The 144,179-nt window shown below is 40.7% G+C and overlaps 2 protein-coding genes across 2 annotated transcripts in view; one reads left to right on the forward strand and one right to left on the reverse strand.

Annotated features, from left to right (window-relative positions):
- Positions 1-4,518: 4,518 nt before the first annotated feature.
- LOC139165460 (desmocollin-1-like) lies at positions 4,519-94,050 on the reverse strand. Its single transcript, XM_070748636.1, is given in 17 exon segments — positions 4,519-4,725; positions 5,840-6,085; positions 7,096-7,295; positions 12,330-12,587; positions 12,684-12,893; positions 14,432-14,571; positions 14,698-14,954; positions 15,214-15,399; positions 16,724-16,858; positions 17,325-17,488; positions 18,148-18,244; positions 18,246-18,293; positions 22,999-23,154; positions 25,758-25,883; positions 26,380-26,582; positions 26,916-27,000; positions 93,934-94,050. Coding segments are annotated over 17 exon segments (2,835 nt in total).
- Positions 94,051-95,782: 1,732 nt separating this feature from the next.
- The window catches only part of DSG4 (desmoglein 4), a 61,808-nt gene continuing 13,411 nt past the window's right edge, over positions 95,783-144,179 (forward strand). The window contains exons 1-8 of the mRNA XM_070748637.1: positions 95,783-95,819; positions 135,325-135,407; positions 135,943-136,071; positions 137,736-137,891; positions 138,764-138,911; positions 139,604-139,767; positions 141,250-141,384; positions 143,443-143,628. Of these exons, the coding sequence (XP_070604738.1) occupies positions 95,783-95,819; positions 135,325-135,407; positions 135,943-136,071; positions 137,736-137,891; positions 138,764-138,911; positions 139,604-139,767; positions 141,250-141,384; positions 143,443-143,628 (1,038 nt within the window). The remainder of the gene's footprint in view (positions 95,820-135,324; positions 135,408-135,942; positions 136,072-137,735; positions 137,892-138,763; positions 138,912-139,603; positions 139,768-141,249; positions 141,385-143,442; positions 143,629-144,179) is intronic.

Consider the following 144,179-nt stretch of genomic DNA (forward strand, 5'->3'; position numbering starts at 1 on the left):
TGCATGGAACTCACTACCTGACTCTGTAGTATCATCACCTAACCCTCAAAACTTTACTCTTAGACTATCCACTGTTGACCTCACCCAATTCCTAAGAGGTCAATAAGGGGTATGTATACGTGCAACAGCATGCCTACCTTCCCCTGACCTAATGTTTCTCTCTTACTAGTATCATGTATACAGACATAGTTATATCTTTGTATACTACCAATATGTTCTTGACTAAATAAATAAAGTTCCTAAATCCCATTTACTCAGGGCTTTGTTAACCCTGTTCCATTTTTCAAGTAGCAAGTTCAATTATTTTAATTTCTCTTTAGTGGTGTAATCTGGCAACTCTAGAATTGTTTTTCACCAGTGGTCGTCATTTATGTTTCCTGTGCAACTATCAGTTAAATATATGCTCTTCCTTCTTACAGAACTTGTTTATCGATAGAATTTGGAATTTTGCAGAATAAACCATCTCCTCCTAGAACAAGGGCTTCTTCAAAAGAAATTCCTTATTATACACAATGGGGTCAGTGTGTTGGTGCCTGAGAAACTATTAAGAACATTTTTGCATTTGAAATTGTGGCAGGGATAAACATTTACCTATTTGAAATGCAAAGTTTAACACATATTGTCAGCCCTTCAAATTACTTCAGACAGGAAACCAAAACATGGTCACTTATACTACCTTTAACTTTTAAGAATCTTTAAGTCTGAAAGCATTTCTCCCCTTTGTTTACTTTCCAGGAAACTAGGGAGGGTCAATTTTTTCAGTTCATTTTTCATTTCATTATGTTCAGAAATGTTCAAACTAGTAATCCAATGCAAAAAGGTTTCAAAAAAGTTGGAACTGGCAGCCTAATCTAGATAAAAATGAACAAAATTGCACAAAAACGGGGGGGTGGTACTTTTATGAGCAAAATAAAAATATAAGCATTGAGTTTTTCATTTCAATTTTGATTTCATTGTATTCAGAAAAGTTCAAATTAATATCCCAGCAAAAAATGTTTTCAAAAAGACAAAAATTAAGTACCTAAAATAAACCATTTTTAGTCCGGGACGTATACAACCCGAACCGTACAAGTGTGACTATTTCACGAACAGAACAGCAGGGTTAAGAACACCTCTACTTAAGAACTTTTCTAGATAAGAATCGGGTGTTCAATATTTTTTTGCCTCTTAAGAACCATTTTGTACTTAAGAACCCAAGTTCGGAAAAATTTCCCAGGAAATTTGAGAGCGGCATGAAGGCCCGGCCAGTTTCCTGCCATTTCCCTTTTAATCCTGGCTATCTTGGACTTTTCTGGGCTGCCAGAGGAGCCTTTCGGTGGCACTTAAAGAGGATTTGGCAGCCCAGAGTGAATGAAGCATTTTCCTTTCTCTGGGTGCTTGGAGAGAGAATAAATCTCTGCCAGCACCCAGAAAAAAGAAACGCTCCCTTCGCTCTAGGCAGTGACTGTCCTCCTCCTCTTCTTCCTCCTCCTCCTCCCACCCAAATTCCAAGCTTTTATTTCTTTCCTAATAGGTTTTCATGCATTATTTGCTTTAACATTGATTCCCAAGGGAAAAATTGCTTCTACTGTACTTACAAATTTTTCTACTTAAGAACCTGGCCACGGAACGAATTAAGTTCGCAAGTAGAGGTACCACTGTATTAGTGACTGAATGAATCACAACCTTGTCACGCCCCAAAGATTAATTACTATAAAGACTCCTTCCATCCCATTTTCTAATCAACTTTAAATGACACTAATATTTTAAGCAACATACTAAATGTAACTAAAAAAATTAAAAAATGGAACTCCAACATCACAACTGGATTTGTATTTGCACGAGTATATGTTGATATTAATTGCAAAATAAATTTTAATAGTATGTTTTACAGATAGCAGTAGCATGTAGACCAGTGGTTGTCAATCTGGGGTTGGGACCCCTTTGGGGGTCGAATGGCCATTTCATAGGGGTCACCTAAGACCATGGATTTTGTGCATGCTGATTTCTGCCATTGTTGCTGAAAGGAGCTTCAAGCCTTTTAACTTTTTAAAGCCAAATTTAATGAGTACAAATTGAAAAATATATAATTTTGTATATAAGTCCACTATTTCATTGAAGTAGCCATCAGCTTATCAGAGTTGATATATTAATACATCTAATAATAGTTCATCTGTGGCAGTCATTTGATTGCAGGAAAATCTATAAAAACTGGATGAAAATGCTACCTGAGAAAAAGGTGTTCGGATAAGCTAAGTTCCATATTCATGTGTGAGAAACAGACAAATAGCCTATTGGGCTACCAGAGTCCTTAGAAGGATAGCAGGCTCTAAGAAGCTATAAGAACCAATTTTTTAGATAGAAATATGTCAAAGAATATCAGATTTGCAATCCTGCTGTTGTGAAATGTGATTTTGCAAAGTAGGTAGTTTTGAAATATATTTGGAATCAGAATTGAAACTGAGAAATAGGAAACTGAAAGTAGCTGATGCATAGAGGTTTGAGATGTACACAGGTATATGTGGAGACTGTCTATCAGTGAGAAAGGACAGGGAGGTAAGTTGAAATGCGGGCAGAAAAGTAATAAAAATAATGTCTTGGAATGAGCTGAGGGCCACTGGCCATAACTAATCTTTGCTGGATTTAGCTATGTCAGTGGGCCTCATTGAAATGGGTTGTTGATGCAAGTACTACTATGATGGTGGTTCATGTTCCAAATTGCTCATGAAATAAACCTCTGAATCTTAAAGTAAGATTTATTGACTATGTTGCTATTTCCTGTTTTTTATTGGGACATATGACACATGCAGACACTTTATGCAGAAAATCCCCTCAAAATCTATGAAGAAACAACTTGAGCAATACTTTATACTATATTAACTAAATTTGAATTTCTACAAAATTTATTAAAAGGGCCAAGGATTTATAGGATTTATTAAATGGCTCAAATATGAGATCAAGAAGCCTTCCATCTAAATTGAAGATTATTGGAGGGGTTTCATCTTCTTTTCACCATAAAGGTACTGGGCAAAGATGCTCAGTTTCTCCTTTGATTAATTGTACTTTTATAGCCAGTGTTTGCTATCAGAAAAAATAATAAAGCACATGTTTATCTCACAATTAATTAAAAATATAGTTAATATACAGATAATCCTCAATTTATGACCACAGTTGGGACGATCTTAAGATGACGATCCAGGTAACAGTATTGATTTTGTGACATTTTTTGTGGCAGTCAAGTGAATCACTATAGTTGTTAAGCAAATCAAAAAGTTTTGAATTGGCTTTTTTTTTTTGGCTGAAAACCAGCTAAAACTGCCAGAAAAAGTATTGTAAATCTCAGTGTCCCTTTTATGGGACTGTTGTAAAAGCAAGTCATGCCCATTGTCATTTCAAAGGTTGTTAAGCAACTGGTGATGAGTCAAGGACTGCTTGTATGTTGATGACATTGCATTGCTTAATTTCAAATAAATAATATCAAACTTCAGTTCTGGACTTGCTTTATTTCATATAGATGAGATGCTGAATTGAGACCAATAGCCAAAAATTTGTTTCTCAATGTAATATCACATAATAAAACATTTTCTTATATTTCTTTTATTTTTTTTATTTTTTTTTAATGCCGCCCTTCTCTTTAGACTCAGGGCAGCTTACAACATGTTAGCAATAGCACTTTTAAACAGAGCCAGCATATTGCCCCCACAATCCGGGTCCTCATTTTACCCACCTTGGAAGGATGGAAGGCTAAGTCAACCTTGAGCCGGTGATCAGATTTGAACCGCTGACCTGCAGATCTTAAGTCAGCTTTAGTGGCCTGCAGTACTGCACTCTACCTGCTGCACCACCGGCTCTATGTTTTTATATCTATTGAATATATTTTTCTTATGGCACGGTGATATTTATCAAAGCACTTTAAATATGAGTAGGATCTTAAAGAGGTTTATGAAAATAACATAATATATTATATTTAACACAGTATTAAGAAAGAGAGGGAGAGAGAGAATGAAGACATTTTTGAAAACTCAGTACATTGATCCACAAAATTCTATGGGGTTCTCCAATTCTGAAAATATCTTTGAAAATGCTGAAAGATGAGGGTTTGAGTTTTCTAAATCCTGAAGTACATTCTTTTTCTACAGTTTGCATAGCACTGTTTAACTCAAAATAGTGGAATAGTGAATTCGGTATGGAAATACTTGTATTTTAAATTATAATGCACATTTTTAACAAAATAGTTATTTTAGGATGTAAAAATAAGCATCTAAATTTGTAATTGAATTATTCACAATAACCAATTTCTGTCAGAGATTTTAAATTCTTAATAATTTAAATCATTTTTTCCATTGTAATCTGTTTAAAATAATTCTAAAAAAATTGCAAAATATACCATAAAGAATGAATGGATAGACGCAACTGTGGAGAAGAAATCCTTTTCAATTTCATTACAGTTAACTAGAGCTTCTCAAGACTATTCATTCATTTCATTGGAATCTGCAAAGGGGAATTTCCTAGTGTAGTGAGCTGATTTTCAAGAATAATTTAAACAGAGTCCTTTTGTACAAAAACTTCAACTAATGTCCGGAATGGAGGCTCTGGCTGGTCTAAAAAACTCAGTTTTTCATCTTCTGACTCCCCCGTACAGGAACTTAAAGTGCCAGTTGGTGAGTCTTTGCCTTCGTATTTATATATATGTAAATACTCTTTAACCAGCTTATTTTCTTCATCTTCTCCACAAAGAAATACCATCTGGACAAGGAACAATAAAAGTAAAATCACAATTTTTAAAAATATGTGTATGATGCAAACGTAAGTTGTCTTCTAATAGACTGTTAACCCTTTGTCATGTATATTATACATACTAAAATTAACATATGATAAAAATTTTAGAAGAATGTGGTGTTTTATCTGAGAATACAACTATCATTGTCTTTCTGTCCTAAAGTGCTTGTCTTAATTTTCAGCATTAAGTTTTTCAAGTCAAATATTGGAAGCATATTAACAGTTATTTTCCCACATATGGTACATTCTAGATCAGTGGTGACTAACCTTTTGTCATGTGCCAAAAGTGCATGCCAGCCTGATAACACATGCCAGCATCCATAATGTAAACACCATCCCTGCACATGCGTGAGCAACTCCCTGTACATGCACATGTGACCTCATCACATTCCTTGTTTGGGCCTAGCAGGCCTCCCTGCAGCCTCCTGGGATCAAAAAAAAGGCCATGGGAAGGGCGCGACTCCCCATGCTCCTCATGTGCTCCTCATGTCCCTTGCATGTGCACACGACCTGGCCACCCCATGCATGCTTGCGCATCTGCATCTGCTATGCCCTCCACGCATGTGTTGCAGGTATCCAATAATCAGTTGGCCAGAGGGAGGCGCGGGAGCGTGCACTATGGAGCTGAATTGGGCGATGGCTCGCTTGCCCGCAGAGAGGGCTCTGAGTAACACCTGTGACACGTGTGCCATAGGTTCACTATCACAGTTCTAGATGTAGGTCTCAGATTCCCTATAGCTGTGTGAATTTATGTAGATGTTTGTGTGTCTTATCAGAATGGGAAAATATGAATTAAGATTGCTACAAAGTCTGAAAAATTGTGCTGATTTTCATCATGCTTCCTGTTTCTTGCTTTATTAGCTGCTCATCTTTTAGATAATCGATATACTGTTTTTATATTAATAGGATAATATCGTTTTTGGTAAAATACATGGTCACCCATTTTGGATTATTTTTAGGAACTGTGATGCAAAGCAGTACCTTAAAATTAATGGCATAAGACTAACATGTTCTTTCCAACTCTGCAATAATCAAAATTAGAAAATTATATGCTGTAAGAAACCTGTGTTAGAATACTTACTTCAGATAAGTGAGGGTTAGTGAATTTCTGCCATTCTAAACAGAAATCTCTGAATGAATTCCTTAAAGAAGGTGCACAGTTTTGTAAAGATAGTGCCAGATGATTCACTTTTCCTCCCTTGATTAATTCTGGTGTGGAATGCCATCCTCTTTTTCCTGCTTCCAAACCTTTCTTTTCAGTTTTTATTATATCTGTATTCATGTTTATGAATTCACTTGTTGTTGGCACGGGAAATATATTTACATTCTGGAAAATGAAGAATAACAATAGAATTTCTGGGGAGAAACATTTTAGAAAAAAGAAATACAGTCTGTACCTAGATGTAATTGTACAGTATATTCCAGTGTGCTTACTGACTGAATAATAATCCACATGTCCCCTAAACTCTCATCCATTTCTTCACCATGTTTATTCATTGCCTACATTCAGGATTCTTGTAAGTTTATAGCCCAGTACAGGGGTAGGCAAAGTTGGCTCTTCTATGACATGTGGACTTCAACTCCCAGAATTCCTAAGCTAGCATGATTGGCTCAGGAATTCTGAGAGTTGAAGTCCACAAGTCATAGAAGAGCCAACTTTGCCTACCCCTGGTCCAGTACATCCCAGATAATTGGGTCAACCGTATAATGTTCCAGTTAACTAATTACTCTGATCATATGAAACTTCAAGATGTTTTTGTTGCTCTCTGAGCTTAGTTGTTTTCTTGAAGATATTTCATGTCTGCAAAAAACCATGAAGGTCAGAGAGCACCAAACCCCCCATATCTTGGCATTTCATATGATCAGACAAATAAGTTAACTGGGACACTTATATGGTTGGCCCCACTGGCTGGAATATACAGACTAGATAACCTCATCATTGTATTGATATGTTATTTAGTTTGATAGTGAAATTCCTGCAAGAAATCAAATTCACAGAGCACCAAAGACCTCATAGTTCATTCCTGACTCATAAATATTCTTTCCTGACAGAATATTAAAGTTTTCAGAATATCTACCTTTTCTGGATTCAGCCAGAGCAGTGTTTAATGGAACATTTTATATAGAAAAGAACGATGGTAGATAATATGTTCCCATGCACAAAAAATATTATTTAGTTTTAAGCATATGAGCACATCACAATCCCCCAATGTACTGATACAAATGCAGTGTGTTTTGCTTTCTAAAACAGTGAGACAGTATCTTTTGCTCTATCTATCTTATCCAAATAAATTTGTTACATTTGCTACTACAGATACAAGGCAAACTGTCACTTACTGTATTTCCTGTATTCCCCGGTGCCTCAGTGTTTGGTCTTGTGTTTCCTTCAGCTGGTGCCTCAGTGTTTGGTCTTGTGTTTCCTTCACCTGGTGCCTCAGTGTTTGATCTTGTTAAATTCTCAAAAGTTACATCAGATTCTTCCTGAGATGTGTGACGTTTTCTGTAGAGCCAAACACCATAAGGTGCACCAAAGCCTACTGCAAGAAAAGAATACAGAGAACAAGACAGCTTATTTATATATTTTAAATAAATATATGAATTACATTTTATTAAATAATGAAATTTTAATTTCATAAAAGCAGAGGAAGCATGGCTAAGACAAATCTCTAAAGAAAGAATTTTTCTTAAATTCCATCAACAGGGCCAATGTATAGATCATCAAGTTTCCTGACCAGCCAGTCTGACGGAAGGTGCCTGGTGGATAACCAAACGCAATCCCCCACAACCAACAGCAGCACTGCCCACTGAGAGCTGTCCACAACTCGTTTGTAGTCCTCCTTAGCTTTCTCAAGATACTGTTGCACCTATTGATGAATGGCCTGAAACTCAGCCAGAAAATCATCCGCTGCCAGAATTGATGAGTCAAGGTGCGTGAAAGGAAAGAACTGAGGATGATATCCCATATTGACTATGAAAGGGGTCGTTTGGTTGGAGGTATGCTGAGAGTTATTAAACACTAATTCTGTGACTGTCAAATACTCTGACCGATTGTCTTGTTACTGGTTCATGAAGCAGCGCATGTATTGCTCCAAGATCCCAATGACTTTCTCAGTCCCACTGTCAGTTTCCAGATGATGCACTGATGACAGGCAGATTTTCATATCTAAGGCTGTGATCAGCCCTTTCCAAAACTGGACTGCAAATTGGGCCCCTAAGTCTGAAATGAGCTTATCCAGAAGACCATGTAGCCGAAAGACATGTTGGATAAACATGGGTGGTGGTATGAGCTGTCAGTAATCCATGATGGAATAAAATATGCCATCTTCATCAGCATGTCTACCACCATGAACACAGTCATGAATCCAGAAGATGGAGGGGAATCCATCAAGACGTCCGTGGAAATGGTGCCCCAGGGTCTCTCCAGTGTCCCACAGCTGACTTTGCCTATTGGCATTGTACATAGGATGTAACATATGCCTGGACATCGTGGCAGAGTCAGGGTCACCAGAAAGTCCGAGAAACTAAGTTAAAAGTCTTAAAGAGGCCAAAGTACCCCCGCTGTAGGGTTATCGTGGCACTGCACAGAATAAGACCCTGGAGCAGCCCCACTAGTACATAAAGTCTATTTTGGTACTTCAAGAGGTCCTTGGTAAACTTCCAGGGAGAAGCAGGCCCTATCTCACAGTTCCATTGCTTCATGTAAGCATCATAAGTCCACTAAGCCCATAAGTCCACTGATTCCTGAATTGCATAGAACAACTCGAAGGGTAGAATTGTCTAGGGTGGAAGTGGGTCTTCAATCAAGTTTCTGCGAGAACGCATCCACTCTTTGGTTGTGCCCCCTGGGGATGTGGGTGATTTGAAAATTGAACCTGGCAAAAAAGAAGGACCACCGAATCTGGTATTGGTTTAGTTTTTGAGAAGTCTGCATAAACTCCAGGTTTTTGTAGTCCGTCCGAATGTCAGTCTGATGTAGGGGCCCCTCCAGGTGATATCTCCAGGCATCACATGTGATCTTAGTGGCCAGTAGCCCCTTCTCCCAAATGGTATAGCTGCGCTTGGAAGAGTTAAGCTTCTTGGAATAATATGTGCAAGGAAAGAGGGTATTGTCAGACACATGAGACTGGAGTAACACCAGCAACATCCGATGGATCTGCTTCCACCACAAGCAGGCAATGAGGATCAGGATGTTTCAAGATAGGCTCTTTCATGAAGGCCTACTTCAAGGCCTTTAATGCCTACTACTAGCCTTTTTTCTGTAGGGGCCGAGTGACGGGCACAGTCAAGAATGCAAAGCCAGAGATAAAGATCCAATAGTAATTTATTTGTTTGTTTGTTTGTTTGTTTGTTCGATTTTTATGCCGCCCTTCCCCTTATACTCAGGGCAGCTTACAACATGTTAGCAGTAGCACTTTTTAACAGAGCCAGCATATTGCCCCCACAATCCGGGTCCTCATTTTACCCACCTCAGAAGGATGGAAGGCTGAGTCAACCTTGAGCCAGTGATGAAATTTGAACCGCTGACCTACAGATCTACAGTCAGCTTCAGTGACCTGCAGTACAGCACTACCTGCTGTGCCACCCCGGCACTTATTGACAATTGACATTAATTGACAAACCCAAAGAGTCACTGGACATCCTTCACTCACAGGAAAAGTTGCCAACTATGCAAAGACTCAACCTTGCTCCGCTCCATCACTATGCCCTCGGGAGAGATGCAATGTTCCAGGAACTCGGTGGTGGCCTGATAAAATTGACACTTTTCCAACTTCACATACAGATGGTACTCTCAAAGCCGTTGTAGGATCGGGTGGGGGTGAATTGATGACTCTTCCAGAAGGGATAGTGAGGAAATCAAAATGTCAACCAAATAGACAATGACAAACTGGTCGAAGAGATTCCAGAAAATGTCATTCATGAAGAGTTGGAAGACAGTGGGAACACTGGTCAAGCCAAACTATGACCGTGTACTCAAAATTTCCATACCTTGTGCCAAATGCCAGTATGAGTAGTCCTGAGTAGTCCTTCTCCTGTGTAAACATTCCTTCCAACCGTCTTGCTGTCCAACTCTGCCGTCAGCTTCACAGGCCACTGGCGGACCACAACACTTAGATACAATGGCTATATGGATAACTGGCAGCCATTTTCCTTGTTGCCAGTTCGTTTCCTGATGTTGATGCGCAGTGCTAAAAAACCTGCATTCTGCACATGCATTGAAGCAAAAACCAGCTTCTGGTAAAAGAGCCAGTTCTGGGGCGTGGCAGGTTTGAGTCACTGCCGGTTCCAGTGATCCAGGCCACCGAGTTACTACCAGTTCCATAGAACTGGTCCGAACCAGGAGGAATTCACCTCTGAGCCATAGGTAGGTAATAAGCAGCAATCCCCAGGGGCAAGCAAAATTGGCTCTTCTATGACATGTGGATTTCAACTCCCAGAATTCCTGGGCCAATCATGCTAGCTCAGGAATTCTGGGAGTTTAAGTCCATTTGTCATAGAAGAGCCAACTTTGCCCATCCCTGCCCTACATTAGGACTTAGGATTTAGGATTTCCTTTTAGCATTTTTAAAATATATATACCCCCTCTTCATTTAGCAAACAAATTATGCTCCAACAATCAAGTTGTTAGCAAATTGGTTGATGTGAACATGACTGAAAGCAACACTGCAAAGATCATCACTTCCATCTCATTTAACTAAAGTCCTTATACAGGTACATTTCACTCTCTTTCTCTCTCTCTCTGGCTTGCATTATTAAGCACACAAAATTTATTTATTTATTTATTTATTTATTTATTAATCAGATTTGTATGCTGCCCCTCTCCGCAGACTCGGGGCGGCTCACAGCAACAACAATACAATGTAAACAATCTAATATTTAAGTTAATTTTAAAAACCCCAGTTTAGAAACCCATCATACATACTAGCATACCATGTATAAATTTTATAAGCCTAGGGGGAGGGAAAATGTCAATTCCTCCATGCCTGACGACAGAGGTGGGTTTTAAGGAGCTTACGAAAGGCTAGGAGGGTGGGGGCAACTCTGATATCTGGGGGGAGTTGGTTCCAAAGGGTCAGGGCCGCTACAGAGAAGGCTCTTCTCCTGTGTCCCGCCAAATGACATTGTTTAGTTGACGGGACCCGGAGAAGGCCAACTCTGTGGGACCTAACTGGTCACTGGGATTCGTGCGGCAGAAGGCGGTCCCGGGGATATTCTGGTCTGGTGCCATGAAGGGCTTTATAGGTCATAACCAACACTTTGAATTGTGACCGGAAACTGATCGGCAACCAATGCAGACTGCGGAGTGTTGGTGTGACATGGGCATATTTAGGAAAGCCCATGATAACTCTCGCAGCTGCATTCTGCACGATCTGAAGTTTCCGAACACTTTTCAAAGGTAGCCCCATGTAGAGAGCATTACAGTAGTCGAGCCTCGAGGTGATGAGGGCATGAGTGACTGTGAGCAGTGACTCCCGGTCCAAATAGGGCCGCAACTGGTGCACCAGGTGAACCTGGGCAAACGCCCCCCTTGCCACAGCTGAATGTGAGCTGTGGATCGAGGAGGACACCCAAGTTGCGAACCCTCTCTGAGGGGGTTAGTGATTCCCCCCCAGGGTGATGGACGGACAGATGGAATTGTCCTTGAGAGGCAAAACCCACAGCCACTCCGTCTTATCCAGGTTGAGTTTGAGTCTGTTGACACCCATCCAGACCCCAACAGCCTCCAGGCACCGGCACATCACTTCCACTGCTTCGCTGACTGGACAAGGGGTGGAGATGTAAAGCTGGGTATCATCTGCATATTGATGATACCTCACCCCATGCCCTTGGATGATCTCACCCAGCGGTTTCATGTAGATATTAAATAGTAGGGGGGAGAGGACCGACCCGTGAGGCACCCCACAAGGGAGTAACCTAGAGGTCGACCTCTGACCCCCCCATTAACACCGACTGCGACCAACCAGAAAGGTAGGAGGAGAACCACTGAAGAACAGTGCCTCCCACTCTCAACCCCTCCAGCCGGCGCAGAAGGATACCATGGTCGATGGTATCGAAAGCCGCTGAGAGGTCAAGAAGCACCAGGACAGAGGATAAACCCCTGTCCCGGGCCCGCCAGAGATCATCCATCAGCGCGACCAAAGCAGTTTCCGTGCTGTACCCGGGCCTGAATCCTGACTGTTGAGGACCTAGATAATCGGCTTCTTCCAAGGACCGCTGGAGCTGGAGCACTACCACCTTCTCAACAACCTTCCCCATAAAGGGAAGGTTGGAGACTGGTCGATAGTTGTTGAGAATGGCTGGGTCCAGGGAAGGCTTCTTGAGGAGGGGGCACACAAGTGCCTCCTTGTAGGGATCCGGGAAGGACCCCCTCCCCAAAGAAGCGTTGACAATCTCCTGGACCCAGCTCCGTGTCACCTCCCTGCTGGCCGAAAATGTGGTCAGAAATATGTTCATTAATTGGAAAACGAATTTTTTATAACCTAAAGATAGTTGAGATATTTGCTAAGCAAGGACTGAATGTAGTTTGACCCTTCACAGTTCATGTTGCTTCTTTAGGACATACACATACTTACATAACATTGTTAATGAACCCATGACCATTGCAGGAATGCTCCAGGCTCCTAAAACAGGTGCTGCAGCTGGTGCGCGCTCTACTTGAATGTCCCGTGACCTGTTTGTGGTGGATTCGGAGCAGCTACTTGGAATTGTGCAGTCACAATAATGAACTATTATTTCACTTTTTCTGATGCTTTCCCCATTACATATTCGGAGAAGAATATTATAGTAGCCGTAGTCTATATGTTCAATTGGAGAAAGCAATGCTGATGCATCTATGAAAGAAATAATTCAAATCCACATATTGCACTTCATATGATACTTACATTAGTCTCAATATATTTTGTAGATATTAAAAAATGAAAACATACCATCATTTGGAGTTAACTTCCATTTTAAGTCCATTGGGTGCTCTACTTCAAAATTAAAAGGTATAGTGGACATTGGCAAATCAAGGTCAGTGGCGTTTATACAGATTGGTGTTTTATCTTTACACATGATGTAGTGCTTACTGGCACTCATTGGGTAATTGTTCTCAATCATAACTGTTATCAAAATTATTCCATTTCCTGTTTTACCACCTAGATAAATTAGAATGCTTAGTTTTAATACAGTAATGAAAGTAACTTGATCGGATCATATAACATTCCAAAAGTATTATTTTTCTGTGAAAACTAAATAAAACATCTTATTGGTTTCACAAACTGCTAATCCGTAATCCAAAGGAAGAAAGCCATTGTAACAGAATAATAGAATGTTATTCTATTATTCTGTTACAATGGCTTTCTTCCTTTGGAGTGGGAGGGGATCCTGGATGTTTTCTAATCTAACCCTTTGCTCAGTACCTTATTGCATTCCAGAAAAATGGCTTCCCAAACATCCAGTGATGGAGTACCCTAACTTCTGGAGGCAAGCCATCCCATAATTGCTATCCTTAGTCCTTCTGTTTGTTAGAATATATATATATATCCAGTTCCTGTGCCCTAAATTATCCTTGTTACTCTTCTCTGCTCTCTTTATTGAGTATCAACTTCTTTTCTGTATCACAGTGGCCAAAACTGGATGCAGTATTCCAAGTGTCATCTTACCAAACCAGTATATAGCAGTAGTAATACTTCATGTGATCTTGATACTATTCCTCTGTTGATTCAGTCTAGGACTGCATTGGCTTTTTTGGCAGCTGCAGCACATTCACAGAGTTGTAATGTAGTTGTTAAACTGCAGAATTATGCATTGCTAACAGAATGAATTACTGCCAAGTATATTTGTTGCCCATATTTATTATTTTATTAATTGATTAATTAGATTTCTATGCCGCTCTTTTCCTCAGACTCAGGGCGGCTCACAACAAAGTGATTCATAACATTTAGAAATCTAAATTTAAAAATATACTAAAACCCCAATTTCTTTTTAAAAAACCAGTCATTCGTCGGCCGGGGCTAGACCCAAGGTGGCAGCAAGGATAGGTCTTCAGACTCTTGCAGAAGACTGGAAGGGTGGGAGCAGTGCAAATTTCTGGAGGGAGTTGGTTACAAAAGGGCCGGGGCCACTACAGAGAAGGTTGTTCCCCTAGGTCCCGCCAAGCGACACTGTCTAGTTGATGGGACCTGGAGAAGGCTAACTCTGTGGGACCTGACCAGCCACTGTGAGACATGAGTCAGAAGACAGTCCCATAAGTAGTCTGGTCCGATTCTCAGAAGAAAACTACAGTAAGTATCTAATAATGTGCAACGGTAAATTAAATAACAGCTCATGGTTTTCTACTTGGTAGAAGAGATCCCGCAGACACTACAAGGTAGGATGGATAAGGATGTGTTCTTATTCTATTCAACAAAATAATTCAGGCTCTACACCTGAAAAAGATGGATTTTGAAGAAAAATGTCAAAATAATCACCCCAAGTGAATATTGTGAAACAATCCAAAGAGATTGATTTCAACAGACATAGATTTCAAATATTAGACCTGTCTACTTAGGGCTACAGATCAGGGTTGCAAAAATTTGAGTAATCATTAGATTACGATAAAATAATTTTTTTTAATACATATTTTTGTAGGCTACATCATGTACCTTTATGCCTGTAGCAAAAATACCAACATTTCACAATATTTGATACTTACTTTGATCACTTGCAGATACTGTTACATTGCATTGACTGTATTCTATATTTTTTGAATCTCTTTCTAAAATGTCAGTTGTTCTGAGGTTTCCTATTTCATCAATGGTGATCCAACCACATGGGTCCTTTATTATTTTGTAACTGTTAAGAATGAATATTTTAACAATGTTATGTACTTCAAATTGATTACAGCAATGTAAGTTAATTATAATTGCTTTATATTACATACCATCTATAATTACACCAAACAATATAATAATTTTGTACCTCAAATGTTTGTTTCCAGTTTCTGGATCCGTTGCTTGGTAATTACCAACTACTGTGCCAACCATCAAGCGTTTATTTATGTATAGAATATATTCACAAGATTCAAATACGGGTCCTTCATCCTGATCCTTAATTTTTATCACAATGTTCGCCATACATGTTTGAAGAACTCTTGAATTTGGAGGTGGAAAATAAGGTGCTTCATTATTTATGACAATTTCTAATCTTCTCTCATGGCTTTTCTCATAATCCAGTTCCTGGAGGAAATAAATGCTATTCAAATAAATATACTTTTACTATGATTTTAGGTTATTGATGAAAATACAGTGTCTATTATTATTTTATAATTTCATTTGCTTTCTTCTTTATCCCAATGTATTTTAATGGGAAATAGTATTACATTTTAAAAATGTAAAATAAAAAATGTATTTCAACAAGTAATTCACACCTTAAAATTAAGTAAAATTAAATTCATATTACTGTATTGCAGTAACACTTTTTACTATCCATAGTTACCTTTAAAGTGCTTAAACACCCAATATTCTGATGTTGATCAACTCTAATAGCAAAACTATTGTCTTCATTTCCTTTAGTAATAGCAAATATACCCATCCATGATGATGTTCTGGGTTCATCTTTATCTTCAACAGGAATACATAATAATTCTGCAGGTTCTATGTTTTCATATACTTCCACTACATACTGAAAGAAACAAATTTCAAATATCAGTTTATGAATAGTTCTAATCATAGTTCCCTCTAAGCTGAGCAGTGAGCAATCGCTCACTTAAAAATCATCATCAACTCAGAGTTTTCCAAACCTGCCCAGAAGCCGAGAGGGAAAGAGTGAGAGGGAAGGAGAGAGAGAGGAAGAGAGGAAGAGAGAGAAACAGATAGAAAAAAGAGAGGAAGGAAAAGAGAAAGAAAAAGAATGGGAGTAAGGAAGAGAGAAAGAAAATCAAAATCTAGTTTGAAACTAGCTCAACTATTTAAGTGGCATTTTGATATTGATAGAGTTGCCCTATTATGAGCTCACTGTTATAGACACACAGTACAGTATTTTATTTTGAAATTCTCTGAGGCAAAACAGGGTGGGTTTTTTATTTGTTTGTTTGTTTGTTTATTTATTTATTTATTTATTTATTTATTATTTCTCTGTGCCGCCCAGTCCCCAAAGGGACTCCCGCTCAGACACTATACTTTTCCGCCCACCCCTCCAAAAAAATAGAGGGAACACTGGTTCTAATGCCATATAAGATTGATCTAATAATCTTGATCCTGTCAAGTTTTACCTGGCTTGTTAGCCAATTGCTCAGATCCTTTGCCTTTTTCTCTGAAAAAGCAAAGATAGCATTTCCTCTCCAATCCTTTAGCAGTTTATCCAGCCTCATGTATTAATACAGATAATACAGCTAATTATTAGGCATCAACTAGTTCCTTCAGTAGTAAAGACAAAATTCATCTGACTCTGAAAATTCTTTCCAAGCTAATAAATATTTTCTGAGTATCTCAAACTCTAATTCTTCTACTTTAACCCTTCCCCCTTTTCACCCGTTACTTTCTTGTTAAAGAAGACTGCGCCAAAATACAACTAATATATTTGTTTGTCACACCTAGGGTGTTGTCATATTACTGAGCAGCTTTTTAATATGTTGGGCTTTCTTTAACATCTAATTGTTAAGCATGCTTAGTGCTTTTTTGTTCCCTAACGGCTGCTCATTCTGTCTTTTAACCTTCCTGATACTATCTCTTATTTTTCTGTGAATGGATTCTGGTCCAATAGTAAGACAAATTTTAACCCTTCCAATCTCATGCGACACTCAACATTTGCTTTGAAAGGGTGGGAACAAATTTGGGATATGCATGATGAAATAAGCAGAATCAGTGTAACAGAAACTCCACCATGTAAATGGAATTGCCCAATTTTTATTTTTTTAAAAAAATTAACATTCACTGTATCTGGGTTAACACCCTAAAATATCATAAAGAAGTAACATCCTCAATAGATTTTATTATGACAGACTTACCATACTTTGTGCTATTTGAGGGAGATTATCATTTACATCTTCAATCTCAATATGTACTGCTGCTGTAGTGTACAAACCAAACTCCTCACCTCCCATGTCTCTTGCTTCTATGTGTAGTGTGTATTCTGACACAGACTGAGGAACATTAGAAAAAAAATATAGGCATAATTTTTCTGAGCTGATTAAAAATACTGTATTTTTAAAAAACAAAAGCAAGGGCGATGGCATTATTCACACTTAGTTAAGAATTTTTTCAATATTGCCAATTCATCCAAAGGTTAAACTGCAAAAATATAACTTGGCATTGTTTAATGCTAAGATACTTGTAATATATTTGTTTCTTTCCCTTCACTATCCCACATCATATCTTCATATTTTATGAAATAGGTCGGACAGGCTGAGACATTTTTCCAAAATATTACCCACTAAATTATGTGAACTTGGCTTCACAATTTCTATATACTGTAATTCCTAACTACTGAAAGGATTTTTGACTTACTGCAGCTACTCTAAGTTCAATCTGTTTTATCTTTTGTTAGTTTTATGTTATTACATTTATATATATTCACAGTTTTTGGTACAGCACTAAATTGAAAATTACCTCTCTGTCCAGGTGTAGTGCTACCGTAATACAGCCTGAATCTGGATCTATAACAAATTCCTGAAATTTCTGATGACTCTGGGCTATAATTCTGTATTTCACTTTGCTATGCAGTGTATTGGGCTCATCTTTATCTGTTGCGGTCACTTGTCCAACTAATGTTCCTGTATATAAAAGGCATTACATTTAGGTTTTCATAATAGTCACTTTTTCCTTCTTTAGACGAAAAGCTATGCCCATATTATTCAAATATTAAAGTGAATTACATCAATTTTCCCCTCTAAAATCACTCTAAGCACTCTAATGGTTAAGTCAGCAGGCTAGAAGTCAGGAGACACTGAGTTTTAGTTCCACCTTAGTCATAAAGTGCCTGTGGGCAGTCATACTCTCTTGGCCCTAGAAAGTAGGCAAGACACTTCCATACAAAAATTATTTGACATTTTATTAAACATACCCTTCTACTGTTAGCATTATATTTTATTATTAATAAATTTTGCATTTTCAATTGAAAAGTCTATATTTGCATTTAAATAACTGATGTGTTAATTTCACACAAAACATATCAAAACAGATATAGGTAGTCCTCACTTAATGGGTGGCCTTGTGCAGTACAAAAAATAAATAATTTTGCAACCGATCCTCCCATTTTCAACCTGTGTAGGTCCCTAAAGCAAAGCTGAAGTAAGATCAAAAGCATAGTCACAAATTCACTTAGTGATTGCTTCATTTAATAACCAAATTGCCAGCCTCAATTATAGTTGCTAAATGAGGACTACCTGTATTCCAAAACTGTCATCTGAGATTTATTTAAAAGTTCAATTACCAATTATACTGTTTTCAGGTACATGAAAAGTATAAATTTTATACTCAAATTCTGGAGTATTATCATTATCATCCTCTATTTTGATGATATGAATCAGGTGGGATTTCTGGGGTATATCCATCTGGTGTCATTGCATAGCAAATGAGCTGCAGAAAATGCAATAAAAGAAACATTTATTCCTCTGTAGCAAATGAAAAATTTCTGATAAATCATGACACAATTATTTAATCCATGCGCTATACAGAGTTTACTTTGATGAATAGCTATTGACCATAATTGTATGCGCACAGGGTTAATGCTCCTGCATTAGTAAACTCCTTTCTTATAGCACAGTATAGTGCTAAATTCTAGAGATGTTCAAAAAATATGTAAAGAGCATACAAGCATAACATATAAAGATGAGCTACAGATCAAGCAGATGAAGGACATAAGGCAAAGCAAGCTATTTTAATCTGAAATGGCATAAGAAATCATAGACATAAAAGGAGATATAAGAATGTTGGCAGAAGAAAGAATCAGAAGAAAATATTAGGTATTTTTCCTAGAGTTAAGAGGCGAGGAATGTTGCAGGTCCAGTCTCTATTGAGATATATTTGGCATGAGCCTTCATCATGGTGGCTCCCTCCCTCTAGAACAGTGATGGCGCACTTTTTTCTCCCCTCGGGTGCCGAAAGAGCGTGGGTGTGCACTATCATGCATGCGCGAGTGCCCACACCTATAATTCCAATGCCTAGGGAGGGTGAAAGCAGCTTCTCTGCCCCCCCCCCCGGAGGTCCTTTGGAGGCCGGAAATGGCCTGTTTCCCAACTTCTGGTGGGCCCAATTGTCTCATGTTTGCCCTCCCCAAGCTCCAAATGCTTCCCTAGAGCCAGGAGAGGGTAAAAACATCCTCCCCCATCCCCCTGGAGGCACTCTGAAAGCCAAAAAACGCCCTCCCAGAGCCTCCATGTGAGTCAAAAATCAGACGGCTGGCACAAACAGGCACATTGGAACTGAGCTAGGGCAACAACCCCCCCCCCCCCCCCATGAACTAAGGACGCTTGTGAGCTGCTTGGTGGGGAGCGCCCAAAGCGTCGGAGGCTCTACGGGGTGAAAAGACCGGCATGGAAAGATTAGACTGGATATTGCTGTCGAGGAAGAGGAGATGGTGGCCCGTGAGAGGAGCGTGGAGACTGGGGGAGATGTCGAAGCGATATCGAGGTGGGAAAGAGAGTTCTTGGAGGCATTGCAGTGGGGTCTGGCAGACAGAGAACTGGAAATGTCACTCGGAAATCAGCGACGCCATCGGAGGCCACCGAGGAGTGACCAGCGAGGGGCGAGGGTCCTATGAGAGCCAAGAGACTGGTGATGGAACTGAGAGACTGAGAAGAGACCTGGGAGACATCATAGCGCCAGAAAAAGGGGTGACTAATATTAAGAAGAGATCCTTCCTTTTAACCAGGCTGAGATATTCCCCTGGGACCCTGAACACTGTTATAATCCAGAACTTCCAATTAAGAACTAATTAAGAATTTAAGAACTGCTGACTGACTCCTTTTCTATATTTTTATATATTTTTAATACATCTTAATACATCCATTCTTAGCTATTTTTATATTTTTATATTTTTTATCTGTTTTAATATTTAACTAATGAATTAATTAACTGGGAATTGCATTTCTTACATATTTATTAGTGTTTTAAAGTGTTATCAATTTAATCTAATCACAGCTGTTTAGGGTGACCCGCTCCCTTCTTAATCAGGGGGGAGTTGGGGAGCCCTTGCAGAGTAGTGCCGAGGACTTTAACACGTTTTTCGCTGATAAAGTCGCTCGGATTCGGGCCAACCTCGACTCCAATTGTAAAACAGAGTCGACTGACAACGAGTGACTGGGACACGTACTTGTCCACCTGTCTGGGAAGAGTTTGATCTGGTGACACCTGATGAAGTGGACAAGGCCATTGGAGCTGTGAGTTCCGCCACCTGTTCACTGGATCCGTGTCTGTCCTGGTTGGTTTCGGCCAGCAGGGAGGTGACACGGAGCTGGGCCCAGGAGATTACCAACGCTTCCTTGGGGAGGGGAGTTTTTCCATCACTCTATAAAGAAGCGCTTGTGCGCCCCCTCCTCAAGAAGCCCTCCCTGGACCCAGCTGTGCTTAATAACTACCGTCCAGTCTCCAACCTTCCCTTTATGGGGAAGGTTGTTGAGAAGGTGGTGGCACTCCAGCTCCAGCGGTCCTTGGAAGAAGCCGATTATCTAGGTCCCCGGCAGTCGGGTTTCAGGCCCGGTTACAGCACGGAAACTGCTTTGGTCGCGTTGATGGATGATCTCTGGCGGGCCCGGGACAGGGGTTTGTCCTCTGTCCTGGTGCTCCTTGACCTCTCAGCGGCTTTCGATACCATTGACCATGGTATCCTTCTGCACCGGCTGGAGGGGTTGGGAGTGGGAGGCACTGTTCTTCAGTGGTTCTCCTCCTACCTCTCTGGCCGGTCGCAGTCGGTGTTAGTGGGGGGGACAGAGGTCGGCTCCTAGGTCTCTCCCTTGTGGGGTGCCTCAGGGGTCGGTCCTCTCCCCCCTGCTATTTAACATCTACATGAAACCGCTGGGCGAGATCATCCAAGGACATGGGGTGAGGTATCATCAATATGCGGATGATACCCAGCTTTACATCTCCACCCCATGCCCAGTCAGCGAAGCGGTGGAAGTGATGTGCCGGTGCCTGGAGGCTGTTGGGGCCTGGATGGGTGTCAACAGACTCAAGCTCAACCCGGATAAGACGGAGTGGCTGTGGGTTCTGCCTCCCAAGGACAACTCCATCTGTCCATCCATTACCCTGGGGGGGGAATTATTGACCCCCTCAGAGAGGGTCCGCAACTTGGGCGTCTTCCTCGATCCACAGCTCACATTAGAACAACATCTCTCAGCTGTGGCGAGGGGGGCGTTTGCCCAGGTTCGCCTGGTGCACCAGTTGCGGCCCTACCTGGACCAGGACTCATTGCTCACAGTCACTCATGCCCTCATCACCTCGAGGTTCGACTACTGTAATGCTCTCTACATGGGGCTACCTTTGAAAAGTGTTCGGAAACTTCAGATCGTGCAGAATGCAGCTGCGAGAGCAGTCATGGGCTTACCCAGGTATGCCCATGTTTCACCATCACTCCGCAGCCTGCATTGGCTGCCGATCAGTTTCCGGTCACAATTCAAAGTGTTGGTTATGACCTTTAAAGCCCTTCATGGCACTGGACCAGAATATCTCCGAGACCGCCTTCTGCCGCACGAATCCCAGCGACCGATTAGGTCCCACAGAGTGGGCCTCCTCCGGGTCACGTCAACTAAACAATGCCGGTTGGCGGGCCCCAGGGGGAGAGCCTTCTCTGTGGCGGCACCGGCTCTCTGGAACCAACTCCCCCCGGAGATCAGGACTGCCCCTACTCTTCCTGCCTTCCGTAAACTCCTCAAAACCCACCTTTGCCGTCAGGCATGGGGAAACTAAACATCTTCCCCTGGGCACGTTGAATTTATATATGGTATGCTTGTGTGTGTGTGTATGTTAGTATAGGGGTTTTTCTTAAATTTATAATATTTTAATTAATTGGATTAATGTATTGGATTGTCTTTTCACTTGTTGTGAGCCGCCCCGAGTTTTCGGAGAGGGGCGGCATACAAATCCAAATAATAAATAAATAATAAATAAAACAGCTGCGTGTCAGCAGATATGGCTCCGCATGGTACCTGTGGCACCCGTGCCATACGTTCGCCATCACTGCTCTAGAACGTCATCCTTCTGGAAATTAGACTGATCTCATCTCTAACAATCTCTTGGAGGGCCCTGAAGATGTATTCTGTCAGCAGCTTGGGGAACCCAGGGTTGGATGGAGCCCATTAAATGGCTTGGTATGAGTGTTGTCACTGGGATGGTTAGTGGAGGTTATTTTACTATTTTTATTTTATATTATTTTTATTTTATATTGTGTTTCAATTTCCTGTAAGCCACCTTGAGTCACCTATGAGCAAGTAGGTGGCAATCTAAATTTTTCAAATAAATAAATGTTCCCTGCTTTGAATTGACTAAACATAGAAAAGACAGAAAAAGAAGAATAGGAAAAGGAACCCATTAAATAACCAAGGAAAGGAGAAAGATTCAAAGGTCATAGAAAGGATGTCTTTCTGTAAGCACAGAGACTTGATGGAAGAATACTGATAAGACACTGGCTTAATATAATAATATATTATATAATATATTAAGTAATATAAACCCAGGGGAAATGATAAAGGGTGAGATAAGAAAAATGAAAGTTCAAGTGGAAGGTGAGAAACAACTATAAGGTTTGCATTCTTCTACAACCCATCATATCCATAAGATTATTGGTAGATCTTGGACATGTTCTTTATTCTTGGTATTTGTAAACTCTATTTCCGTGGCATGATTGGATTATGGGGGGGGGGGGGTGTTTGGAGTTTTTTTGGAAGGAACCTGGGAAGAAGGATGAGTGCTCAGGAAACTTTGTAATTGATTAACAAGTTAATTCTGTTTGCCCCATACCTCAGATATAAAAAGTCCCTACAATCAAATCATTCTCATTCTATAAATACACCTTTTAAGTATAACCACAAGAATCCTCCAGAAATTGCCCCAAGCAATAATTTTTAATGCAACAGGAAGTAAATATTATTAAATAAATAGGGAGTAATTATATTAACACAATTTAATTTTAAAATAGCTGTCTATTGTGGATCTGATTCTTAAATACAAATTCAAAGAATATTGACATGAAAGTCATTAAGTCTGTCCTTCTGAAATCTACGCAGTGCATACAGAGTCATCATTATTTGTGTAATGTGGAAATATGTCTACGAATAGAATCGCATACCTGAAATTCTGGGTATTCTTCTCGATCTATTGGGCAAGTAACAAAGAGATTTCCAGTTTCTTGCTCAATGTAAAAGTAATTCAGTGGTGGTTTGTCAATGCCAGGGCCAGTGATGAAATATCTAATATTGTACTTTAGTGCCATGTCGGAAGACAGCTGAAAATAAAGACATGAAATTAAATCAACAAATATAATCTTTACTTCTTGCCTATATAAAATAATTCATTTCAATTGAACTGAATACATTGAAAAATTCATTAAGAATCATTTGTGCATTGAAACAGACAAGGTCTTATTTACAGATCATTAATATCACAGTACACTTCAGTACACAATAGACACTCTATAAGGTGTGTAATGGTTGTAACCTGGTGACCAAATGGGTTAGCATATAATATAGCATAATAATTGTTCTAGATCAAACTGATATTCCATGAAAGGTCTATAATGCAAGTAGGCTATCTCAACTAAACTGTCTCAGAATGCATCTAGACTATCATAATTTAAAAGAAAATTAGCAATAGAGAGGCTATTATGGCCTGTCAATCAACTCTAAAGACAAAGTCATTTAAAAATATAATGGACAGTTATACTTGGTAGACTCATATGGAGTTCCATCAGATGTTACTTTATGCATGTTATTTCTAAATAGAATTTCTGAAATTAAGAATACATTTCATATGTATACTTTATTGTAAGTACAGTGGTACCTCGGTACTCGACCACAATTTGTTCCAGAAGTGTGGTCGAGAACCGATTTGGTCGAGTACCGAATTTATTTATCCCATAGGAAATAATGGAAATGGATTTAATTGGTTCCCAGCCCCTGTTAACTCGCTGGGAACCAATTAAATCTATTTTCTTTATTTCCAGTGGGATAAATAAATTCACTACTCCAAGCTGCAGGAAAGGTGGGGGGCTGCTGGAAGCAATGAGGAAAGGAGCCTCCAGAAGCTGCCATCCCGGCAGCTTCAGGAGGCTGAGGAGCTCTCTAAGAGCTCCAAGCTGCAGGAAGGATGGGGGCTGCTGCAATCTTGGCAGCTTCTGGGGGCTCCTTTCCTCATTGCTTCCTTTTATTACCTGTAAGCAGCTTCAAAAACTTTCTCCTTCCCTGTGGCTGCAACAGCGGCGATTTCCCTTCCAGTAGCAACAGCGCCAGAAACGTCACGTGATGAAGGGAAGCCGCCGGAGCCATCTCAGCAATTGCCACTGCTCCAGCAGCTTCCCTTCATTACATGACTTCCTGGCGCTCTTGCTACTGGAAGGGAAATCACCGCTGTTGCAGCCACAGGGAAGGAGAAAGTTTTTGAAGCTGCTTACAGGTAATAAAAGGAAGCAATGAGGAAAGTAGCCCCCAGAAGCTGCCAAGATTGCAGCAGCCCCCACCTTTCCTGCAGCTTGGAGCTCTTAGAGAGCTCCTCAGCCCCCTGAAGCTGCCGGGATTACATTTCGTATAATGAACAAAATTTTCTCTGGCTGTTCGGTATCTGAATTTTTGTTCAGATACCGAAGCAAATTTTTGCTGAAAATTTTGTTCGTTATCCGAAATGTACGAGAAAGGAAGCGTTCGAGTACCGAGGTACCACTGTACTGCATAGACTTCCTCAGATTATAATGAAGAAAATGTTATCCTTACAAGTATCGTATTTTTCAGAGTATAAGACACACTTTTTTCACTCCTAAAAGAGGGTGGAAATATCAGTGCATCTTATATATCGAATACAGCCATTTTTGGCCTCCCGAACCCCGGCCCCCGTGTCCCATTTTTGCAAAAATGGAGTGGACAGAGGTCTGTGAGCCTGCAGAGAAGTCCTGGGGACTGGGGAAGGCAAAAATGCCCCCATTTTAATGAAAAAATGGACATAAAAGGTCCATTTTTTGCAGAAACTGGGACATTTTTGCCATCCCCCAGCAGCCAGGAGCATTCTGCTGGCTTCCGAGACCCTTTTCTCATCCCATTTTTGCAACAAAAAAAACCCCCATGCAAAAACGGTCCAATTTTTGCAAAAATGGTGGTGTTTTGCTTTCTAATTACCCCCATCTAGCATGACTTGAGAAATTCTGGGAGTTGAAGTCCACTTGTGTTAAAGCTGTCAAGTTTGAAGACTCCTGGGTTAAAGATTAGGGATGCAAGGGTCTTCAAACTTGGCAATTTTAAGACTTGTGGACTTCAACTCCCAGAATTTCTCAAGTCATGCTAGATGGGGTAATTAGAAAGCAAAACACCACTGTTTTTGCAAAAATTGGACCATTTTTGCACGGTTTTTTTGTTGTTGCAAAAATGGGATGAGCAAATTGAAATTTGTAAAACGTATACATGGTTGTTAAAAGTATACATGGTTGTGAAAAAATATTCTGCTACTGGCATTTTATTAAATAATATATTACTACACCATTTGGTTCAGAATACTTTTTTCCTTGTTTTCCTCCTCTAAAATCTAGGTCTATTATGTATCCGCAGTTTTAAAAGTGGTAAGCCTTAGCGAAGCACTTTGTCTCATGGAGGTACTTTGCCTTGCTTCAGTACTGCAAAGGATTTTGCAGAAACACTTCATTCTTCCTCAAACAAGAGTGTCCAGGTGCATTAGTAAACTATTTAAAGGTTTGTAACAAGCCACAGCAGAAAAACAAGGAGGAAGAAAAAATTACATTTTTTAATAGAAGTCTATTTCTATGACTACATGCCATTCATTGGGAGGTATAATTTATATGCGGAGATCAAATTGAAATGTCAAATGAAGACAACATTAAAAACATGCCTGTTGAATTTGCATAGGAAAAGGCCCTAGTGAGTTTTCCATTATAATAGTTGGGACTGGAGCCCATCTTCGTTTTGTTCGTCCCACAACTGTTGCACGGACTTGCCTTCTCTTAGTTTTAGAGTCCTAGAAGAGAGAAAAGAGAGAAACCTAAACACATTTTTATCACAATAATGCTTTTGTTTTGAGTTACATCTTTTGATGTCTGTTATTCCAAACATTGTAACAGGTAATCTCCTAACACAATTGTAATGTGGAAAAAATATAATTATTTTGCTTTTTAAAATGATTTTAATACTTTATATCTTGGATTATACAATTAAATTGTTGTTCCATTTCGCGATTATGTTGATTATTAAAACATTAATGCTGCTGATCAAGTTTATTTGATAATCCATTTTTAATTTCATTGGAATATTTATTCATAAATTTTCACAGAGGAGGCTTACTAAACCATTTTTCTTTTATCAACATACTTAAATCTCCCATTCTCGTTTACCGTAATATTACTTTCAAATAAAATAAAATGAATGCAGGGAAGATGATGTGTGTGACAATGAATGATAGATTCAAAAATAAAAGGAATTGTACATATACAACATATTATTATAATTATATATACCTTCTGGGGGTATGTTAGCAAACTAACATATATCCGCTTTTGCTCATGTGTATAAATATTTTTTAAAAGTACAGTAATGATGCTTTCATGCGTGGTCAAAGAAATAGCATTTTTGGTATACAATGAACCATCCTCCAGAATTATAAAATTGGGATTGTTTATGCCAATAATTCCAGTATCATTAAAACAATTTTTCAATTTTACTGTAAGAAAAAAAAGAAGAAATTCAAAAACCAGTTGAACACCCAATATTTGGGGAAGACTTAAACTCTGACCTCCTGTTCTAACCACTACATTCCATGACCCAATTAAACAATTCTTTTTTGGGGGGGGATGTAACTCTTAAGCCCTAAATAATTTGAAATAAATACATGCTTATATTAAGTCATAGAAGTCAGAACGTTTTTAGCTACCACTTGCGGTGATGACATTGTTAGTCTCTGGCAAATTGTTATTGCTGTAAAAGACTTTTACAAAACCCAGATTCAAATTCCAGTGTTTACAAATAAAGCATGGGAAGGAGGTTGTTATCTCACCTCTGCCAATGAACATTCCCATCTTCATTTTATGAGGTACATTAAATGATACTTCATTGCAAGCCTCACAGAATAAGTTCAAAGCCTAAAGGACAGAAAGAAAACATAAGCCATTGCATTAAAATATCTTTTCTAACACAAAATGTGTGCTCATTCATTAACAATATATTTGAAAAGACAATAGCTTTTTCCAAATAATTTGGTTTAAAAGTCACCTGCGATTCACTGAGAAGGTGGCAGCACACTTTTTTCAGTTTCATATTCCATTTCAAGAATGTTACATTGAGCAAGCCTTCCTTTCAAATAATGTAATTTAAACATATGTTCAGCAATTCAGGTATAATTATCTTAGTAGGTAGACAAAAATCTTTACAAAAGGTATAGATAGCTGGTTCAGCTAATGTGTTTGTTTATCCAATTTAGAAAGATTTGTCAATGAGAAGGATGCAAAAGCAGAATATTTATTCACTGGTTTTGTTATTTCTCAGACATTTTACAAATATACCATTTTATTACCCTTCCGTCTTCATACAAGAATTCATTAAAATGTATGTGTAATACATTTTATTTATTTATTTTTATTTATTCGTTTGTCCAATACACAAATACATAGGAAGAAAATAGACATGTGGTAATATATATAAGGGTAAAAGTGAACTTAGAGGAGAGGATATATGAAAGGAAGAGAATATATATGATAGGTGAAAGAGAGGAAAGACAATTGGACAGGGGACAAAAGGCACACCAGTGCACTTATGTACGCCCCTTACTGGCCTCTTAGGAACCTGGAGAGGTCAATCGTGGAGAGTCTAAGGGAGAAATGTTGGGGTTAGGGGTTGACACAATTGAGTCCGGTAATGAGTTCCATGCTTCGATAACTCGATTGTTGAAATCATATTTTTTTACAGTCAAGTTTGGAGCGGTTCGTATTAAGTTTGAATCTCTTGTGTTATTGCGGTTGAAGCTGAAATAGTCATTGACCGGTAGGACATTGCAGCATATGATCTTGTGGGCAATACTCAAATCATGTTTTAGGCGCCATAGTTCTAGGCTTTCTAGGCCCAGGATTGTTAGTCTATTTTCATAGGATATTCTGTTTCAAGTGGAGGAGTGAAGGGCTCTTCTTCATGTAAAATACCAAAAGTGTGTCTCTGCCTATGTCTGTGGAGCATGTGTATGTGTGTGTGTGTTTTGTATGTCTTTAATCAATCTATGCTTGAATACTAGACTTAACATGTTTGCTTATTCAGTGTATCTTTATTTCTATACTGGTGTTTCACATACAGCAATTAAAAAAATAAATGCCAGACTTTACTGCATTCTACAGGATTCAGTGCCGTTTCTAAGTACTCTTTAAAGGCACACACAAACTGACATTTAAATTTAAAATTTGTAATTTTAATGCACCACCTTCTAGGTTTTCAGTTTATTTATTTTATTTATTTATTTAATTGGATTTGTATGCCGCCCTTCTCCAATTTCTCTGGTACACCTTCCATCTTGCACCTTCCTTAAGACTGCTGCTAATAGGCATCTGCACAAAATGAATTGTGCAAAATTATTACTTATACTGTATTACCTAGTAACATCATGATGTAAATTCCATCCTTAATTTGCATCATTAATGGTTGATGTAAATATTTAAGTCACTGTTTTTTTAACAGGACATTCCTTCATTATTTACTGCCATAGATGTCTCTAGATACTGCTCTACCAATGAGGCTATAAAAGAGATTTTTCTAAAGCTATAGAAAGGCTTTCAGTTGGAAAAAAATGGGACAAAGAGATAACTTTCTCTTCTTTATTATACCATCACCTAGGTCTGAAGGAAATGAGTAATATGTTGGAGAGAAAGGAAGGAAAGCTATAAAGTCTTCTTTCATTTTGTTTTTAATTGTGCTTGCTGTGTACACTTGTGTGTGTATCTCATCTTTGAAACAAGCACATACAGATTTGATTTCTAAGCCAAGGAACAAGAATTTCAGTGAGTTCACTAAAGTAGTGATTGTGAAACTAGTAGTCTACACAGGTATCTTTCAGTGAATCAAAAGTCCACCTTTTTATTTTCACAGCTAGTCAGCTGGCCACACTCGCCACTCATCAACTCAATCCTTGTATCAGTGCCAAATAGCTGCTCAGAGTCCACATCCACATAAGATTTTGCCTTGCTATGTTAATTTCCAAGCCTTGTTACTGATAATATTGTGGAAGTGATTCAGTGGTTCATTAAAGCACCAAAGATTTAATCCAGTATGACTTCTACAAAATCAGAGAGCTGATAATAATACAATACGGTCACAATTCAAAGTATTGGTTATGACCTATAAAGCCCTTCATGGCACCGGACCAGATTATCTCAGGGACCGCCTTCTGCTGCACGAATCCCAGTGACCAGTTAGGTCCCACCGAGTGGGTCTTCTCCGGGTTCCATCAACTAAACAATGTCACTTGGCGGGACCCAGAGGAAGAGCCTTCTCTGTGGCAGCCCCGGCCCTCTGGAACCAACTCCCCCCAGATATTAGAATTGCCCCCACTCTCCTTGCCTTTCGTAAGCTGCTTAAAACCCACCTCTGCCGCCAGGCATGGGGAAATTGAGATACTCTTTCCCCTAGGCCTCTACAATTTTATGCATGGTATATCTGTATGTATGTTTGTTTTTTATAATAATGGGTTTTTAACTGTTTTTAGTATTGGATTATTATTATATGCTGTTTTATTACTGTTGTTAGCCGCCCCGAGTCTGCGGAGAGGGGCGGCATATAAGTAAGTAAGTAAGTAAGTAAGTAAGTAAGTAAGTAAGTAAGTAAGTAAGTAAGTAAGTAAATAATAGCATTTATATACTGCTTTATGATACTCTGTGAATGGTTTACAATATATTGCCTCCAAAACTCTAGGTCCTCATTTTACCAACCTCAGAAGGATTAAAGGCTGAATCTACTTGAGTCCTATCAGGATCGAACTTCTGGCTGTGGGCAGAGTTTGACTAAAATACTGTACTTTAAGGGCTGTGCCATCAGAGCTCTTTTAAAATAACAATAGTGAATTGGTCCTAAGAATAATTGCTGATTCTGAATCAATGTCCTGTGATAAGTTAACTTGTGCTCTTGCCTAAGGAACCCCAAAAGATCAGAAATAGTACAATGGGATTTCACTGGACTAGAAATTGACTTAGCCCTAGTTCTTTGATACTCAGAATTTTCTATTGAAGAACATTTTTCAACAGCTTAATGCTAAGAGCTGTTATATAGCAGTGATGATGAACCTTTTTGTCCTCATGCCAAAAGCATATGGGCATGGAAGACAGTGCACTAAGGAGACAAACTTAGGATTTATTACTTGTAATAAAAAGAGGAAACAAAAGATTTTTATAATGAAGAGGATTAGGTGGTGTAGCTCAACATAAGATGCAATTCCATTCAACAATCAAGCAGGGAGTGTGAACTAACTACTCTTTCTCAGCTTACTTTCTTGCAAGTACAAAATATGATTACACCACTCATTCATTCATTCATTCATTTATTTATTCATTCATTTAGACAAACGTGTACAAGAAAACAAGTATAAGTATAAACATGGATATGTACAGAGGAAATGAATACGAATAAAAGGGGACAGTAGGAATCAATTATAAACAAATCAATTACTCTCCATCTAGAAAATAATAATTTGCTCTCTAACAAACAATTTGGTTTCAGAAAAAAACTATCCTGCAACCTGCAGCTCCTCCACTGCAAAAATATATGGACAACTCATCTAGATCAAGGGAAATCTATAGATGCAATTTATATCGACTTCTGCAAAGCCTTTGATTCAGTGGTCCATGACAAACTACTCCTAAAACTCAAATCCTATGGCATCTCAGGATCCCTCCATAGCTGGATTACAGCATTCCTGTCAAACAGACAACAAGTGGTCAAAATAGGAAGCACCATATCTACGCCCGTCCCAGTTAAAAGCGGTGTTCCCCGAGGTAGTGTACTGGGACCAACGCTCTTCATTCTCTACATCAATGTTCTTTGCGATTACATCACAAGCAACCGTGTCCTCTTCGCCAATGATGTAAAACTCTTCAACACCACCGATAACACAACTACTCTCCAAAAAGACCTTGACGCTGTTTCTGAGTGGTCTAACACATGGCAACTCCAAATCTCAACTAGCAAACGCTCTGTCCTACACATTGGGAAGAAGAATCTGAACTCCAAATACAAACTGAATAATCAAATTATCACAGATAATCCCCACTCGGTTAAAGACTTCGGTATACTAATAACAAAAGATTTAAGTGCCAAAGCCCACTGCAACAACTTAGCCAAGAAGGCTTCAAGAGTTGTAAACCTAATCCTACGTAGCTTCTGCTCTGGCAATCTCACACTACTTACCAGAGCTTACAAAACTTTTGCCAGACCCATCCTCGAATACAGCTCATCTGTTTGGAACCCGTATCGCATCTCAGACATTAACATCCTTGAAAATGTCCAAAAATACTTCACCAGAAGAGCCCTTCACTCCTCCTCTCAAAATAGAATACCCTACGAGACTAGACTTTCAATCCTGGGCCTAGAAAGCTTAGAATTAAGACGCCTTAAGCAAGATCTAAGTATTGCCCACAAGATCATATGCTGCAACGTCCTGCTTGTCGGCGACTACTTCAGCTTCAACCCCAACAACACAAGAGCACACAACATATTGAAACTTAATATTAACCGCTCCAAACTTGACTGTAAAAAATATGACTTCAGTAACCAAGTTGTCGAAGCGTGGAATTCATTACTGGACTCCATAGTGTCACCCCCAAACCCCCAACACTTTATCCTTAGATTATCTATGGTTGACCTATCCAGATTCCTAAGAGGTCAGTAAGGGGCGAGTACAAGTGCATTAGACTGCCTTCCGTCCCCTGTCCTATTGCTCTCCTATATCTCCTATACCTTTCTTCTTCTCCCTATATCTCTTCTATTCTTTCATTATATGTTCTATTACTATATCTTCTTTTCTATTCTTTCTTAGATATATTTTACTATGAGTATCTCCTCTATAACCTTCATCATGTATTTTACTATGTTTGTGTATATACAGTGGTACCTCAAGATACGAACCCCTCGTCTTACGAACAACCCGTGATACGAACCCGGGGTTCAGAAAATTTTGGCCTCTTCTTACGAACGTTTTTCGTCTTACGAACGCCAAACCCGAACTTCCGGGTTCGGCATTCCGGAGGCTGCTGGGAAGCCCCGCAGCCCGGCTGTCACCTTTTAAAACAGCCGGGGGGCTTCCCAGCAGCCTCCCGAAGCTGAACCCGGAAGTTCGGGTTTGGCGTTCGGGAGGCTGCTGGGAAGCCACCCGGCTGTTTTAAAAGGTGACAGCCGGGCTGCGGGGCTTCTCGGCGGCGGCGGCAGCAGGTTGGTAAGACGGAAAACGTTCAGGAGGCCGCTTTGGGTTTTTGGCTGGGAGGGAAGGCAGGAGGTCCGGCGCTGGGGAAGGGAGTCAGGAAGGTCCTCCTGCTCCCCCCTCAGTGAAAAACACAAAGACGGTCTGCTGCCGCATGACAGGCAGGGCGGAGCAGCATGGAGCAGACCGCCTTTGTATTTTTGGCTTGGGGGGGGGAAGCAGGAGGCGCAGGATCGGGCGGGCGGCGGGCGAGGCGTGACCGAACGGGCCCGGCTCAGGCTAGGACGGGGCGGGCAGCGGCTGGGCGCGGCGGCGAGGGTGCGTCCGACTGCTTGGCTTCCCTCGCCGCCGCAGGCAACGTGCGTTGCGAACTTTCGGGCCGGCCAGGCTCAGTGGATCAAGCCGTGCCTCCTGGGCTTTCCGTCACTGAGCCGGCGAGGCTCAGTGATGGGAGGCGCGGCTTGATCCACTCAGCGGCCCGGAAAATTGCAGCTCGTGTTGCCTGCGGCGGCGAGTGAGGCCAAACCGAGAGCAGCATCACCGCGGCTCCTGGCTCGGTTTTCCCCGCAGCCGCAGGCAACACGGGCTGTGATTTTCCGGGCCGGCGAGGCTGTGACAGGAGGCGCGGCTTGATCAGGGAGGCGCGGCTTGATCCGCTGAGCGGCCCGGAAAATCGCAGCCCGTGTTGCCTGCGGCGGGGAGGGAGGCCAAGCCGAGAGCAGCATCACCGCGGCTCCTGGCTTGGTTTCCCTCGCAGCCGCAGGCAACACGGGCTGTGATTTTCCGGGCCAGTGAGGCTGTGACAGGAGGCGCGGCTTGATCCGCTGAGTGGCCCGGAAAATTGCAGCCCGTGTTGCCTGCGGCGGGGAGGGAGGCCAAGCCGAGAGCAGCATCACCGCGGCTCCTGGCTCGGTTTCCCTCGCAGCCGCAGGCAACACGGGCTCCGATTTTCCGGGCCGGCGAGGCTGTGACGGGAGGCGCGGCTTGATCCGCTGAGCGGCCCGGAAAATCGCAGCCCGTGTTGCCTGCGGCGGGGAGGCCAAGCCGAGAGCAGCATCACTGCGGCTCCTGGCTCGGTTTCCCTCGCAGCCGCAGGCAACACGGGCTGCGATTTTCCGGGCCGGCGAGGCTGTGACAGGAGGCGCGGCTTGATCCGGAAGGCGCGGCTTGATCTGCTGAGCAGCCCGGAAAATCGCAGCCCATGTTGCCTGCGGCGGGGAGGGAGGCCAAGCCGAGAGCAGCATCACCGCAGCTCCTGGCTCGGTTTCCCTCGATGCCGCAGGCAACACGGGCTGCGATTTTCCGGGGCGGCGAGGCTCAGTGATGGGAGGCGCGGCTTGATCCACTCAGTGGATCAAGCCGCGCCTCCCGGGCCTTCCGTCACTGAGCCTGGCCGGCCTGGAAAATCGCAGCCCGTTTTGCCTGCGGCGGCGAGGGAGGCCAAGCCGAGAGCAGCATCACCGCGGCTCCTGGCTCGGTTTCCCTCGACGCCGCAGGCAACACGGGTTGCGATTTTCCGGGCCGGCGAGGCTCAGTGACGGAAGGCCCGGGAGGTGCGGCTTGATCCAGGAGGCGCGGCTTGATCTGCTAAGCCTAGCCACCTTCCCCAAGGAGCCTCCCAACCGCAGAGGAGGCAGGGAGAACTTTGCACCACTTCGGAGCCCAGCGCAGCGCATCGTTGGGAAAACCTTCAAGGAGATAGTGGCAGCAGGAAAGAAACGGGCTCCGAAGCGGCGCAAAGTTATCCTGCCTCTCCACCTCCTACCCCTGCGGCCGCCTTCCCAAAGGAGCCTTCTGGCTGCCCAGGGGGCGGGGTTAGCTTTGTGCCGGGGGAGCGGGGGCTGCCACCCGAGCGCTCTTGCCCAGCGGGAGGCGAAGCACTGGGGTGGGGTGGGGGCTGTCGGGACACCTCCTACCCCAGCACTTTGAATCCCGCCAGCCAAGAGGACTCGGGCAGAAGCTTCTGCCAGACACAGGCGATGAGGGGGAAGCTTCTGCCCGAGTGCTCTTGGCCGGCGGGATTCAAAGTGCTGGGATGGGGGTGTCACGACAGTCCCCATCCCAGCACTTTGAATCCTGCCGCTTCTGATGAAGACGGGCGGTGGGCGGGGCGAGCTGCCACAGCCCCTGGCTTCCGTGCCGCCCGTCTTCATCAGAAGCTGCTGGATTCAAAGTGCTGGGATGGGGACTGTCGGGACACCCCCATCCCAGCACTTTGAATCCTGCCGCTTCTGATGAAGACGGGCGGTGGGCGGGGCGAGCTGCCACAGCCCCTGGCTTCCGTGCCGCCCGTCTTCATCAGAAGCTGCTGGATTCAAAGTGCTGGGATGGGGACTGTCGGGACACCCCCATCCCAGCACTTTGAATCCTGCCGCTTCTGATGAAGACGGGCGGTGGGCGGGGCGAGCTGCCACAGCCCCTGGCTTCCGTGCCGCCCGTCTTCATCAGAAGCTGCTGGATTCAAAGTGCTGGGATGGGGACTGTCGGGACACCCCCATCCCAGCACTTTGAATCCTGCCGCTTCTGATGAAGACGGGCGGTGGGCGGGGCGAGCTGCCACAGCCCCTGGCTTCCGTGCCGCCCGTCTTCATCAGAAGCTGCTGGATTCAAAGTGCTGGGATGGGGACTGTCGGGACACCCCCATCCCAGCACTTTGAATCCTGCCGCTTCTGATGAAGACGGGCGGTGGGCGGGGCGAGCTGCCACAGCCCCTGGCTTCCGTGCCGCCCGTCTTCATCAGAAGCTGCTGGATTCAAAGTGCTGGGATGGGGACTGTCGGGACACCCCCATCCCAGCACTTTGAATCCTGCCGCTTCTGATGAAGACGGGCGGTGGGCGGGGCGAGCTGCCACAGCCCCTGGCTTCCGTGCCGCCCGTCTTCATCAGAAGCTGCTGGATTCAAAGTGCTGGGATGGGGACTGTCGGGACACCCCCATCCCAGCACTTTGAATCCTGCCGCTTCTGATGAAGACGGGCGGTGGGCGGGGCGAGCTGCCACAGCCCCTGGCTTCCGTGCCGCCCGTCTTCATCAGAAGCTGCTGGATTCAAAGTGCTGGGATGGGGACTGTCGGGAAACCCCCATCCCAGCACTTTGAATCCAGCAGCTTCTGATGAAGACGGGCGGTGGGCGGGGCGAGCTGCCACAGCCCCTGGCTTCCGTGCCGCCCGTCTTCATCAGAAGCTGCTGGATTCAAAGTGCTGGGATGGGGACTGTCGGGACACCCCCATCCCAGCACTTTGAATCCTGCCGCTTCTGCTGGATACGGGCGGTGGGCGGGGCGAGCTGCCACAGCCCCTGGCTTCCGCGCCGCCCGTCTTCATCAGAAGCGGCGGGATTCAAAGTGCTGGGATGGGGACTGTCGGGACAAGCCGCGCACAAAGGCCGAGGCAAGGCTGAGCAGGCTGCGAGCGCTCTGCCAGGCGGCCAAGAAGCATTCAGGGCGAAGTGACTTCGCCCTGAATGCTTCTTGGCCGCCTGGCAGAGCGCTCGCAGCCAGCGGGCGGCGGCGGGGGGGGGAAACCTCGCGGGGAAGCCGGGCAAGAGCGATCTTCTGCCGGCCATGGGCGAGCGGCGGGGAGTCGCCAATGGCCGGCAGAAGATCGCTCTTGCTGACCTGATGCCTCGCGGTGAAGCCGGGCAAGAGCGATCTTCTGCCGGCCATGGGCGACTCCCCGCCGCTCGCCCATGGCGGGCAGAAGATCGCTCTTGCCCGGCTTCCCCGCGAGGCAGCAGGTCAGCATCCTGGGCGGGCGAGCGGCGGGGAAGCCGGCGGCTGTGGCAGCTGCTGCCCCCACCACCTCCCCGGCTGTTTTAAAAGGTGACAGCCGGGCGGCAGCGGTTTTTTTGGCGTTTTTTTTTTTGTTGTTGCACGGATTAATAGACTTTACATTGTTTCCTATGGGAAACAATGTTTCGTCTTACGAACCTTTCGTCTTACGAACCTCCTCCTTGCACCAATTAAGTTCGTATCATGAGGTATTACTGTATATACCCACTAAAACCCTCATTGTGTATTGGACTAACTAGATAGATAGATAGATAGATGATAGATAGATAGATAGATAGATAGATAGATAGATAGATAGATAGATAGATAGATAGATAGATAGGACAGGGATAGTAGGCACATTGGTGCGCTACTCACATCCCCTGACAGATCACTTAGGAATAGTTGAGGTAATATATATTAGCTCATAAAATATGTTATATATTATATAATAAAATATAACTACATCATAATATATAATACATACTTAAAAGTAGCAATATACTACTTTTATTAAGTCTATGAGAAGAACAGATTACCAATGTTTCTCAGAAGCAGAAACTTTCTCACAGAAAAGAGGAATGACAGTCTGCCCCCCCCCCAAAAAAAAAGGATGGGTTGGCTAGACTTGAGGAAAGAATTTAGGGGAAGAAGAGTTGATAGCCAGCAGTGGATTGCTCCTGGTTAGGCCCGGATCTAAGAACCGATAACATCGGCAGTGCGTGCACACTATACTTGCACAGAAGCTGTGAGCACAAGTGCATGAACCGGTAGTAAAGGGTTTTAGAACCCCCTATGGTGATAGCTAATCCTAGAAGGACTCCAGAAGGAAATAAGGGCATGTCTGCTTTGCATAGATATCTCAATAAAGCCTCAAGGAAAGCTTAAGAAAGAATATCAGCACCATAATTAACATCATTTCTCATCTCTAAATAGAAACAGAATTTCAGGTAAAGCTATGAATAAGTACAAGCTTAAGATACTACATTACCCATAGTTAAGAATCTCAGCACAACAAGCATTTTACAGGAGAGAAAAAGTAAGTAAATAAAATTGGTTAGCTAAAGAATAATTAGAGCAGGGACATGTAGGTTGTAAGATGAAATCAGAAGAACAATTAGCTGCAGATAAATTTAGTTTTCAGTGGTTTTAATTTTCAGTGGACAGTTGAGAGAAGATCTGAATAGATAATAGAACATTTGGAATTTAGCAGTAGAAGACAGGATTTGAAGTTGAATTACGTACAAATGATAAAAACATAATTGCTAAAATGTTCACATTTATACTGAAATTTGAAATGGAAGAAATAGTGAAAGAATATATGGTAAAATAGGCTAAAATGTTGAACATAATATACGAATAAAAACAATGGGAAAATATGTGGTGAAAAGGATCAAAATGTATATTATATCATAAAAGAAAATTTTTATAAAATGATGTATGACTCTAGAAAAAATTGTCTGGAATTTATAAGGTACTTTAATTTTAAGAAAATCAATAAAGTTTATTTTTTAAAAAATCATGTTGAAAATGTGGATGACACGGAGGTTCATTTTATGCTTCCTGGACTTTTTTAAAAGCGACAAATTTCTGGGATGAAATACATATAATGATAAAATAATTTTGAAGCCAGAACTTTTCTTGCTGGTATTAATGGACAATCAATTAGAAAAAAATCAATGATGTGGAGGAAAACCAAGTCTGCTTATCGAGGGTTACAATATATTGCATAAATTGATTTAATGCCTCTAAGAAATTGATTTATTTACGTTAATAAACAAAAGAAGAAAAGGTGTTTGTGTGCTTTGTTTTGGATCATTTCCTACAAAACCAAGGCCCTAAGAAGATAAACAATATTTTGTCTTCTCAAGCTTGGTATGAGCCTACAGCTTCACTTACTAAATTTCCTATACCATACTAAATTGTGTCCTTCTATTTTGTCAAGCACCATTGGAACCTGGTCTATGGAAATGAATTCTGTCTGTCTACTGCTCCTAAAGTCAATACAGATTATTTTGGATGTTATTGATCATGTAATCAAGTATTACGAAGTATTGATAGCTCAATAAAATGATTTGTAATTCAAAATTTTCTACTGTGAAAATAGTATTCAAATATTATACTTATATTTTAACAATAAGACAATAAAATTCAATTTCTGTTTTACTCTAAGTTCATATAGGAAACACTATTTAGCCATATTTTGTGACAGAAACCATATTGATCTTGAATTAAAGTGTAAAGTAAATCTCAAATAAGTAATAATATTTTATTGTAAAAGCAAATAACAATGTTGCAGATGTTTTTGTTTTTATTCTAGCTGAGGTGTAAGGATTTGCCCTACCTTGAAGGCTTCAACTGAAACTAGTAATCTGCTATTTTAACTGACCTAATTAACTGCAAAGGTTTCCTGAAAATATGAATTACACGTATAATGAATTTATCATATATTTTATAATATTTCATTGTTAATAAGTTGTAACTTTATCATATGACATCTTAATTTTTTTCAGTTAGTGAGTTTGAGGCAAAGAGATTGTTATTTTAAAAATGCCAGACTTCTCTCCCTTCATGATTTATTCACAATCCCATTTTTCCCTAATTGTCAAAGGATTAAATGTCACTTCTATTCATTATTCTTTTTGTTTCTCTAGCATTATCCAGCTTCCATAAATACTGACAGCTATACTGTAAAAGAATCTTAAAATCAACATGCTATAAAACTACAAAAGAAAATGTCCCTATGGTGCTAACATGTTTTTAAAAGATATACAAATCCTAACAACTAGTCAATAGGTTATATATACCAGCAACCAGTTACTGATAACAAATTCATATAGTGAATCAAACAGCAACAATGAATAAACTGTTTTTATTTAATACCCACTCTCCCAAAAAGCACATATTAGTTAATTTTCTGTTATATTCCACTGATTCACTTGTACTGTTACATGGAATAGAAAAAAATACACAATATTCACTGTGCAGTTCAAAAATAGATAGAATTACTTTTTCCAAAGTCCATTGAACTGTTTAAAATTAGGATTTTTTTCAAAGAAAAAGTATACCTGATTCTTTAAACCATGCCTTGTTATAGAACTAGCCCAAAGAGTTCGGACTATATACAGTTTCTGTGTTTTAAAAAATTGATCTACATAATCATTATACGAAGGCAGAAATATGCAATTTCTGTTTCTCAAGAATTACATAAGCTTTGTATGGTAGATCAAGGCTACCCTACTGAACTCCAGAAGCAGGCACATCTGAGGAAATTGCAGGAGTTTTAAGCAATTAACTGAGAGAGATGTAAGCATCCACAAGGCTTAAGGCTCTCGTTTGTTTGTTTTTTCTTTTAAAATCCACCAAGTTTCCATAAACACAAAATATTCCTATATTCTGGCCCACAAACATTACAATCTTTGGAAGTCACAAAATGATTATGGGACGCTTCATATAGCATTGAACCTCACAATTTACATCTTTGTCTTAATATAACAAATGAAGCATCATCTATTTTATCTCTAACACAAACACAGAGAGAGAGAGAGAGAGAGAGGGAGAGAGAGACTTCTGATACAAAGACAGTATCCCCACCCCCCACTCGCCCCTCTCTCTCTCTTTCAATCTATTTAAATAAACTTCATTCTCCATGGAATACAAAAGTTAATATTCATTTTAGTATATCTTGTTTCAGTTGCATTAAAACTGGAGAGTAATTAGTAATGCTATTGCTACTGCATCTGTTCCAAATTCTTTTCTACTCACCAATACGTTTAAAAAAAGATGCAGCCAGATACGTCTTTGAAAGATGTTGCCTTTATCCATCACTTCAGCTGGAGGTACCATTTTCAGCACTCAACAATGTAACTTTCAAGTCTATTGAACTAGAGATCTGTCAAGCCCAGTGATGTTTCACTGAGAAGTAAGAGTGAAATGAAAAAGTAAACCAGACTGATAAATGAACAGCAGGAGTTTATTATGCGGAAAGTGAATGGGACTGCTTTTTTCCCTAATTCAAGCTTTGAGTATCTAAGGTAAAGTACTAGTCATTAACTCAGTTTGCCTCCTAAATTTGAAGAGGGCTTGTCCCAAAAGAAACTTGTGGAACGTGCTCAGTTTCATTTCAGAGTTCTCATCCTGTTCTAAAATCCTGGAGGGTAGAAAAAGTAGGGTGAATTGGGACCAGAATTTTCCCTTCCCTCCTCAGCTGCTAGAAGGCAATTGTTCTTCATTTCATAGAATTCCAACAATCCAGTTATGAGAAAGAATGCTGGAATGACCCTCCAGCTGAAACAGTTTTGCTTACCAGTGAAGCCCTCAATCCCCTCCATGATTAATGTCATTTGCTTCTTCTCTACCTATTAGTTGAATAGAACATAACTCTACCCTGTAAATGGATTCAACATTCTCTCCCTTTTGCCTAAGGTTTTTGAGTCTTCCTTATTAAGTAACAAGTTATTAAGTAACTTGTCACTTACTTTAAACATCTGCCTTCTAATATTTCTTTGTAAACATAAGCATAAACATAAAAATATTGTTTCAATTTCTTTTCCAGAATTTTCTTATGGCTCACTACTAATTTCAGTTAACTAAGATGCTGCTAACAATATGAAGTCACATTAAGGGAGAGAGCGCTTTGTGCTCTAATGCAGATTTCTTAACTGAATATTCTCAATTTATACTTGATATCTATATCCAAACCATTTTAGTTTGCAGGTAATTAATCATTCCATTACTTACATATACATATACATACACACACAGATGCATGCATGCATGCATGCATATACATACATACATATGTATTACAGCATATGCACCAAGACAAATTCCTTATGTATCCAATCACACTTGGCCAATAAAATTCTATTCTATTCTATTCTATTCTACATACATACATACATACATACATACATACATACATACATACATATACATATATATACTATTCAAAAATATAAAGGGAACCCTTAAACAACACAATATAACTCCAAGTAAATCCACTGTTAGACCCCCTGCAATTTGCATACCGAGCAAATAGATCAAAAGATGATGCTGTTAATATGGCTCTACACTGTAAAATCAAATTGTCCACTTAGGAAGCAACACTGATTGACAATCAATTTCAATATTTTATCACATTCTATACTATGCCAACTTTTCATGCCAGTAACATATAGATATACCTTTCAAAGCAGGAATCAATGTTTTTATTGTGGCTCTCTTTCCATTGTTTCTGTTTCTTTTGAATGATCTCAAAACAATGTTCCAATTGTTCTATTTCAGTCAGATTTGTACAAGAGCTCAAAGGCTATGAATTTTATGAGTCAGTGTTTCTGATTTTTCCTGGAATGGTTTAAGAAGCCCTCCATCAAGGAACTGAATAACTACAGACCAGTTGCTCTAACATCTGTAGTTATGAAAATCTTTGAAAGGCTAGTGATGTTCCACAGTTGAAAACCCTCACGGATCCACTGTTAGACCCCCTGCAATTTGCATACCGAGCAAATAGATCAAAAGATGATGCTGTTAATATGGCTCTACACTACATCCTTCAACATCTTGAATCTCCAATGACCTACGCTAGGGTCTTCTTTGTAGACTTCAGTTCATCATTCAATGCCATCTTACCGAACGTTCTCTTAACCAACTAAATCAGCTAGCGGTACCTGAACACACTTGTAAGTGGATCACAAGCTTCCTAACAGACAGGAAGCAGCAGGTGAAGCTAGGAAAAATCACATCAGACACATGTACAATTAGCACAGGTGCCCCTGTGTACTCTCACCACTTCTCTCTATGCACTAATGACTGCATCTCAAACGATCCATCTGTTAAACTACTGAATTTTGCAGATGATACAACAGTGATCGGACTCATTCGCGACAATGATGAATCTGCATACAAACGGGAAGTTGATCAACTATCCTTGTGGCATGACCAGACCAATCTAGAACTGAACACACTCAAAACCGTAGAAATGGTGGTAGACTTTAGGAGAAACCCTTCCACCTCTCACAATACTAGACAACACAATATCAGCATAGAGACTTTCAAATTTCTAGGTTCTCAAGACCTAAAATGGTCACCTAACATCAAAAACATCATAAAAAAGCACAACAAAGTATGTTCTTTTTGCGCCGGTTCAGGAAGCTCAAACTGTCCAAAGAGCTGCTGATACAGTTCTAACTTCTGCTGACTGCCAGTAGTTTGGCAGTTCGAGTCTCACTGGTTCATGGTTGATTCACCTTTTCATCCTTCCAAGGTTGGTAAAATGAGGACCCAGAATGTTGGGGGCAATATGCTGAGTTAGAGAGGACTGTGAAGCACTGTGAAGCAGTATACGTATACTTCTTTATCATATACATTCTTATTCTTTTTTATCCCTTATCTTTTAGTCTGTTCCATATTTTTAATCCTGTTTTCTTTTCCTTTTTTGGTTGTTTCCCACATATTTCTTTTAGCCCTCTTATTTCTACCCTGAGATCCATTTTTACTATACTCTTTATCTTTCTCTCCTCTTCCCCCCCCCTTTGTTGTTTATTGTGCTTTCATCTTCTCTAGCTTTTTATTTTCTATTTCTGCTTTCTTTTTCTCCCACATCTTTTCCATACCATCTCAGATTTCCCCCTTCTGCTCTAATCTCTTTTTCACCCTCAGTATTTTAATCATCCCTTTATTGCATTTTTCTTTCTTGTTATTCATTGTCAGGTTTCTGTATTTCTTCCACTCTTCCAGAATCCTCCATTTTTCCTCATTTATCTTGTCTGCACTTGTTATTCTTTGTATTATATTCTCTAGTTTTAGTTCTATTCAATCCATATATTAATCTATATTATATTGCAATCTTCAAATATTTCCTTCATTCCCATATGCTGCTAATTTGTAATGTCCTTAAAATCCTGATGAACCCATTCTGTATCTTTATTTACACTTGTTATCATTTTTACAATCCAACCAAATTTCAAAGGAAAAATCCGGAGGGATTTACCACCTCTTTTCTTTTACTCAATATTACTCAACTTTATTTATCCAGCAAAAACAAGAGTTCCAAGGGTTACATCCTTCTTTCTTTCTTTCTTTCTTTCTTTCTTTCTTTCTTTCTTTCTTTCTTTCTTTCTTTAAAATGGCATTCCTGCTTCAAGTCAAAAATAATTCCTCTTTGTTATTCTGAGTTCGCAATTTCATTATGTTGTATTTATAGATCCAGGGTATAGGTAAGTATGTAATAATCAGTTTAGTTATGATAAAGTAGTATCAACTTTCAATTCAAATATCAATATTTTTCTTTAAAACAAAGTATCTTTCTAGAACCACATCTTTTAAAACTTTCAAACAAAACTTTTTTTCTCCTAGTTCCTGAACATTTTCTTTAAAATTTTAATATGCTTGTCCCACCAACTAACATTTGATTTCCATATTTCTTCCCCCTCATATTTTGGGTTTATTCTTAAAAACCAATTGTAGCTGCCATAGAATGTTAGGATAGGATTTGATATCTGGACTTCTAACATAAATGTCTTATACACTTTTATTCCATTAGCCAGAACAGGACTGTACGTAAAAACCACATAAGATAAGTCTGCATTTCTGGTGAAATCTGCTTGAGGAAGTGACTGGCCATAAAACGGTTCAAAGCAGCTCTCATCGAATAACAAGAATGTGTCAGCAGAATGAGAACTGTGTGATCAAAGGATGCAATTTCCATTTCCTGGGGTAAACAGGACGAAGACTGTGATAAAAGACCTTGCTTTGTGGTAAACAGGAGATAGCTGTATTAACAACAAAAGGTCCCAGGAAATTGGCCATGAGAGACATTTGTTCAATAGAAACTGGTTACGTGCCATATGTAGATAGGAAGGACTCGGAAGTTGTGTCATATTTTAGAGTTACGTTATTGGATGTTTGTATATCACTTGACATGTACGTATAATCATTCCCAATTAGCATATTCCCCCAATAAAAGGAGGTGCACAGCTCAATACTGTGTCATTTCACCTGGAGAGAAATGTATCCAAGTTTTCTTTCTAGGATTCGCGTTCGTGAGTGACCCCTCATGGCTGTGGTTGCTCTAAGTCCCTTTGAAGACATCGTTCCCCTCAGGGACTTTGCAGCACCCTCAAGCAATGATATTTTTTAGTCCAGATCGCAAATCATTCATTTTCTCCTTCTGCTCATATTTTTTTACAGTCAAGTTAGGTTTTCTGGTCCTCTTTTAGCTTTGTGGCAGCCATGTTTGCTGCTGCTGCTCCACACTATCGGCTAGGGATTGCCATCTCAGGGAGGGAACATGCAGCTACCATCTACCTTCCTGATGGTCCCCCTTCACTTTTCCCTCTCTATGAGGGGCTTAGGTCCCAATTCAGACCTCGGAAGTAGAGTGTTCTGAGTTGGCAGCAGAACTCGTGCTCCCGGATTTTATTTATTTTATTTATTTATTCATTTGTCCAATACACAATACATATGGAAGAGAATAGCCATGAAGTAATATATATAAAGATAATATGTAAAAATAGAGGAGAAGATATATGAATGGAAGAAAATATATATGATATATGAGATAAAGGAAAGACAATTGGACAGGGGACGAAAGGAACACTCGTGCACTTATGTACGCCCCTTCCAATGTCACCAAAAGCAAAACCGGAAGTCTATCTCTCTTTGGACATTCTTTATCCTCTACAGATAAAAGACTTTTGCACCTATTTAATAAACTAGACAATGAAACTGGCCCTACAGTAAGATGTAACCAGGGAGGGACCTGTTCAACTTTATTCAAAAAGATGAAATAAGAATGCATCCAAGCACCATTGCTTTTTAGCATATCTCAGCTATCTGATTAAAACTCTTCAGAGAATTGGCATCAATGCTCCTAATTTAATTGACAGATATCTCTCAATCTTACTCCATTTAGAGGATGCTGTTCTTCTCTTCTTGTCTTCTGTAGGCATGAAGCAGGCATTGAGAAACCTAGCAATCTATTTTAATGAGAAAACAATTAATAAACTATTATGATTAATCTAAAGTAGTTTTTTCTAACAGAAGACAAAAGCACAAGTGAATGATTGATTCAAACGAACTGGAAAAGATTAAGCTTTTTTGTAATGGTGATAATATTTCAGGCCTTCAAGAAATTAACTGTCCAGATAAATTATGCCACTTCTAAGGCCCAAAAGAGCACACAAGCAATAATTAAATTCATAGGCAACAGGGGACAAATTACAGCATCAGTTAAATCATTAATGGCTAAAACAGTTGCCCAACTATTATATAGGATACAAATTGGGCCATACACAAATTTGTAGTTTATGAAACAATTTAATCAAATTTTCATACAACTTTGATAACTCAAATTGCACCTCCAATGTAGTCTTGAAATTTGAAGCTACTGTGTTGGGTATAAGGTCTCAGGCCTGGATTAGAATTCTAATTTGAGGATTTAAAATCATGTTTGACCCTGGAGGCCTGATGCCTTTTCTACTGTCAAACAATTATCAGTCTCATTAACCCTGCATCTATACAGCAGAAATTGCAGTCTTGGCCTCTCCCCTGAATAATTAGGCAAATTAACTCTAGAGGTGGCAAAATTAACCCTGGGGAAAGTAAAAGTAAGAATCCAGGGTATTGATTGCCAAAATGATATTTTTATTTATTTATTTATTTATTTATTTTGTCCAATACATAATATACATTGAAGAGAATAGATATGTAGTAATATAAATAAAGAAAAGGATAGAAGAAAATATATAAAAATGTAGGAGAACATATATGAAAGGAAGAAAAGATAAATGAGATAAGGAGAGACAATTGGACAGGGGACGGAAGGCACACTGGTGCACTTATGCACGCCCCTTACTGACCTCTTAGGAACCTGGAGAGGTCAATCATGGATAGTCTAAGGGAAAAATGTTGGGGGTTGATACTACTGAGTCAGGTAATGAGTTCCACGCTTCGACAACTCGGTTGCTGAAGTCATATTTTTTACAGTCAAGTTTGGAGCTGTTAATATTAAGTTTGAATCTGTTGCATGCTCTTGTGTTGTTGCGATTAAAGCTCTCCAATGCCCTTTAATTCTACTGCAAAATGCTAGAAGGTTGCAAGCCCTCTACTGTGGGTTATCTATACAATTTGACCCTAAACAAATATAGATGGGCGTCTTACAGAGCCCACTTTGATGTGCTTCCATCAACTCTGCTGGCAGGAAGATTTCATGGGATTCTTCATTGGCAGAGATTTTGCCCTTGTGGATCCAGGGAGGTAGAGATTGTCAGTTACCTTCTCATATACTGCTCTTTCTAGCGAACGTTAGCATTCTGAAAGGCTCAAAACACAGGCATTGGTGAACATTGGCATTTGCTTAACATTAGAAAGTGCTAATGTTTCTACCCCTCTGTAGGAGAAAAAACTAGCAAATACGAGCATACTGAAGCTTTTCTGTGATAGCATTCAACTTATGTTGTGCCAAATTTGACATCCATTCCTCCAGCGCTCCACGGGATTTCTCAGAAATCACATGGTGCATTGAACAGACCTCAATTTTGGCAGAAAAATACTAGAAAATGCCATCATTCTCATTTGCTCTCAGGAAAATGAGAGCAAAGAGAAAACACAGGCCTCCCACTAAGCTTGGAAGACTTTGACAGTACTTCATTTAACAATATGCATGGTTGAGTAAAAACCATAACTGGAAGAGTTAGCCATTGACTGAAGCAGTCACCTGGCGTTTTGCTTAATAACCGCTTTGCTGAAAGATCTGAATTCCTGGCCCAATTGTAGTGGCAAATGGAGGGCTAAATACAAAATAATATAGGCATGTAGTGGTTGTCCATTCTAATGATATGTCCCACTCATCACATCTGAGCTCTGATAATCAGGGACCTCATGCTGGGGGATTTCACATGCTTCAAGATTAAAGACATGATCTTACCAACAGATGTAACAAATGTCAAAGGTGAAGTGGAAGGTGCTTATGTAAAATTTCTTCAGTCACTAATATAGAGTCCAGGACTCACAGCCATATAGGATAGAAGAGCTCTATAAACTTTCTGTTTTGTGAAGATGCAAATATTGGGTTGATTAAGCACTCTAACATGCAACCACTCCACAGCCTGGGTAGGTTTGCTGACCCCTGAGTTAATTCCTTTTACCAAACATCCATGTCTTGAAATTATGCTTCCCATGTATTTGAAGCTATTTACATTTGTCAACACAGTGTTATCAAAAATGAGTTTTGGTTCTATTGGCTTGGTATTTGGTATAGTTTGGTAAAGTCCTTCACTGTAGTTTAGGCTGAAACATTGAAGAACATAGCAGCATCTGGGTCTCTGTTCAGAATCAATTGATGCCAGCAGTGAAAAAGCATCAGCAAAGAATGTTTCTTGATTACTTCATCCAGTTATTCAAGCAACAAAAGTCAAAGAGACAGCCATCCAATCAATACCTGGTGAGTGTACTTCCTCCTTTAATCTTCACCACTGTAAAGGACCTGTCCTATCATTTCATCATGGAACAGCTAAATCAATTTCACAAATTTCCTCAGGTATCCATAACATCTTAGAATTCATGCATATATACAGAATATTTGGATAATATATAATTTACAGTGAAGGAAATTATTATGCACAGTGAGTTGATATTAAGTACAATGTACCTCCTGAGTCTCCTAGCTCTGATAGTTATTTTGATATACACTCAACTTTTCCTTATTGCAAATAACAATTATTATTATTATTATTATTGTTGTTGTTGTTGTTGTTGTTGTTGTTGTTGTTTTGTTGTTGTTTTTTGTTTTGTTGTGGGTTGTTGTTATTATTATTATTATTAATAATAATAATAATAATAATAATAATAATAATAATAATAATAATAATAATAATAATTAGATTTGTATGCCACCCTTCTCCGAAGACTCAGGGCGGCTCACAAGAAACAATATAAAACATGCAAATATTGTCTGTCTTCACATATATTTTGCTTTATAGATCTGACATTGTTGATTTTTACAATTGCCAGTTTAAATAGCAAAATTATTTATGAATATGACTAAATCATAATGTAATTGGGGGCTTTTTTCTTTCTTATTTTTTATAATTATTTCTTAGTATAAATTGGCATGCCATCCTCCATATGTGATTCTGAGCAGCTTACAAGACCCACCTCTTATGGCTAATTCAGACTCAACTTTTATAGTTTAAAGTTTTATGCAAACCAAGCCACATAGTCTTCTTAAATAAAATGTACACTAATTTTATACAGAGTTTTGAAGAAATTCTTAGAATTGTAGTATTGGAAGGAGGCAGTTCATTGGATCCAACCTTCTGCTTAGGCTAGAAGATTGCAAATCCAAATTAAAACATTTCATAGATGTTCCTTCTAGTCCACACTTCCTTACGTACATGAAAAGGAATCCCATAACTATTATGAGTACTTGGTTCCATTATTGAACTGCTCTTATTATTGAAAGGTTGTTCCAACATTTGAATAAGCTCTTGTCTTCCTGTAACTTGAATTCATTATTCCAGGTCTTAGACTATCGAATGAGGGACTGTATGTGGAAAGTGAAGTCCTCAAAACCACAACAATAGTCTTTAAACATACTGTAGTTATTATTTTAGTCCAACAGTATGTATTAGCAATAATATTTTGTTTGGATCTTGATTTAGTATTATTTAAACTATACAATTCATCCTGTATTGTTTTGGAGGCTACTCTTTTTGATTCAGTGGAGAAAATCAAAAACACAGTATTTAAATCTGGACTTTCATACTAATCATCATCATTAGTGACTATCAAATGGCTAAGGCTCCTGTTTTCACTCCACTAATTTGATTAAAATTGCTTAAAATGCTTATTATAAAGTACAATTCCAAATTAACAGATGGTGACTAAATGATTTTGAATTTCAATATGTATTTGTTTCTTCTATTTCACTTGAATTTTACAAACCTTTCTGAATCAACATTACTAGTGTTTTCTCCCACTTCTTTCTTCCTAATGTCTCTGCAAAGCTACTCTTGAGAAGTGAATAGATATCAAGAACTGCATATAATGCAACCTAGGCACATGGTGATGATGATATGATGTGACGCAGCCTGGCAGAAACCAAGAAAACAGATATACCTCTTTGGTTTCCATTTATTCAAGGACAGCAGTTTGGTCTAGCAGTTAAGGCTTCAGGCTGCAAAGTGAGAAACCATGAATTCAAGTTCTGCCTTGGCCATGAAAGCCAGCTGGGTGACTTTCAACTAATCATTCCTGTTTATTTATTATTCTTATCCAAACCATCTCATATTGTTGTTGTTGGGGGGGGGGTATGTTGGATATGTTATATCATATTATCTTGAGTTATTTGTATTATTTGTACCTTGAGTTATTTGCAGGCTAATAATAAACAGCTCCAGATTAAAATTAGGAGTTATTAAACAATAGGATAATATGCTATATAAGCATAGTATTTCTATTCTCTTTCTCTTACAAGTAGCGGTTAGATCATAGGCTTCATAAAAATGGATAACTATTATAAAACAATACAGAGGTTTTTGGAAGTGTAATTCAGTGAGAGCAAAGTCTTTCTTCTAGAAAGATGTGCAGGTTTTGAAGCCGTGCTTGGGCTTGTTCTAGTTCATGAATATGGTGTCATGTCATTCCTAAGGAGAGGAATGTCAGATTAGCAAGAAACCCAACCAAAAAAGGAATACATTGCACCTTTAAGCAAGGACTAGAAGAGCAGGTTAGGCCTGCTCAACATTATTGCTTTTTCTCCTAAATCATGAGTTGTCTCTTACGCTGGGCATGTTTGGTATCTGACTGCTCAGCTCTTGAATGTGCCTCATTTCATCCTGTAGAAACATCTCTAAGCTGAGCATCATCATTAGTAAGAACCAAAAAGGGTGCTGTTCATTTCAACTTCTTGCGACAGTGCTTAGAGGAAGCAAGCTTCATGAGTCAGGGTCTAAAAGAGGAGTCCTCCAACTTGGCAAACTTTAATATTTGTGGACTAAACCTCCCATAATTTTCCAGCTAGCTATGGCAAATTTAAAGATCTCTGGTCTAAGAAAAGGACATTCATAATATTTTGGCTGTGTAACAAGGAAAAAATAAATATTTCTTTGAGACTTGTATAGATTTTAACACACCATGTACTATCTGGAGTAAGTGGCAGAAGCTTCAGATCAATATTTATGGCTTTAATTGGATAGAAAATCACTGATCAAGTAATTTGTGAAATAATATAAGGTGTTTATGCATTTGGAATACATGTTGCCATGCAGACTGCAGAAACCCTACATTAGATATCTATTGAGATTCTCAGTCATCCAGGTCATTGTTGTCCCAAAGGTGCTTTTTCAAGAGGCAACCGGACTCTCTGTTTTTACTTTAAAGACATTTAGTTTCTCATCCAAGAACTTCATCTCTGACTGGATAGTGGAGCACAACGCAACCATTGCAACAAATTCACAACAATAGGCAAAGACAAGTTAACTTGGTTTCATTTTAATTTTTATCTTCATATTTAATCATTTTAATGTATGTTCAAGTTAGATCATCCCTCCTTTACATGAGGTCACATGGGTGAACTCCTTAACTTGGATCATTGAGGCATTCAGACTTTCCAAAACCAGGGAAACAATCTATATATTTCATATCGCAAGATTCATCTCTACAAATCTAAATTCCATAAGTATTTCCCTTCCCAATCAGTAGAATAAGCAAGGTGAGGTGGGACATAAATAGATTATGAAGATAAAACATACCTGTTGGATTTGAAATGCTTACTGTTGTGAGGAATGGAATAAACTGAAGAAGGACAAAGACTTTAACACAGAATTGGAAGCCTCAATTCTTTTTTACTACCGGGGTTCTGGGAGTGTGGCTGGGTGGGCGTGGCTTGGAAGATATAGCAGGGGTAAGATACTGTAAAAGCTCCATTCCATCCCCACTCTAGGGGAAGGTTACTGCAAAATCCCCATTTCCTCTTGATCAGCTGGGACACAGGAGGCAGAGAATAGATGGAATAGGGCCAGTCTGAATTACTCAAAATTTCCGCTACAGTTCTCCAGAATTGGTCAGAACCTGCTGAATTCCACCTCTGATTTTGTTACAAGTACCCCTTGTTTAATATGAATGAATGCACGATGAAGTATATCATTATTGATGAAAAGGGATCCCTTCCTAGGGGGAAAATGTAGTGATTTGTTCAGAAACATTCCGACCTATGACCCAAATCAGCATTTTTCAATGCTCATGACAAAGAAAAAACTTTCCTACCACTAGCCTAAAAAAAACATTGTTCTCTAATGAGCAATTGTAGAACATTCACTTTAATTGCTAGGGAATCCAAATGAACTAACATACTAATAGATGTGTCTGTCTGAAAGTGAGCTTTGTGGGAGTCATGTGAAAAGGCATTTCTTTCGATGGGTTCCATAAAGTTGAGTTGTAACAACTGAATGTGAAAACTAAATCTCATCAATTCAGTATTTTAATGTAAATTTTAAAATTTGTAGAACAAAATATCTATACAAGCATGCTCTAGCCAAGATTGCAACTTGGGCGTCCTCCTCGATCCACAGCTCACATTAGAGAACCATCTTTCAGCTGTGGCGAGGGGGGCGTTTGCCCAGGTTCGCCTGGTGCACCAGTTGCGGCCCTATCTGGACCGGGACTCACTGCTCACAGTCACTCATGCCCTCATCACCTCGAGGTTCGACTACTGTAATGCTCTCTACATGGGGCTACCTTTGAAAAGTGTTCGGAAACTCCAGATCGTGCAGAATGCAGCTGCGAGAGCAGTCATGGGCTTACCTAGGTATGCCCATGTTTCACCAACACTCCGCAGTCTGCATTGGTTGCCGATCAATTTCCGGTCACAATTCAAAGTGTTGGTTATGACCTTTAAAGCCCTTCATGGCACTGGACCAGAATATCTCTGAGACCGCCTGCTGCCGCACAAATCCCAGCGACCTATTAGGTCCCACAGAGTGGGCCTTCTCCGGGTCCCGTCAACTAAACAATGTCAGTTGGCGGGCCCCAGGGAAAGAGCCTACTCTGTGGCGGCCCCGACCCTCTGGAACCAACTCACCCCGGAGATCAGAACTGCCCCTACTCTCCTTGCCTTTCGTAAGCTCCTTAAGACCCACCTTTGTCGTCAGGCATGGGGGAACTGAGACATCCCCCCCGGGCATATACAATTCATGAATGGTATGTCTGAATGTATGTTTGTTTAAAAAAATGGGTTTTTAAAAAATATTTCTAAACTGCAATTTAGGTTTGTTGTAAATTGTTTCACTTTGTTGTGAGCCGCCCCGAGTCTGCGGAGAGGGGCGGCATACAAATCTAAATAATAAATAATAAATAAATAAGATATTAGTAACAAATACAATTTGTTTTTAGCACCCTCCGCAAGAACCAGCCTAATTACATCTAACAGTATTTCTAGTTCAGGTGTGTCCCAGAACTTTATTTTATGCTGTCATAATCCTCCATGAGTAAGATTTAAAGGGATTCTACAGACACCATGGCAAGATATATTATCATAGATTGTATAGTACATAAAAATATCAAGCAATGTTCTGACCTAATGCTAATTTTTCAATCCCCCCCCCCCTCTAAAAGTTCTGAATCTAATCTTCTGAAGATGATCTGGGAGACCATAGGAACTGGAGAAAGAGAGAGACATTCTGAATTTGAGAGCAGTACAGAGGAAGACAGAGGTGGTCAAAGACACACCTATGGATACCCAGCTTTGCACTAAAGATAAAATGCTTCCCTTTCTTTCCTAGTCTCAGAGGCTCCTTAAATTTCGTTGTGTCCAAAGTAATAAAAATACAAAAGTACAATTTTAGATGTGTTTTGTATTTTAAATATTTCTCTGATTAATATTGTGAACGTTTGCCAAACAAAAACTAAACAGAAGAACTTGTTTATTAATTGCTGCAATTTTGTGAGTGTGTGTATGTTTCTGAATATAATCTATTCTTTGTCACTGGTGCATTTGGCTGTAGAACTGAAGAGTCTACGAATCAAACACCACTGGAAATCTGTTATTTTTGTAATGAAATAATGTGGATATTTTTTTGCACATTTCTCCCTAGGTTGTCAAAGTGGTGACTAAATCTTGATTAAACAAATACCAAGCTCAAAGCTAAAACCTATAAACAGAAGATGGGGAAAAGTCAATTTACAATCAAGCATATATACAATTTTAATATTGTTTATGTTTTTATTGACTGATCTCCAACAAGACTGTTTCAGATGATAGCATATTATATTTTTGGTTATTTCCATTTATCTGATTGCAGAGTACTGAAAATAAGAGACAAAACAATACCTACTGTGCATTTTTCTTAATTCATTTTTCTAGAGCAAAATAGGACTCATCTAGAGAGAGACATGGTGAATATAGGTTACTTCTTATCATCCATCAACAGGATTGTTAGCCAGATTTCTATTAGCACTTCTATTTCATCTGAGTTCTAAGTACTTTGTTCTTCCTTCAAAATAGGTTTACCATTATAGTTTTCTGTAGAAAAAGAAGCTGATGTTCACAGAAAATATGAAATTGCAATGCCCTGAGCCAAAATATTTATGTGTATTTCCAAGGTGATGTATCATTCAAGCAGTCAGTATCAGATAATAGTCCTTTGTTTTATGTAAAAGTGTGTGCTTTTAGGAGAAGGAACAGTATCAGCAGCCAAGACACTTGTGGCTGAAGTGCCTTTTCCTAATCTGCCTCTGTCTTTTCCCTTCTGCTATCACACTGCTTTTCACTTCTGCTATCACACAGCTGTGTCTAACAGTAGCAACTATATTTTTGGCTAGCAGCATACTGGGAGACCATCTGCCCTTCTTGGTTTTTCTGGCCTGGAACACAGCAAGACTCAAAATACATGCACAGACCAATAATCAATGAAAGGATGTTCAAGAAATTATTCCAGTGAAACAGATTGTAAAGCATTTTAACATGACTGAAAATACTATCTAATTTACCATAAATGTGGATATAAACATGTACTTTACTTTAAAAAAAAAGATGAAAGTCCCGTTCACAGCAAGACCCCTAGAATGACAATGGAAGCAAGATTCCCCACCACTCTTTTAAAATTGGTCTTTTACCATTTAAATACATGCCTTCGGCACAATAGCTGACCATTATCACAATAGCCTAACAATCTGTTCATGGACAAAATTGATTCACAAAATAATTGTCATGGATGAAATTACCCTTCCCCCCATACAAGTACCTAAGTATGTTCTCTATTATCGCATTTCTCCTTTTTGTGGCAGATGGCACATCCAAACCACGCAAAACCTATGCATTCTTAGATCATTCTTGATCATGAAAAAAGTTAGAAGCTAGTACTTTGCTTTGCAACATGCCATACTCCCATTTATTTATTTTTAATTAATGTAATATTTTTAATAAAGTCATGGGTGCCAAGGGAGATATCTCTAGGCACATTGATGCCTACAGGCATCCTGTTGCCCATGCCTGTCTTACAAAACATGTAAAGCACACCTAAAGCTCTGGCACCACTCCATTTCACTTTGAACATAGCTTGTTAAAGTGCTAAATGCCAACAAACCCAAAGCTTTTGTTCACTGTCAACATTTTGTTCACTGTCAACATTTTCGCTTTCCTGGTTTGGGTTTTAGTGTAATTTTAATATTTAATTTAGATGTATTTTCTAGTGCTTCTAATGAAAGGCTTATGAAATATAGGTTATACTTTAATTGCTTATCAAGAACCAATATTTAAGTGTATGATTCAAAATCTGCAACTTGTAAGGCAAGTATTCAGCATGGGAATAAGTGAGTACACGGGCTCCTTAACTTACAACTGGTCACCTAGCGGCTGTTCAAAGTTACAATGGATGTTCATGGCAACCAGCCTGCATTTATTACCCTTTACAATGTCCAATGGTCATGTGATTATGGTTTATGGATTTTTTGCTGGAAACTGACTCTTATTTCTGGTTTCCTGCTAAAAACACTCATTGTGGAAAATAGATTTATTTATTTATTTATTAGATTTGTATGCCACCCCTCTCCAAAGACTCGGGGCGGCTAACAACAGTAAAGAAAACAATGTAACAAATCTAATATTAAAAAATAATCTAAAAAACCCCAATTTAAGAGACCAATCATACAAACAAGCATACCATGTATAAATTCTATAAGCCTAGGGGGAAGGGAAATTTCAATTCCCCCATGCCTGACGACAGAGGTGGGTTTTAAGGAGCTTGCGAAAGGCAAGGAGGGTGGGGGCAACTCTGATATCTGGGGGGAGCTGGTTCCAGAGAGTTGGGGCCGCCACAGAGAAGGCTCTTCTCCTGGGTCCCGCCAAATGACATTGTTTAGTCGACGGGACACGGAGAAGGCCAACTCTGTGGGACCTAACTGGTCGCTGGGATTCGTGCGGCAAAAGGTGGTCCTGGAGATATTTGCTGAATTACCACTACGTTCACTTTATGACTACCCTGTTTGCTTAATGACCAGTGCAAAAAAGAACATAAAATCTGGCATGGTTATTTGGTACTCCGCTTAATGACCGACATGACCTATGACCATATTTCTTGGCTCAATTACAGTTGAAAGACAAGAACTACCTGTAAAAGAGAGAAAGTTGAAGCCACCTTAAATCTGAAGAGAAGTTTCCTGTCTCAGATCTATTGTTGCTGGGATATTCCCCATCTCTCCTTAAAAATACTCGGTTTCAAGTCTCCCTGCACATTCCCACATTTTGTTGTTTAGCAACATGGATACTTCTGAGAAATCTGTCATACAGTGAGATTTGTAAGAAGCAGCCCTGAAGTGCTGAGTCATTTGACTCTTCCTTGCTGAGAGAAAACTTTCATTCAGTTACTTTCAATGAACATTTTCCAAGATTTATTATTCACTTTCTGAAAAGCTTAGATCAAACAGCTATTTGAATACAATAAGCATCAAAGATTAATTTTTCACCCAATCCTAAACATGTAGAGAAATTATATTACTGGGAGATTTTTTTTCCCCCTTTCTCCATATGCCACACCCACAAATACTTCTTTGTGACAGCCAGTATTTATGCAAGAAGCTCAGTCAGCATTTTCACACAGTCGCCCTGCCAATTAAAAAAGGGCTTGGTACTGAGTCTGCAAGTTAATATAAATACTCCTCCTTCAGGTAAAGAAATGCTTCCAGGAAAGGTGGGGCAGGTACTTATTTTGTACCAGATGTCACACCTGTTTGGCTAAGACGCTGTGATTCATCCATTAGTTGGCCCTGGGACTGGAGTTTGGTTTCCGTCTGTTCTATCCCAGGCTCATGATTAATAAACAATAAAGATAAAAGATTTGTGTTGCTTGAAAGAATGTCCTTGTCTTAGTTTCTTCAATGCCATTCATTCATCTATCCATCCATCCTACATTTATTTACTTTTTAAAAGCCTCATGTTTTTGAGATCTTTTAAACCCTATTCCTGCATAAGAAATGCAATGAATGAGCAAGGCAAAGGATTGTGAGAATGCAGCCAAGGGAGTTGGTACCTTGGTTTTGAACAATCATGTATGAGCTACCTCTATTCTGATATGAGAAAGCATTGGGGTAGACAAGCAATCTGAGAAAGAGCTTATCTAGTTTTCTTACGTGAATTGTTGCTACTGTTCTGATTACAGTGCACTAACAATAAGATTTAGTTTCAACAATTTAACAGTTGGGCTAATTCAACAAGTGAGTCAACGACTGAATTAATTAGAAGCTGCTCAGTTCAACTTAGGGTGGAGTCAGAAGCAACTCACAAGATTCAGAAATCCAGAATGAAAGTTCTGAAGATTTTTTTTTTAAAAAAAACAAGAATAATGCACAACCACTTGCACAGGACTCTAGTATTTGGGAACCCTTAGAAATAAGATCTAAATTAATAAAGAAAATAGAAGAGTTTGGTATGGTGGCAGGACTTAAAATAAACAAGGAAAAGATCAAGATATTAAAAAATCTTACAAATAAACAGAAAATTGAACTGGTGGAAAAGATGGACATGCAGATAACCAAAACAGTTTAAGTACCAGGGGATCTGGCTAACAATAAGATATAAAGTACAACCATTAAAGAATACAATTATACTAAATTAATACAGATAATAAAGACAGATCTAGACCAGTGGTTCTCACTCTTTGTAATGCCGTGACCCCTTAATACAGTTCCTCATGTTGTGGTGACCCCCAGGGCCGCCGATAGGGCAGTATTACCGGGACTGGCGTCAGGGGCCCAGGCAAATTTAAAAATGAGGGGGGGGGGGCGGCGATTGAAGAGGACCGGTAACTTCTGCGTTGGAGTGCTAAGGAAGCTAATTGAATTCAGTTACAAAATTGTTACAATCGAGACCAGGCAAAGGGAACAGATCAGCAAAAATGCCTAATTTTTCTCTATTCTGCCTAAAGAGCTTCATAGCTGCTAAACATGAAGTTTGGATCAGAGCCAATTTGGTATACATTTTGGTTATGGTGTTAGATTTTTTTCAAAATTGTGCCCTTCTAAGTGTGAGGAAAAGATGTGTTGCTTTGGAGTTGACATGTGTTTTGGAGCCGTCTCGCCATTTAGATTTGGGAAGCAAACACCATCCTGGATTCCAGAAGCAAGCATTGTGGGAAGTGGGAAGATTTGAATATGCAAAGGAGAAGCTGGGTACAGCTACTAAAGACTTCAAAAAAACAAACTACATTATATTTTGACACTTGTACAGAGAAGATCTGAAGCAGGAGTTTGTTATTTTAAATTTCACATTCTAAATTATATTAAATGCATACAAAGTAATATCTCACCGTATGTTTAATAGATATGATAACATCCTAGGAAAAGAAGAAGAAAGAAGAAAGAGAAAAAAAAGGTGTTGCTCTTAGAGCCACGAACATGCTATTTGTTAAGAGACATTATACATTACACATTTAAAAGCTTAAGTATATTAAGTTATGGAACTCAATAGCAGGTACATGTATGAGAAAAAATCTTGGACTTTTTGCATATTTGCTTCATAATATGGATTTGATGATACATGAGGGTATGTTCTTTTTTATAAAGTACTGTAATTTTAAAATTTTGCAAACTTTGGAAAATGCTATAAGGAGATAGGTTAATGAGAAGAAGAGGGAAGGTTTTTTTTTGCTCTTCCCTCCTCTTTCTCTTCTTTTTTCTTGCACTGTGCTTTTTACACCTATGGTGGAGTTTACATATAGTTTTAAACATTATTGTGTATAATTTATCTTCTGGTTACCTGTTATTTATTGGTATTATTGTGAAAACCAATATTTTTCTAGTGTGATGCAGGAGTATTTTGTCTTTATCCTTTGTGCCATCTTATTGCTGCTTTTAATATTGTTGATGGCAAAATTAATAATATTTTGTTAATTTGGTGTATTTGCACTGTTCTGGTTATTTATTTATATGTATGTAATATGTTGATGTCACTTGAATATATTTTCTGCGTTATTAACATATTATTAATCTGTCAAACAAGTGTACCTTGTTGTAGTGGCAGGGTTTAAATTTTTTTTTTTTGAAAGGTAAATTTAGTACATAATTGGTATGTTGCAAAATAAAGTAGTTTTAAAATGGCGGGGGGGGGCAGACACTTAGGCTGTATGGGGCCCCAAAATTCCTGATATCGGCCCTGGTGACCCCCAACCATACGTCAAGCACGAATTCTCCCAACAGAATTGAAGCTGATTGGCAGGGAGGTCAGAGGGATGCCCCCACTGTCAATGCCTGATTGGTCGGATTGTAAAAAATATGTTCCAAGGGGCCAGAATATAAGCCTTAGTTCCTAACCCCATGGGAAATTTGTCTTTTTCCATGGTCTTAGGCGACCCCTTTGAAACTGTCATTTGACCCCCCAAAGGGGTCCCAACCTCCAGGTTGAGAACCACTGATCTAGACAAATGGAAAAATCTACAGCTGTTATTGGTTGGAAGGATAGGCACAAAAAAAAAATCATTCTACCAAAATTGTTTCCTGGTCACTTTGCCCCTAGCCAGAAGTGGGGTTTCCATAGTGGTGTCCCAAAATCCAAGCAGGAAAAGGGAGAGAAGGAACCAAGCCGAGCCTCCCAACAAGGAGAGCAAGATCTGAAAGGCAGGTGGGCCTGGCTGTTGCCTTCCCTTCCTACATTGGTACCAGTTGCTCACCGGAGCCTTTTGGATCTCGTTCTCCTTGCAACAACCCTGGTGCAGGCAGGTAGGTGAGTGAGTGAGCTAGTCAGTGGCGAATCACGTGTGCGCTCCTGGAAGCAGCAGCAGCTGTGAAAGAGGAGAATAGGGCACGCAAGGTTATCCCAGGAGGTTGGCAAGGTGCACCTCAGATGGCCAATAGCTTTTGCCCTTCCTGTAGTTTCTGCTGCTTTTCTGGAGTGGCAGGTTGCACACAAGAAATCCTGGATGCCAGTTCAGGTGCACGGGGCATCATTTGCTGGCTGGATGGCCACCTGCACTGCCCTCTGCTCCTTCCCCAGCTCAGCACGGCTGGCAGCAGGCATGGTGAAGGTTGGGTGGGGGCACTGCATAGCCTGCAGTTGGACCCATCACCTGCCACTGCAGCTGCAAAGAGGCTTGCCATTATGTTTCCATCCTGGAGTGCGGGGAAAGGAGATGGAGATCCGAAAGGCTCCGGTGAGCACCTGGTGCCCATGGAGGAAGGAAAGGCTATGGCCAGGCCCACCTGCCCTTTGGATCTCGCTCTCCTTTCTAAGAGGGGTTTGAGACACCTTCATGGAAATCTCACCTCGGGCTAAGGGTAAAATGACCAGGAAGAAGCAGGAGGTGAGAGGAAGCACAGGCAGTGCTTGGCAGCCTGGATTCTACTCTTCAGTTTCTCATGGCTTAGAAGGCTGGCAGGAAGGGTAGGAGAGGTAATAACTGGCCTGAAAACAGAGCCAGAGCTGCGCTGCCTCTACTACCTCCCCCTTCCCCCCAGCACCACCGCCACCCAGTAGGAGGGAGGCTAAAACCTGAGTCACTAGTCAGGCTCCCTTCCTAGGTGGGGAGACACATTGTCAAAACCCACCATGACCTCCCCACTCCCCTGCCCCAGGTTTTGGGAGCACTGGCTTGACCACCCCTAGCCCCCTATGTTTTGGTTTGTGTTTTAAAATGAGTCCGGCATGTGTGCTTGTGGCAGCAGCAGATAAGAAGATGGTGTGTGCAAGGGAATCCCTGGAGGAGGGCAAGTTCAACATTAGTTGACTGGTAGCTCTTCCTTTTTTATTCTTCCTATTTTATTGTACTGCAGAATTTCTCCTCTGTAGTCTTACACCAATAGTTCTGAGCTACATCAGTTTCATCTGGGATATATACTAAAAAACCAATATCATTATTTGATATATATTTTAGTACAAAATAAATCTCAGAGACAAATAGGACAAGAATCACAGGACTGCCATATTTGTTCCATAAATCAGCAGGAAGATAACAGTTACAGGAGAAACATGATTTCTGCAGGTACTGTAGGCTCATCTTGAACACAGCAGTTCTCTTAATTATGTGAATATAGATCCCAGGGTTCATCTAGCCACAGCAGGGCAGCAATTAGAGCTGGACATCCTTTTCACAGACAGCTCTATCAAGCCAGCAATCTCACATAAGGATGCAGTAGATCAGATAGAACTAGCTACCTGCCACCTGCCAAACACTCTCTCCTTCAAGTGTTGCTAGGGGCTAGAATAAATCTAATTCATTCCATACTTTATCTTCTTTTCTATTATTTCTTAGATATATTTTACTATGAGTATCTCCTCTATAAACTTCATCATGTATTTTACTATATGTATATAGTAAATATACCCACTAAAACCCTCATTGTGTATTGGACAAAATAAATAAATAAATAAATAAATAAACAAACAAACAAACAAACAAACAAACAAACAAATAAATAAATAAATAAATAAATAAATAAATAAATAAATAAATAATCCACACCCGGTTAAAGACCTCGGTATACTAATAACAAAAGATTTAAGTGCCAAAGCCCACTGCAACAACATAGCCAAGAAGGCTTCAAGAGTTTTAAACCTAATCCTACGTAGATTCTGCTCTGGCAATCTCACACTACTTACCAGAGCTTACAAAACTTTTGCCAGACCCATCCTCGAATACAGCTCATCTGTTTGGAACCCATATCGCATGTCAGACATTAAACCCTTCAAAATGTCCAAAGATACTTCACCAGAAGAGCCCTTCACTCCTCCACTTGAAATAGAATACCCTATGAGACTAGACTTTCAATCCTGGGCCTAGAAAGTTTAGAACTAAGACACCTTAAACAAGAGCTAAGTATTGCCCACAAGATCATATGCTGCAACGTCCTGCCTGTCGGCGACTACTTCAGCTTCAACCACAACAACACAAGAGCACACAACAGATTTAAACTTAATATTAACCGCTCCAAACTTGACTGTAAAAAATATGACTTCAGTAACCGAGTTGTCGAAGCGTGGAACTCATTACCAGACTCCATAGTGTCACCCCCAAACCCCCAACACTTTACCCTTAGATTATCTACGGTTGACCTATCCAGATTCCTAAGAGGTCAGTAAGGGGCGAGTACAAGTGCACTAGAGTGCCTTCCGTCCACTGTCCTATTGCTCTCCTATATCTCCTATACCTTTCTTCTATTCCTATATCTCTTCTTCTATTCTTTCATTGATATGTTCTATTACTATATCTTCTTTTCTATTCTTTCATAGATATATTTTACTATGAGTATCTCCTCTATAACCTTCATCATATATTTTACTGTGTGTATATATATATATATACAGTGTTCCCTCGATTTCCGCGGGGGATGCGTTCCGAGACCGCCCGCGAAAGTCGAATTTCCGCGAAGTACAGATGCGGAAGTAAATGCATCATTTTTGGCTATGGACAGTATCACAAGCCTTCCTTTAACACTTTAAACCCCTAAATTACCATTTCCCGTTCCCTTAACGACCATTTACTCACCATTATTACTGGTACTCACCATTGAATAAGACACTTAGTGATCCTGATATTTATAAACATAATTATTTATTAACAATAATTATTTTTTTTGTTATTTATTTGCAAAAATTATTAGTTTGGCGATGACATATGACGTCATTGGGTGGGAAAAACTACGGTATAAGAAAAAAAACACGAAGTATTTTTTAATTAATATTTTTTGAAAAACCATGGTATAGGATATTCGCAAAGTTCGAACCCGCGAAAATTGAGGGAACACTGTATATCCACTAAAACCCTCATTGTGTATTGGACAAAATAAATAAATAAAATAAATGTCAACATTCTATGGTGCATCTGGAAGACACTTTGGTGACCATAGAATTATCTAAACTCTCTTGACTGAATGGTAAATATAGAAGGGAATACAATAAAATATCGGTGCCCTGTTCAGCTATCCATTGGGAAAGATGGAAAAATTATCAATCACCGCCACACCCCATAAATTACAGTAGTCTATGAAGTAACAAAAATCTTTCAAATATGCTCAAAAAGAAAAAGAAAAGTGACACATGCTTACCTGCAGTTTATTTAACTGATCATCTCAAATTTATAAACTCATTGTGCAGGATGAAATCTGGTTAGCCATTAAAACATTCTTCCTATCATATAAAAATTCCAATTAAAAGCCATAATGTTGGCATGAGCTTTTTTGTTTAATGTTAAGCATATTTTCTAACAATTGGAACAACATTTGCAGAACCTCTGGAAGGAAGAACCTGCAAGGTGAGGTAAAGCAAAATAATAAGTGCAAATTGCTTATGTAAGCCGAGAAATTCCAAAACAACCTTTTTTTAGAGGGATTGTGAGACTGACTGGATCTAGGCCTCCCTTGGGCATGAAAGCCAGCTGGATAACTTTGGGCCAGTTACACTCTCTCAGTCCAATCCACCACAGATTGCTGTTATGGGTAAATAGGAGACAGGAGTATTAATTATGTTTGCTTCCTTGAATTATATAATAAAAAGGGGATAAATTTCATCATCGTCATCATTGCTACAATCCCATTTTAGTGACTGCTGTTTCCTATCAAACATTTAAAAACTGTTAATAAAATCTCACATTTGCTTTCTTTCTTTCTTTCTTTCTTTATTTATTTATTTATTCATTCGATTTTTATGCCGCCCTTCTCCTTAGATTCAGGGCTGCTCACAACATGTTAGCAATAGCACTTTTTTAACAGAGCTAGGCTATTGCCCCCACAATCCGCGTCCTCGTTTTACCCACCTCGGAAGGCTGAGTCAATCTTGAGCCGGTGATGACATTTGAACCGCTGACCTTCAGATCTACAAGTGAGCTTCAGTGGTCTGCAGTACAGCACTCTACCTGCTGCGCCACCCCAGCTCATTTTATGATCTAAAGCCTTATAGAAAATCAGAAATCAAAATCCAGTTGTTGACAAACATTGAAAGACTGTTCAGCACATATCCAGCAGTGGAATTTTATCTAGATAAATATGATACCATAGCACAATGGAGTGGTGAAATCACAAACAGTAGTAGAATTGAAATGCTGAATGATGCACCATCAGGATGAAGCCTATAAGTATTTAGGAATTTTACAGTTAGATAATATCAAGCATGGAGAAATTAAAAATGACAGCCAAGAAATTAAAACTGACAGCCAAGAACAAGCATTTATATAAGTTAAAAACTGAAACTTACTAAATGTAGAGGGGAAAAAAGTTACTAGTGACATAATGTAATAAAAACACAAAGAGAACTACTGGAAAGGAAAAGCATTAATTGTGAATTTCTACAAATTGAGGGGGAAATGAGGAGGAAATGGTAAAATTAAAAACTGGCAATGGCTTATAACAGGAACATTAAAAAAAAGTAAAAGTTGATTTTGGCTCTTTGAGAGCAAGTTATTTGAATGAATACCATTAAGGCCAATCATATGATTCAAAACGCAAAGAAAGCAGAAGAAACACTAGATCATATACTCAGCCAATGCAAGAAGATTGCATAAACTGATTATAAACAATGACATCACTATTGTCAAAATGATTCTTAGGAATTTCTGTAAAAAAATTACCATGTGCCAGAAATGAAAAATTGGTGGGAACATAGAGTTGACATATAGTTGAAATGAGCAAGTAAAAATACTGTGAGATTACTAAATAGATACTGATAAAATCTTGATTCATAACATACCAAATTAAAATGTGGTTGAAAAGAAGTGTAGATAATGGATGTGATAATACCAGGGAATAATAGAAAAGAAGGTAAATAATTGAAGATCGCACAGTATCGTATCAAATGCAGTCAAAACATCTGGATGACTGTGCAAGCAATAGATCAATTTGCGTTAACAAATGTATTGGCAAATACCTGTTGAACTCAAGGTTTTTTATTCTCTATATAGAGCATTTATATACTGTTGCATCAGAACCATACCAATCTATTTAAGTTGTTTACAATGCTACTGCTTGTCACATCAGCAATAGGTCACTGATTAATGATACAGGATGCTCTCTGTGAGCATCCCTATTTTTCAGAGTTGAACGAATCTTTCTGTCCATCTCAGATTTTTTGATCTGGGATGAAAGCAGGGATGGGCAGCAGGCAGGATGGGGTGGAACACAGTTCCGCCAGTGGAAATGAAGCTGGGTGCCCAGTTTCAGCTGATTGGCGGCTGTCATTTCCTGGATTACCAGTCTCACCTTGGCTCTCCTTTTTTTCCCTGTTGCTATTGCTGCATCTGCACTCCTTGGTTTCTTCCTCTGTCCTCCTTTCTGGCCTCAGACAAGCTTCCCTCTCTCCTGCCTGGCTCCACTTCAGCCTCACGTGGTCACCTCCCATCTGAGGTGCAAGCAGAAGGCGTGAGGGGAAGCGGCGCTGGCAGCATTTATGCGTCTGGCAGCACCCGTTCACCTAGCTACCCAGCCTGAGGCAGGGGGGCAACCCAGGAAGGAGAGCGCGGGAAACCCAAAGCAAATTGTCACCCCAGCAAGCGACACTGGTAAGATTGTAAGTCGAGGACTTAACAGTTCACTTGAACAATGATGATCGTTCAAGCCACACCAGGTCACATGGCCAGCAAGCCACTCCTACCCAGTCACATGACCATTAAGCCACACCCACAAAATAAGCCATACCCACAGTGTGGCAGTAAAAATTTTGGCTGCCCATTACTGGATGAAAGACATCTATATTGTTCTTTTACATAGGTATTTGGTTCAGGCTTCTTTAGTAGATCATTTCTAATATCCCATGACTCTACAAATGAGTGTCCTATATTAGTTGATTACACTTTTTCAGGCAATTAGTCGATTATATTATCAAGGATGTATGACTTACCTTTTCCTTCTGAGCATACAATGTCTGCAGAAAAGACCCAGTGCCAGTAAAAAATGGGTATTTTGCAAAAAAATAGCACACAACAAGTTCTTCAGTTAAGGTGAACAGAAGTAGGTTGATGAATATCTTTCCTACCCCTTCCCAATAACAGTAACAACCAGTGGTGGGCTCCTGCTGGCACGGCTAATTGCACACAGCTCTGCAATTCTAACACACAAGTGTGGGATAGAGCACAATTTTGCTTCCTGCACCTGTGCAGGTAGCAAAATCTTGCACGGGGACGCACGTGCATGTGCGTTTTGGTGAGGTGTTTTGCTTCCCTGCATGTGCCAAAATGTGCACACATGTGTACCCCTGTGCACGATTTTGCTCGAGCAAAATTGCGCTCAATCCCACACTCGCGCGTCAGAGCTGCAGAGCTGCATATCAGCCATATCAGCAGAAGCCCACCACTGGTAACAACATATTGAATATTGTTCTGTCAGGCTCTCTGGTAGAATCCTCCCAAAAATTCACAGGTACAAATTTCAGACACACACACATTTGAAAATTCAAAACAATGTTCTTTATAATGAAAATTCACTTAAACCAAACCCTCTTTTGGTGTAGCAAAGAGCACTAGTTTCCAAACAAACTGGTAATTTGTACAAGTCCCTTATCAGTTCTGTGATACTTAGCTTGCAGCTGTGAGGCAATTCACAGTCCTTCTTCTTTCACAAAGTGAAACACACTTTGCCCCGGTTTAGTTTCAAAGCAGGGAAAAATTAGCACACAAAAAGTCAAAGTCAGTAAAGCAGTCATGAAACACAATGATCAGATAATCCTCCACAATGGCCAAACCCACAGGCTGCTATTTATAGCAGCCTCACTAATTACTACAGCCCACCCAACCACAGGTGGCCTCATTTTCTTTGATAATAATCTCTCAGTTGTTGTTGCCTATGCATCGCTCTCCACATGCGTGGCTGTATCATTAACTCTTGTTCTGAATCCAAGGAGGAGCTAGATAATTGATCTCCTTCTGAGCTGTCTGCCCCACTCTCCTCCTCCCTGTCACTCATGTCTTCTTGGTCAGAGGAGCCTTCATCAGCAGATTCCACCGGGGGCAAAACAGGCCTGCAGCATGTGCATGTCTTCCCCACATCCGCAGTCCTTGGGGCAGGAGCTGGGCCAGAGCTAACCACAACAAATATCAATCATTATTGAATTTCACCTAACATGAAATAAATGTATAAAACTCCTGCCCCAAAATCTTATAGTTCCCTTCTACACATTCCCATTTCCATATGTCTATTTATATAAATGACAAGAGATCAGTTCACATCTTTGTGAAGGACTATCTGTCCCTTACTTGCAGTCTCTGGATGGGAAAAAGAAGATTCACTAATTAGTTCATGAGTCTGAAATTTCAGGAAATTCCAGTGTCTGTTCTTCAATAGACAGGGAGCAAATATCCAGAAGAAATCACTGGCAGGTTCCAAGAAAAATGCAGGGATGTGTCAATGAAATCACCAGCAAATGAGCTTATTTATTAATTGAAGCAGATCTTCTTTCAGCTTTTTGCTCTGCAGATCAAACACATAACAAATAGCTGCAGATCAAAAACAAATATCTCTTCTTATCAAGACATTGCCAACTTATTTCTAGAAAACTGAGGAGCAAACATCCCCTAGAGCAGTGTTTTTCAACCAGTGTGCCGAGGCACACTAGTGTGCCATGAGACATGGTCAGGTGTGCCGCGAAGCTCAGAGAGAGAAAGAAAGAAAGCGAGAGAGAAAGAAAGAGAAAGGAAGCAAGAGAGAGAGAGAAAGCAAAAGAGAGTAAGAGTGAGCGAGAAAGAGAACGAGAGAGAGAGAAAGAAAGCAAGACAGAGAGAAAGAGAACAAGAGAAAGAAAGCAAGAGAGAGAGAAAGAGAGAGGGAACAAGAGAGAGAAAGAAAGCAAGAGAGAGTGAGAGAAAGAGAGGGAGTGAAGGAGAGAGAGAGAGAAAGACATAGAGAAAGGGAGGGAGGGAGAGAGAAAGAGAGCAAAAAAGAGAGGAAGGAAGGAAGAGAAAGGAAGAGGGATGGAGAGAGAAACAGAAAAAGGAAGGAAGGGAGGGAGAGAGAGGGAGAGAGAGAGAAATAGAGTGAAAGGGAGGAAGAGAGAGAGAAATAATTTTTTTGTCCAAACTTTTTTTAGGCCCCCTGCCGCCCCGCTCAATGTGCCCCAGGGTTTTGTAAATGTAAAAAATGTGCCGCGGCTCAAAAAAGGTTGAAAATCACTGCCCTAGAGCAGTGTTTCCCAACCTTGGCAACTTGAAGATATCTGGACTTCAACTCCCAGAATTCCCCAGGCAGCCTTCACTGCCTGGGGAATTCTGGGAGTTGAAGTCCAGATATCTTCAAGTTGCCAAGGTTGGGAAACACTGCCCTAGAGAAACCCAACATATAAAACACGACATGAATCTGAAATCTAAACAAAGAGATCCGAAAAAGGAGGAGGAAAAAGAAGTGACATTCACTGAGGTTATTCTGGGGCACTTATTTGGGGAAGTAGCTCTCAGCCAAGATGAAAGGTCATACTTAAGTAGAATAGTCAAACTAGTCTAATAATACCTCATTAGGCTTATTTAGGTACAAGAGGAGTAAAACTGATAAGGTTTGTATTTTCATTTGCTTTGTTCCTAAAGGAAGTCCAGAGGCCATACTTGTGCACACCCACACATTTGTTCACTAAAGCGATAAGCTTTGTAAAAGAACCTGATGATGATTTAGTGTTCCTAACCTAGTATTATAACCAGACTGAAAGAATAAACAGGGACTATTGCAGCAATATACAGAGGGCAAGGAAGAGTCAAAGAACTATATGACCAGTTTCAGTCATCTCCAGGAGACTTTGAACTTTAATTTCCCAAATAGTACACATGTCTGCTTTTAAAACTTTTTGCTTTTGTTTTGTTTTATTCCTAACGTTTTAGAGCAAGTTGGAGGGCTATGGCTTAGCACTTTAGTTTAGTTGTTTGTTTAGTATTTATTTTTCATCTCCCCCCCCCCCACCTCAAAGCAATAGAAAATCATAGTCTGGTTTTCAGACATTGTTGGAGGACAATGCAAAACCCACATAAAGGAGCTCAGCTTGCTCCCCCTTAAATGGAACAACCTAATCAAATTGCGTAAACTCTAGAGCAGTGTTTCCCAACCTTGGCAACTTGAAGCTATTCGGACTTCAACTCCCAGAATTCCCCAGCCAGCGAATGGGGAATTCTGGGAGTTGAAGTCCAGATAGCTTCAAGTTGCCAAGGTTGGGAAACACTGCTCTAGAGGAAAGAAAAATCCCCCCCCAGGTTTTCTTCTACTGACAAATTGAAGAGGTCCCTTTACAAAATTTACTTATCCTTTCAAGAAGTCGTATGAACACCAATGGATTAATACAGCGGTTACATTTAAATTTTTCCCCTACCGGTTCTGTGAGCGTGGCTTGGTGGGTGTGGCCAAGTCACACCTACAAAGCCAGGCCCACAGAACCAACATAAAAGTTTGGCAAACCTGACTGCTTCTCACCTCTTTTTCATATTTGATTTGTGTGTATGAGCCCGAGAGGGAAGAGAGAAGGAATGAATGGGAGGGATGGGGAGAAAGAGGAGGGGACAGTCAATGGTGTGATTTACCAGTTCACCAAACTGTGCATAAGTGCCACCATTGGTTCTATAGAACCTGTCCAAACCTGCTGAATTTCACCCCTGGATTAATACCTATTTCTTGTCATATCACAATCTAGGTTCAGTGGGACTTACAACTAGTAAACCAGAAGTGAAATTGCTCTATGAGAAAACAAATGGAGTCAGGCTGAAATGACAAAGTCTACACCTGTATCTGAGGCCTACTGGCTTTCATTGGACAGGGCAGAAGCTAAAAGGGAATTGTTTACTATGGGGCCCAGTCGTGAAATGCTGGAGGCTTTACATCCATATTATTATGCTTCTCAATTACGCCATTAGAGAAACCTTCCATGGTTTTCACCAGTAGGATTGTGTCTGTGGAATTTCCTAACTGGAGAGAGCATCTAAGATGGGTGGATAACTCTTTGCTTCTACCAGAGTAATTCTTTAGTAGTGGGGAGGCTTACATAGAAAGCATCTTCTCCCCCACCCCTTTCCTCACTTTGTCTATCAAGTTACTTCTGGATTTGCAGTCTCAGAACTCAATGGACAGCATTTGTCTTAAAGAGTACAATGCTTGAAATGGCTTCATTCCAATATGCATTTATCTATGAATATCTTTGACATGCAGAAGGAGAAATCAGATGAAGAAAAATAAAGCAATGAGCTATCTCCACTGGATTTTTGTACCAAGAACACTCCCTCCTTTAGCCAACCCAAAGTAGATCTTGAGATTATTAATCAGAAGGTGGTTATTAAATACAAGTATCAGTTTTGACATGTTCAGTGCCTCAGGGATTTGTATTTTGGAAATAAGAATGCCAATGTCATTTAGCCAAGGAAGTAATTATTTCTGTAACTACTGATTTGTGTAATGACTAGTTTAAAAGGGGTGTACCTGCTACAGAAGCTCATGAATTCATTGAAGTGCTTGGCTTTCATTTTGTGCTCTTTGCTATAGTGACTTTTGGGTAGGTTGAATTCTTCCAGCATGGATGTTACAAAGAATGGCACTTTACAAATATTTACCATGTGAAATACAGTACAGTGATACCTCATCTTACAAACGCCTCATCATAGAAACTTTTCGAGATACGTACCTGGGGTTTAAGATTTTTTTTGCCTTTTCTTACAAACTATTTTCACCTTACAAACCCACCACCGCCGCTGGGATGCCCCGCCTCCAGACTTCCGTTTCCAGTGAAGCACCCATTTTTGCACTGCTGGGATTCCCCTGAGGCTCCCCTCCATGGGAAACCCCACCTCTGGACTTCCGTTGTCAGCGAAGCACTTGTTTGTGCGATGCTGGGATTCCCCTGCTGGGATTCCCCTGCAGCATCGCAAAAACACAGAAGTCTGGAGGTGGGGTTTCCTATGGAGGGGAACCTCAGGGGAATCCCAGCAGCGCAAAAATGGTCGCTTCAGCTGGCAAAAGGGGTGAATTTTGGGCTTGCATGCATTAATTGCTTTTCCATTGATTCCTATGGGAAACATTGTTTCATCTTACAAACTTTTCACCTTAAGAACCTCATCCTAGAATCAATTAAGTTTGTAAGACAAGGTATCACTGTATTGTTATTTATAAAGTAGAAACCATCAATGACATTTAACTTGTTGGGAGAATATGAACATGAGAACAGTAAGAACAATCACCCATGAAGCAAATATTGCAAAATACTTTCTCAATAGTCCTTTTCTTATTTTATATGATATTGCATGTCTCATACTAGTATATCCTTTGTATTATGGGAATGAAGCACCTATTTATCTTAAAGGATGCCAGGTTGGGACTAATTTTCTGGATATGTTCCCAAACATTCCAAGCATAATCATATTATCATCCACATCAATGGCATTCCTAAGCCTCAAAGGGAATAGTGTGTTGGGAATCTATATCAACACCTTATGTTGTAGTCCAGTAGCAAAAGTACTGCAACACGAATGTGGAAATAGCTTTGCACAACTATTAAGGAGTAGGACATCAAAGAGTTCTTGTGACCTCTAAGTACTCCATGTGTAAGAATATGAGGCATGGTTATTATTTGACATCCCTTCAATTCATTCTTTTGTATTGGATACAAAATTCTCTAAGTAAGATGTCATCAAATGCCACAATAATATTCCTTTTCATTACCTTAACAAAATTAGATACTTTGGAATAAATAATTACAAATATTTCCAGAAAGAAAAATTAAGAGAGCTGCTCTTCAGTCTACCAGATTCCTGTGAGATTTTGAGAAGAATGTTCTGATAATATGCTAAAATCAAATGCACTTTCAGTCTTGTGAAAATGAATTTACTATATATTTGGTGAAAGAGATCCAGTTGGTTTAGTGGTTAAGGCTAGTAATTGGGAAACCATGAGTTTTAGAGTTGTAGAATGTGGGAAAGAAACTTGGGCGATTGCCAAAGAGATGCTGCCAAGGGAATAGTCAGATAAGAAAGGGACTATAGCTCAGCTATACAGCGAAGCTCAGAGGGATAGTGGGCGGGGCAGCAGCTCAAATGCAGGAGAGACCTTCCCTAGTTTCTCAGGTGATAAAGTAGATGGGGGAGGAGAATTGTGCTTCCATATTTGCAAGATTGATGTCAACCTTATGGAATAGACCAGGTAGTATCTCATGAGCTGAATAAAGCTCATTCTACTTTTTTCTAATGCTATATTAACAGAATCAGGCAATTCTAAAGTACACACCTCTATCTTTATTTTATCTTATTTATTTGTCAAAATGTGTACAAGGTATGGTGTAAACATAAACAAAAGCAAAGTAGGTATAGGAAAATTTGTACAATAGGAGAGTGATGGTAGGCATGGTGGTGTGCTTATGGACGCCCCTTCTTTATAACCTGGGAAACTAGGGATCTTTCTCTTGTCATTCCACTAGCCATCTGCAGGCTCTGCTGTCTCTTATCTGACTGTTCCCTTGACAACATCTCTATGCCCAGCTCCCCACCTCCCAAGGTTTTCCCCACATTCCATTACATCTAATCCTGCTTCAGGCACAAAGCCAATTGGATAGCCTTGGGCCACTCACTCAGTCCAGGAAGCAAACAATTGCAAACCATTATCAAAATCTTGCCAAGAAAACTGCATGTGCTTGTCTAGTCAGTCAGTGACTCAAAGGGACACATACACAAACATATTTAGTATGGAAGAGAGAAGCCTAAACCATATAAAAGTAGACATTTTATTTTATTTATTTATTTATTTATTTATTTATTCATTTGTCCAATACACAAATACATAGGAAGAAAAATAGACATGTAGTAATATATATAAGGGTAAAGTGAACTTAGAGGAGAGGACATATGAAAGAAAGAAAATATATATGATAAGTGAGAGAAAGGAGAGACAATTGGACAGGGGACGCAAGGCACACCAGTGCACTTATGTACGCCCCTTATTGTGAAGTTGCCTTATAGAGCAATGCAAAATACTAATCCTCTTAACATCTCTCAATAGAATAGAATAGAATAAAATAGAATAGAATAGAATTTTATTGGTCAAGTATGATTGGACACACAAGGAATTTGTCTTGGTGCATATGCTCTCAGTGTACATTAAAAATACATACATCAAGAATCATATGGTACAAAACCTAATGATAGTCCAGGTACAAATAAGCAATCAAATCATATTAGGAAACAGTCAATATAAACTGTAAGGATACAAGCAACAAAGTTATAGTCATACAGTCATTAATGGGAGGAGATGGGTGATAGGAACAATGAGAAGATTAGTAGTACTGCAGACTTAGTCAATAGTTTGACAGTATTTTGAGGAAATTATTTGTTTAGCAAAGTGATGGCATTTAGGAAAAAACTGTTATTGTGTCTAGTTGTTCTGCTATGCAGTGGTCTATATCACCGTTTTGAGGGTAGGAGTTGAAACAGTTTATGTCCAGGATGTGAGAGGTCTGTAAATATTTTCACAGTACTCTTTTTGATTCTTGAAGTATACAGATGCTCAATGAAAGGCAGGTTAGTAGCAATTGTTTTTTCTGAAGTTCTAATTATCCTTTGAAGTCTGTGTCTGTCTTGTTGAGTTGCAGAACCAAACCAGATAGTTATAGAGGTGCAGATGACAGACTCAATAATTCCTCTGCAGAACTGTATCAACAGCTCCCTGGGCAGTTTGAGCTTTCTGAGTTGATGCAGAAAGGACATTCTTTGTTGTGATTTTTTTATGACGTTTTTTATGTTAGGTGTCCATTTTAGATCTTGAGATATGGAAAAACCTAGAAATTTGAAGGTCTTTAGTGTAGATAATGTGTTGTCTAGTATTGTAAGAGATGGAATTATAGGAGGGTTTCTCATAAATTCTATGGTTTTGTGTGGGAAACCATTTCTATGATTTTGTGTGTGTTCAGTTTCAGATTGTTCCAGTCGCACCATGAGGCTAGTCTGTCTGTCTGTCTGTCTGTCTGTCTGTCTGTCTGTCTGTCTGTCTATCAAACATATATAAGATCGTAGTAGTTTGTATAAACATAAGTAAAAAGTAACAATAAAAGAGGACAGTAGGACAGGAACGGTAGGCACAGTGGCGCGCTTGTGCACGCCCTTACTAATTGTTCAACCTCTCATCTGTATGTTGATTCATCATTGTTTCGAATGAGACCGATCAGTGTTGTGTCATCTATGGACTTCAGTAGTTTAACAGATGGATTGTTAAAGATGCAGTAATTGGTATATAGAGAGAAGTGGAGAGAGACACAGCCTTGGGGAGCCCCTGTGCTAATTGTAGGGGAATCTGATGTGATTCTGCTTAGCTTCACCTGCTACTTCCTGTTTGCTAGGAAGCTTATGATCCACTTAAAAGTGTGTTTGGGTACTGCTAGCTGTTTTAGCTTAGCTAGAAGAGTGTCTGGAATGATGGTATTGAATGTTGAGAAGGGCCCTTGTGTATATCTTTGGAGATTCAAGATAAAGAAAAAAAATCACCAATAATTTCCCTTATAAGTACCTGCACAGAGTTATGATTTTTTTAAAAAAAATCAGAAAATATATTCATTCAATAGCTTCAAACCAGGTTAGAGGTGGAGAATGGAGAAAGAAAAGCTACACAATACATACATTGTTCATTATGGTTTAGCTGAGCTTTTTCCTAATAAAAGGCATATTGTTTTACCCGTCATGAGAACTGCCTACCCTTCAAAAGGTGTGAAGATGTTTTGTAGAGAGAAATCTGCTCTCAAAAATCATTTGGCTCTATTAGCAAGCTTTCAAAAGCTGTTGGCAAAGTTGAACCAGTCATACAACTTTTCTTGGGTGGAGAATTTAGTGAATAATTAGCCTTGGGCTGTGAAACTATAGAGCCACACCTGATTTGAATCTGACTTCTCTTCTTGTATCTGGAGACTAGCACAGCCCAGTTCTGATGATTCTCATGATAAAATCTTTGCCATTGTTCATGTGCAATTTACTGCTCTACATTTCAGCTGCAAATGCTCTTCAGTAGAAGTACTATATGACTAGCAACAATACAGTACTACCTTATGTTGAAAATGATACTTATATTTGGCATGCTTTTTTCTTTCTTTCTTTTTCTTCATTGTTTCCAGACCCAGTTGAACAATGTAAACTTCTGTAACACATACCTCTGTTATAATCAAGAATACTGAAGTAGAAGCACCCTTGTTCTAAAATGTTAAAATTAATAGAGAAATCTTGTAATGAGACATTATGCAACTCATAGTACTACTGTATGCCATTGTATGTCTTTAAGGCATTAATCTGCTTGAAGAGGGAAACTGAAGAAACATTTATCTTCATACATTCTAATTATGCTGCTCAATGTTCCCTGGGAGAAAATGAGCAAAATTGTGGTATCAATATGGCATTCTTATTTTGTGATCATCTATGAGCTCACTGTAGGGGTGGACTTACCTCACCACCAACAGAACTGGCTCCGTGACACTACCACCAGTTTGCTACTAGTTCTATAGAACCGATGCAAACCGGGAGGAACCCATCTCTGGCTCACTGAGCTTATCCAAGCTATCCCATTCACCAAGGTGAATGGGAAAGCTTGGAATATTTTTCCTGCTTCACAATTGCTTTATGGGGTTTCTCTGGCCCAGAGTCTATCTACAATACTAGTTGATTATTTGGATATCCCAAAAGTGCTTTGTAAAAGGCAATTGGACTTTCTTGGGGTTTTTTTCCTTAAAAATATTTTGCTTCTCATCCAAGAACCTTCTTCAATTCTGAATTGAAAAATCTTGTTGGCTGAGAAGTGAAAAGTTTTCAAGGGGAAAAAATCTTTTGAAAAACCCCAGTTGCCTTTTGAAAAGCACCTTTGGGACAACCATCACCTGGATGAGTAAGAAACTCCATAGACTTCCCTTTTTTCTGAAAGGGATGTTTCCTCTATTCACCTCCTGGAACAGTGATGGTGAACCTTTTCCTTGGGTGCCGAAAGAGCGTGTGTGTGTACTATTCCACATGTACGAGTGTCCACACCCATACTTCAATGCCTGGGGAGAGTGAAAACAGCTTCCCCCCGCTTCGTGGCCCTCTGGAGGACAGAAATGAGCTATTTCCCAACTTCTGGTGGGCCCAGTATGCTCCTGTTTCACCCTCCCCAGACTCCAAAGGCTTCCCTGGAGCCAGGGAAAGGTAAAAACGCCTTCCCCCATCCCCCCCTGAAGGCTCGCTAGAAGCCAAAATCTCCCTCCCAGAGCCTCTGTGCGAGCCAAAAATCAGCTGGCCAGTACACCCATGCACATTAGAGCTGAGCTAGGGCAACAGCTTGTGTGTCAGCACGTATGGCTCTGCGTGCCACCTGTGCCACCAATGCCATAAGTTCGCCATCACTGTCCTAGGACCTAGGACATACTGTTTACTGGATGCCATCATATGCCTTTTAGCCCCTCTCAAACCACATTCCATCTTCACTTTTTCATCACTATATGAAAGTTAATTGCCACTTAGTAAACCAATGATCACTTAGGGCAGGGCATTTACTCAAGTAGAACTTTCTTTGAATATGTTTTCCTGAATGGGTACTTGTATTGCAAGTTACATCTTCATATTGAAGGATAGGAAGTACTGAACGGAATCTATAAGTGACAGGAGATTTAGCCTATTTCAGCCTAATTGCAGGCAGCCTTGCCTGCCACACCCTCATATGTTGCAAATGCTCATATTTTTTGTAAGGTCAAAATTCCTGCCACTCCCAAACCTAAATCAACACACAAGCTAACTCATCAACAATTGGGTTGTCCAGTGACCTGATCTGTACTCTGCACAAAGCAAAATTAGAAGTCAATTCTACGTAAGTTTGATGTTGCAATCTAATTTTTAACTCTTATTCTTATTTTATTATGTCTGAAAAAAAGGGATTTCTTATCATCATATCCCTATCTGCATAGGTATGAAAGCAGTAATAAAGATGTATCTCAGCAAATTGTATTTCATCTCAAGACCTCATAAATGTTATAGTTTTCCAGAAACTAGAACTTTTAATTGATTAATTTGGAGACCAATCCCTGAATTTCCTAATATCCTCATTAATGAACTGGGGTGGTGCAGAAGATAGAGTGCTGTACTCAGTAAAGGGCAGCCAAAAATTTTACTGCCATACTGTGGGTTTGGCTTATTTTGTAGGTTAACAGTCATGTGACTGGGTAGGAGTGGCTTGCCGGCCATGTGACCAGGTGGGAGTAGCTTGAATGATCATAATCGTTCAAGTGAACTGTTAAGTCCTCAACTTACAACCTTACCAGTGTCATTCACTGGGGTGACAATTTGCTTCACGTTTCCCGCGCTCTCCTTCCTGGGTCTCCCCCCTGCCTCAGTGCTGCCAGAAGCATAAATGCTGCCAGCACTGCTTCCACCCATGCCTTCTTCTTGCACCTCAAGTGGGAGGTGAGGTGGATGGGGGCGGGCAGGAGAGAGGGAAGCTTGTCCAAGGCCAGAAAGGAAGAAAGAGGAAAAAAGCAAGGAGGCAGCAGCAGAGAAAAAAAGGAGAGCCGAGCCAAGACCAGTAATCCTGGGAGTGACAGCCGCCGATCAGCTGGAGCTGCGCACACCTCTTCATTTCCGCTGGTGGAACTGTGTTCCACTCCATCCTGCCTGCTGCCCATCCCTGGCTGTACTACAGACCACTGAAGCTCATTGTAGATCTGTAGGTCAGCGGTTCAAATGTCATCACTGGTTCAAAGTTGACTCTGCCTTCCAGCCTTCCAAGGTGGGTAAAATAAGCACCCGGATTGTGGGGGCAATATGCTGGCTCATTTAAAAAGTGCTATTGCTAACATTTTGTAAGCCGCCCTGAGTCTAAGGAGAAGGGTGGCATAAAAATCAAACAAACAAATAAGTAAACAAATAAACAAATAAATAAATAAACAAACAAACAAATAAATAAATAATATGCACTCACTAATAAAATCGTCATACAATAATGTGTAAAACACTGGCAGCAGCATGACAATTTTCGATTGGTCAGTCCAGTATATATATAGTGCAAATTTCTTTCTCTCCTAATGAATATAATTAGCTCCATTGCTCTGACCATTAGCTCCAGTAATATTTTTTAACAACTTTGGCTTTTAAAAAAAACAACTTTCCTGATTAAAATCTAATATTTTGCTATCCCTTGACAATATTCCCATAAGGTAAGATAATCAAGAACAATAATGCAACATAATACTCTGATAGAGTTTATCTGGACTGTCTGTTAAATAATCAAGATAAATTTATTTGCAGAAGAGACGGAGTAACGACACGGACACCAGAGCTGGATTTAAACTTGGGTCATTTTTATTAAAATAAATTTGCATAATTTATTAATTAAATTAGCATGAATTAGCATAAATTTGCATAAATTAATATATTCCACTATGACCCGGAAACAGTGGACCTGCAGGGTCAAACAAACACTTCCGGGGCGGAAATGACGTAAAAGGTCAACATTCCTGGGCAACTAAGGGCGTAGCTCGATGCTGGTCCAGGTGAGGGACCTCTCCCTCACCTGAGACCCTGCCATGCACTCGCATGAGGGGGGTCCCGCCGGCTCACCCCTACCCTGGGACTTCAATAGCGGGACCCAAAGACAGGTTCCCCCCAAGTGCGCAGGTAGCACCCACCATGAGCTTGGAGAGAACCTGTCAATCATCCCCAAAGATGCCCAAGGGAGAACGCGCAGTTGCTGAACCACCACCCAGATTTCCGCCCCTAACCTGCCTACCCAAATGACCAAAGGTAAGCCAATTAACCTATTGAATGCAAGCACCCCCTAAACCGCCCATCCATCTCCCCAGTGTGGAATGGGCGAAAAAACAGCCATGCCAAATGGGCGAGGCTGCAAAAAATTCCCATTCGGCCCCCGAGGGCGACCCACCAATAGCACACTGCAAATTAGGGAAGGGCGGGTGGGTGTCTGCTCCAATGACTGGGTCCGGGCGACAGGCTTGGCCCAGGGCCTGCAGCCCTTAAATAGGGCCAGCAAGCCCCGCCCGGTCCCCACGTCATTCCAGGCCACGTGGGCCTGGCTTTCCCGGCCGAAATCTCGTCTCGCGAGATTTCGGCCGAAACAAAGATGGCGGCCGCCATGGAAGAGTCCGGTGTCTGCCCGGCCCTTCCGCAAAAGCGCCGTGGCCGGTAAGTCGAGCCGGCGATATTGCAGAAGAGACGGAGTAACGACACGGACACCAGAGCTGGATTTAAACTTGGGTCATTTTTATTAAAATAAATTTGCATAATTTATTAATTAAATTAGCATGAATTAGCATAAATTTGCATAAATTAATATATTCCACTATGACCCGGAAACAGTGGACCTGCAGGGTCAAACAAACACTTCCGGGGAGGAAATGACGTAAAAGGTCAACATTCCTGGGCAACTAAGGGCGTAGCTCGATGCTGGTCCAGGTGAGGGACCTCTCCCTCACCTGAGACCCTGCCATGCACTCGCATGAGGGGGGTCCCGCCGGCTCACCCCTACCCTGGGACTTCAATAGCGGGACCCAAAGACAGGTTCCCCCCAAGTGCGCAGGTAGCACCCACCATGAGCTTGGAGAGAACCTGTCAATCATCCCCAAAGATGCCCAAGGGAGAACGCGCAGTTGCTGAACCACCACCCAGATTTCCGCCCCTAACCTGCCACGGAGCGGGGGTCAGATCTCTATCTTGGCCCCCCGACTCCCCCCTCTACTGCGCCAGCTCACGCAGAGACACTGCAGGTCCTGTAAGAAAGTGGTGTTCCTCAGTTCTGACAGAGGAAGACCAGCAGCCAGGTAAAGCCACAGCTGATCTATGGTGATGCGGGGATGGGCCACAACCACCCCACCTAACTTTCTGACTACCGTACCCCAGGCCTTAACTCCCCGTCTAACCCGGTGAAGGGCCCTAAGGGAAATGGCGTCCCACCAAGCGATCCCCGAGAGGATCTCGACCACACCACTTGCGTGGAGGGCCGCACAGTGCGAAGCCACCGCAGGCTTCGCGAACCTGGCAGATCGAAAACGACCCCCAGACCCCACAGGTCCTTGCCACCACAGTGCAAGACCCATCACCTGGGCGCCGCAATGGGATGCAGCCCTCCCAGTACCATCTGGGCGCAGCAATGGGATGCCGCCCTCCCAGCACCAACTGGGCGCAGCAATGGGATGCCGCCCTCCCAGCACACATCCAGGCGCAGCAATGGGATGCCGCCCCCGGCACTAACTGGGCGCAGCACTGGGATGCCGCCCTCCCAGCACCAACTGGGCGCAGCAATGGAATGCCGCCCTCCCAGCACACATCCAGGCGCAGCAACGGGATGCCGACCCCCGGCACCGACTGGGCGCAGCAATGGGGTGCCGCCCTCCCAGTCCCAGCTGGGCGCAGCAATGGGATGCCGCCCTCCCAGCACCAACTGGGCGCAGCAATGGGATGCCGCCCTCCCAGCACACTCTGAGCGCAACGATGGGATGCCGCCCCTGGCCACCGACTGGGCGCAGCAATGGGATGCCGCCCTCCCAGCCCCACTGGGCGCAGCAATGGAATGCCGCCCCCCGACACCACCTGGGCGCAGCAATGGGATGCCGCCCTCCCAGGACCAACTGGGCGCAGCAACGTGATGTCACCCTCCCAGCACCTTCTGGGCGCAGCAATGGGATGCCGCCCTCCCAGGACCACCTGGGCGCAGCAATGGGATGCCGCCCTCCCAGCAATAGCGGTAGAAACGCCATTCCCACCGCACACCCCGTCTCCCCAGCCAGACAGCCAGGACCCAGCCGCCACGACGGCAGGGTCCCCACCCCCGATGGTAACTTGTTGCTGAGTGGTCTCGGAGCGCTCTGACCCCAAGCAACACCGTCGGTCGCGTCCTGGCGGGGTTGAATAGAAGGGGACCAAAGGAGGAACCTGGCCTAAGATCTTACCCGGACCCTCAACAGGCCGTTCGTACCCTAAAACAGGCCGTTGACCGCCGGCGAGCGACTTCCCGAATCCTCCGTATCGAGAGGCCGTTACCGCACTAGTGGCAGCGCCTCTCGAGAACGAGCGTTCCCGAATGGCGGGATCCATACTTGGCCTGGCCAAACCCTACATACTAGCACCCACCTTACTGAAGTAATGAGATGGAAGGCACCAAATTGACCCGGCGGCCCGCAATGCGGCCCCGGCCCAACTTTCCCGCCCTGTCACACTGCGGAAGATGCCATAAAACCAATAACCCCGCCCCCGCCTTAAACAAGGCGAAGCCGGCCAACCTGGACCTAATAGTCCTAACTGAAAGGCCACGCTGCCTAAGCTGGACACAAATATGGCCAGGTACACAACTGGGGCAGGCCAGCTAGGGCTAACCCGTATACTGCCAGCAAAGCCCAAACTCTTCCCTGCCTGCTGCTAAGCCCCCCAGAGTGCCAGACACTCCCAAGAGTGCCGTAGCCAGCAAGCCTCTACTCTCCACTGCCCAGGAGCCCACCTAGGCTCCGAAAGTGGGCCGGAAAAAACCTCTGGCGACACACGTGCCCACGGGGCCATGGTCCGAAACGGGACAACTGACCACGGGACAAGGCTTCAGCAACCCCGTTATCTAACCCGGGGACATGCCTAGGCAAAAACAATGTGCTCAGGGACAAGGACCTGTGCACCAAATGGCGGAAAAGCCTCATGACCCTGTCACTCTTAGAGGACAGGGCGTGCACCACGTGGATAACCACTAAGCTGTCACACCAAAATGCACAGTCGTGCCCTAAACTGCTCCCCCCAAAGCCCTAGGGCCACTATCAAGGGGGAGAGCTCCCAAAAAGGTCAAATCCATTAACCAATGAAGAGGCCCTCCATGCTGGAGGCCACGTAGACCAGCCCCCACTGGTCACCTAACACACCCTGCACCTAACACAGGTCCCTGCAGCATCAGAACACAACTGCAATTCAGCTTCCAAAGAAGCTCTTGCCTCCAAAACAACAACCCCGTAAAACTTTCTAAGAACTCCCGCCACACGCAGAGGTCAGCCCTGACCCTTGCACCTAAGCGGGTACGATGACGGGGCAAACGGAGCCCCTTCATCGCAGCATATAACCTCCTAGAAAAAACCCTGCCCGGCACCACGACCCGGCAGGCAAAATTAAGTATCCCAACCAGTTCCTGGAGCTGCCAAAGGGTGACCTTCCGGCAGCCCAGAACCATACCAAGGTTATCCCCAATTTTAGCCAACTTGTCCAGGGGCAATCTAGAAGATTGCACCTTTGAGTCCAATTCAATACCGAGGAAGGTAATCCTGGTGGCGGGGCCCACGGTCCCCGCAGGGGCTAAAGGCACCCCCAACAGGGCCAAAGGGCTTCAAAGACCCGCAGCAGAGCGAAGCAGTGCTCTGCCCGCGCCGTCCCCGCCACCAAGAAACCCTCGAGGTAGTGAACGCCGAGCCCAGACCGCTGCGCCTCCTGAGCGCCCACTCCAATAAGGTGCTTGAGCTCGCCCAAAAGAGAGCAAGAGACGGAGCCACCCGTGGGCAACCCCGCCGCATAAAAACACCCATGAAATGGAAGCCCAAAAAACCCGAAGCCGTCTGGGTGCATGGGGAAGAGCCGGGATGCTGACCTAATGTCGCATTTATCCATAAGGGCTCCAACCCCACACTACCTTACCATGGCCACGACCGCATCAAAGGATGCGAGCCGGACTAAATAAAGTTCGTCAGGAAGGAAATCCCTCACTGACTCCCTTTTAAGAAAAGACAAGTGGTGAATCAACCTAAATTCATCACCCACCTTTCAGGGGACCCCCCAAATGGGGAGACCCCAAGATTTGGGAAGGGCGGCTCCGGGAAGGGCCCAAGGCCCCTCCCCATGGCCACCACTTATGCTATTCCGGACCGAACAATGCCGCCAAGGCTTGCTCGAACCCATGTAAGGGATCGAGAATCCCTTGGAGAAACCTAGCAAGAGAGCGGCCGCTCTCGAGCGAGGGTGGTCGTCCCTCAACCAACCCCAGTGTTGTTGTTGTTGTTGTTTTGTAAATAATTGGGCAGGGCCCAGCTTTCCCCCCAGTAGGTGGGGTTAGTACCCTGGACCCCCCCCCCACTCCCAACCGTCCCCTTTTAGGGGCAGGGGCAACCTGGAAGCGGCATGGGAGCCCCGCTTCCCCGACGCATGGCCGCACATACAAAAAGGGGAGAAACAAGCCCCTCTGCAGCAAACCCCTGACATGCAGGGAACGGGTCCCACCGTGGTGGCCCCCATGTCCAAGCTCCCTGGCCCCGACGGGTAAACCGTCAAAAGGGGGAAGGCCCTACGGCCTGGGTTGGCGGGGTCAAACCCCCCCGCCCCCGACACACCAGGCCCTGGCAAAAGCAGCCCCAGGGGCCTGTGGTCCCGCACTAGGAGCCAGGAGGGGGGGGGCAAACCTGGGTACAGGTGTGTCCCCCCCGAAACAAAAAACCCCAAAAAACTGGGGCCGAGAGGCAACAATACTTAAATATTAAGTGAGACTATAACTGTACCGAAGTTTGACCATGACTTCACTGAAATAGCGAAGGCTTGGAACAAACTTCCAGCAGGCCCGGAAGATGAATCCACAGTAACAGAATTCAAACATGCCTGGGATAAACATACATCCATCCCAAGATAAAATACAGAACAGAACAAGGGCAGACCAGAGGGGCCAATGGGTCTACCCTTGCCGTCATATGGTCATGGTGCCATATAAAATATATAATTGTAACCATCATCAGTCCCATTATTATTATTATAATCTATGTGTACCCGTGGTTCTTATTTTACACAGAAGGACCCGGGGCCGCCCGGGCCCCCAAGAGGGCAGCGAAAGGCCTCTGCCCAAACAGGCAGCGCAGCAGCAGGAAGCTGCCGCCACGGGCCCCACTGTCCTCCCTTTTTAGGCATTTTATGTTTATTTATTTTATTGTGTCATGGGGGGGCCACGCAACGGGAGGGGCCGCCCACGCGAGCCCTCCGCCCGAGCCCCCCACGTCCCCAGGGGGCTACCATAACGATCCCCCCCCAGAAATAGGGGGGGGGGCAACAGCCAAATGGCACCAGGCCTGGCCTTCCCGCCAAAACCGAAGCCCCCCAAACCATTCCCCCGAGCCTCCGATGAGGCTCTCAAAATGGCGACCGCAACACGCGGCCGCCTTACAGCGGGGTGGGGGTGGGAGGCCTCACGCGCCGAAAGCTCGTTGCTGCCCCGGAGCTCCTCTGGAAGATGCCCGACGAGCAGGCCACCTCCAGCCTCCAACGAGGCCTCAAAAGCGACGGCCGCCTCCACGCGGCCGCCGAAAGGCTCCAGGAGCAGACAGCCAAGTGTCTGCTCCTTAGACTCGGCCACGAGGCCCCCAAGGCGACGGCCGCCTCCACGCGGCCGCCGCGAGGCTCCAGGAGCAGACAGCCAAGTGCCTGCTCCTTAGACTGGGTCCGCCACGAGGCCTCCAAGGCGACGGCCGCCTCCACGCGGCCGCCGCGAGGCTCCAGGAGCAGACAGCCAAGTGTCTGCTCCAATGACTGGGTCCGGGCGACAGGCTTGGCCCAGGGCCTGCAGCCCTTAAATAGGGCCAGCAAGCCCCGCCCGGTCCCCACGTCATTCCAGGCCACGTGGGCCTGGCTTTCCCGGCCGAAATCTCGTCTCGCGAGATTTCGGCCGAAACAAAGATGGCGGCCGCCATGGAAGAGTCCGGTGTCTGCCCGGCCCTTCTGCAAAAGCGCCGTGGCCGGTAAGTCGAGCCGGCGATATTGTCTGAAGGTAGCAAAAATTTGCTACATTATTTTTAAGCTTTATCCACAAATGATTAGTGATAATTCATGTTTTTAGAAGGATAGATTTATATTGATCCTTTTATTGATTTAACTTTATTGGTCAATGTTCAAAATAAAATTTGGTCTGTCTAATATATCATTACTGAAGCTGTCCATCTTCCTGTCCAAGTGACTCTGAGTAATTTAGAAGTAAAAACCCTTTAGGCTCAGTAAAATATTCACATATTTCATTTTAGTATGTGCAACAACACCTAGCTGGGAAACTAAGATTTCATGCAGCCTTTGGATATTTTTGCAGCATCAAAAATATTCAGTTTAAATTCTTCCAAAAGGAGTTGTTTATGAGTCTGTCAGATTCCATTCTCATACCATTTAAAATAAAAATAATAATAAAAACCAGTGACCCGGACCAGGTGAAGCATTTGTAACATTTAGAAGAATACCTAGGTATTTTATTTCCTTGATCTGTTTTGGTAATGAATCTTGGATTGTGTTGTAGTGGTGCAATCTTTAGAATGTAGGGCTAACCATTTTCTACTTGCGAACCCTCGCTTCTCTCTCGGCTGTTGCTGCTGCTAGTGCGTGCAGCGGCCAAAACAGCATGTCCAAGGAGCTCTCTGCAGCCTCCCCATTTCGCTGCCACTTTCCCCTCTTGCCCTCTGCTTCCTCTGATCCCTGCAGCAGCCCCATCCTGCTGCCAAAATCCCCCTTGCCTACCGCTTCCTTTGGCCCATCTTGCTGCCAAAATCACCCCTCCAGACATTTCCTACACTGCCCCAAATCGTTTCCAAAATCACCCCTCCAAATGCTTCCTTTGCTGCCCCAAATCTCTTCAAAATTTACCCCTCCAGACACTTCCTTCACTGCCCCAAATCACTTCAGAATTCACCCCTCCAAACGCTTCCTTTTAGGGGTGAATTTTGAAGCAATTTGGGTCAGCGAAGGAAGCATTTGGAGGGGTGAATTTTGAAGCAATTTGGGGCAGTGAAGGAAGTGTCTGGAGGAGTGAATTTTGAAGTGGTTTGGGGCACTGAAGATAGCATTTGGAGGGGTGAATTTTGAAGCAATTTGGGGCACTGAAGGAAGCATCTGGAGGGGTGAATTTTGAAGTGATTTGGGGCAGTGAAGGAAGTGTCTGGAGGGTGAATTTTGAAGCGATTTTGGGCAGTGGGGGAAGCATATGGAGGGATGATTTTGGAAGCAATTTGAAGCAGACACTTCCTTCGCTGCCTGTCTCCCCTCATTTGCCTTCATTAGGATCTCCATTCCTCGCTTCTCCTCGCTGCCTGTTTCCACTCCATTTTTCTTCACTTCATCCGCCTGCTGCTTTTTTTTAAAGCCTTAAAGTTTTGGATTTTCCTAATGGGTTTGGACGCATTATTCGCTTTTACATTGATTCTTATGGGAAAAATTGCTTCTACTTATGAACATTTCTACTTAAGAACCTGGTCACGGGACGAATTAAGTTCGTAAGTAGAGGTACCACTGTACATAATTTTAACACATCAAAGTAGGTGCTTCTCTTAAAATGATTTTGCATATCTGTGGGATTTGGGGTAATTTTCAGTTCTCAGATGTTTTTAAACCTATCAAATTTGTTCCAATCAGTGCCTCAAAATTCAGAAATACTTTTCAAATGGGAAACAGTAATGGAAACTTCCAGTAGACGAGCAGTAGTTTCTGTGCAATCCTTTTGATTTTATCCCATTTCATCCAGTTTAAACCGACTTCATGGTGAATTCTCTTTCTTCTCCTTTTTCTTTCATTCCATTCTGTAGTCATAAAATCACCAAAATAACTTAGAGAATAATACACATTTTTTTTTAAAAAAAGTTGTATTTTTGTGCCAATCATACATAACATCACTCTTAGGGGGTTATCATTGGTCACTGCTGTAGCTTTATCTTTAAATTCGAGATTTTTTGGGGGGGGGGTTATTATTTTAAATGCACAGATTTGATTTGAAGAGGTAATGTGCATCTATAGGGGGATGTAAGGACTTGTTTTCTTTACATAGGAATACTATATTGTGCAATGCTTTGTTATTTATTTACTTATCACATTTATACTTCAACATTATTGACTATTTTTTCATATTTTCATTTTGTTTACTTGTGCTATAACTGTAAGCTATTCAGAATTGTTTGGCAATTGGAATACCACATTTTGTTTCCTTTTTATGACCCTGTAATTCCTTTTATTGGGGTGGAGTCAAGGGAATTGAATGGAACTGAGCTGGCCGGATGCTCTTCCTGACACCTACATGGAGTTCACAGCAGATATTTTTTTATTGTGCTCTGATAAAGAAACATCTGTCACTACCTAGAACTGAACTCTCAACCTCCCGAATATGAGGTGAGAGTCTTCACCTCTAGGCCACCACACTGCTCAACAATTGGAATACTACGTAAGACTAGTATAATAGTAAAGAATGCACAAAATCCTCAGTGAGAGTGACAAACAGATAACAGATCTGCAATTTTTGTAGCAAATGTGTGTGCCATTAAACCGAAATATTTATAAAATTATTTCCGGAAAATATTAAAAGAAACTTTTAAAAAGTGTAAGAGTGCAATCTTGTTCCAATCCACAAAAATAAAGAATTTTAATCCATTTTTTTCAATATCATTTACAGGGTGTGTCAGTTTCCATTCTTTCTTTGATTCTACTCCACATCTACATGAAGTTGCTAGATGAGGCAATCTATCAACATTGGCTGCGGTAGCATCAAAGTGCAGAGCATATCCAATTGTATATTTCTGTCTTGGTGATACCGTCAAAATTGTTTCCCAGAGTCTGAAAGCTGGAAGGTGCAAAATAACATGCTTCATCTCAATACAGTCATACCTCGTCTTACGAACCTAATTGGTTCCAGGGGGAGGTTCGTAAGATGAAAGGTTCGTAAGACGAAACATTGTTTCCCATAGGAAACAATGTAAAGTCAATTAATCCGTGCAACCAAAAAAAAACCCCGCAAAAAAACGGCGTTCGGCAACTGCTGGGAAGCCGCACAGCTATTTCAAAAGGTGACAGCCGGCCTGGGGGGCTTCCCAGCAACCTCCCGAACCCCGAACCCGGAAGTTCGGCAAAAGTTCAGGGTTCAGGAGATTGCTGGGAAGCCCCCCAGGCCGGCTGTCACCTTTTAAAACAGCCGCACGGCTTTCCAGCAGCTTCCCGAAGCCGAACGCCAAACCCGAACTTCCGCGTTCGGCGACTGCTGGGAAGCTGCGCGGCTGTTTTAAAAGGTGACAGCCGGCCTGGGGAGCTTCCCAGCAACCTCCCGAACCGAACCCGGGGTTCAGAAAATTTTTGCCTCTTCTTACGAACTTTTTTCGAGTTACGAACCGGCGTTCGGGAGGCTGCTGGGAAGCCCCGCCGCCCGGCTGTCACCTTCTAAAACAGCCGCGCGGCTTCCCAGCAGTCTCCGAACGCAGGTTCGTAACTCGAAAAAAGTTCGTAAGAAGAGGCAAAATTTTTCTGAACCCCGGGTTCGTATCACGAGTTGTTCGTAAGACGAGAGGTTCGTATCTTGAGGTACCACTGTACTGGCAAAATGAAGCATGTGTTGGTTTCAGTGCACCCAAGTCTAGAGATTTCCAAGCTTTAATTGTGAATGGAATAAACTCAGACAGAGTTGGTGTGCTGTTTGGGGGTCTTCTTGAACTTGTGGCTTCTTCTCAAAGAACAAGTGGCAGTCTTGTTCAAGAAGACCTTTAAGCAAACCCATCTTGTGCATCAATCACACCTAGACTGGGAAGCCCTAATGGTCATTCATTAGTCAACTGTCATATTTTGAATTTAAAATATGAAATAAAAAACTAATGAATTAAATCCGTGATATCACCACTGGGACGAAAAATATTTCTCTGATGCTGAATGCTTGAAGGAGAAGAATAAAACATAGAATGCATGGATTCTGAGATAGACTTACGAAGTCTAGACAGGTCTATAAGGAATCAGATAAGATTATAGTTCTCAGGTTGCAAATCCCTTTTAATAAAAAATCAGTATTTCTGTGTCTATCTTTCACTTTTGGTTCTAATCTAAATACTTTGAAGTAGTGATTAAAAGTGCTGGCCTAGAACCCAGGAAACCATGAGTTCTAATCCAATCTCAGGTATGAAAGTCAGCTGGGTGACTTTGAGCACTTACTTTCTCTCAGCCCAACCCATCTCACAGGGTTGTTCTTGTGGGAGAAATAGGAGAAGGAAGGAGTATTAGATATATTCACCATCTTGAGACAGGATAAAGGCAGGATAAAAATGTAACAAACAACCAAAGAAATAAAAACTACGATCACATAATCAGATTCTTGTGATATTAGTACACTATAAAAGAACACAACAGAATGTCATTATGTTTTACAACAATCACACCATTTAAAAGAGAAACAACATTTACTATTTTTAAATTTATTAAAGTTACAAACCACTTCACAATAGAAAAAAATAACTTTAGTTCAGAGTTGAACTGCAGCATTCTTGATGCTCTCCAAATTCAACCACACTCAGAGACCATCAAGCGCTCCACAAACAGATGCATCTAGATATGAAAATAATTCCATAGTATCTTGCAAAGTGTATGGTGCATACAATGAGTTATTAATGAGGATTAGCATTGAGAAACTGCTCCCAACTTGAACAGTGGGAGGGACAGGTAAGTAATTCCAAAAATGTATTGGATGACTTACTCTTGTAACCATCATACATGCAAAAAACCCCCCAAAAATAGAAGAAAAGCAGCTTATAAAATTATTACAAGGAGACGTGATGGTTTATCTGTTACATATTTATATTACTCTTTGGGCAAAATATTAACATAGGCATGGCTCTAAGATTCAATAGAAAATTCAGTGTAAAGTTCATGAGTGTCAACCAAACTTGTAGTGTAACTTCAAGGATTTACCTGGTTTAAAAAAAAACCTTCTCCTTTCTTCAAAAACTGAGCAAAGAACTAGAAAATCCCATATGCATTTCGCATCATGACTACCTTTTGTGATGTTCACCTCGATGATAATGTTAAGTGTGGGCATCTCATCTCCAAGGGTTGCTGCTATTTATGGCTAGAGCAACAGTCTGCAGCCTGCATGCTTGAGGGCAACACTCAGGTCAGGTGTTTCACTCCTTGGGTGGTCCTTTCTGTACAGCCACTGGCAGAAAAATAAAAAGATGTTGACTAACTGTAGGACAGCTCACAGGAATGCAGCTGCAAATATTTCCTTCCATTATTCATTATCATCTCACTTAGCAGTACAGGATTTCATTGACTTGGAGATCACTGAATTTAATTTGGAGATCAAACAGAAATTACATACGCATAGTTACCTAATTTGAACCTTATTAAATAAATCTAATGAGGTTCAATTATTAATTTGATTCGTGTAACTGAAGAAATTTTTTATGAAAGTATCTCATAGCCATGTTTTTTCAAGTATCTTTGTTCTCAGTTATCTTTCTGAGGAGGCAATGAAGAATTCTGAACTGGGGAACAGGAACCATGGTTCTAGAATGATTACGTAATGCATAACTACATAATTCTAAACTTGAATCAGTTTTTCTTATTAGTTGATATTTAGATCTATATATTCTCATTCTGTTTTTAGAAATTTATTTATTTAGAAATAAATTTCTGCATGGATTTCCTTCATTATCCTTCATTAAAACATTTTAAAAAATGAAATATATTTAATATTTTTCCTTCATTTATTTATTTATTTATTTGATTTGTATACTGCCCCTCTCCGTAGACTCGGGGCGGCTCACAACAACAATAAAACTATTCAAGACAAATCTAATAATTTAAAAAAATTTTAAGAACCCGTTATTAAAGCAGACATACACGCAAACATACCATACATGAATTGTATAGGCCCAGGGGAGATGTCTCAATTCCCCCATGCCTGATGGCAGAGGTGGGTTTTAAGGAGTTTACGAAAGGCAAGGAGGGTGGGGGCAGTTCTAATCTCAAGGGGGAGTTGGTACCAGAGGGTTGGGGCCACCACAGAGAAGGCTCTTCCTCTGGGACCCGTCAAATGACATTGTTTAGTTGATGGGACCCGGAGAAGGGCCCTAATCGGTCGCTGGGATTGTTTAGTTGACGGGACCCGGAGAAGGACCCTAATCGGTCGCTGGGATTCGTGCAGCAGAAGGCGGTCCCGGAGATATTCTGGTCCGATGCCATGAAGGGCTTCATTATCCTTCAACAAAAAGTTTTAAAATATATTTAATATTTTGCCTAGTTAAAATAAACATGCTTTTTGTGTTTTTAAAGGTTTAGAGAATTAAAAATATATGCTTACATTTACTTTATTTAAAAAGTAGCTGCATCACAAAAATTATAAAACAAAACAAAAAAGCTATTTTTAAAATCATGTGGTGGTTCTTCTTAATCTTCAAACAGAGCACAGATGATCATTTATAAAAAATGCTCTAGTGGAGCCTGCAATGAGCAGAAGAGTTGACTACATGACCTCTACTTTTATTTCCCACTGTATGATGCCAGTACATTATAATTTAATATGAAGGATAATAAAATAGTGGTGACGATTAAATAGTAAATAGATTTATCCCTAAGAAAGTCAAAATTCATTCATTTATTCATTGAATTCTTCTATGTGTTCTTTGTCATGCAAGTATAAGTAAGATTTGCCAATATGTTATGAATTTATTTTAGTTAATGTTTTACAATTGCAAACAATTTATGAGAAAATATTGTCAATAGAACAATGTTTCAGAACAAGAACTGGATTAGGAATGCAAAACTATAAATTATGTCTTTATTTGCAAAAGAGTGTCTTGTATATCACAGCCCTCTGTTTTTCTTCTGCCTTTTTGAATGAACTTTTTCCCCCTTCCCTGGAAGGCACCTACTCACTATTCCAGCCACAATTCTGTCTGGACTGAGCTACATTGGGCCCTGTCTTACAGCTCTTTCCCCACATGATTTCTCTAGCTTTTTTGTTGTAGGATCTTCCCAGGTAGCGTTGATTTTCAGCCTACCAAATTTCTCCACTCCTCATTCCTTAACTAATAAGGATCCAGTTCCCTTGAAGATTAAGCTCCTTCAATTCCTGAAAGTACAGTGGTACCTCTACTTATGAACTTCATTCGTTCCATGATCAGGTTCTTAAGTAGAAAAGTTTGCAAGAAGAAGCAATTTTTCCCATAGGAATCAATATAAACGCAAATAATGTGTGCAATTGGGGAAGCCACAGGGAGGGTGGAGGCCCTGTTTCCTCCCAGGAGATTCCTAGAGAGGCCCCACAGAGGCTTCTCCCAGCCTTTTCCAGTTACAGTTTCGGAGTCTCGTGTTTGTAAGTGGAAAATAGTTCTTGAGAAGAGGCAAAAAAATCTTGAACACCTGGTTCTTATCTAGAAAAGTTCGTAAGTAGAGGTGTTTATAGGTAGAGGTACCACTGTTGATCCAAACTCTAAAGAGTTTCTTAGTGATAAGTACTAGCATAAGCAATGGCATGCTGTATGTTGCCTTTGATGCTCACTGTATATATTTATGTGACTAATTGCCACCTGATTCAAGCAATTGACAGAACAGTCAAGGCCTCTTGAGAGAAGAGTTTCACCTCCCAAAGGTACTGAATGAATCAAGCAATAATTGACATAATCCCATTTCTGAATACAAACAGGTAGTTGCCTAAAACTATTGACCAATGTTGATATATATAATGCTTTAATAGGCTGAATCAAACCAGTTTAGTGAGTAAAAGACCTCTGTTATCTGTGTGGAAAAAGGTAACTAACTATATTTGGAACATCTTGAGTTACCTAGGATCAACAGAGTAGAGATCTTTTCATGGTTGCTTATGTGAACAAAATAAAGGAGCAGCAGTTGTGAAGCAGAAATAAGTGTATTTGTCTCAGGAATACACTAATCTTTGTCCCTACTCTTTCACAGGGTATACAATCCAATCCAGAGTCAAAGTGCTATACACTTTCCAGTGCTGTAAGCTGTCAATAGACAATACCTTTGTTTCAGTGTATCATATCCATTACAATATCCAACTAATTGTCTAGGTCCCAAAGATGTTTTTTTTTTAAGAAAGACCTTTGGGACATGCCCAGCTAGTGACCATACCACTGTATCTGACTTCGATCATAGAGAAATAGAGAGCAGTATCTTGCTGACCAAAGACCAAATCTATCTATAATTTTTATAGTTTTCATGCACTAAGAGAACTAAAACATCATTTGGAATATCCTTGGAAACAGGAATGGAATCACTAAAAAACACAAACTGCTATTCCATTGCTAGCTATGATACAATGATCAATTATATAACAAGTAAAAAAGCTTCCAAAAGGAGGGCCACCATTTTTAGAACAGGCTGTACCAGACTTCTTTTAATACACAGAACTGCTGTCTATTGTATTGAGATGTTTGAAGAAATACAAAATCAGGATTTAAAGATATATCAGTCATTGCTATATGGGTTGCATCAAATTCCGTACAGAATTTAAGCAGCATTCTTCTCAAAAGGCTTAGTAAATCAATTGATGACTGAAGACAGAAGAACTGTCATTTCATGAGCTGGGTGGAAGAGGGTTTTCTCACAGCCACACTTTTGACACAATATTCAATGAGCTTATGGAGTTCTGGAATTCTTAAAAAGTACCCAACAGATTTGAGGGCCTAAAACATATGAAAATCCCTGCTCTTGTCTACCTTTCACTCATTTTATCATTTGACATTGCTTCAAAATTAAAAGCCATTCCATGTTATAAGGTTTAGGGATAACTGAGTGAATGGTACTTTCCATATCCTCTTTTTTAATATGATAAAAATTTCCACAGATCCTTTATCCATACAACAGGGAGGGACTGTCGCTAGCAGGGTATATGAGAATTTCTTGACTTTGTGAACCGAGAGGCAAAATTAGTCATTGTTGTAGCTTGTCCTGTGGAACAATTTGTGAATTAGGTAGAGGTGTGGCTAAATGCTTGCAGCCCAGAAAGTTTAAAGGATGATGGGGGAGAATGTTCAAATATTTACTTTTTAAAGAATGATGGAATAGCAAAATGTTTCATTCTTACATTCATTTTGAAAAATAATGAATGTAACCATGGGCAAACAATTTATGTAACCTTAGTCCTTTCTTTCTGAAGTTCCCAAAGACCTTGTAGCATCCACAAGAGGGTGGTGGAGAGAGAAAGATAAAACAGTAGAAGTTATATTATGATACAAGCCCCACCCTTTTTGTATGTGTCCTTGACAAAAGGGCTAGAATTTGCCTCGTAAGGCAAGTTCTGCCATCTTGATTTTTTTTATTTACACAGATATCCCCAGATAACATTATATTAAAGAAATTCAGTAGCAAGCTGATGATTTGTTTATTATTTTTAATAGGTAGCATAATAAGTATATTAAGCTTCTAATAGGCATATCTTGCTTATTAAATGTTTAATAAACTTGTATTATTTTACTCTCTATTCTCAAAACAAGCAAAACTAAAAGATTAAATATTCCATCTCACTTCTTCTAATGTCCATCCATCTCCCCACTACTATTTAACATTTACATGAAGCAGCTGGGTGAGATCATCCAACGACATGGGGTGAGGTATCATCAATTCGCTGATGATACCCATCTGTCCGTCCATTGTTCTGGGGTGTGTGTGTGTGGGAGGGGATCTCTGACCCTCTCAGACAAGGTCCGCAACTTGAGGGTCCTCCTGAACCAACAGCTGAGCCTTGATTACCATATCTCGGCTATGGCCAGGGGGACCTTTGCACAGGTTTGCCTGGTATACCTGTAGCTGTCCTATTTGGACCAAGAGGCTTTGCGCACAGTCACTCAGGTCCTCACCACCTCCCATCTTGATTATTGCAATGCGCCCTACATGGGGCTACCCTTGAAGAGTGTTTGGAATCTGCAAATAGTCCAGAACGCAGCCACGCAAGCCATTATGGGTATACAGTACATCCATATAACACCAATGCTCTGTGAGCCCCACATTCAATAATTGTCTCTTTATATGTTTCAAGATCATCTTGTTCTGGTACATCTTCTACTCCCACTTCATGTTCTTCTGCATTTTCTGATCCAAATCCAAATTCATCAAGTTCATTATAACAGTTATCAATGTCCTCTTTGCCATCTCCAATTTGTAATCCTATTCCAATTCCAATGTCAATTATTGATTTCATTTCATGGTGGAAGACTCAGAAATCTCCATGCAAATCTCATCCAACAAGTCTCTTATTTCCCTTAATTCCTCCATCTCCTTCTTCTTTACGTAAGAAATAGCTAATTTTGTCCAGCCGTTTAAAACAAACAGCCTACAAAAAATCCAACAAAGCACTTTTTTGTCTATGCAGAAGCAACAACAGGTTTATTTAATCCAGATAGCATGTTTCATGAAGGTCGAGTCTTAGTAAACAAAAAATTACCACTCGAAAAAATTCTCACGGATACAGTCTCTTCCAATAGATGGTAACCATACCGTCCATAAATCTCTTATTGTTATTGTTTTTAAGTTTTCAACTTTCAATCTAAATAATGTAAAAAAAATTACATATAAGACTTTACAAATTCACCAATATTCTTCCAAAATGATTTTTAGTCGTTAACTTTTACTCCCATTTACAAAAAACAGCAATTGTAATATCCATTTAGCTACTCTCCCCAATTTTTTGAGCTCCTTTTCCAGTAATCCATAAGCAAAAAATAACAAAAAGATTTCTCCCTCCGGCAACAATGCTCAACTTGACAGTCAATTCTCCTCGCCACAACACCAGCACAAATTCCCTTTTCTTTTCTGGGTGACTTCCAATTCTTCACGCAACTGTTTCTAGCATGCAGTCTCCTCGGCTAATAGCAGCTAACCACATTCACACTGCTGATGGTGGAGGCTCCAGGTCTGGTTGATCCTGGGGTTTGCTGACCCCCAAGCGGGGACTAAACCAAGTCCCCTTCTTCCCCTCCCATCCAAGGAGGTTTGGGCCGATTCAAACTAAATCGGCACCCCCAAACAGCGGGAAACCGGCATTTCTCTGCAGGAGCGAAAGAAACACCACTGCCACTGAGGACAAATAATGTTGATTGGATAGGTATATATGTTTATTTGGTTGATTGGATTGCTGTGGGGAATTTTATTGTTTTTAGTATTTTAATGCTTTTAATATTAATATTGACTTCTTCTTTTATTGTTGTATTTTATTGTGTTTTATACTGTTGTAAGCGGCCCTGAGTCCTATGGGATTAGGTGGCATAGAATTGAATTGAATTGAATTGAATTGAATTAAATTATTAAATTAAAAAATTAAATTAAATTAAATTAAATTAAATTAAACTAAACTAAACTAAACTAAACTAAACTAAACTAAACTAAACTAAACTAAATTAAATTAAATTAAATTAAATTCACCAACTCAAAATCGTGTGTCTTGCTGGAAGGTGCCCAAATTATTTTTGCTGTCTCACCAGGGAAGTTCCAATAAAGTTTTGACTCAGGTGGGCCACACCTCCATTTAAGCCTTAAGAAATCCCATTGCAAGTTGACTCATGGGACATCTAAAGACTTCTTTTCGTATAAACTGTATGACAGCATGGGGGAGCTCCCCCAAATGTCTCACATGGCCAAAGGTAACCAAGTATGCAATGCATTCTTCTTCAAGCAAGAGTCAATAGTTCAAAGGAAGGTCTAAAATTTGAGACTGGCTTTTCCTGCATTTCAAGAGCATCTCTGTATTATAAATGCTAAAAAATATACCATGCAAAGAAATATTAAATTAAATCATACAGGTAGATACTTCAGATTGGACTTCAAATAAATTGATACCTGTAAGTTTACAAAAGAAACATCTTGCTCAAAACCATCCACAAATTTTAAGAAACAATATTGTAATTTCCAGCCAATATCTGATTGTCAAGTATTGGTCATTATCCAACGCCAATCATATTAATTTGTGTTCGTTCTTATTCATTATATTTGTATTAAAATATTTTCACATCAATAAAATGCCATTATGATTTACATGATTAAAATAAAAAACACTAACACATTATTATAAGAACAAGCAGTACTATAAAAATAAAATCCAATGAAAGTATAAATGCAATTCTCAGAGGTTTCTCTTTTTTTCTCCTGATTTCAGAAAGCCAAGAAGTAGGAAATGATGGAATTTTCTTTCCTTTTCGGTATCCTGCCACTCTTTCTTTTTTTTTTTTGAAGCATTCATAGAAAAGGTTCTATTCCTAATAAAGGTTTACTTAGAAGTATTCAAACTTGGCCACTTTAAGACTTGTGGACTTCAACTCCCAGAATTCTGCTATGCTGGCTGGAGAATTCTGGCAGTTGAAGTCCACAAGTCTTAAAGTGGCCAAATTAGAGAACCTTACATTGGATTGGATTACTTTAAAAAATGTGTCCAATTATGTTAAAAAGAAATTTAAAAGGCAACACTAGTTACATAAGTGTCCCCAAAGGAAGTTCCTTCTGTTCCAGGAGCAGTTAGCAAAATAGCTACTGCAAAGTACTAAATAGATTTATGTAAACAGGTGCAAATTCAATACCTAACTTATATTCCTAGTTTTATTTGACTATAGTACATTATTATTTTCATTAAAGACCTAGATTGCATTTAAATCACTAGTGCATAAGTCACCTAAATGTTTGACTGTTATTTACAATTTTTCTTTGTCCTTCTTCCCACAGAGTCCTAAATACTCACTGAAAACTAGATGGACAGAAGTAATCTTAGCAAAAGGATGTCAAATGTTTATTCAGGGTAAGGAATATTTAGATTTCAAATAGCATTTAATCAAATGTCCTTTAATGAAATTTTCATTCATAAGACCTTTTGAGAGAAGATATACAGGCAATACAGAACAGAATTTCTGTTCTAGGCCAGGCTGTTGTTAAGTGAATCATGCACAATTGTAAGAGAATCACTGTAGTTATTAAATCACATGGTTATTAAGCATATTTAGCTTTGCCCATTGACTTTGCAAATCAGAAATTAGCTGGGAAGATTGTAAAAAAAAACAACCTGAACACTGGAACTGTCATAAATGCATGCAAGTTGCCAAATGTGAATGTGATTGTGGTGATGCTGTAATGGTTCTAAGTGTGAAGATTGATCATAAGTCATTTTTTCAGTGTTATTTGTAACTTCAAATGGGTACTAAAGGAATGGTTGAGACTACCCATATGTTGTTTATTGCTCATATATAATAGTTTATAAATAATCAGTTGCTATGATGGTATGCAAGGATTTTATTTATTTATTTATTTATTTATTTATTTACTTACTTACTTACTTACTTACTTACTTACTTACTTACTTACTTACTTACTTACTTACTTGTTCACTTGTTTACTATTGCTGATTTTTGCTTCTATACATGTGCAGAAACCGGGTTTTTGCTGACTCATGCTTAAACAGTGGTCTACCAGGACATCCAAATCCCTTTCACAGATGCTGCTATTGAGTGTCTGTACCTCTGCATCTGTTTTTTCTGGCCTAAGAATAGGCCCTTGGTTTTCTCATCACCAAACCAGATTTTCACGGGTATATGTATGTAGATTGTTAAAAAACGGCTAAAAAAAACATCAGGCTGGTGTTTCTGTCCTTGTTCTAGGGCGAACAAGGACAGAAAAACCAGCCTGAAGATGACGAGTGGAACCTCGTCGAAACATCACCAGAAATTTCCAAATCCTATATGGGAAGAAACCCGAATATACCAAGACCGTCATACCTGTACCCGTGAAAATCTACGAATATATATATATATATATATATAAAGAATAGTCCTAAAAATGCGAGTTCCAGGTACATACGTGAATGATGAGGCAGCAGCCATCTCGATCACCGGAACATAGAGACTTTAATAAAACCACTTAGCTTTCGTTAGCGTGCTGCTAACTTCGTCAGAGTTTTTAAATGCCGTGGGAGACAAACATCTTTATAAAGCATTACTCAGTCTGCTCATTGCCCGCGTCACGGGGCCACACCCTTCCCTCCCCCCTGCGGTAAGCCTAATTGTGGGCTTAATCCTGCTGGCTGAAGGGAGATCTACCGCTTTTGCTCGTGTTTGTTGCCTTTTTCCCTCCCCAAGGGAGGGGGTGGGATTGTGAGGCTTAATCCTGCTGGCTGTAGGGAGATCTACCGCTTTTACTCGTGTCTGTTGCCTTTTTCCCTCCCCAAGGGAGGGGGTGGAATTGTGAGGCTTAATCCTGCTGGCTGTAGGGAGATCTACCGCTTTTACTCGTGTCTGTTGCCTTTTTCCCTCCCCAAGGGAGGGGGTGGAGTTGTGAGGCAATGCTTCGGAGGTGTTTGGTATTCCTTTCTTCCCCCCATTGTCGTTGTTACTTTCTATAGTGGTACATGTCTGCTCTTGCAATTTTTTTACCCATGTCCTCGTCCTAGGTCTACACTGTTCTAATCCCCCCTTGTCCTCTATGTTAGACTTAGATTGTGCCCCTCCACCTCTACCTCCGTATTGCTCCAGTATGTTCTCTTGTTTCTCGTGGGGGGTTATCCCACCCTCATTCGGCTGGTTTCTATGTCTGGCCTGGGGAATTCTGCTGGGGGCTGTGTCCAATCTTAATGACCCATCTCCTTTAAGTTGTTGTTGGTGCCTTAAAGCCTGGTATGCCGATGGCATATCGATGTGTCTATTTAAAGAGTTTTCATTCGAGAACCAGGCTTCTTTTAGGAGGCGACCTCCCTTGGTTTCATCCCGTGCCAGAATCTCAGTTCCCTGGAAATCGAAGCCATGGCCTTGCTCCTCCATGTGTATCCAAATCTGGGAGCGCTGTTCCTGACGCCGGACCGCTAATTTGTGTTCGTGTACACGTGTACACAGATAAAAGGTTGAGAACTCGTGTACACGAACACAAATTAGCGGTCCGGCGTCAGGAACAGCGCTCCCAGATTTGGATACACATGGAGGAGCAAGGCCATGGCTTCGATTTCCAGGGAACTGAGATTCTGGCACGGGATGAAACCAAGGGAGGTCGCCTCCTAAAAGAAGCCTGGTTCTCGAATGAAAACTCTTTAAATAGACACATCGATATGCCATCGGCATACCAGGCTTTAAGGCACCAACAACGACTTAAAGGAGATGGGTCATTAAGATTGGACACAGCCCCCAGCAGAATTCCCCAGGCCAGACATAGAAACCAGCCGAATGAGGGTGGGATAACCCCCCACGAGAAACAAGAGAACATACTGGAGCAATACGGAGGTAGAGGTGGAGGGGCACAATCTAAGTCTAACATAGAGGACAAGGGGGGATTAGAACAGTGTAGACCTAGGACGAGGACATGGGTAAAAAAATTGCAAGAGCAGACATGTACCACTATAGAAAGTAACAACGACAATGGGGGGAAGAAAGGAATACCAAACACCTCCGAAGCATTGCCTCACAACTCCACCCCCTCCCTTGGGGAGGGAAAAAGGCAACAGACACGAGCAAAAGCAGTAGATCTCCCTTCAGCCAGCAGGATTAAGCCCACAATTAGGCTTACCGCAGGGGGGAGGGAAGGGTGTGGCCCCGTGACGCGGGCAATGAGCAGACTGAGTAATGCTTTATAAAGATGTTTGTCTCCCACGGCATTTAAAAACTCTGACGAAGTTAGCAGCACGCTAACGAAAGCTAAGTGGTTTTATTAAAGTCTCTATGTTCCGGTGATCGAGATGGCTGCTGCCTCATCATTCACATATATATATATATATATATGTGTGTGTGTGTGTGTGTGTGTGTGTGTGTGTGTGTGTGACATGTGTAAGCTGAATTTGGAAATTAAGGGAGACTAGGATAGATCTATTTCGGCCTTATTTTGGCCTCATCAGCTAGCCATACCCACTGGGACTTGAACCTGCAACCTTTGCCTTGTAAGGCAGAGAATTATCCTCTAGGCTACAGTATCCAATCCCTTCAGCTCTGTACCAGGGAAGGGTTACATTTTGTGTCGAATCACCCTGGTATATTGAAGGAACATCACAGCTCCTTTTTTGCCTCTCGGCCCAACCCAGGGCCATTTCCAAGGCAGTTAATTTTATTGATAGCCGACAATTCTATCTGTATGTGTCACATATTTAAGCTGAATTTGAAAATTAAGGGAGACTAGGATAGATCTATTTCGGCCTTATATATATATATATATATATACACACATATACACACACACACACACACACACTTTAGATGCACACACAAAGCATGTACGCAGCCACGAGGCACAGAAGAAAACAAACGGGCAGTGAAATAAGTTAGAATTGAAATGAACTACATCTTGCTGGATACATTAAGCAAAATTTAGCCCTTACATGGTTATCTATGTACTTCAGCATTCTTGCAACCAATTGCCTAAAACAATAATTTTATACAAACAAGAGTTACTGTGCATTTCACCAGGTACTCAACACTATCAGACCCAAAGCTTCTCCAGAGTTTTACTGAAACCATGGAAAACTCATATGCAGAGAGTACTTGTCTTCACAGTTCTAGAACAATAATAATTGAAACTTGTACATGTTTAATTTTAAAATATCAGAAAGAACCTGATAGCACTTTTCCCAACTAAAAATCTTTATTAAAAGACATAAGCTTATTAATCCAAAATGGAGCTATTAGATTCCTTTATACCTTTTCTTTGGGGAACTTGCAGGTTATTTCAAAATTTATGTGCTCACATTAACTTTTGTGCAAAGTGCAATGAATGAAATCACCAAAATTACTGTTATGAAGATTCCATCCATAAATATAGACCACCGTATCTGTTCATGCAGTGGGGATATATTCCATCAGAAAAGTTATTTCCAGAGGAATATGACATGTCTATGAACTTGCTGATGATTCTTTATAGCCTTGTGCCTCTTTTAAATGTCTTAATTCAGTTAAGCACAAATAAATTTGCTAGGATTAAATAGATTTAACACAGATTGTTTTTCATTATTTCACCATTCAAGTATGTGTATGTTTACTTTGTTAGGAATTAAATTTATTTTACAAGTGGAAAAAACAATATTTATTTATTTTTAATCAGATTTCTCCATAAAGACATATTTATTTTTATATTGAACGTGTATATTATTTTATATCCTGTGAAAATAACCTAACTACTTTGTGATTCAGAGGATCAAAGCAGAAGAGATGAGTTGGATTACCTCCAGAGAAAGGAGCTGCAGCTGAATTTTGCCTCACCCAGAACATTCCATTTCGAGACATAATGTGGGCATGAACAACATTCTTATTAAATTCACATCCACTCCTATCAATTGGCATGACAGATACTGTACATATAATGCATTTGCTATTGCGCTGAACTTCTGTTCTCTAATACGGGGACTCCACTGGAAAGTAACCCCACCTTCAAATACTTTCTAAGCAGGCTTAGAATTATTCAGCTTCTTTCTATTTCTATTTAAAGATTACTTGAAAGCTAAAAAAAATTATATGTGATGCAAATGACTTTCAAAGCAACAAAATACGTTAATAATTTGGGAAGGGATAACACTAGGTTATTTCACATTTCTTTAAATACTCATTACCGGACTCAATTGTGTCAACCCCTAACCCCCAACACTTCTCCCTTAGACTCTCCATGATTGACCTCTCCAGGTTCCTAAGAGGCCAGTAAGGGGCGTACATAAGTGCACTGGTGTGCCTTTTGTCCCCTGTCCAATTGTCTTTCCTTTCTTTCACCTATCTTATATATTATCTTCCTTTCATATATACTCTCCTCTAAGTTCACTTTCACCCTCTTTTATATTATCACATGTCTATTTTTCTTCCTATGTATTTATGTATTGGACAAATGAATAAATAAATAAATAAAATAAAATAAACGAGTTACTTTTCTTTCTGGAGCAAATACAGGATTCCTTAGGTAGGATTTAGAAACTAAAATGGAAGGAAACCAAATCAGCAAATCTAATAAATTACCAAATTGTAACAAGCTTCAATCCTAGTTAAGAGAAAATAAATTTAGCATTAAACAAAATCATTTCTCACTTGCAGTTAAGGGAGAAACTTAAAATGCCCTTTGTAGAGAGAAATATATATATTTACGCAACGAATCCCCACTGTAGTGGTTAATGTGACAACTGGGTATACTTAGTCATCACTGGGTTATTCTGTGGTGAAGTCCCTCTCTCTCTCTCTGTCTCTGTCTCTGTCTCTGTCTCTCTCTCTCTCTCTCTCTCTCACACACACACACACACACACACACACACACATTCTGATGCTTCAAAATTGGCTTCGTTGACAGAAATCCAGGGCAATAAAGTATTTCAAAGGAAAGAAAATATTTTCTTGGCAACAAATTCATTAGAGGCTTCTACAGAGCTTTTCAATTTTGAAACTTCATTTCATAAAGTTAAACATTAATTACTGCTTAGAGTTAGACTAGTGAACCTGCAGCAGGAACCCCACCCAGTGTCAGAATATAGCCAGGGATTGCTCCTGATACCTGTTCACTATATCATCATGAACTCCACCCATATAAATGAGCACAAAAAAGACTTGTAGTTTCTGAAGTTATCCTGGTCTATGAACTCAGTTACACCTCACAAGGTGCAACAAATTTAAGAGAAAGCACTGAGTAAGAGGAGGAAGTCAGTATTTAATCTAATTATCATTGTCATCTGACCACAGAAATGGCCTGCCTTTTAATAGCCGCTCTAGCTTGATTCACCATTTCAAATTAAATTCAAAGTACAACAGAACATTTTAAAGCAATACAGAATAATGATTCCTAAGCACAGACTTATTTAAAAAGTTATATTATAACTTAAATTATATAGTAATTTCACCAACATGACTTTATCATTCAATATACAGGTAGTCCTCAACTTACAACAGTTCATTTAGTGACCATTTAAAGTTATAACGGCACGGGAAAAAAGTGACTTATGACCATTTTTCATACTTACAACCACTGTAGCATCCCTATGGTCATTTGTTCAAAATTCAGTTGCTTAACAACTGGTTCACATTTATGATGGTTACAGTCACCTGGGGTCATGTGATCACCCTTTGTGACCTTCTGACAAAAAAGAAATCAATGGGGAATCCAGATTCACTTAATAACCATGCTAGTAACTTAATAAGTGCAAGGATTCACTTAACAACTATGGCAAGACAGGTCATAATATGGGGCAAACTCACTTAATGAAAGTTTCACTTTGCAACGTTAATCTTGGACAGTTATGGTAGTGACTTGTGAACTACCTGTATATTGTATTTGGGGGGAAGAGGTTTAAAGACTTTAATTACCAAAATATTTAAAAACAAACACAAGGAAGATTTAATTTTTTCTATTGTAGTGGAGAAAGTAGTTAAATAGTATGACAAGAATGGCAATTAAATAATCTTGTAAGTATTCCTTATAATAAGATTTAAAGCAGGGGTGGGTTATACCTACCTTCGCTACTGATGTGCATTGCAACAATTGTTTGTTTGTTTGTTTGTTTTTTGTTTTTTGTTTGTTTGATTGACTGACTGACTGACTGACTGACTGATTGATTGATTGATCGATCGATCGATTGATTGATTGATTGATTGATAAGCCGCCCAATTCCAGAATCTGGGCAGTGTACAACAATGTAAAAAACAATATAAAAACAATTAAAACCCTTAAGAATAAAAGCATTCATTTCTTCCTTGCCCAGAACTGGATGATATTGCTCATCAGCCCCAGGCCTGTCAGCAGAGCCAGGTTTTGACAGCTTTCCAGAAGGCCAGGAGGGTGAAGGAGGTATGAACGTCTGGGGGCAGTTGGTTCCAGAGAACCGGAGCCGCAACAGAGAAGGCCCTCCCACACAGCCCCGCCAACCATCATTATCTAGCTGATGGGACTGGGAGGAAGCCAACCCTGTGGATCCTAGTCGATCACTGGAGGGTATGCGGCAGAAGACAGTCCCGTAAATAGTCTGGCCCTAAGCCATGAAGGGCTTTATAGGTGATGACCAACACCTTAAATTACCTCCAGAAACCGATTGGGAGCCAGTGCAGCTCGCGGGGTATTGGTGTGATGTGTTTCTTGTGCACATGTGCCTCTTCCAGCAATTTCATTTTCATGCAGGCCAAAACACAGCTGTGCTTTGGATGAAGAAATAAAGGTATTAACCTGGGGGCAGGTGAAAGGGCTTTTTTCACAGCAGAGGATAAGGTCATACAAACAATGAAAAAAATCACTGAAAATTCATAAAAAAAAGATTGTGGCACACATGGATCATTACCGGATCTGAGATGCCTAAATTACATCACCAGCGAATCACTAATGGCTCAGGCGATCTGATGGGAGGGAGCTACCCCTGCTTTAAAGGTGGTTCAATGTCCGAGTGCTCTGAGTCTATTACCAACATGGACTGGAACAGGGGGGACACCCCACCAGTAGCAAAAATGGAGGTGAGCACATGCACCAAGGTGAGATTTGGCTTCTGTGCATTCGCAGGAAGCAAAATCTTGTGAGAGGATGCATGCACGCAAGAGATTTTGGTGAATTTCTGCAATTTTTTGCTTCCACACATCCGCAGAAGCAAAGAAAAATCACAAAAATTTCACGTACCCACACATCTTCTTGCAGGATTTGCTTCCTGTGCATGAGCAGATGCCAAATCTCGCTTGTCACCCGTAGCTGCGCACGCATCAGCACCGGTAGCAGTGGTAACTTGGAACCCCCACCTGTCCATTACTACAAAAAGGCATTCACATGGAAGTATGTCAGATGAATATTATATCACTGGGACAGGAAGTTTCAAGCAACAGAAGGAAAAGTTACATTCGATTTGAAAATTAAAAGTAGGAAATACTAAATTTAAAAAAAATAAAGGATCACTTGATTCTGAAAGGCTTTCTGGGACAACACTCCACAACTAGGGTGACATGATAAAGGGAAGAAAGTCCACCTTTTCCTTACCTACCGGTTACCAAGGGAGTCAAAAGGGTGTGGTTAAACAAGTCAAGATAGCGGCTAGGACACTGCAAACAAAGTTCCACCCATCTTTCATATATGAATCATATTTGTGACATCACATACATGAAAAATAGAGCTTTGATCATATGTTGATTTTTTTTAAACCTGCAGATACTGTTGCCTGTTGCTAAAAATTTCAGAGGCGCACCTGGAGGATGGACTCTACATTAAGGACTAGCAAATATAGGTTGCTAGTTGTTCTTGCTCTCTTCCTGCATTCTCTTTGCCCTCCTCCACAAGGACTGAACGGGCACTTTTGGTTCAATTTATCAGTACTTTCTACAATGCATAAACACTCACAGAAAATATGCACTGTTGTCTTTTTAGTTCTGTGAGAAAAATAAGCCCTTTGTCTACATTCATGCTGACTTTCAAAGTACTGTCAGAGGTTTCTATGGAAATATTCAATATACATACCACTCCCTTATTCTAAAGCAAGTTAGGCAAGGTTTCCCTCAGATGGGTTTATCAGGAAGCTTGCCCTACAGTTGTTTATTTGGTTCACATTATCTGGCTAACGTGAAGACACTGAGGGACCTCCTGCAATTTGCAGGAGCCAGTTCAAAACATTTTTTTCCCTTATGCTTTGCCAGTAGCCTCAGTCTGAGCACGTTGGAGCAGCTATTTTAAACCAGGAACAACTAGTTTAAATTACCTAATTTAAACCAAATGAAAGCAGTTGTAACTATCCCTGCTGCTACTGAAGAACACTGAAGGTTCTTAAAAACAATGTTTCTGTTAAAAGAGTAAACGAGTAACAGAGAACTGTTTGCTAGATTCTCACAAGTTTCCAGAATTGTGGTCTGCCTAGTCAGAAATCACAAAACATCTACAGGATCAGAGATTGCCGATACAAGTACAGTGGTACCTCTACTTAAAAACACCTCTACTTAAGAACTTTTCTAGATAAGAACCGGGTGTTCAAGATATTTTTGCCTCTTCTTAAGAACCCCTTTTCTACTTAAGAACCCAAGCCCGGAAAATTTTCCCAGGAAATTTGAGAGCGACACAAAGGCCTGGCCAGTTTCCTGCCATTCCCCCTGGGTTTCTCTCTCTGGCACAGTGTATGGGAGGCAGCCTTGCATCGGGTGTATGGGAGGTGCATGCTCCTCCTTGCCACTTCAGAGTCTCTTTTTTTTCAGTCAAAGGACCAGGAAAGCACCTAGGTTTCTCTCTCTGGTGCGGTGTATGGGAGGCAGCCTCGTGATGGGTATATGGGAGGCACGTGCTGCTCCTCGCTGCCTCAGAGTCCCTCTTTTTTTTCAGTCAAAGGAGCGGGAAACCACCTGGGTTTCTCTCTCTGGTGCAGTGTATGGGAGGCAGCCTCGCGCGGGTGTATGGGAGGTGCATGCTCCTCCTCGCCACCTCACAGTCCCTCTTTTTTTTAAAGCCTTTTTTTTATTCCCCTCACCTCACCTTCTTCCTTCAGAAGTGACTCTCCTCCTCCTCTTCTTCTTCCTCCTCCTCCTCCCACTCAAATTCCGAGCTTTTATTTCTTTCCTAATGGGTTTGCATGCATTATTTGCTTTTACATTGATTCCTATGAGAAAAATTGCTTCTTCTTAAGAACGTTTCTACTTAAGAACCTGGTCATGGAACGAATTAAGTTCTTAAGTAGACCTACCACTGTACATGATTGGAAAGACCAAGCAATGCTTACTAAATCTAATTTTATTGACAATTTCAAAAGACAAGTATTTCTTGACTAGGACTGAATGATGAGACTAAAAATAATTTGCTAAAATGTTTCTATATTAGATATTGGAAGAAAACAATTTTATTGTAGAGAAACAAGTTATGGTATTAAAATTGAGGAGAGATCAAAAGATCGGCAGCGCCGGACTTACCCGGCGGCAGGCTTTGCTGGAGGGACCGGGAGACACGGTCCCTCATGGCGGCCGCCATTTTGGATCCCGGGCGAAGTCTCGCAATGCGAGACTTCGCTCGGGAGATCGGGCCTAATTGGCCAGGCTCCTGATTGGTCCGGGCGGGGCCTGCTTGCCCTATATAAGGGCGAGCAGGCCCGGGGCTCTCCCTTTTCGCCCGGACTGCAGAGCCTCGAGCAGACATTTGTCAGTCTGCTCGCGGCGGCCATTTTGTGGACGGCCTCGTGCGAGGCGCCATTTTGTGGCCTGTAGGACAGCGAGAAGCCCTTCTTGTCACAGCGGAGCCAGCATCGGCTGGGCTCCGCTCCGGTTTGGAGCCGCATTAGCATCGTTGGTGGTGGTGTGGTGTGCTGCCCTTGGGTGGCCTCGCGGGCCCGCGGGGGTCTTCCTGGGGGCTTGAGGCCTTGTCATAAAAGGCCTGGTGGTGGGGCCTTCCTGCCACCGTCTGGGAGGGGTTGGTGGTTTGGCCTCCTGGGAGGTTTGCGCTTCGAGGCCTGCTGGTTAGGGCAGGCCTTGCCTGGGAGTGCAGGGCCTTCGGGGGGGGAGTTGTCACGCCCTCTTCTCCTCTTTAGTTTGCTTCTAGACTGCAAGTTAGGGTCATGGCTCCTAAAAAGCGTCAAGCTCAGGGCCCTCCGCCCCAACCAGTGGTGCGGCCCAGGAGGGCTGCCAGGCCGTCTGCCCGGGCTCGGGCTGTGGCAGAGGGGCCCCCGGGTGGGATCCCGGCTGGGGGGGGGGTGGGGTTTATGCCCACAGTCCCTCAACCCGAGATTTCCCCTTCTCTCTCCTGGGCCAGGGTCTTGGAGCGGCTTGATGACTTGGAGAGGTGGCGGTCGGGTGCAGGCCTGGAGGGGCTTCCCACGACTGCCACCGCAGCATGGGGCACTGACCCCGAAGAGGAGTCAACCCCAGAGGGGCAAGTGGCCCACAACACGCAGACGGCCCACACCGGGCAGACGGCCCACACCGGGCAGACAGCCCAGACCGGGCAGATGGCCCAGTCGGGGCAGTGGTCATCGTTCCAGGGCCCAACAAGGATGGGCCCACCGTGGATGGCTTCGACCCCTTACGGGGCAGGTGAGGTCGCACCACACGTAGGCACATCACCGCTCCTTCCTGTGCAAGGTCCCAGGTTTATCCCGCCTGCATTGGGGAGTGGCAACAGCTTCATGCGGGCTGCTGCGGGCACATGCGGGCAGGTCTGGTCTCCGCCTGCCCCGCCAGTGGGGGCGCCAGGGGTGTCTTTCCCACCTGGGGCGGGGGTGGGGGGTTGGATCTCTCCTCCGCCGGCCATTATGCCACCGCCCCCTTTTGTGTATCCTTCGGGGCTTGGTGTGCTGGGGTCGGGGGCCACCACGGTGTGGGACCCGTTCGCCAGCATCAAGCCTGGGGCCATCCCTTGTGGGTTGCCCGCAACACCTTTAGGTTATCATCTCCACCCGTCGGTGAAGGAAGCAATATGGCGGGGGGAGTATGTCGACCTTTTCTCCATTCTAAACAGGGAGGTCCCCAAGCAAGACAAGGAGGTGGTGCCTGGGGAGAAGGTTAAGAAAACAAAGGTCACAAAGTGTTTCAGCTCTTGGCTGTACGCTTTTTTGACCTTTGCGTCGGTGGTAATTCAGAGGCAGCCGGGTAGGGCCGCTGCCTTGCTGAAGTACATCGACCTTATAGCGAGGGCCCACTTTGAATATGGGGGCACCATATGGAGGCATTACGATAAGGGGTTCAGGATGCGTATTGCCCATGACCCCTACTTGCCCTGGGATATGGTGGTTCCGGACCTGTGGTTCCAGGCCACGCATATGTCAGGGAAGGAGGGCTGTGATAGGACCGATAGCGGTCACTTTATGGAAGAGGAGCCCGTGACGCCCGCGCCGGCCAAGGCCGTGGCGGGTGCCGTCGGGAAAGGGGCCTCTTTGGTGTGTCACGAGTTCGCTGCAAAGGGGGCGTGTTTTCGTCCCATTTGCAGGTTTCGTCACGCCTGCGGAAGTGGTGGGGGAAACCATTCCGCAGCCGTGTGCCCCCGCCCCAAGAAGGGGGCTGAAAAGAAGGGCTTGGGTCTCCCAAAGCCTCCCCCGCCTGCTGGGGCAAAAGGGGCCCAGCCCAATTAATTTACGAGTGCTTGAGGGTTGGTTGGGTGACTACCACCCTCGCTCGAGAGCGGACGCTCTCTTGCTAGGTTTTTCGGAGGGATTTAGGATCCCTTACATGGGTGTTAGGAGGGCCTTCATGTCTGACAACCTTAGGTCGGTTGTTGGTCATGAAGACATTGTTAGGGAGAAGATTCAGAAGGAGGTGGCCGAGGGCAGGGTCCTCGGGCCCTTCCCGGAGCCGCCCTTCCCGAATCTTCGTGTGTCTCCCTTAGGTGTGGTCCCCAAAAAGGCGAGTGGTGAATTTAGGTTGATTCACCATTTGTCTTTTCCAAAAGGGGAGTCAGTGAATGATTTCATTCCTGACGAGCTGTGTTCAGTCCGGTATGCGTCCTTTGATGCAGCCGTGACTATGGTTAGGAAGTGTGGGGTGGGAGTCCTTATGGGTAAATGCAACATTAAGTCGGCATTCCGGCTCCTCCCCATACACCCAGACGACTTTGAGCTGTTGGGCTTCCATTTCGAGGGGGGTTATTACGTGGACAGAGCCTTGCCCATGGGTTGCTCTGTCTCGTGCTCGCTTTTCGAGAGTTTTAGCACCTTTTTGGAGTGGGCGCTCAGGAGGCAAAGTGGTCTGGGTACGGTCGTTCACTACCTTGATGATTTCCTGTTGGCGGGGCCTGCGCATTCGGAGCAATGTTTTGCTCTGATGAGGGACTTCGAAGCCCTTTGTGCTCAATTAGGGGTGCCTTTAGCCTCTGAGAAGACCGAAGGCCCCGCCACCAGGATTACCTTTCTGGGTATTGAATTGGACTCAGAGGAGCAATCTTCCAGATTGCCCCTAGAGAAGTTGGTCAAGATTAAAAGGAAGCTGGATGAGGTGCTGGGCTGCCGGAAGGTGACCCTACGGCAGCTTCAGGAATTGGCAGGCATTCTTAATTTTGCCTGTCGGGTAGTTGTTCCTGGTAGGGCTTTTTCCAGGAGGTTGTATGACGCGATGAAGGGGCTCCGTTTGCCCCATCATCATACCCGCCTCTGCGCTGGGGTCAGGGCTGACCTCGGCGTGTGGCGGGATTTCTTGGTCAGGTTTAATGGTTTGTCTTTCTGGAGGCACGAGCTTCTTTTGGAAGCTGAGTTGCAGCTCTGCTCTGATGCCGCGGGGACTTGTGGTTTCGGGGTGGTGTTAGGTGACCAGTGGTGCTGGTCGGCATGGCCTCCGGAATGGAGTGCCTCTTCGTTGGTTAAGGACCTGACGTTCTTGGAGCTCTTCCCTTAATAGTGGCCTTAGAGCTTTGGGGGGAGCAGTTTAGGGACAAGACCGTGCACTTTTGGTGTGACAACCTAGCGGTTGTCCATGTGGTGAATGCCCTGTCCTCAAAGAGCGACAGGGTCATGCGGCTTGTCCGCCATTTTGTGCACAGGTCCTTGTCTCTAAACGCATTGTTTTTGGCTAAGCATGTCCCCGGGTTGGAGAACGGGGTCGCTGATGCCTTGTCCCGTGGTCAGTTGTCCAGGTTTCGGACCCTGGCCCCGTGGGCCCGAGAGTTGCCAGAAGCGTTCCCCAGCCACCTCTGGAGTCTGGGGGGGATCCAGAGTGGTGGAGAGACGAGGCATCCCGGGCAATCTCCTTGTCTGTAGCGCCCGGCACCCTCAGGGCATACCAGCGTGCAGGTAAGGAGTTTGGGGAGTTCAGGCAGGGCAGGGGTTACCAGCTTAGTTGGCCTGTCCCTGTAGAGCACTTGGCCGAGTTTTGCGTCCAGCTTAGGCAGCGTGGCCTGTCAGTTAGGACGATCCGGTCCCGGTTAGCCGGCCTCGCCTTTCTGTCCAAGGCGGGGGGGTTTGCAGATTTTTCGGGTGACTTTCGCATCCGGAAGATGCTGGAAGGCTGGCTTAGGGAGCAAGCTGGGGCCCCTGGTGACACTCGTCAGGCTCTGATGGTGGAGCAGCTGTCTTTATTCAACGGGGTTTTTGACAGTCTGTGTTCCTCATTGTACGAGGCCCGTCTTTTTAGGGCAGCGGCTTGTGTCATGTTTTTTGGGGCCCTTAGGGTCAGCGAGGCCATGGCTTCATCTCAGGCTGACACTTCGCTCCGAGCCTTCCAGTACGCTGATCTGGCCTTTAGACAAGGGGGGGTGTCCCTTGTAGTAAGGCGGTCTAAGACAGATCAGCTGCGCAGAGGGGTTACCATCGAACTTAGTGCGGCCACCGACCAGTCGGTGTGTCCGGTGGCCGCCCTACAGCTCTATTGTGGTTTGCGGGGGTCAGGTCAGGGGTATCTGTTTAGGCATTGGGACGGTACCCCCCTGACCCGTTTCCAATTTTGGGCGCTAGTATCCAGGGCGATGGCCCAGGTGGGCATGGATCCCTCCGGTTACGGAACGCATTCGTTCCGTATCGGCGGCGCCACTAGCGCGGCACTTTCTGGTTTCCCGGCCCATCGGATTCGGGAGATCGGCCGCTGGCGGTCAGTGGCATATTTGGGTTATGTTAGGCCCGCTGAGGATCCTAGGCAGGGCTTAGGCTAGGTAACCTCTCTGTGTGTATGTCCTCTTGCAGGTCCCCAGGCTAACATGAAACCGACGGCGCTGCTGTGTGGCCACAGCATGATTTTTTGGGCCGGCTGCTTGGCAGCCAGGAGCGCCATCGGGACCCAGCTGTCCCTGGGGCAGTGGGTCAAGGTTGCCTGGATGGGCCGGAGAGGTATGCGGTGGGAGGGTCTCCTACCGGCGTTGCTGGGCGGTCAGCATTCTGTGGCTGCGCCCGGCAGTATGGGGGGCGGCTCCTGGAGTCGTGCCCAAGTGGGTTTGGGTGGGCAGCGTCCTGTGGCCGCACCCAGGTGGCTGGTATTGCACTTAGGTGGCAATGACCTGTGCATACTGGGAGGCCTGGTGCTGATCATCCAGGCACGCGAAGACCTGCGAAGGCTTCGTGAGGTATGGCCCACCACGCAAGTGGTGTGGTCAGAAATATTACCTAGGCTTGTGTGGAGGGACGCCTCTTCCCTTAGGGCCATTCACCGGGCTAGGCGACGGGTGAATAGGGCTATGGGTAAAACAGTTAGGGAACTAGGTGGGGTTGTAGTGCCCCATCCCCTTATCACAATAGACCGGCCATGGCTTTACCGGGCCGATGGCGTTCACCTGTCTGAGCGGGGGAACGCCATTTTCTTACAGGACCTGCAGCGGTCTCTGCGTGAGCTGGCGCAGCTAGAGGGGGGAGTCGGGGGGCCAAGATAGAGATCTGACCCCCACTCCTGTGGCAGGTTAGGGGCGGAAAACTGGGGTGGTTTAGCAACCGCGCGTTCTCCCTTGGGCATCTTTGGGGATGATTGACAGGTTCTCCGCAAGCTCATGGAGGGAGTTTCTGCCTGAGCAGCTGGGGGGAACCTGTCTTTGGGTCCTGCACCTTTAATTCCCGGATTCGGGTTAGCCGGTGGGACCCCCCTCATGCATAGCATGGCAGGGTCGCAGGTGACGGCCTGGCCCTCACCTGGACTTGCATCGAGATACGCCCATGAGTTGCCCAGGAATGTTTTTTGGCATAACGTCATTTCCGCCCCGGAAGTATTTGTTTGACCCTGCAGGTCCATTTCCGGGTCATAGTTGATTATGCTAATTTATGCAAAATATTGAATAAATTATGCAAATTTATGTTAATAAAAATGACCCAATTTAAATCCAGCTCTGGTGTCCGTGTCGTTACTCCGTCTCTCCAGCAACGGCAGCGCCGGACTTACCCGGCGGCAGGCTTTGCTGGAGGGACCGGGAGACACGGTCCCTCATGGCGGCCGCCATTTTGGATCCCGGGCGAAGTCTCGCGATGCGAGACTTCGCTCGGGAGATCGGGCCTAATTGGCCAGGCTCCTGATTGGTCCGGGCGGGGCCTGCTTGCCCTATATAAGGGCGAGCAGGCCCGGGGCTCTCCCTTTTCGCCCGGACTGCAGAGCCTCGAGCAGACACCCGCCCGCCCTCCACTATTTTGCAGTGTGCTTAGGGGTCGCCCTTAGGGGGCCGAATGGGAATTTTTTGCAGTTCTGCCTCTTAGCCGAGCTGTTTTTTCGCCCATTCCACACTGAGGTGATGGATGTGCGGTTAGGGGGTGCTTGCATTTATTAGGTTAATTGGCTTACCTTTGGTCATTTGGGTAGGCAGGTTAGGGGCTGAAAACTGGGGTGGTTTAGCAACCGTGCGTTCTCCCTTGGGCATCTTTGGGGATGATTGACAGGTTCTCCGCAAGCTCATGGAGGGAGTTTCTGCCTGAGCAGCTGGGGGGAACCTGTCTTTGGGTCCTGCACCTTTAATTCCCAGATTCGGGTTAGCCGGTGGGACCCCCCTCATGCACAGCATGGCAGGGTCGCAGGTGACGGCCTGGCCCTCACCTGGACTTGCATCGAGATACGCCCATGAGTTGCCCAGGAATGTTTTTTGGCATAACGTCATTTCCGCCCCGGAAGTATTTGTTTGACCCTGCAGGTCCATTTCCGGGTCATATTTGATTATGCTAATTTATGCAAAATATTGAATAAATTATGCAAATTTATGTTAATAAAAATGACCCAATTTAAATCCAGCTCTGGTGTCCGTGTCGTTACTCCGTCTCTCCAGCAAAATTTATGGAACATTATTTGAAGAGAGTAATGATTAATATTTTTAATATGTTGTTTTGATACCTCTTAATGGATTTTTCTAAACTAAGTTTGAATTATGATAGTTTAAACATTTTGTAGATAACAAATAAAATATGTTATCTTTGTAGTTCAGAAAAATTGTGTAAAGGAAAGAAAAGGAATATGAAATACATTTACTTCTTTAAAGTGTGTGTGTGTGTGTGTGTAATAACTCTTAATGCACTTCTGCTGATTAAAATTGAAAAATGAGTCTATTATTTGCCAACAGATAAAACTTGAGATATAAAATGAAGACATTTTTGGCTGAAATATTAGAAAAGCTAACATATAGAGTTATTGAAAATGTTTATACTGTACTTCTCTTGATAAAGGAGGTAGTCATTTTATATTTTTGTTTGTCTCTGGTGTGTGTTGTTGTTTTGTTGTTGTTGTTAATGTATTTTTCTCTTTTCTCCTATTCCTTTTTTTTTGTACCTTTGAGTTTTTCCTCTTATTTATATTTTCCTCAGTTTTATTAGTTTTTTAACTTTGTATTTTGAACATAAGCCTTGGTGATCCTGAATGGCCTCTTAGCAGGGATGGAATGCTTCTGGTTCACTGTTGCCTGTCAGTCATCGGAGAGCCAGTTGTGAAGGGAGCACGATGCTCTGCCCACCTGCCCGAATGCCGCTATTTGGGTTCTTTTAGCATCTGAGCATGCACAAACCGTTCTGTGCATGTGCAAAGGTAAAATAACCCAAATGGTGGCATCCAGGTGGGCAGATGGAGTCTTGTGCTTTCTTCATGACTGGCTCTCCGGTGACCAACAGGCATGAGCAAAACGGGAGTATTTCACTCCTGCCTCTTACATACCTCTTACCATCTAGCATAGTCAATGGTTGCAGTTACAAAATTGCAAGAATTGAGGATAAGATTAAAACAAAAACATATTGTTCATATGTTCAATCCTATGCATCTTCAAGCATATTGGCTGTGATTCTTGATATATCCCACAACCAGTGCATACATACAGGAGCCCTGACAGCAGGATTTAATGCAAATAATGACAGCCACCCTTTTCTACCAAAATATCTCAATGTACTCAATTTATATTGGTTATTGACTTTGTTTTCAGTTTCGACTAATTCAGCAGATAGTCCACCTCTGCCACTTATCATGGCTCTGACTAATCAAGGCTTGCAACACAGCATTTTTAGTAAGCAAAAAAGATATATATATATATATCAGTCTTACTCATATTCATGCTACATACAACATTCCACAACATTCCTTGGAAATATAAGGGGAAAGCAGTTAGAGCATGTGTTAACCAATTTTCCACAAATGCAATGAAAGCTCAGTTTTAGATCATTTTATATCATCTTATAGCCAATTACTGTTGCTTACATTCTACTATCTCACAAATACATACCATGTTCTGGCATATATTCAGAACTTGTAAAGTTTAATAGATCATATATTATGCATCATATTCTATACAGAGAAATCATATATATTATATGACACAGTCCATAACTTTAATTAAAGAGGTCTTCATCCTATAGTGAACTGATTTTGGATGATGATGATGATCTACAATAGGAAGATTTTTTTTTTGGCTAGATTTGAACTTAGTTGGAAAATTAAAGTATTTGCATGTAGAAAATTAACAAAATTAACAAACTCATAGTACTATTTTAAGTGCTCTTTCCCTTTTGTTCCTTCTTTCCCTTCCGTTTAATAAGTTTGTACAAAATTATAGTCTTCAAAAGTTTATCAGCCAAGCCAAAAGTTTATCTAATGTTTAAATTGATGCTTTGAAGATTTACAACACTATAGACACAACTTTGTTGCTATTTACAATTGCTGATAAAGTTTCCAGCTAAGTGCTGGGGATTTCTGTCCAGAGGCATTTCAGTGTATACAGGAAGATAGGAGATCCTGTTTGCTCATCTCATTCATCATCCTCATAAGCTTTGCATTTAACAATGACATATTCCAGACCCATGTCAAATCCTTTACTAATGCTTAAGTTCAAGCACAATTTTTTTAAAGTTAAGGGGGGAGGTTTTTTTCCAGCCAGCCTATGCTTCCAAAATATTTTGTTATCATAACGGGCATTTTTGGAAATCTGAAGATTCATTTAATCCATTCCCAATAGCCCTACTGCAATTATTCTGTCTTTCACCAGTAGTAGATTTGAGAAGGGAGGGAGTCATGGAGAAATTAAAAATATTTTTCTCTCAATATAAATGTACTTATTTCTTTGGGTTTTTATGTTTGTATGGGTTTTTTTTGTAAATTTATTTATTATCTGAGGATAGTAAGAATGGCAGCTATTTTCTGAGCACCATTCCCACGATAATGAAATGAATCTCTACACAGAAGCAGCTAGCCACAGAAAATAGTGCTTGCTGGGAAACAAAGCAGGAAAAGAAAATTGACTTCAAAGCCTCGTTGAGGATTTTCTAGAGCCAACAGATCATATCTGGATCATTCCCCAGGCACAAATTGCACACCCATCTTTTCTCTCAGCAATCTGTCCTCATACATCCCACAGCTTTTACAGTCATTTGTTTCAAGGACTGCCAGCTCCTGTGTATTACCGAGTGAAGTGTACTTCAGTCTTGAGAATCCATACTTTCACTGGTGGAAACAGAATTTATGGAAGAGTCAAAGTGCCTTCTTTGGATAAACAGAGGGAGAGTGATTGCTTGAATATATGGGGATGAAGGTCAACTGAGGAGAAAAATACAGGAAAAGCAAATAAATTATTTCATCCAGTGGGCTCAGAACCAGAGAAACATAAAGTTACGATTTCTAAAAGATGAACTGAAGGAAAGTCAAACATTAACTCTGTTGGGATGTTATCAGTTTTCTTACAGAAAATTCTTTTTTTTAGGCTGTTTTCTACTGTTGGTGTATTAAAGAATGAATTCAACTGAACTACCAGCCAACTAATTCTTACAACTGCATATTTGGCATGCCTGGAAGAGTGTACTGAATTGTCTTTAAAAACCACAAGCTGAAACAATAGCAGTTCAAAATGCACTTTTATGAATAATGAAATATATATATATATTATGAATCCTACATGGGAAGAAACCCAAATATGCTAAGACCTTCATACCTGTACCCGGGAAAATCTACGAATATATATATATATATATACACACACACACACACACACAGAGCAAAAAACATGATATACACACACACATATACAGTAATCCCTCGCTACTTCACGGTTCATCTTTTGCAGATTCGCTACTTCACGGGTTTTCAAAGGGGGCTTAAATCCATTAAATCCATTGAAAATTTTAAATCCATTAAAAATTCATAAAATTCTTCTACAGTGCTACTGTACTCTATTAAAGAAACTGGTAGGATACCACATGTAGTTCCAGCTGAGAAACATTATAGAATGACTGTTTAATGCAAAGGGTGGGTTTTAAAAGTCCAAATACTCATTAAATACATAAAAACCCACCTCTGCCATCAGGCATGAGAGAACTGAGATATTCTTTCCCCCTAGGCATTTACAATTTATGCATGGTATGTCTGTAGGTATGTTTGGTTTTTATAATAAGATTTTTTTTAGTTATTTTAGTATTGGATTGGATTGTTACATGCTGTTTTTATCATTGTTAGCCGCCCCGAGTCTACGGAGAGAGGCGGCATACAAATCCAATAAATAAATAAAATAAATAAATAAATATCTTTCCTCTACTTCATGGAAATTCGTTTTTCACGGGTGGTCTTGGAACGCATCCCCCACAAAAAATGAGGGATTACTGTATTACCGCTTATATTTTTGCAATTAATGACACTGTGCAAATATTTCACAACTCTCTCTGAAACAGCAAGCAAGAAACAACTACCCTGAAATTACAAGCATGTCTATAAAAAACATGTGTATGAGTACAGATACTCTCCTAGAAGGATTCAACTGCCTTCTGCAGAAATGGAATTCTATGGGTATCTAATTTGCTCATGCAGGACCTTTTATTTTGTGACTCGGTATAGGACAATTGGAGATAAAACACCCATCCCAGAATCTGTATCTTTTTAAAAAAGTATTTATTTAATAAAACAGAAGAAAAAGTGGAAAATAAAAGGGAAGAGAAAAAGAAAAGGAAGTAATACAATATGTAAGGACTTCTTATGCATGTGTGTATGTATAATATAATTGTCAGCATGAACCAATCCATTGCAGGATAAATAACTTTTCCCTAAAGGTTATGACTGACATCATCCATCTGGCTGGTTCAGCGCAGGTTGATAAAGATATGTTTTTCAGCTTTCCAGTCTAGGGCTGAGCTTGATTTGTTGCTCGGTTGCTTTCAACATATTTTTGGTTGATTATTACTTAGAACTATAGAGTCACAGATTTGGGAAGATGCCCTAAAGGTCATCTAATTCAACCATCTGCTTATACAGGAAATCCTCTACTGTTCATTTGTTAATTGTATGTGTATTTGTGTAGCTCTCTGCAGGTGTAACTTACTTTTGCTTTGAAAATGGCTTTGAGAGGAAATTTTGGGAAGGCAGAATAAGGAATAACTCAGTGCTTTGCAACAGAAGATTCAATTATGGATATCTCCGCCAGTGGAATAAAATCTCAGCTGACATAAGTGGGAGGGAAAATCTCTATTTATATACAGTGATATCTCGTCTTACAAACCCCTCGTCATACAAACTTTTCAAGATACAAACCCAGGGTTTAAGATTTTTTTGCCTCTTCTTCCAAACTATTTTCACCTTACAAGCCCAAGCCGCCGCCACTGGGATGCTCCACCTCCGGACTTCTGTTGCCAGCGAAGGGTCTGTTTTTGTGCTGCTGGAATTTCCCTGAGGCTCCCCTCCATGGGAAACACCATCTGCGGACTTCTGTGTTTTTGCAATGCTGCAGGGAAATCCCAGCAGCGCAAAAACGGGTGCTTCGCTGGCAACAGAAGTCCGGAGGTGGGGTTTCCCAGCGAGGGGAGCCTCAGCAAAATCACAGCATCTCAAAAACATGGAAGTCCGGAGGTGGGTTTTTGAGAACTTCCGTGTTTTTGCGATGCTGCAATTTCGCTGAGGCTCCCCTTGCTGGGAAACCCCACCTTCAGACTTCTGTTGCCAGCGAAGCACTCATTTTTGTGCTGCTGGGATTCCCCTGCAGCATTACAAAAACACAAACGTCCAGAGGTGGGGTTTCCCATGGAGGGGAGCCTCAGGAGAATCCCAGCAGCACAAAAATGGGCGCTTCGGCTGGCAAAAGGGGTGAGTTTTGGGCTTGCACACATTAATTGCTTTTCCATTGATTCCTATGGGAAACATTGTTTCATATTACAAACTTTTCACCTTACAAACCTCACCCCGGAACCAATTAAGTTTGTAAGACGAGGTATCACTGTACTTTGAAATCCCTCAAAATACTCGTAGTAATCTTGTCATAGATTCTCTACAAAAAAAATTCCTATGGCTTCTGTATACCAAGATTCTGAGATGCTGCCCCTCATCATTTTTCATTCTTCTTTATCAAAGAGTCTTGTAAGTCCAAATCACTTCTTTCCTTTCCTTTATCATTGTGTGGAAAAAGGAGGGGCTTGCCTAATGCAAAAGTAGAAAAGCAACATTTTCGCATGTGCCGATTGGAGGGGTTGGGAGTGGGAGGCACCATTTTATGGTGGTTCTCCTCCTACCTCTCTGGTCGGTCACAGTCAGTGTTAGTGGGGGGGCAGAGGTTGTCCCCTAGGTCCCTACCTTGTGGGGTTCCTCAGGGGTCGGTTCTCTCTGCTGTTTAATATCTACATTAAACCACTGGGTGAGATCATCCAAGGGCATGGGGTGAGTTACCATCAGTATGCTGACGACACCCAGCTGTACATCTCCACCCCATGTCCACTCAGCGAAGCAGTGGAAGTGATGTGCCAGTGTCTGAAGGCTGTCAGGGTCTGGATGGGTGCCAACAGGCTCAGACTCAATCCAGACAAGATGGAGTGGCTGTGTGTACTGCCTCCCAAGGACACGTCCATCTGCCCGTCCATCACCCTGGGGGGGGAGGGAATTATTGACTCCCTCAAAGAGGGTTCGCAACTTGGGCATCCTCCTCAATCCACAGCTAACTTTACAACACCATCTTTCAGCTGTGGCAAGAGGGGCGTTTGCCCGGGTTCGCCTGGTACACCAGTTGCGGCCCTATTTGGACAGGGAGTCTTTGCTCACGATCACTCATGCCCTTATCACCTCGAGGTTCAAGTACTGCAATGCTCTCTACATGGGGCTACCTTTGAAAAGTGTTCGGAAACTTCAATTTGTCCAAAATGCAGCCGCACAAGCAGTCTTGGGCCTTCCAAGAAATGCCCACATCTCAACATCACTCCGCGGACTGCATTGGCTACCAGTCAGTTTCCAGGCACAATTCAAAGTGTTGGTTATGACCTATAAAGCCCTACATGGCACAGGACCAGGTTATCTCCGAGACCGCCTTCTGCCGCACGAATCCCAGTGACCGGTGAAGTCCCACAGAGTTGGCCTACTTAGGTTCCCATCGACCAAACAATGTTGGTTGGCGGGACCTAGGGGTAGAGCCTTCTCTGTGGGAGCCCTGACCCTCTTGAATCATCTGCCCCCAGAGATTCGCACTGCCCCCTCCCTCCTTGCGTTCTGAAAGAGCTTAAAAACTCATCTTTGCTGCCAGGCTTGGGACTTTTAGATCTTCCCCTGAGCACTGAATGCCTTCAGTATGATTGCTGAATGTTTGGTTAATAAGGTTTTTTTGGTTAATCTTCTCTTTTAATTGTTTTTAAATTGTAGTATTAATTGGATCATATTATTGTTCTATTTTATATATGCTGTGAGCTGCCACGAGTCCTCGGAGAGGGGCAGCATACAAATCCAATAAAATAAAATAAATAAACTTTCAATTATCTGTTAGAAATAATACTAGTTGCATTAATTCTTGTGGAAGACACCAACAGATAGGTGGCCCCTGATAGTTGTATCCGTGAATTTTCTTTAATTTTAATTTTCAGGACTTATATGGCTATATGGGAGAAGTCAAGTTTTGAAACTCCTTTCAGAGATATGGTTTTTTTTAAAAGCAGGACAATGGGGCCAAATCCTTTACATGGAGACCATCCTTCTCAAATTATCTGAAAAGAACAGATGCCCCCAAATCAGGCCAGGTTCAGTCTAGTAAACAAATCCATTGAATTAGAATCTCAAGAGTTATTCCAGTGTTTCAGGACTCCTACACACTCCTTTTCATTGAGCTATTGGTTTTGTTGGATGCACAGAAAGAAGAAAAATAATATTTGACGGTGGGTAGTTTGGGTAGTTTCTGATCTTTCTCTTCTCTTGGATGCCAAGAAAATATTATATTTCAACAACTATCAAGGTGTGTCAGAATCTTTTTTCCCTTGGAGCAATAATGATGTTGTCAAGCATTTCGAGTCGTACCTGCCCAGAAGTTTGGGTGGAGAGATATTCTATGTAATACAGCATCTTCAGTGCTCCCTGGTGAGGCAGCCAGAGGTTGCTCCAAAACCTGGGTGGAAGAACATCTGTGCCCTGTCTTTTTACAGGCATTGCCACTGGGGGGGAGGGAAAGGTACAGACACCTGGAGCATTATTGTCCCTTCCTTGGATTTAAGAAACTACAGATGAAATGGATTGGCTTCCTTACAGAACAGCTGCTGTGCTGTTTATTTTAATGGTAAGATGGATCTTCAAAACTTTTTTTAAAAATCCAAATATTCATTTTTAGCAAAAGATTTTTGTTTAGAGGTGCTTTCTGGGGTTACATTCTGCTTAAATTCAAGTTGATGGTGTTCATTTAATTTCATTTTTAATTTCATTTCTTACATTGGTTATTCTTAAACGTGCTATTGAAAATCTAGTTTTGTTTAAGATGATGTTGAAGATAGAAAATCTTTTGGGGGCAATCTTCTTTCTTACTATAGTGTAAATCCCTTTGCATTTGGAAGGTATTTCACGGTAACACAATGTAACAGTTAGCCTACATAGAATCAAAATCTATATTTTAGTTTGAATTAAAAGATTAAAATTGAATGAAACAAATATAAGTACATTGTCATCTCTAGGTTGAATGTTGATTTCAAAAACATGTGCATATAGAATTAACATGGTCCTCCATCATATTCATGCTTTTGGTTCTAATGCTTCCTTTTCCTAACAAAAGGAAATAGATTTGATGCTTAGACCTCTCAGGTGTAGATTGCATCTTAATGCTCCAGAATTCAATACTGAGAACCATAGAAGAGCTGATCAACACCGATATTCCCCCATTCATAAATTCATAGCTTTTCTGGTATTTGCAATTTTAATTATAAGCTTTAAGTATATAATATAGTACTTCTGTGCATCCTGTGTGTGTATGTGTGTATTCTTTTGATGCGAAATTCCTTGACTCATTTTATAACAAATAAAGCCAGCTGTGTTTGCTGTTTTTACTTCAGTAAAATCAAGCTCATTCGGAGAGACAGCTGTCAAAAACAGTTGGCAAAAACTAACAGAAATATTTAATACAACAAACAGGTTTCTTTAAATCTGGAGCATTGCTTAGAGTTAGGAAATGAAATAGGATTAGGCTGTTCACTTAAGAGTCCACATTCTATGATCAGCTTGCATACCAACTGCCACCTCAGTCAGTTATACTTGCAGCAACGTATCTTTTAGCAGAAAATCCATTTTTAAAACCTTCTTAAAAGTGGTAGACCTATAGGCCTCAATCTGCTTGCAATTCATATTGTGAGTCCCATTAGTTTGGGTCCTAGGTATTTCTCCAGCAAATTTTCTTTCCGGGCCTTCTTTGGAAGGACTTTCATTATGCTTCTAGTATTGTATTGAGAGGTAAGATGGTCCTTATTTTTCAAAAAGAAAATGAATAAATGTATCACAGGTGAAATAATGTGATTATCAAAAGCAGAAGCTACAAATATTTCAGAAAAACTTTGGAGGTTTCATATGAAGTGGAATATAGATCTTTGTAGTATTTGTAATTTATATTTGTGGAATATATACCTTTGTAATATTTGTAAACCACATAAAATACATTGAAATCTATTTATGATCATTTGCCTGTAGAAGATGTTGAAGATGTGAAATCCAAACTGTTATATGCATGGAAGATGCAACCATCAGTCTTATTCATAACAATTATATTTAGGAGAGAAATGATACAATATTTCCCATCTCCAAAAGTTTATTTCAAACATGAATTATATAGTTGGGTTGGGTTTAGACTATATGTATGGGCTTGTTTTAAGAAGGCAAAGTATCACAATACTTTTTCCACCTACCTAATGAAAACCTGTTTATTACTAGCATCTGTACTTCAAAATGATTTGTAGTTTGTAGCAGCAAAGCACCCTCTTTTTTCTTAATTAAAAATGAGTTCGACATATAAATTTATATTTCAACAAACTTTCTCCAAACAGACAAAAAATTGTGTTTTTATTGCAATCATCATTTGTATGCAATTCATTAAAGATTTGGAATACAAATGTTAGTTAGTCCAGTATCCTCCAACCTGTTGCCTTACTATTAGGTGGCATGATGTAGTCTAAGACATCTTGAGACCATCAGATGAGAGGAAGTTCATTTACTGCGAATTACTTGCAAGTGCATGTGATTTGTGGATGAATTTTTTTTCAGTAAAGATCAACAAACTTAATAAAAATGAATTGTTTTCATGTAAATCCAAATACAAACCTGGTAATTGTTATTAGAACTCTTGTAGCAAAATCACTGGTTTGCCTCCTAATTCTTAAAAGTTTTAGGAATGCTTACCTTTTTTTAAACACCCTCCCCCCCAAAATTAGTATCCATCAATAATAGGTTGTTGACACAAAGGGAAAATATAATGGATTCCAAAAGTGAACATTGACTGTATCAATTCAGTTGAAAAAAATGTAGACTTTACCTCAGAGAAATATCAAACTCTAAAGAGGGAGCACATGAAAGTTTGGCTAGGTTTAGGGTCCTTGGAAATGCTCCAGAATGAAAGAATGCTAAACTGCTTTTGGATTTGCCCAAATAGCTGATAGGTAGATTAAGATTAGAAATGTTGACCTGTATTGCAAGCAATAGAAGACAATAGTTTAGGGGAGGAAGGGCCTAGTAAGAAAAGATGCATTTTTCTATCTTTCTCTACCTTCCTTTAATAAGTATTTCTGATGAGTCGCAACCTGAAATGTATTTTTTTTAAAAAGAACTTGCCAGAATCTGAGTCTCTAACTAAAGCAAAGAATTATTTTATCTACCATGCTGCTACAGAATTTGGGGAATTCATAGTTACCAGAAAAGACATTTGAAAATTACTGATGCTATGATTTTAAATGCACAACTCATACCTGATTCATGCATATTTATTATGTAAAATAAAGAACCTAAATTCTCTCACCAGCAAAGAACACACAAGCAAATTTCTAGGTGAGATAGACTGAGATAAAATGTCTTTGTATTCTTTATGGTCTCTAACATAAAGAAAAGGCAAAGGTGCTCCCAAGTACTGTTGCTTGTATGAAGCTCATAAATGCTCATAAGGATGAGCATCCCCACCCATTGTAAAATACATGTTTAACCAGTTTAATGGCTGTCAGGTGAATAATTACAAGGGAGATGGAAATCCAGCTCCAGGTGTGCATCTAAATTAGGATACAGGTATGCACAAAGCCCTGCATTCATTCAGAGAGCTCTTAATTTGGATCACATTCAATCAGTTTATGATCAAATTAGCAATATGGTGCATTTAAACTATCAAAATGTAATTCTCTCTCTCTCTCTCACACACACACACACACACACCCCACAGAGAGAGTAATCATATTTAAAGATTAAGGACAAAGGTACCAAACTCCTGGTGATTTCACAGAGACATTCATATTGGGATTTGATCACAGTGTTTTGACACTGTCATTTTTTCAATGTAGCCTATTGCCCTACTTTCCTTAGCTTTTGATACAATCCTATTTATCTGGGAATGTATTTTAAGGATCTTATCTCTAAGCAAATAAGTCAAACTGAGGTTCTTTTTGGTGGGAATTTGAATATTTAATACTATTTAAGTTTGAAGACATTACTGCCTGGTAGTTGACGGCAGATTTATAGAACTCTGGAGATAATTTAATGAAAAAGAAGGAAAGAAAGAAAGATCTTATCTTGTATAATGGGAGTGTTAGGTCAGGAATCAAATACTAGCCCAAGCTGCTGATACAACTGCATACTACCATGACACAATGATGACTAATAGCATAATGCGCTCAAATATCTAGCTTTGTTCACAGCAATATACTGCTTATCTTCAAAGGGAGCAGACTCAACTCCTAGAATGAACAGTACTGGGAAAGGGAACAGATCAGGAATTAAGGGCATGTTCAGTCATTTGGATGCAATAGGTGGAGTAGGGAGTATTTCATAATTACATATAATATTGCTTTGGCAAGAACCACAATGAATTAATTCCTGTTTGAAGCTGAAGTTGCAAAGCAGCATGCTAAAATTCTGGAACTGAGGATACTCTCACTTACAATATTTTCATCTTGAACAAATATTCATGACTTGGTCCTGATAATTATCAACAAATATACCCATATTTGTAACTTAAAGTGATCAAAGTTGAAAGGCCAATGAAGCTTATTCTTATTCTGTTTTTAGACCTGTAGTGCATATAAGAAGAGATAAAGAATAGGATTTTAAATATCAATAACTTCAGATGATTACTGCTGGTATTAATGAGTGCCATACAATTTAGTGTTTTTTTATTATTGTTGTTGTTGTTGTTGTTGTTGTTGTGATCATCATTATCATTATCATCATCATCATCATCATCACCATCATCATCATTATTGTATATTGTGGAGAATTAAGCTTTGGTTTTCCTAATGTAAAATGGTTTACGTACCAGTACATCTTTTCTGGTTATTCAAAAACAAACATGTTCTGTCTAGCACTAGAGCAAAAATTGAGTACAGTCAGATTTTCTGTTTTTAAAAGGATCAGGGAGATTAACCATTCCTTCCATGTGGCTCTCAAAAAAGCTAAGGCAGGAATCAAGGCACCTCCCTTTCTCTCATGTGTTGCCACATGTAAAAAAGTGATGCAGCTTTGATGGCATACTCACCCTGCCAGTTTGACTTTTTTGGTGCTCCTGCAGACACTGCATCTAATTCTACAATTAAAGATCTTATCTGATAGCTGCAACATTCCTTTCTAAGGCTGGGTTCATTTGTCCCAAACAATCTGCTCCAATTGGCAAAAAAAATATTTGCTACTAACAAAGCTACTAACTGAGATTCCAACTTTAATTTCATATACTGAATTGGGTAAATCATTTAATTACTCTTGAGAATTGTTGACTGACTTATCATTTTGATTGTGTATTCTTCTCAACTCTTTGCCATAGTTATATTAAGGAAACCTCTAATTCTACTCAGAAGAGTAAACAGCCCAAAGAAATATTTGTGTTAATTGGCTTTGTTTCTTTTAACTGTAAGAAACTAAAGTTTGCATGCTTGGGCTTTGAGAGAGGACCTTGGACCTCTCACTAAAAATGGTAGATGGTTTCTAGGGAATTTTCCCCTAGTTATTACATGCTACATTTTGCAGTATTTGCTTGAGTAATTTATATTGCTCTTGACAAAAGCATGAGCAATTTAATGTGGCCCATAAAAGCTATGATAAAGCTATACATACTGTAGCTCTTAGTTTTGTTGGACAAAAAAATGCATACTTACTGATACAAATGAAAATACCAAATAGTAAGATGAGAGTATAATTCATCAAACACTATTTCTTTCACACAATTATTAGAAAATCAATCACAATTGCATCATACATATTTTCAATCAATTCTCAGAAATTATCCATTAATGATGTTTGTCCATCATGTTCGAAGAGGACCTTGACATCTGTGGGCTGTACATGATGTGTCTGCAGGTGGCTGGTAAGGCCTATACGGGCATGAAATGTTCTGCCACATGTTGAGCAGACATGTGTGGGCACCATTGTCACAGCATTTGCGACTCTGGCTTTGCAAACATTCTGCTATGAATGTTCTTCTGGCCTCAAATGTCTGGCAGCCCTGGTGGATCAGCATGTGCCATGTTGGTCGATCTTGTGCCAGGGTTTCCCAGGAGGTGGTGTCGATATCGATGGACTTGAAGGAGTATTTCAATAGGTCTTTGTATAGCTTCCTCTGTCCCCCGTGCAATCGCTTTCCTTTAGACAGCTCACCATAGAAGAACTGTTTAGGAAAACAATGGTCTGGCATCCTAGCAACATGACCTGGCCAGCGTGTCTGGGCTTTCATCAGCAGGGTGGGAACTGATGGCAGGCCTGCTCTGGAGAGGACCTCAGTGTCAGGCACCTTATGCTGCCACAGGATCCTCAGAATTCTATGGAGGCAGATCATGTGGAAGTGGTTTAATTGCCTAGCATGTTTCCTGTATACAGTCCAAGTCCCACTGGCATACAACAGGGTAGTTAACACTGCTGCTCAATAAGCAAGGCTTATTCCATGTTGGTTCCACAATGAAAGAAACAGTGAATTACACATGCTTCCTTATAATATGTGGAACATGTATATATATATTACATACAGAAAGACAGAAATACTTCAACATTCACCTCCCATGTTAATAATTTTCTAATGGCAAGAAGCAGTAGTATCATATTTTAATTCAGGAATGACACTCTTTGTCAAGTGGACCAGGTGAAATTGAAGCCTTATTTGAAAAACAAACCATCACAAAAACAGCATATAAGATAGAAAAAAAAAAGTTCTTTCTAAGCAATTAAAAATGAAGATGATTGAAAGTGAGAAAACAGAGAGCGATAGAAAAAAGTGCTCTTTCTAATGAAGATGATTGAAGGTGATGAAACAGGGCTCTCTGTTTTCTCACCTTCAATTATCTTCATTTTTATTTCATTAGAAAGAGCCCTTTTTTCTATCCTATATGTTGTTTTTGTGATGGTTTCTTTTCAGATAAGGTTGAAAAAAATCAGTCAAGTGGATACCTGGTCCACTTCAAAAAGAATGACCCACATCTTCTCTTTTCTTTAACAACATTTTATAGCTAAGGAGGACAAGTCTGCTTCTTATCTGCTTGTCTCTTCTTAAGGATGAATGGAGGGGGTTTTTTTCACCTTCAGATAATAGCTTTTTAATAGATGTCATATAACAAAAACAAAACATGTCCATTTTATTTATTGGTTCTCTTCTGTTGAAGAGCACAAGGCCTAATGAAGTTATTATTTAAACATATATGAAGGGGCTTAATGCAGTTATTTATTCTAATAAATAATGCCAAAATTACTCAGTACAAAATCTGGTGCTGTTACTGTGTCCTATAATATTGCAGTCCAAAAGTTATGCTCAATAGGATTGCTAGGAATGTTTCCTTTCCGATTATAAATATTATCCTGCACTTATTAATGCCTAATGCCAAAGAATCTTTCTCACTCTAATATTATATGAAAGGACATGATAGGATTTGTGAGCAAGTATTAGGAGCATAGGAGAATTATCTGTGGATTTGCTAATTTAACAAGATCCTCAGGCAATTCACCTATTAAGGAAAACCATCAATGAATAACCTATAAATCATTTATGATAGCAGAGACTGAGAATTTAGTTTGGTATATACCAAACACAAAACATGTGCCCATGTGGCATCACTGCATTTGAAGTCCTATTCACATATCTCTTAATGAACTGTAGCAAGATCTTGATTTCATAGGGAAGAAAATTTGGACATATCTTACCGTACTGTGTGTCATATAATAGGGTTTCTACGACTAATTCCCCCACTCCCTGCAGCTGAACAGTTGATATGGAATGAAAGTCGGGATATATACCTGTCATTAGAAGCTGCGTAAGCAGGACTTAAGTAAACATTCACCACCCACCACACCCTGAATTAAGTTCTGACGAATTCCCAGAGGAGCAGGCTTTGGGGAATCCACCGTAGCTTAGCAATTGAAGCTACACTAGTATGAAGTGGTCAATAGCAATATCCTTACTGATCAAAAGAGAAGTCAGCATAATGGAAATCGGGTGATGATTTTCTTCTCTCCCCAATGTTTCAGCAGAGAAATTGGTTGGATAACTTAGGTCCCACAGAGTTGGCCTTCTCCAGGTCCAGTCGACTAAACAATGTCATTTGGCGGGACCCAGGGGAAGAGCCTTCTCTGTGGCAGCCCCGGCCCTCTGGAACCAACTCCCCCCAGAGATCAGAATTGCCCCCACCCTCATTGCCTTTCGTAAACTTCTCAAAACCCACACCTGCCGTCATGGGGGAATTGAAATATCTTCCCCAGGCCTATATAATTTATGTATGGTGTGTTGTGTGCATGTTTTTTAAATTATGGGTTTTTAACTTCGTATTATTAGATTTGTATTGTACATTGTTTCTATCACTGCTGTGAGCCGCCACAAGTCTACGGAGAGGGACAGCATACAAATTTAATAAATAAATAATAAATAAATAAATATATATATTCTCTGAATTTCTTTTGAAGAAGGAAAAAGTCACCAGTGATTTCTCAAAATCAGGATTTCCCTGTAAAAGTGGAATAAGCCCTTCTATTTACCCTGTGGTGAGATGACAGCCAATAAATTGAATAAATACATAAATAATTTTAAAAAGTTTAATGGAAGAAGTTCCCTTGTGAATTCTTCTTTAGAGTTTAACTTAAATGTAGAAAACCAGAAAGACTGGAGAGTAATCAGAGGGAAAGACACAATATATATCATGGAACTAAACAAATATATCAACACTTCCTATTTGGATTTGTCCCAAATTCTCTTATGTTTTGAAATAATATAAACCAAATTGACTTTCATTGAATTGAAAATTGATATTGGGAAGTGAGGGATTTTCATGCCTGCAACAGAAAGCAGCAAGCAGACTGGAACTTACTGTTTGTCCTATCAAGGAGCAATGTCATGTATCCACTGTTTTATCTCTTCAAACCTTCAGCAGCAATATAAAAGCCACCCATCATTGCTTTTCCTGTTGCCCACTCAATATGCTGACAGCAAGGAGCAACCATAGCTACTCGACCCTGAGTTCCTACAGCAACAAAAACTCCATTATCCCTGCAGAATTCCAAAAAGAAAGAAAAGATTAGAAAACAGACTGAAATTTTGCATTCTGGCTCCTAAATTCTGCAGGGAAAGGGGAAAACCAGCAAACTCTTGAGTTTGGGAGCAAGAGGCAAAACCATCAAAGGGAGTGTTTCCTTACAGGAGTTGAACCTCAAAAGGTGGAGAAAGGAGTAAGGCAATAGTTCCTTCCATTAAGTAAAGGAAGGCAGAGCATTAAAAAAAAATCTTAGGTCAGCAATAATTTTAATTACCCAGCAGAAGAATCAGAAATTAGTAATCTCAGCTTTCTAATACTGCTGATCTCATGGGAACCAAAAGTGGTTTCAAACTGGTTCAGAACACTTGAGTAGCAGGATCTCTTTCTATCTATAAACAATTTTTTTTTAAAAAAAACCCTCTTCAATATACACATATCTAAGTAAGTTTGCAGTTCTATGAACCATCCATATCATTGGACCTAAAAAGTGGTGTGGAATTACAATCAATATCTTTATCATGGGGAGGTGAGGCAAAGCTATTATAAGCACATTGGAAAAACAAACTCTTCTTTAGCGTTAGTTACACCCTTCTGAACAAGAACAGCTCTTCCTTTGTTCTTTCTTGTCTCATAAAACATTCCTGAATGTGAAAAATTTCTTCTGTGCTGCTATATTTGAAAACAATTATATTTAGCACTTGCAAACTACCAGACCTTTCCATCACTTCAGATAACATGGCAATTGCTATTAGCTGAAAATAGATTGTTAATAGATTAACATAATTAACATTAGGATTTTTGCAAAATAACCGGAAAGGTTTAAAGAGCAAGAGGAGTTTAATCCTATCTAATTGAACAAATGAAGTTGTTCAGGTTATCACTTCAGGTAAAATACACTAAAAATATCTAGTCAAATGTGTTTCAGGAAGTTTAGTCTCCTGTTTTAAAATATTTTTGGGCAAGTGATGGTCAATACCGCCTTGCACTTCTCTAAGTTTGTGATGATACAAAAAGATTTGTATCCTTAAGATTGGATGTATCCAGAGACTGTTTCTTCAAAATGTCAATCCTGCATTCCTAGTTATAGCTACGTTCCAAATGGTACCATATGTGAGGTCTTTGGTGCTCTCTGAGTTTTATTGTTTTCCTGAAGACATTTAATCACCAAACAACATCAAGGGACTTTTAGCATGGACTTTCCCTTTTGGCGCTGATGATGTTATCTAGTTTGGTAATGAAATGTCTGCAAGAAAACAACCAAACTCAGAGAGAACCAAGAGCCTACAGTTCAACCTTGAGCTACAAATATTCTCTTCCATTGGTGATACCTATGGCTAGAACCAGGAGAGGGTTCCAGATTCTGCTATTGCCAGTTCGCTCAAGGACACCCCACATGTGCATGTGCAGTTCTTAAAAAGAAAGCTTCTGCACATGTGCAAAAGCAAAAAACAAGATGGCGCTCCCTGTGGGGCTTCCAAGAGAACCAACTCAGGGGCGTGGCAGATGGTGCTCCCTGGGTCACTGTCAGTTCCAGTGACCCAGGCCGCCAAGTTACTAATGGTTCTATCGAACCAGTCCAAACCAGTAGGAACCCACCTATGGTTAGAACTGGGTTTACTGAACTCCAAGACACCAGGAACACATATCTTTCTTTAATTTCTAGATAAAAAGGTTATTTTCTCTGGCAGGATTTGCTTCCCAGTAGGAAGAACTGATTCTATTACATTACATCTGGATCACAGGTGGGATACAGCAGGTTCTGACTAGTTCTGGAGAAGAAATTTTGAGTAGCTTGGAGAACTGGTAAATACCACCTCTGATTGGCCCTGCACCCATCTATTCTCTGCCTCCTGAGTCCCAGCTGATCGGGAGAAAATGTGGAATTTTGCAGTAACCTTCCCCTGGAGTAGGGAGGGAATGGAGATTTTACACTCCCCCCCCCCCCCCGGAATAAAGTGGGAATGGAGATTTTACACTATCCTTCCCCTGCCATGCCCACCAAGCCACACTCATCAAGCCATTCCAAGTCCACCAAGCCACACCCAAAAAACTGGTAGTAAAAAAATTTGAAACCCACCATTGATCTGGATCAGTGCAGTCAGGCGGTAGGGAAAGCAAGTAGGATGCTTGGCTGCATAGCTAGAGGTATAAAAAGCAGGAAGAGGGAGATTATGATCCCGCTATAAAGAGTGCTGGTGAGACCACATTTGGAATACTGTGTTCAGTTCTGGAGACCTCACCTACAAAAAGATATTGACAAAATTGAACGGGTCCAAAGACGTGCTACAAGAATGGTGGAAGGTCTTAAGCATAAAACGTATCAGGAAAGACTTAATGAACTCAATCTGTATAGTCTGGAGGACAGAAGGAAAAGGGGGGACATGATCAAAACATTTAAATATGTTAAAGGGTTAAATAAGGTTCAGGAGGGAAGTGTTTTTAATAGGAAAGTGAACACAAGAACAAGGCGACACAATCTGAAGTTAGTTGGGGGAAAGATCAAAAGCAACATGATAAAATATTATTTTATTGAAAGAGTAGTAGATCCTTGGAACAAACTTCCAGCAGACGTGGTTGGTAAATCCACAGTAACTGAATTTAAACATGCCTGGGATAAACATATATCCATCCTAAGATAAAATAGAGAAAATAGTATAAGGGCAAACTAGATGGATCATGAGGTCTTTTTCTGCCATCAGTCTTCTATGTTTCTATGTTTCTATAATTCCTCCCAGAATAACCAAATCATGTAGCCATTCTTTCTACATGACAATTGTCAATAAATCTAATTTTTATTTTAATGTATATTTTTGAAGAGTGGTTACTGAGAGAGTTTGGGAGATTCTTTTGTCAATTTTTCATTTTATGGTCATCATATTCACAAAAGAGTTAAACTCTTCTGGAGCTATCAAGTAGATGGCTATTGATACAACAAATTCAATATGCAACACAGGTTCCTGTCCTGGGAAACATACAATCTAAAATTTATTATAGGAGAAACTACAGCATAATGTCAAAAGAAATTGTAATATACTTTTTTTTTTCTTCCTGCCGTTTCAATAACTTTACAGCTGCCAATTTAATTGAATTGGACAAAATATTCCAATTGTTTGTTAAAACAAAATCATAAGCATAATCAGATGTATGAATACAAGTTTTGTTTGCTATTGCAATTCAAGCACATTTTGTATAGTGTACAAATTTAAGATTTAAATGGGTGAAAATCATTTCATATGCTGTAGCCTCTCAGTTCACATCAATGCTGAAATAACTATTATTATTATTATTATTATTATTATTATTATTATTATTATTATTATTTATTAAATTTGTATGCCGCCCCTCTCTGTTGCTGTTATGTCAAAATAAATATTATGCAACTGATAGAAAAATAATGTTGCTTTATTTTCATGGGTAATTCATCTTTCTTTTTCTTTTTAAAGTCTCTTATGGCCCCTTGGAGTATAGTTCAGTGCAGAGGTCTTCAAACTTGCCACTTTTAAGTCTTGTGGACTTCAACTCCCAGAATTCTCCAGCCAAGTTTAAGGACCCTTGGTTTAGTGCAGTGTTTCCCAACCTTGGCAAGTTGAAGTTATCTGGACTTTAACTCCCAGAATTCCCCAGCCAGCATTTGCTGGCTGGGGAATTCTGGGAGTTAAAGTCCAAATATCTTCAAGTTGCCAAGTTTGAGGACCCCTGGTTTAGTGGTTAAAGTGCTAAATTAAGAATACAGAGATCCAGGTTCTAATTTTCCCCAACACAGAAAGAAGTCCCCCAACTATTCCCTCTTAGCATCAGGCTCTGTGACAAGACTGTTTGTAGGTTTTATGTATGTATGAATTTGATGAGCCCAAACAACAATCTTATTATTCTATTGTAAATTGTCATATATTGTATTATATAATTTTCAGAGGGAAGGTGCAGCTCTAGACCCCATACATACCCAACTGCTTTGTCTTTTATTTCATTTTAAAACATTTCTATATTATTTAATATGCTGTCCATCTACAATGTTTAACCTATAAATAAATTTTCTACAATTTAAAATAAACAAATTAGTAATAGAAGTATTAAAATATATAAAACAAGCCAGCAGCCAGAAATATTGGAATAGGACATCACGAATCAGAATGAGTTTAGTCTTCACCTAAACTGAAATGAAGTTCACATATATCTTATGCTTCTATAGACACACCCAGATTTTTTTTGTGCTATGGGAAGAATCATCTTGAAAATCTTCATATTTTTGGCGTGGTTGTCATTTCAAAAGCCTTAAGATACAGAACATGCCCATCCATGTTCTCCTTTACATGTGAAGCAAAAGCACAATTGAATGTTTATTGCAAAGGCATGATTGCAATATTTGTTGAACGTAGAATAATATAGACCATGTAATATCCCAAGAATCATGGATTTCAATTTTTAAAGCAAATTACAGAACGAGTACACTATCTTTTTTTCTTCTTCTTTGTCTTGAAAGTGTTAGACTTTATCCTACAGGGTAGGAATTTTCCCCAGACATTTGAATTAGACATGTAATGGAAGCTATCTGTTTATAAAGGGCATAACATCTTTCTTTTCTATCTAAAATTATTGAGGTATGTTATCATTTCTTCTTGAAATTTACTTATCTGGTGAGAAAATCTGAAATTTTAAACGCTCATAAACTAAAAGCTTTAATTAAAACCAAAAATGGCAGCATTCCAGGTTTTGCAATATTTTTTTTTGTATATGTGTGAAAGAGAGAGACAAACTAGCCTGCTGCTGATGCTTTTGAGTTTTAGGATGTTTAAAACATTACATTTTAAAATAAAATCAAACTTCATTTTTATCAATTTGAAGTTTTTTAATCGTATTTGTTGAAACTAAAAGTGGGATACTTGTGATGCTCTGAATGTTCCGGAACCAGCCTCAAATAACATTGCCAACAGTTAAGGGGAAGAGCCTTCTCTGTGGCGGCCCCGAGTCTCTGGAACCAGCTCCTCCCAGAGATTAGAACTGCCCCTACCCTCCTCGCCTTTTGCAAACTCCTTAAAACCCACCTTTCTCGTCAGGCATGGGAGAACTGAGATATCTCCCCCGGGCCTATTCAATTTATGTATGGTATGCTTGTGTGCATGTCTGTTTAATAATGGGGTGGTTTTTTTTTAATATTTTAAACTGTAAATTATTAGATTTGTTATAAACTGTTTTTATTATATGTGAGCCGCCCCGAGTCTACGGAAAGGGGCGGCATACAAATCTAATAAATAATAATAATAATAATAATAATAATAATAATAATAATAATAATAATAATTTGGCCAAAAAAAAAGTGAGAGATGCTAATTTAAACTGAAGGAACCACTAATTCAAAGAAAAACAAAGTTGCATTGCAAGGAAAGATATACATGAAACCATTTTCTGCATTATGATCTTATGCAACAGGATTATTTTTTCTTCTTCTCCAGGTATTTCAACTATTTAAAGATGTACATGTCAGAGTTAAGGAGACCATTGTGCTTATTTTGTCCTTATTTTGACTCTTTTCCAGGTGTCTCTGGATTTCAGCATCAGTACTTTTCATGTTCAGGTAACAATCACTTCAATTCATTTGCTAGTAATGTGAACAATATAAATCTAACTGAGACATGCTATAAAAATATTATTTGTTGTAAATCAATGTGCAAGACTCAGCCTTCCTTATTGCTTGAGCTTTTGATAGCCACAGGGAAAGCATTCCAAGCATATGATCTTATTTTTGCACATGTTCCTCCTCTGCCTCCCTTAGGATCCTGGCCTGGACTCACCAATCTTCCCAGTGACCTACTGCTTTGTATCTTGAGATAGCATGGCCCTCTGATTCAAATTCTCACATTAACAAAGAAGCCATTCTGTTTATATTTCTTTCCCAGTTTACAGCTTCCTAGGATTAGACCATTCCACTTAAAATGTCTGGATATCTGGAAATATTATGTGAAGATAAAAGAGTAATGAAGAACTAGTTGTTCAGCAAAAAAGCAACAGATAATGTGTAGCTAGCCTATTCTATTTTGGACTTTAAATGTATTATTATATACCTGTGTCATTTAGTTAATCCAATAATATTGATGTGTTCTTTATTCAAGGTAAAAGAATGGGATGAAAAAGGAACGGAGAGATGGAAATCCCATCGGAGGCAGAAACGAGAATGGATTAAATTTGCTGCTGCTTGTAGGGAAGGAGAAGATAATTCAAAAAGAAATCCAATTGCAAGAGTAAGTTCCAAGCATTTTACATAGATAAAATTCAAATAGTTGCAAAAAGGTAAGCAAACAAAAGTAACAAATGAACAAAGGCTAAGGGGATTTCCAGACCAGATTTTTATTATGTAATCATTCTGTTTCATCAATGAGTTTTATGTAGAGCTCGAAGTTTTTCCATGGGTAAGCTTGCTGAGTTCCCTACCAATTTTACTATACTGTCTTCTCTTTCTGTTCTTCCCCCCACAAAAATTGGGGGAAAGGTGAAATACATAATCATTTTTGTTTTGGAATATTAAGAATATGTGTATAAAAAGATTCTGCATATGCCCCTACGTAAAAATTGAGCTACATTTTTCACTTGCATTGTGCCAAATTAAAGTTACAGATTTCTCAAATATTTGGTCTGATTTTATATGCTATGTTAAGCAGAGAAACCATGCTTGTTTTATACCAGATGTATACATTAATGTATGGGAGGAATACATTATTAATTATTAATTATTATTAGGAATTATTTTTAGGAATACATTATTAATTATTAATATCTGGTTTATGAATTGGTGGGGGCGTTTGTCTCCCTTTCCAATCATTACATGTATAAACTGAATTTTATTGCACTAGTTATGGACTGAATTTTTTTTTAGAAATAAAAAGATTATGTAAAAAAAGATTCTGCCATAGATCTTGCTGGGCACTTAATTTCTTTACTAGATTTTACAGTCGATACAAAATTGGTAATGGTAGATGGACTCAGCACTGGAATATGTATCATTACAATAATTAAGTGATGCTAAATCACACTATTCCCCTGATTTCCATTTACCTAAGTTTTCACATTAAAAACTAACATCTGGAAAATCTCTAAATCAGTGAGGAACAACCATTTAAAACTACCTCGGCAAACATTTTTCTCCCAAGAGTTCCACAAAAAGAGATAAAATGCAATAGGTTGCCACTAAACTATTTAATACATACATTCCAGCTCAGTCTATTAGCTGATAAATTCTTAGTCTTTATACTTGGGGCTTCTCCAGAGGTGGGCTGTTGCCGGAATGGCTAATTGCACACAGCTCTGTGGCTCTGGAAAGTGAGTGCAGGATCAAGCACAATTATGTTTCCTGCACCTGTGCAGATATCAAAATTGCGCACAGGGACATGTGTAGGGGTGCATTTCTGTGAAGTTCTTTGATTCCCCAAAGGGAAGCAAAAAATGTCACCGAAACATGCCTGCACACATATCCCTGTGTGCAATTTTGCTAACTACACAGGTGCAGGAAGCATAATTGCGCTCAATCCCACACTCCCACACTCAGCTCATTTTAGAGCTGCGGAACTGCGCACAATTAGCCATTTCGGCAGTAGCCCACCTCTGAGCTTCTCCCAAGTCTAAAAAACAGAAAAGAGGTTTTGAATTTTCCTGCCCAAAGCCCAGGAATATAGAACAAAATTTGTTACGATCTTAAGCACAAGGGGCTAAATATAAACCAAGCAAATCTGAAATTACTTAAATTAAAGCCACTTCCTAATGAACTGCATGGATCCAGGCCTGTCAAATGATGTCAGTTATCAGATGCCTTAAGGATTCGACTGAACCATTTACCAGAACTAGAAGTTTATCACGTTTTTTAATGTTTAAAAAAATACTTCAATATTTTTGGTTTTGCTTTCTAAAACAGATTCGATCAGATTGTGAAAAAGACGAGCCAATTATATATAAAATAAGTGGAGTAGGAATTGATCAACAGCCCGTGGGAGTATTTATCATCAACCAGAAGACTGGTGAAATTAATATAACAAAAATAGTAGATCGAGAAGAGACTCCAATGTTTGTGGTAAGTAATATTGGCAAAACAGATCTTCACCTGTTTATGGTTTATGATTACAGTATCTCAATAATGATTCGAGCTATACATTTTCTAGAATGTTGTTGGTTTTTAATATAAAATTGGGGTGCTTTTGTTGGATAGTTGGTATAAATCTTTTTTTTTTCAATTTTCATTCTTTTGCTTTTGCCCTTGTATGAATTACTATGGTTATATTTATCATGTTAGTCATCTGGACTATGAGAAAAGTCAGAGATCATTTTGTAACTACCGGTAGGTCGAAGAATGACCTTCCATATTTTTGAAGTATAAAATTCACTAGAGTATAAGACGCACCTTAGTTTGTGGGGAGGAAAATAGGGGGAGGGAATCTACCTACCAAATATTCATCTGGCTGGCATCCTTAATCTGGTCAGCTTCAGCACATTATTTTGCCCTCTGGTTAGGGCTGGGGAAAAAATCTTCTTCGGAGGGAGTATCAATGAAAACAACCCTGCGAAGACTTAGGGCTGGAAAAAAACTTCTTCAGAGTAGCAATGAAAAAATTCTGCAAGCTGGAAAAATCATTAGCACCTCTTATGGCTAAAGAAACCTTTTCCAGAGGGTGTAGCAATGAAAGCAAACCTGCAAACCAGGAACACCAGTGAAAATTGTTAGCTCCTCATTAGGACTGGGGGGAAAGCTTTGAAAAAGCTGCATTTGGAATAAAAGACAAATTTTCAGCTTCTTTTAGGGGGGGAGAGATGCATCTTATATGCTGGAAAATATGGTAATTCTTGCAATATAGGATGATGTTTCTTTAGCTCACTGTTAAAGTGTTTTGACTATTTTATAGACCTTTTGAACAAAGCTTTTAATCTTTTTTTAACGTCTTAATTCAGATTCACTGTCACGCTATAAGTGTTATAACTGGAAAATCAATAGAAACACCTCTTGATCTTCGTGTTCGGGTTCTGGATATAAATGACAATCCCCCAATATTTACACAACACATGTTCTCAGGGTCGATAATAGAAAGCAGCATGGAAAGTAAGTATTGTACTTTCTATATAAATGCACCCGCCCAGAATTGTATTCAATATGTATGGATACATGTATCATTTTGTCAGCTGTATAATTTCTAATTTCTAGAAAACAGCAGCATCTCTCTTGAAAGTAAGGACTTTGTGACTTTAATGGTACTTGGAAAGAAGCACAGAATTGTGCCACGTGCCCTATTTTTGTCACTCGAAAAATTAAGTTGGGATTTTAATTCTCCCATATTTAACACATTGGCATTTGTGTCACTACTCAGGTTTCACTTTGAAAAACTGAAATATGCAGTTGTTAAATTAATAACCCAGTTGTTAAGTGAATCTGACTTCCACATTGATTTGTCGGAAGGTCACAAAAGGTGTTGATATGATATATGAGACACTGAAACTGTCGTAAATATGAATCAGTTGCCAAGCATCCCAATTTTGATCATATGACCATGAGGTTACTTGCAATAGCCATAAGGGTGAAAATGGCCATAGGTCACTTTTTTCACTGATATTGTAACTTTGAATAGTCATTAAATGAACTGTTGTAAGATGATGACTGTTTGTATAATCAGTGTGCTACCTGTCCATCAAAAACATCTCATAGCTTCACCTGCTATGACATCTGTCATCAGAAAATTGAGATTATGTCAAAATATCTGAAACTTTTCTCCCTTTATGTCTTTTCCTTCCTTCCAGATACATTAATAATGAAAATAACTGCTACAGATGCTGATGAGCCCAATAATTTAAATTCCAAAATTGCATACAAAATTGAAAGCCAAACTCCTTCAGGCCCCTTATTGTTTATCTTGAACACGGAGAATGGAGAGCTTCACATTGCAAAAGCTCTTGATAGAGAGGTAAACAAAACAGAAAAGCCTTTTACAGAAATATATTATTGGGAAAACAGAATATTATGTGGCTGGGAGGTTGATGGAACTAGCATGGGGTGGTGGATGGATGAATATGAGTTTCATCAGGGTCTCAATATTATTTATTGGGGTCTTTTTAGTGTTCTGAATTTTTGTTCTATTCACTACCCAGAATTTCTTCTGATGGCTAGGCAGCTATATAAGTTTGTTAAATAAATGAATGCTTTCAAAAATACCTAAATGAATACTTTCAAAATACGTTAGAAGTAAACTCATTCATAAAATCCGTACAAGTAAATATTTATTCAAAATAAACAAATACTTCCATTGAAAATAAGTGAGATTTCTGGAAACTGAATAACAGCTGAAAATGCCTAAGAAAAAGACAGAAGTTTCTCAACTTTTCAATGGCCTTCAGGATGGCTAACCATCTTTATCTTTCTGGACCAACTCCATGGGTTGGGAGTAGGTGGCACTGTATTGTGTTGATGCAGCTAGTTTTAATTTATGTTGAAAGAAGCCCAGCTCTTGGCCTCTATACTGTGGTTCCTCTGGGACTTGATATTCTTTCCACTCCTGTTTAACATGTACATGAAGACATTGAGCAAAATCATTCATAGCCAATTGGTGAAGTATCATCAGTAGGCATATTCACCTCCAGCAAATATTGTTGATTTTATGTCCTGGTGTCTAGTGGGAATTTGGATGGGGAACAATCCAGAAGCTACAGCTAGTGTAAAATACAGCAGTGTAGACAATTATATGGGCTCCTCAGTCAGTATTTGTTATACCTTTGATCCACTAGCTGTATTGGTTGCGGATTTGTTTCTGGATTCAATTCAAAGTTTTAAACTCTGCAGGGGAGACATGATATGGGACATGTGTACTAAGGAATATCATCTGACAGGACCCTTCTCTGCCATAGCATCCATCCTTTAGAAAATCATTCCCTTGAAATTAGACCAGCCCCAATCCTTCTGGCTTCTCAGAAGGCCTTTAAACATTTTATTATTATGCCTGGGCAATCTGCTGATGGCATGGGTCTTTATTATTCCACTAGTAATTGTATGCATTGCAGTCTATTATGGTTTATGGTTTTAATTTGTTTTAATATTGTTATTTATTTATTTTTATTTAATTGTGTGAGCCACCCAGCATTGTATGAGATGGCCAACCATATAAATTTAGTAAAGTGGAGGAGACTCCGATTATTTCTAAGGTAGTAATCCAGTGCTTGCTAACTTAATATTAAATCTTACTAGTGCACTGTGTTTAATCCAAACAAGTATTTCAATAAAAAACCAAAGAAAAAGATAAACGGGCACAGTATAAATGGAATACACATATTCCAAAATATAAAATAAAATCCATATTTTATAAGGATCAGACCAATGTTCTTTATTATTTATGTGATTTTTAAAGCATTTGTCACATTATTCCCTCTTTTGTTTCTTCTCCTTCTCTATTTAGGAACAAAGCCAATATACTCTAGTTGTCAAAGCCTCAGATAGAAATGGAGGACCAGATGGAATATCATCAGAATGTTTGTGTCAGGTTAAAGTTCAGGATGTGAATGATAATTTTCCTACTCTTTCACAAAGCTCGGTACGTTTACTGATAGCTAATATGATCCATCATTATTTTATTTTCAGTCTGGAAATTCTCGATTTTACCATTGTTCGTCTACTATAGAGGAAAATTAGTGGAAATCAATAGATTCATTTCCATAAAAGGAGTAATTTTAGATTCATTGGATCCAAAAGCCAGGTCCCTCATATCTTTCTTACGCAATATTCTGTTTTCAGTCTCTCCCCCAGCTACCACTGGGGGTAAAGCTGATGACAATACTTCTATTCATTACTTCGTAATCACTTTCGGGACCATTATGTCATCCTAGTTCCTTCCCTAAACAGTAGGAGGACATGTTGTGATTGAATTATAAGTAATAATCAAGATAGAAGTTATTTCTACATCAGCAAGGGGTTGCTCCCAATTTGGACCGGTTCCTAGAACCAGAAGCGCCGGTGGCAGGAGGCTCCGCTCATCCACCCAGGATGCTTCTGCACATGCACAAAAGTGTTGCACATGCATGCAAGTGCAAACTAGCAGCAAAATTGTTCTACATTCTCTAATAACCTCTTGGGATCAAAAATAAGGTCAGAAATAAGGAGTGGATTTTCATGTCTATCGAAGTCCAGTAAGGAACCAATACATTTTGGTCCACATAATTGCTCTTTTCTTTCCAAGGGAAAGAGAATAATTTAAGATCTTGATTCAAGATCTTAAAATTTTCCTAAAGCCAAAAAATGTAATAATGCAATATTGGCGAAGATTTCAGAATCAAACCAGATAAACCAACAACTTGTTAGACCAAAGTCTGTGGCTTAAAATTTTAGAACTTCTTCATGTATTAATGATAGAGGTGTATTTTTAAAAGCATAAATCAGTGTTAATGGCATGAAAATATCTTTGTAAAAATAATATATTTTATAAAATGTGATCTTACCTCTAAAATAGATGGGATTGACTACATTGCACTGGTGGAAAAACACCCAGTGAAAATCTATATCCATTGCTGTGTAACCATGTGTGAAATGATCTTCAGATGAAAAAATACATCAGACAAATAACACAATCATGAGATAACACAAAACTTACAATTGAAGGCTAGATTTCTCTTCCTGACATTGAAGTTGCTTATTCATAATGACATATTACTCTTAAAAACTGAAGAGCATCCAAAAACACAGTTTATTTCTCCAAATATTGAAGTGGTATAGTTTATAGAGAATTTTAGCAATTCAGCAAACAAGATAGGAATTACAATGTAGCTTGGGAAGATGTTGTCATCATGAATGATAATACAGCTGCTATCCAATAAAAGCCAGGAGAAAATTGACGAGAGGAAATTACTGTGCTCTACCAGATAGTATGATGGAAATAGAAAAGTGAGCAAGTAGAAGCATGATAGTAAACTAAGGGTGATATTGGAGTTCATTGCATTTATTTACTCTGTTCTCTGGAATATACATGCCACAAATGAAGTCATGCTACTAACTTTGTTCTGAGTCTACGGCAGTGGTTCCCAAACATAGCAACTTTAAGACTTGTGGGATTCAACTCCCAGAATTCTCCAGCCAGCATAGCATAGCACATCATAGCATAGCTGGTTGGAGAATTCTGAGAGTTGAAGTCCACAAGTCTTAAAGTTGCCAAGTTTGGGAACCACTGGTATAGACGTCTGCAGTGAGTACTCCTTCAGGTATGAAATTGTATGCTCTTGGAGCCTCATTCCATCCATTGGTAGGCAGCATTATATATAAATTTTGCAGTGGCAAGGTAGGCTCTGTAGCCTGAAGCTCATATGTTTAAGTGTATGCTTCAATAGGATCAAGCTGTCCTCCAGATTAAAAACCATTTTAAAAGTGTTAACTTCTCGACACTAAAAAATACTTTTCCTGTGTTTATCCACAATTTTGTGTATTATCCAATAAGTAAGCATGAGGTACAACTACCTTTAATATAATAATTTATACTATAAGTGGATACTTAATATTTGTAGCATTTGAAATCACAGTGACAGTGCCATGCCAAATTTCTTTCAAAATGATGGGAATCTAATACATGACTTTACTGCCACTTATGATGTTCTTTCTCTTCTAGTTTTCAGTATCAATTCTAGAAAATTCACTGAGTCAGGAGCTGCTGAGGATTCAGGTATTTGATGCAGATCAAGAATTTACAGATAACTGGTTTGCAGAATTTTTCTTCATCTCAGGAAATGAAAACCACAATTTTGAGATCACAATAGACAGAACGACTAATGAAGGCATCCTGTCTGTTGTAAAGGTATGGATTTCAAATTTTTATTTTATTATTTTTGAAATTTACATTTTAATTCTGAGTATGTGATAGTTAAACATGTCCCCTGGCATTTTATTTATAATAGTAGTCCCCAGAAGAATATCCAGATAAAGATTATTTTGTTTTTAAATGGAAAATTATTTAGTTTACTTCTTCAGTCTTTCCCAAACTATGTCATTTGTATGACTTTGGCTATGAATTAAAACCAACTAAATTGGTTGTTAAATCTTTACATGATACAAGTAGTGACTTATCAAGGGCAGGGCAAGGGCAATTTGTGGGAGGACTATGAGGAGAAAGGTGAGGGCTATAAGTAGAAAGCTAGCAGTAGATATGGAGTTGGGTGACTACAACCAGCACAACAATCAGCTTTTTGGAAGTTGGCAACTAAGCACTACAATGGAAGAGGGAGGTGTTCATAATGATCAAGTCCTCTGCTGTAATCAGAATTGACTTTGTTTACATATTACATTCTGTAAATATACATAAATCATATCATCTAGGACTACTGTTCTAAACTCATATTGATTTGTTTT

This window comes from Erythrolamprus reginae, chromosome 3 (genome assembly GCF_031021105.1).
Source record: "Erythrolamprus reginae isolate rEryReg1 chromosome 3, rEryReg1.hap1, whole genome shotgun sequence".
Classification (NCBI taxonomy): Eukaryota; Metazoa; Chordata; class Lepidosauria; order Squamata; family Dipsadidae; genus Erythrolamprus; species Erythrolamprus reginae.